The sequence below is a fragment of the Bombus fervidus genome, chromosome 18, assembly GCF_041682495.2.
Source record: "Bombus fervidus isolate BK054 chromosome 18, iyBomFerv1, whole genome shotgun sequence".
NCBI classification, from domain to species: domain Eukaryota; kingdom Metazoa; phylum Arthropoda; class Insecta; order Hymenoptera; family Apidae; genus Bombus; species Bombus fervidus.
The window spans coordinates 5,224,214-5,329,175 of record NC_091534.1 but is presented as its reverse complement, the minus strand read 5'-3'; the positions used below and the strand labels follow the sequence as shown (position 1 = coordinate 5,329,175).

General features: G+C 34.0%; 3 protein-coding genes, 1 long non-coding RNA gene and 2 other non-coding genes across 6 annotated transcripts; 3 read left to right on the top strand and 3 right to left on the bottom strand.

Annotated features, from left to right (window-relative positions):
• Positions 1 to 7,963: 7,963 nt before the first annotated feature.
• Positions 7,964 to 25,710, bottom strand: LOC139996572 (uncharacterized). The gene is made up of 3 exons (XR_011802297.1): positions 25,541 to 25,710; positions 11,510 to 11,671; positions 7,964 to 11,185 (listed from the first exon to the last, which is right to left on the bottom strand). It is a non-coding gene; the product is annotated as an uncharacterized lncRNA (long non-coding RNA).
• Positions 25,711 to 26,990: 1,280 nt separating this feature from the next.
• LOC139996790 (5S ribosomal RNA) lies at positions 26,991 to 27,109 on the top strand. Its single transcript, XR_011802369.1, has one exon. It is a non-coding gene; the product is annotated as a 5S ribosomal RNA (ribosomal RNA).
• Positions 27,110 to 28,651: 1,542 nt separating this feature from the next.
• LOC139996559 (dynein beta chain, ciliary-like) lies at positions 28,652 to 77,346 on the top strand. Its single transcript, XM_072020987.1, has 28 exons — positions 28,652 to 28,755; positions 28,813 to 29,032; positions 30,308 to 30,473; positions 30,601 to 30,743; positions 31,440 to 31,601; positions 35,226 to 35,462; positions 38,780 to 39,001; positions 40,090 to 40,341; positions 41,554 to 41,680; positions 42,610 to 42,743; positions 44,340 to 44,577; positions 47,094 to 47,281; positions 48,716 to 48,885; positions 49,998 to 50,218; positions 51,647 to 51,923; positions 53,737 to 54,012; positions 56,374 to 56,779; positions 58,864 to 59,180; positions 63,734 to 63,866; positions 65,173 to 65,454; positions 65,780 to 65,986; positions 67,395 to 67,596; positions 68,561 to 68,692; positions 69,901 to 70,076; positions 70,583 to 70,693; positions 73,139 to 73,312; positions 74,252 to 74,400; positions 76,990 to 77,346. The coding sequence occupies exons 2-28, from the start codon at positions 28,853 to 28,855 to the stop codon at positions 77,282 to 77,284; spliced, it is 5,577 nt and encodes a 1,858-aa protein (XP_071877088.1). The 5' UTR covers positions 28,652 to 28,755; positions 28,813 to 28,852; the 3' UTR covers positions 77,285 to 77,346.
• Positions 77,347 to 82,444: 5,098 nt separating this feature from the next.
• LOC139996788 (U6atac minor spliceosomal RNA) lies at positions 82,445 to 82,551 on the top strand. The gene has a single exon (XR_011802366.1). It is a non-coding gene; the product is annotated as a U6atac minor spliceosomal RNA (small nuclear RNA).
• Positions 82,552 to 88,819: 6,268 nt separating this feature from the next.
• On the bottom strand, positions 88,820 to 90,944 carry LOC141445933 (dynein axonemal heavy chain 17-like). The gene is made up of 2 exons (XM_074112144.1): positions 90,705 to 90,944; positions 88,820 to 89,026 (listed from the first exon to the last, which is right to left on the bottom strand). Exons 1-2 carry the CDS (start codon positions 90,912 to 90,914, stop codon positions 88,820 to 88,822), a joined length of 417 nt encoding a protein of 138 aa, XP_073968245.1. The 5' UTR covers positions 90,915 to 90,944.
• A 5,113-nt stretch (positions 90,945 to 96,057) lies between these two features.
• LOC141445930 (uncharacterized) lies at positions 96,058 to 98,545 on the bottom strand. The gene is made up of 2 exons (XM_074112139.1): positions 98,195 to 98,545; positions 96,058 to 97,810 (listed from the first exon to the last, which is right to left on the bottom strand). Exon 2 carries the CDS (start codon positions 97,780 to 97,782, stop codon positions 97,000 to 97,002), a length of 783 nt encoding a protein of 260 aa, XP_073968240.1. The 5' UTR covers positions 97,783 to 97,810; positions 98,195 to 98,545; the 3' UTR covers positions 96,058 to 96,999.
• Positions 98,546 to 104,962: the final 6,417 nt, after the last annotated feature.

Sequence of the window (104,962 nt, the reverse complement as noted above, 5' to 3'; positions counted from 1 at the left end):
ACAAACCTGGCTTTAAAGTAACTATTAAAATAATCATTTTTAACGTCTTATCGAAGCAGTTCAAATATGTTGTAATCGAAAATGTTATCGAAGACAAAGTAGATAGAGTGAACTATAAAATCAATATAGAATTGACGTAGATAAAAATTAGAAAATAAATTTAATCATTTTTGCAATACAATAACAGATTTTTGAGAGTCGACCGTGAACCTCCGAAGTAGACGGACCCCTCAGCCCAAAAAGGGACATCAGGCTTAGGTCCGAACAGTGCGCGCGTCAAACTAGACAACCATTCACTGAAAGAGAAAGAAAAAGTGACAAAAAGTGACAAAAAGTGACCAAAAGTGGAAAATATAGCAGTGACACCATCGCTATAAATAAAAGTAAAATAAATAAACTTAAATTAAAACAAAAGAAATAAAAAAATAGGTGACACGGATAATGAAGCCGAAAGCAAAAAAACGGAACCCACCCTAAACTCAACAAAAAAAAGCCATTAAACGAAAAATAATCACGCTAAAAACGACCAAAGAAATCAACAGTAGCGTTAGACTTTTCGCACAAAATACGCAGAAACTCAACCAACAACCAAAAATGGTGACCTGGACCAAAAGACTAGCAGGCAACCTGGACAACTAAGAAGAAGAAAATTTCTCAATATTCAAGAAAGAAATAACACACAAGACGCCACCGTCGACAAGAACGAAAATATGAAAAAAAACAAGAAACCCTCCACCATCAGCAATACCAACAAAAAACAGATTTGAAGAACTACAACCAGAGGAAACCAGCTTATCACAAATGCAGGATCACCTACAATCAATTACAGCAAAAGAATGAAAAATACAAAATACGATCTTGGAAAAAATACGAAGAAAAGAACGAAGAAATGCGAAACAAAGCAAGCAGACCACGTCCGTGGTGGGAACATCACACACCCGAGGCAAAACAGAGGACATACGGATAAACATCCCCCCCCCCCCCAACACCGCCGAGGAAGCCGACAATACCTCAAGTTCAACCCACCCAACCGATCAAATTAAAAGACCTATCCCCATCGACAAAGTCACCGAGGAAACAAGCACATGTTCAGTCCACCAGCCACCCTACGGAGGAGCAAACGGACGCCCGCTCACCAGCAGAAGGAAACAGGTCACCACCAATTAACGTAACCCTTCAGGACCCAAAAGACAGCGTCGCACTCATACAAGATACTCTGAAAATCAGAAATTTCCATATCAAAAGAATACACGCAGGCAAACACGTGCTATACCTACAAAATTTAAACGACTATAACAAAGCGAAAGAAACACTGATCACAACCAACACAGCATTTTACACATACACACCCAAATCACAAAAACAACACACATACTTGCTAAAAGGATTAGACAATAGCTTCAGAGACAGAAATACTAGACGACTACAAGCCTTACAAATAGACGACATACATTTCACGAAAGAGTCGCGTTTCTCGACAAGAAAATCAAGGGAGTATAACATATTGCTCCCAATCTACATATTGCAAGTATCCCCCAATAGCAACATAGGAAAGCTACTAAAAGTCAATAGGGAAAAAATCATCATGGGAAAAAATAAGAAAAAACGATATTACTCAATGCCACAAATGCCAACGAATAGGTCGCACAGCGCAAAACTGCAACCTAATTTACCGCTGTGTAAAACGCACTGACCCCCATGGCCCGGGCGAATGCAAAATAAAAAAAGAAGACGCAGTAACCAAGGACAAAATATTCTGCGTCAACTGCAAAAACTACGAACACCCCGCGAAATACAAGGGGTGCCACATAATCGTAGAGCTGCAGAAAAGGCTAGCTGATAAAATTAAAAAGGACAAAGAAGCAAAGATAAAACGAATTGACCAGATAAGCCGAAAATACACCCCAGAACTAAAGTTCTCGAATGTAGTAAAGCAACAAACGAGGCTAAATCATGCAATCGAAAATACACCGCAAACGATAAACTCGCTGAAGAATCAATTGATAAAAAATGTAATAGGTAATATGAGAACACTATAATTATAATTTTGGAAACCTGCGAGATAGAGAGAAGCACACATGATTTGTAGACGTATTTAACTTTATTTTTACCCCGATATAACTTTGAAAAGTAACAGGTGGCACCCAGCAATCCCTATACCTATACTCCCACTTTACGTTTCTCACTTAGAGACAAAGGATGTAGTGGCTGACTTCCACCTGTATCGAATGTTATTTGTTTTGAACCTTGAGAGTGAAAGATTTGGAGAGAATGACAGTGTTATTGAGCTAATAAAGAAAGTTCGACACATCTGATACATTCTTGTCAATAGTATGAAAATAACATAAAATGGTTAAATTTAGTGTAAAAAGGTAAAAGGTTAGGTAAATAATTAGTGTAAATGATATTACTTATAACCTGAAAAAGATCCTGAAACAAAACTTTTTTACATCAACTTTTTTTATTGTCCTCTTCCTATCAACAATCGTTCTTGTAAGCAGTAGCCTAACCCCACTTTTTTATTTATACCCTGTAGGTACAATGTAAACGAATGAACTGTTTATAAATAAGATAACTATATATATATAATGGATACAAACAGTTCTGGCTAATAAATATTTTTGTAATAATACAATACACAGTGTGAGATAGAAGTATTCGTACAATTGGTTTGCCATGAAAACAAACAGTGAAATATTTTCTATGTCATTAAATATACCGAAATATATGTAATATAATATATGTATATTGTACACAGATATTTTCAGTAATAAATGTACACAAAGGTTAATCCGTAAATATCATATCGTGTCGAGGGGCATCTTAAGAAAATTCAGAAAAAAGATTGCGAAAATATGTATAGAATCAGAATCGAATCACTAAAAATTTAGTTCAATTGAGTTAAAATTGAAAGAAAACAGACCACCAAAGGTTAAGTATACCACAAACATATAAGTGAATAATAATACAACACGAATATTTTTGTTTCGACGAAATGTTCCTATTGTAACCTTGTCTCGTTATAAGTTATCAGGTAATTTGATTAACATTTGTTTGCGTTCATTTAATATTGTAAGTGTCTAGGTATAATATCGTCATAATAATGTTACATAATGTTACGAGAAGTAGCAGATTTCAGTCGCATGATCACGATTGACATTTCAATTTCTCACGAAAGGAAGCACATAGTACCATTTCTATCGATAACTAGCATGATTAACATGAACTGATATTAACGATAACGAGCACGATGTACAATTTTTAAAGTTTGTATTATAAATATTTATTACAAAAAAATAATCAATACCAATACGTAAAGTAATTGGTGAAAATCGGACGAACACTTCCGAGCACGATATAAACAGATCTGCGCACTCGCTGGGGAAAAGCATCACTTGAACTCTAGTTAGTTTAACTTGTAACTACCTATACTTAAGCCTACAAATAAACATGATGACAACTTGAGGAAGAGTTATGCACATGTGTGACGCATACAGATATATACATAGTTACATAAACGCTGTGAATACCCATTGGCATATATGTATATATATCCCAATATATGTATATGTATTGTGTATATATATATATTATATTAACGAAACAAATTCAAATTCTTTCAGTTTATTAAATAATATAGCTGTTTCTCCTCGAACAACTATCTTTTCAGTCTCACATATGGGTAGTTGGATCAATGCTGTTTTATAGTTAATATATTCAGACAGTAGATTTATTTAGTTCATGCAATAGTAACAAATACTTCTATCCGAGCCCCTCTTTTTTTGGGTACGTACCTGTTTTATCTACTGGTAACGGGGCTCCGAGTAAAATACAGTGATCGGCATTAATATATCTATGTATGTTCAGATACTCTTTAAAACAGAATAACCTCTTTTTAGGTTGGATCAAACAACTTCCTTTTTTGTTTTTTTTTTTTAGAAGCTGGGAGGTATAGTTTACTAGATGAGGTGTAAAATTTTTTTCAGAAAATTACAATTGGTTGGAACCGGGAAGAAAAAGGTAAATGTTAATTTGTTTACAATTTTTATCTGTGCCTCTAGTGAAGATTTAAACAACACACTTTAAAGGCATAAAACTCTTATATACTTGCTGAATTGAAAGATGTGCAAGTCTTTAAATTTAATACAGTTATAGGACAAATATCGTGAAAAAGTGCGAAAATGTTTTTCTACTCTTATCTATATAATGTAGTGTAACAATGTAATACATTTTTATTGGTTACTGTATATTTACTGAATAGAGAATAGAAATAGACTGTACACTGTCCGAATCCTTTTGCCATCGACTGTGTATATTATGTAAACTTTTCGTCAAACCTTTCAAATTCTCATAAACGATTTCATTTCATAGTCTACTTTGGTGTCAACTGGAGAAACTGCGCGCATACACTTTTTCCTGGATGTTTTCATACAACAACGTGTGCCAGTAATGCTGATAGGTGCGGCGGGATCAGGGAAAAGTGTAATCATTGCTGAAAAGCTCGCATCCCTTCCGGATACCTATAATATTGCCAACGTGCCTCTTAATTATTATACTACATCCGGTAATCAAAATTCAATTAAATGAATACCAAAGGTAATAAGGGTCTAACTCGCATTTAACACATCCCGAGATAAATCGGTTTGTAGGTTACACTGCTCTTTAATGTTGTGATGACAATCTCCTGTACCTTAGACGCTTATTCCATTGAAAGACTTAACAGAACAGCTAGAGGGCGTAATGATACATTCTATTTCAGTATTTATTACAACGAGGCGGAGTAATACAAAACTACTTAATTAAAACTATTTTAATTAGATGTATTATAGTTCCTTTTCCCGCAAATTTTAAACACCTAACACGTTTCTTGCTTTCAAAATTACATCACCTTTTTACTGCAATATCTGCAATCTGTGTGTACTAAAATGATTTATGGAGACTGTAAAATCATACTGTATTGTTAACTCAATTTTGATCGAAATGTGCTGTAGACCTTTATTTCCCATTCATATTTATATACACTAGTAGTGAGTACATAATATTTTTTATCAACGCAGTTGTATCTCCGCCAGGAGATTATTCTGCAATGGTTATATAATGTTTCTAAGAACTATAATTTTATATTTTAATCAAATTGCACCATTACTATTACACACGATAGAAGTTCGTTTATCCGAATCCCGTTTATACGAACTAGTTTTTGTTTACGGTTCGTTATGCGAACTGGTAACTGAAACTTTATTATTCGAAATACACTTGAACACACTTTCCGTTATACGAACGCGTATCCGGAGTCGTACATATCCGTGTATTTTCTTTAAGCTGATATATAATTTAACATACTTTATGTCGGAATTATTAATCACTCTCAGATACCTGAACGTTAATTTCTATTATCGAAACTTAGCAGTAGTTTGTAGAGGTGGCAAGTGAGTTATTATATTACTCGAATTCGATTATCGGCTATTCGCAATATTTTGTCCTCTAACCAATTTGGATAAACAAACTTCTACCGTATTAGCTCAACTCTATTTGCAGACAAATTTTCAAACGGATGTTTCGCAATTATTATCTTTTCTTAATTCACAAACTGCCATCAGTATTAAAAAGATAGTATTAAAAAGATAAATATATATTTATATTGACCTAAAAGATTTTAATTTCAAATATTCTGTTTATATAAAACATAAAACCGTACTATAAAAAGATAAATGTCAAATAGAGATTATTTATTTACGCAAAACTTTGTTTCCGGGAAAATTGTTTTTAAGGTTAATATAACTATAATATAGGTTATATATGTTGCAATATGCTGCAATGCATGCATGGACATCTAGGTTTCATGTAACCTATATCAGTTTCAGTTTATCAGATTCTTTTCAATTTGTAGCATGATATCAATTACTATTCAATACAGTCCTACTTCCTACAGTACACTACAGTACACTACAGTACACTCAATTTCTATTATCAATAATAGGAAATATGTCGATCATAGAAAATAAATAATTAAAGACTAAGAGGAAACGAGTAAAAAGGTCGTTAATTGACAGAATCTGATTTTCTAATTCTGCGTTATTAAAGAGACTAGATCAAACGAACAGAGCCATTATAGAAATTATTTGCGTATGGGTGATTCTGCTTTTTAACATATATTGGGTAAAAATTGACCAAGGATTGAAAAACAAAATACAATGATGAGAATCTACCGTAAATTATATTTGGTATCGGTGCTGCCTTCTACACATTGAAACTTATATCGCAATTGTGCCTTACTTACCTACTTACCAACTGACAGTATTCTGATTCCTGCATCGGTATAAAATTACATATAATAACGATTCGCCGATACCGATCGATGTACTTTGAACATGTATCATGAAACCTAAGTGTCAATAGAATGCATCCAATGCATGTTTGTCTCGTAGGTGTCAACAAATGCCACAGTAAATTAATATTTCTATTCATGTCTACGTTTCATCTTGTTACAAAAAATCGATTCAAAAATAGAAAAAAAATGTGAGAATCTTTGTCGACCGTTGCATTCCCAAACTGTTGTTACAAAGAAAGAGAATCAAAGCAAAAGAAGCCTGTTAGTAAAGAGACGTTTAAACGTTTACACGTTCTTCAAATTCTTTCAACATTTGCTCGCAGACGTTCTCTTGTTTTCTATTCCAATGGAAAACAAAATACTCGCAAACGTGAAGTTTTTCGGGGCTTTTTCCTGGATAACATTATACAGATTGACCTCGGTCACATGACATCACTGCAGACAATCGTCTGTCAAAGTAGACAATGTTTTCATTACTTTTTTAATTTTTGCATTATATTGCGATGATTAGTTCATTAAACTTGTTCGGAAAATGAAGTTAGAACAGTTGAAAACTATGATTAATTTACGATGAATTTCACTAATACTTGTCAAGAAAATATTTAAAATAAATTTTCTTGGAAGCAAAGTTTTACGTGAAAACCATATTCTATATTTTGTGACTTATCTTTTCTTGTAGAACCGTTGTCTTCCAAATGTATCATTAATTGTAGGACATCCTATACATCTTAACTTAAATGATCCTTTAAGACTTTTTTAACAGATTCGTAGTAACTTTTCCGACAAAAAGAATTGGAAGAAATGAAGTTTTCTTTTTTTATATTTTCAGCATCAATATGCCGTTATATTTCAAAAGATATTCCAAAAGATATTCCAAAAGATATTTAATAATAGAAAATTCTTTTTACTACATTTTTTAACACGGGAGAGGGATTTGTCGTGGGATTTTAGACAAGCCTTTAATATAAACTATGGTTTCTGAAAAAAATATTTCTGTGGGATACATTTAGGTTATAAGATCTATACATATAATATCTCAACTCTTTATTTTCAAAATTGTTATTATTACTATTATTTACAAATATTTATTTACATTGTTCATTTACAGAATTATTGTTATAATTTGTAGTTTTATTTGCAAAATTATTATGATTTGCAAAATTTTATTTACAGTATTATAATTATAATCATAATTATTTACAAAAATCCCATTTAAAAATAGGACCTTAACAAATTTCAAACCCTGTCCTCACTGATATCACTAGTGTAGGCAAATTCTCTGGTGGCTGTATTTATCTATTTACAAGATATATGAACTCCCTCTACAATGTCTCAAAGGTTGGCAATTGATTGAAAGGACTTGAGACTGTATTTCCCAAAGCGAGGTTCGCGAGGTTGGCAACTATAGATTCCATCCGTACCGAATGTGTTAATAAAAGAGAAAAAAAGAAAGCTACATATTGTTTCTCGATTTCAAAATTTTATTCATTAGTGTTTCTTGATTGTTACATTTTCTATTTAGTTCTTTTTTACAACATAATTAAAAGTTTAATTACATATTCAAGAAATGTTACAACGAATAATGGAAAAGCATTTGGAGAAAAAGACTGGTAGAAATTATGGACCACCTGGTATGAAAAAGTTAATTTATTTCATCGATGATATGAATATGCCCGAAGTCGATACATATGGAACCGTTCAACCTCACACACTCATTAGACAGCATATTGACTACAATCACTGGTATATATAAATATTATTATAATATATTATATATATAATTATTTCATGTGGTATATAAAAATATTATGTATAATGTAAATATTACGGTAGAATTCTAAAGCTGAAAGTTCAATTTTCTTACTTTCTACTGGCAAAATATTATTTCGAATGACAAATTTAACTACATTAGGACTACATTTATCTGAATTCTATTTATTAGATGGACGTTTGGATCATTTTCCTTGTAAACTACTATCTCACGATAGAATCCATTCACTTCAGCTAATTCCTAATTTGAACAAGAAATCACAATGTAATGAAGAGAGCTAGTGAAATCCTATTACATAAACTCTAGTTTTGTGCAACTCAGATAAATGTAGTTCTACTGTAATAAATCTTCGGGGCGATTAGTATTCTTCACAAAACGAATGTTTTCATTGTTTCTTATTTTTATCTATAGAAAGTCTCGACATAAATAGAAAGGCAATCTCTGTTCATAAAAAGATGTAATTTAATTAGATTAACGGTCCTCGGTAAGAATCAAAGGCACCTTTCGACAAGAGAAAAACATATACAGGGTGTTTCGTTTATCTTGGATTTTTGCATACCTAGTTATTTCTATCTGTAAAAGAATTATACGAGGACAAAGTTAATCCGAACAACAAACATTATGGTTCTCCTTGATGATTCTCCTACTTGAAGATTATTTTTCTTCGAGTTTTCAATGTTTTGAACATTGTTTAGTAAGCAGGATTTTTTTAAATGGGATTACATATTTTTTTGTATTTCCATCAATGCGTTTTTTTATTATTTATAAAAAAAAGCAGTAATGAACATGGATCAGAAAAGAACTGGCATAAGAATATTTCAATTGTAATTTCGTAAGACTTAATATATATATGTTATTGTTATTGTTATCGTTGTTCATATCGTCGAATGTAATCAGAAAGATTTTCGCCATTGGTAATGATTATTGGTAATCAAAATAAGATTTCCGTCATCTAGAATGATTATCGATAACCAAAAAAGAATTCCTGTCATCAATATTGGTTACTCGTAACCAAAATCATTTTAGCAACGATTAATTCTTACATCACAATTTTTAAAAGCTGGCCTGTAATAGCTATCATCTCTGATTCTCATAGAAAGAACAACATTGGAATAAAAAGATGAATCATCGTGTTGGACCAGTTAATTTTGTCCTTACACAACTCTTTGGTTTGACAAGTTTAACTAACATATTAACATATTCAAAGTAAACGAAGCACTTACTACTTATTCGTTCATTTAAAAATACATGTTAAGGAGATCAATCAATTGAGATCTATCATTACCTTTAGTACTTTTTAAAATTCAATATCATACTATAGACTCTTAATTTCCATCTAAAGTTTTATTAAATTCTTTATTTCCTTGTTATGCGATATCTGTTAATGGCACATGTTTTCAGAGTTTTATAGTAGGTTAGCATAATCTCAGCTATCGTAAATTAATGTCGTAAAATAATAATTTGATGGAATTTTAGGTACGACAGGACGAAATTGACGTTAAAAGAAATTCAGAATACGCAATATGTATCCTGTATGAATCCTACTGCAGGAAGTTTTACAATCAATCCTCGTTTACAAAGGCATTTCGCTGTTTTTGCAGTTAGGTAAGCTGAAGTGAATTTAATTGCTGTAGAGAGTTACCTTAACTTGTGAGACAATATATTTATTCGCAGAAACATGGAAAATGTACCAGCATTATGTTTTCTATAATTAATATAACATACGTAGGTCATACAGGATGAGACACGTAAAGTGTGACAGCTGAATATTGTCGAAAATGAATTATGCCTTTCGCGTAATTGGATTTTTTCTACATGAAGTGATCAAGAACGTTTCAAGGTCATGTATATATATTATCATATTACATATGATACATATTCAGATAATATATATATATTTCCTAATTTCTATAACATTTTTTGCTGCTATTTCGCCAATGTCTGACCCAAAGGATTGCCAGATTGCGTTTAATGTGTCCTGAACCCCGCTGTACCTGCGATTTGTGTTGTTTTTTAATAATTAGCTGTGTGAGATTGCAGCTTCGCGTACCTTAATCATCTCTAACCATTATTATGCCATCTTTGTCAATGAAAGGACTTAACTTACTAGGATAATAATTTATTATTTCGACTTACGCTAGAGTTCTTTATCAATGTATCGAGTGTTCATTAGTAGAAGTGCTATTAGTTGTAGTAATGATTGCAACGAACGATGTACAGTATTTTCTCCGTCATTGATTCAAAATCGGAACTCCACGGCGATCAATTATCGTGTACAGAACTCGATGGTGGGTGAATGAAAAATTTCGAAAGTAACAGTTTTCTCCTGTATGTCCAATTCATGAACACTTGATCATTTTGGTTTCGCTCGTTCATTCGGAATCTGGTTATTTACGCATTCGATTCTACCTTCAATTTTGTTCAGTTTGTATGATACCAGTATTATCTCCTGGTCTCCATGCTCCTTGCTTCTTTCTGATATATAGCTCCATTTTCGATGTCTTCTTCCAAGTTCATGATGTATCTTTTTATTGTATCGGGTTTCTCTTCTTGAATAGAGATTCTTCTACTTACAGGTTTTGAATGTTTAATTGTTGTCGGAAGCGCATATGGTATGATTGTACACTTTCCGCGTTTGTTTGTCTACTCGTTCTAAGTTTCTCGCGGCAAATGGTTACTGTATTTGGGATTGAAACGTTCTGCCATCATGCAGCATATAAATGTTCGTAGTTTTCGATTGCAACGAAGCGGGTACTTCATTCCTTACTTTCAATTATTTTCTTGACAAGAAATAATTTTAGGGGCAGTGGGTTTTGGTAGCATCGGCTTTGGCGTACCTGATATTCTTTATGATGCTTTGTATACCAAGGTGGTCTCTTCCTTACCTGGTTTCGATGTGATCGTTGGCAGCCTCAACCAGTAGTTTGTCTGGGTTTACCGTAACATTCCTTCGAGTTTGACAAGGTAGTCCAACTTGCGGTACCGATACAAGTTTTACTGATATAACTTATTCTTTTTTCACATCGTCGGAGAATGTTTCTGTTCCGGGGGTTCTAGATGAGCGTCTACGAGATCCGTCTTCACTGAGCATAGATAGGTACAGAGCTTTACTGAGTTTTTCAATTTCATCTACGCGTTTCTTCTTCTCTGTAGCTAACATTTCCAATTAGTATTTCTTCCATTTTGTTAAAGTCTCGCATATTATGTAGGTACAACAACATCGTAACACAGCGAATTGAGCCCGGTTGAACTCGTCTGTCTTTTGTCGTCCGCCTAGTACTTGTTGCAACAAATTCGAGTCGGCTGAAGGTGTGGTCGTTGGTTAAGTCATTGTGATGTGAGAAAATTCGGGATCGAAACTAGGTCTTTGATTTCTATGGCGTATGAAAGCCAGTTTGTTATATTACCTGGGCTCGTAGAATACTCGTGTCCTCAACTGGGATGACCGTAGTCCTTCGGTTGCCAAGCGTCAGTAGAGTTGGTAGGAAGTTTCCCTGTTGAGAATGATGATTATCCTGGCAGCGATCGCCAAATTTGTCACGTCGAAGACAGAAGAAGCTTCCTGCAAACTTAAATTCTCAATTCGGTGATAAAAACCGTCCTTAATTCTTGTGCAAAGCATGTCGAAAATGCAACATCTCAATTTTTAAACACAAAACTTCAGGTTCAACAAAATCAATTTACAAAGTTCCGTCCACTTCGGAACAGAAACATTATTCGAGGATTCGGAAGACGAGTCAGTTATGTCAGCAAAACTTGTACCGGTACAGCAACATATAACTAGACTGTCTAGTCAGATTCGAAGGAGTGTTATGGGAAATCCAGGCAAACTATCAGCAAAAACTGCCAATGAACAAATCGAAACCCGGGGAGGAAAAGACGACGTTGCTATAGAAGACTTCGTAAAGAACGTCAGGTACGCTAGAAGTCAGTGCTACCAAAAACCACTACCTTTAAAATTATTTTTTGTCAAGAAAATAACTAAAAGAAAGGAGAGATATACCCGCTTCGTTGAAATTAAACACTACGAACATTTATATGCCGCACAAAGGCAGAACGTTTCAATCCCAAATACAGTAACCAGTTTCCGCGACAAACTTAGAACGAGTAGACAAGCAAACGCGGGAAGAGTACAATCACACCATATGCGCTTCCGACAACAATTAAAGGAACTAATCGATGCCATTCGAAACAAACATTCAGAACCTGTAAACAGAAGAATCGCTATAGAAGAAGAGAAAACCGACGCAATAGAACATATATCATGAACCTGAAAGAAGACATCGGAAATGGAACTATATACCAGAAAGAAACAAGGAACACGGAGACCAGCGATAATACTGGTATCATGCAAACCGAACGAAATTGAAAAAAGAATCGAGCACGTAAATAACCAACCTACGAATGAACGAGCGAAACTAAAATATACCAAGTGTTCATTAATCGGACATACAGGCGAGAACTGTTAGTTTCGAAATTTTTCATTTACCCACCAAGGAAAGGTCTCTAGTGAACCGAACAACAGAGATCCCAGAAGCAACATGTCTAGGGTCAATTGCTTCATCTAGACGAGATTACATTACAATTCCAGAACACCGATCATCAGATAGGACCAGATCAGACTCCGACATTGTAGCGACACTCGACAGCAAACCTTCCAATGCTGTTTCTATGCTGTGGAGAGTGGGGGGAGTGAGGAGTGGGAGAGGGCGAATGGGTAGGGGGAGTGGGGGTGTCCTGTAAAATTATCTATAATATTTACAATGTTTATATATGTCGGAGATGAAAGGACACCAGGCCCCCCGTTGGAATTACTTGGAAAACCCCAATACTGTAGCCTTTACAAAATAACCCAAGCACAATTGTTCGAGACTTGAGATAATGAGCTTAGGCTCGAGGCGATAACTAGTTGTCGAACGTAGCCGCGGTCACGGGATGAACGTTCCACCTATCAGAGATATAGAAGAGATAGAATTGCATAGCTCTCCTTTAAAGAATTAGCCGTACCGACACTTAACAATAAACATTCCAACGGCCCCATGGCTCGCCACACACAGACCCCATTTCTCAGGCAAGATGATCGCCAGATGCATCATTCTCAGTATATGTTCAGTTAGCCTGAGGACCCGCTACAAATTTTAGGATTTAGTTAACCAAGGTCCTTCAAATTGACAAACAGTCTTTATTCTATCAGCCCATAAATCCGTCACTTATTGCGGGAAGATACGGGAGATCTGCTTTCCTCACGTACGACGCTTCCCGCTACGAACTCTCTCTCAAGGGCGGCTAGCATCCTTTTCTAACTACCAACATAGAAATTAACCAATAAACAGCAACGTCCATTTCCCTCACCCTCCGAGCGGAGGCTTTCCTCGACGAATCCGATGATTTCGTGCACTTAGGCACACCCCATCGTAGTTTTCCTATGCAGCGTCATCGTGACGGAAAGTCATTCCCTTTCTTGCAGTCTCATTAGTCAGTTACCTAGTGTTCGTACGATCGGTGAATAATCCCCGTCTCAATAAAGAGTTAGTCAAGCGATCCTTGTATCGCGAGGAGTATGTCGAGTCTGATACTTTGCTCCCGATTTTGGAGCAAAGTATATCTGTTATCCCGTTGACCGTGGATTCGTCATAAGGAAACCTAAGGTCATTGTCATTAGCGTCTAGTTATATATATATAAGCACCGCTCTACTTAAATCCAATTATAAATTGTAACGCCAAAAAATTGTAAAAACTTCGACACATAAAATATTGCATGGCTACGTCGTACCGTCACGTATCGGTACTTTTGCCTAAACCACCTCACAACCGAAATTCTTTGTTTATTGCGAATAACATACACATGTGATACTCATCTTCTTGGGCAATAAACGTTATGAAAAAAAGAAACAGTCGACCGTGAACCTCCGAACCAGACGGACCTCCAAGCCAAAAAAGGTTCATCAGGCCCAGGTCCGAACAGTGCACGCATCAAACCAGACAATCTTTCACCGAAAGAGCATAAAAAAAAAAAAAAGAAAGTGACAAAAGTGAAAAATATAGCAGGGACACCATCGCTATAAATAAATAAAAAAATAGGTGACACCGATAATGAAGCTGAAGGCAAAAAAATGGAACCCACCATAAACAACAAAAGAAGCCATTAAACGAAAAATAATCACGCAAAAAACGACCAAAGAAATGGTACTTGGATGCATGACCGTCTGGGAACTCCGTGTGATGCTGGCTTTGTTTTATTTACCCAATCTCTTTTACTTTCCTTGACAAACAATTTTTAGTAATCTGTAACCTAAGTATCGAGAAGGAGAAATGTTTTGGTATTACACAACTATTACCTCACATTCTATCAATCTCATTTTTGTACACGCTTTTATTTCTTTAAAAATTCTATTTTTTTGAATATCAGAGACAAGTAAGAAAACCGTTCTAAACGCAATCGTTCCGCTCAAATTGTGTTGCTGAAGGCAGTGAATCGAAACCTCCCATAAATAGAACAATCTAAGGGAAAAATATTACTACAAAAATCGACCGAGAAATTTCCTAGCATCACAAAGCTCCTAAGGACTAAACGGTTAGAGGGCAACCAGGAAAGCACAGATGAAGAAGAGCACTCCTCCCAGGACGAAAAGGCTGGTAAAAGCGAAAACATGAAGCCTATAAAAACCGCCTCACTCTTCACTATCCGAACAAAAAACAGATTCGACATATTGCAGTGCCAACAACCCAGCAAATCACGATAACAACCGGGATCAACAAAAGATGCCACAACGCCAAGTTCAACCTTGGGACTAATAAAAAAAGAAAGAATGAGGTACTACGCGGCAAAACGAGAAAATACACACCCACCTCACCACCGAAGCAATCAACGCCACAAGCGCGGCAAGTTCCATCGAACAACCCAAAAGGCCCACCCCCACCAGCAACTCCCCACAGTAACACTATCAAATAAAAATAATAAAAGAATCCACAAGACCAAACTCTACTTTAAAATTGATAAGGAAATATGCGGGCCAGCGGGTATATGGCCTTTCAGGACGACAAGTCACGAGTCCTAGAGAGAATAATAATAAAGCAACGTACGTCCCAGGTGCAGTCCAGCGAAATGGACAACGCAGGGGCCCATATCACCAGCAACATGGATACGGAAAACCAGACATATCCCAGATAGACCACCAGTTTCTCTAAGGAAGAAAATCACTTACACCACAACCCCCTCAACTGGAGACAAACCGCGCCCAATATACATCAGCCACCAAGATTCAAAGAACGCAGTAAAACTCGTTGAGAAAAGTCTATACACAAAATTTTCCACATTAAACGAATATACGCAGATAAACATGTACTATTCCGACAATATATGCCAGACATTAACAAAGCGAAAGAAATCCTAATTGCAGTTAAGACAGCCTTTTGCGCATATACACCCAAATCAGAGAAGTACCACACGGTTTTATTAGAGGGTCTAAACAATAGCTTCTCCGGGACAAAAATAGTTGCAGAGTTACACGCACAACAGGTGTCCGACGTCCAATTCGCCAAAGATTGGCGCTTCTCAACAAAAAGATCGATAGAGAACAATGTATTGCTCCTAATTCACATAATCCAAGTATCCTCACAAATCAATATTAGTAACCTACTAAGAATGAACCGTTTAAATTACTTTAAGGTAAAACGGGAAAAAATCAAAAAAAGGGACATAATGCAATATCAAAAATGTAAACTGTATGGAGCCGGACGGACCAAGCGAGTGCAAAGTCAAAAAATAAGACGCGGTAAAAAAGACAGAGTGCACTGCGTGAACTGTACGAACTACGGATATGCTGCTTTGTATAAAGAATGCATAAAACTCGTTGAACTTTGCAAAAAACTCCGCAAAAATATGAACAAATGCAAAGAATCAACAACAAACGCATTGCTCAAAGAAGCTGCAAATTTATCCCGTTAAAGTTTTCAGACGTCCTAGGAAAATCAATAACCCGAAATCAAGTCTCCGAAAACTAATCACAACAAAATATACTGTTTAGACGCAAAGCACTAGTTAAACCGATCATAACCTACGGCTGTCCAATCTGGTGTAACTTACCAGCTTCGTTAAGCGAAAGAGTTCTATAGCAGCAGTCGATAACAAAGAACTTTCCAACGGTTTCGTCGGTAAGGGTTTACTAATAAAGTAAATAATCGTGACGTAACGGTTTCCGTAGACCGTTTCAACCTGCGTTTATTGTACCGGACGACATAGAGGAAAAAGTCGCTGAAACTCGTAACGTACTGATTCGGCCATGTCAAATACCAATAATCAACGCACAGAAGAAAACGCCAGAGATAGGTACGATACGTGCTCTGGGAGAAGAGTCCGTTTTCCCAATTGGTATCAGGCAGGTTTCCGTTAAGAGTCAGACACAAGACGTATCGGGAAAATTTTTAAATAGCGACGACCGGAAAAATAGTGTACATAATTTTATAAATACGACTTAATTATAACGTTATCACTGGTGGGGGGGGGGGTGATGTGGCGACACATGAGTCATAGGACGAAGCGAAGCGAGAGCGACTCATGTTGTTCTGCCTCGGAACATTGATACCGCCTAGACCTACGTAAGATAAACAAACTCCGGGCAAAACAATGTTGCCGCAACGTGCAACCGTCGTTGTAAGACGAATTTGAATCTTCCGACTCCCTTCCGTACAATATAAGCATTATTATTATCGAGCTATTATCGAGCTATTATTCGAGTTATCGAGTTATCCGTGAGCGATCTACTCTATCTGCGTGAATACGCCGTACGAACGTCTATCGATGGTATTGATTATACTCAGACTTAAATTATTTATTCAAAATAAACTTGACGGTTGCAGCAGCAATCTTTCTCGTATTTGAGATACCGATCCACACCTCATTCGCCGCAATAGTATACCACCGTTGAAAGACTGTTTAGCATAGACCGATGAAACATAGGCAAGGTCGCAACGAAGCGTAAACGCTAGCAGGCCTAACAGCCAGCAAAATTCCTACGGTTCTTCGGCCAAATACTTGGAATGCTTAGGAGACCATGGTCGCGCACGCCTAACGAACGCGTGCGTAGTGGGGATATTGAGAGGCGACAAAAAGAAACGAAATGGATTAGGAGATAAGTTGAGTCGTGACTGAGAAGCGTGATTGATCAGTCGCAAGAGAATCATGAATAAATTTTACGCATAAGTCGAGTTAATGTAACGAAATCGTTAAGCGAGTTAATAAATACATTGTTAAAGAAAATGCCGAGTATTAATTTGGCATCATACACGTCCTGCTAACCACATCAGTTCGTATATTGGAAAGAGAATGTATCAGGGCTTGTCTGAGTACACATAGATCCGAACATAGTGAATTTAAAAAATACGTTAAAAATACAAAAATCTATCATTTAGCCAACATACACCGCATTCACTGTGACATCCTAGAACTGACAAGAAATGACTTGCCTAAAGCTGCAAACGTAAAAGAAAATAGCTTAATTTTCAGTTGTCTATTTCCAAACGAATTACACCAAAAAAATACACTCAGGACAGGCTAAATGTACAGTCCGTAGATGCTAGGTGGAGATACAATATGGCTCTTCCGCAAAAAAACACAAAAGACAAACACAGAAAAAACATAGAAAAGTATTATTGGATACAGAAATCAAAAAGGAAAGGAGAACCACGAAACGTCACCAGCGTTCAATCTCTCCACTTGTAAAATAAATGTAAATATTGTAACATATTTAAACAACATTCTTTCTCCATCCCTTCCCTACCCTGTCCACTTCTGCATCTTTTCGCAAACAGTCAACCTCACAAAAACTAAAAATAAACTACCGACTTGTTCAGTTTTATCACCAAACTCTCGGGGCAAAAGAAGAAAAGAGGCCAGTATTGTATAAAAGTACCGCTTATGAGCAACTAATACAATCAATTACCGTAATGTAAAAAACACGCAAATCCTATTTCAAATATTTTATAAGTACGTCATGCCGTCACGTTTAACGATACTTTTGCCAGAGCCACTTCTCAACAGAAATTCTTTGTTTATCGAGTATGTAACATACGTAATCTGTATTTTCTTGGGTCATAAACGTTATAATTAAAAATTAAAGAAGAACTCGTTCTCGTCCGATAACGAAAGTTAAGATGAAGAAAGTACTTAAATGGGTGACCGCTTGAGAACTACGTGGTGTTGACATTTTTATTTTTCCAATCTTTTTTACTTTCCTAATAATTTATTTATAATGATCTATAATCTAAACATGGAGAAATAGAAATGGTTTAGTATTACGCGACTAATACCATATACCACTCATTTTTGCACACATTTATATTTTTTCAAATATTCGTTTTTTGTACAATAAAAGCAAATAAGAAAATCACTTATTTCAGCTAGCGCTTGTACCGCGCTGAATGGACTCGTTCTCGTTTGAAGGCAGTTTAAGAGATGGCATAGAGTTTGGTTCTTTTGATGTGAAAATTTGATTGTTTTGTGGGACATGCTAGCAGAATCCTCCTCTCTGTTAGGTTGACATTGCTGTGGATATTTAGGTCGCAGTTCTTTTCGAGCTGATTTTGTAATTTTTTCTAGTTTGTTTCTTTGTACCTGTACTTGGGTCCGTCACTCTGTATTTCTAGGGTTAGGAAGTCAAATTTATTTTTGTTTATCTGGAATACGAGAGCGTTATAGTCGCAATCGTAGTCTATGGTTTTGAGCGTGTTATTTGCCCGTAAATTAAGAAATTATAATTGTGTGTCTCTAACGCATATGGCTAGGTATGAGCCTCCTTTTGGGCAAGAGTCAATCCTTTCTTCATGCGTTTTTAATGGTTGTTTTAGTTCGTTTAATTGTGTTTGTTGTTCATTCAGGGCTTTGAATATGCTTTTTCTAAAGTCTTCGATAAGTTTATTACGTTCAGCTGGGGTATGGTTTTCGTATACTTGGTTTCCGCTTATTCATTGTCTTAGGATGTCTGAGAACTATAACTATGGGATGAATTTACGGCTTATTTGAGGAATGCGTTTGTTTTTATTCTTTGCATTTGTTGATATTTTCGCAAAGTATTTTGCCAAGTTCAACGAGCTTTAGACATCCTTTGTACAAAGCAGGATATCCGTAGTTTTTACAGTTCATGCAGTGCACTTTATCTTTGTTTACTGCGTCATCTATTTTCATTTTGCAGACGCTTGGTCCGTCCAGCTCCATACAGTTTTCATTTTTGATACTGCCTCATTTCACTTTTTCTGAATCTTCCCATTTTACCATAATTAAAAGTAATTTAGACGGTACATTCTTAGTAGGTTACTAATATTGCTTTGTGGGGATACTTGGATTATGTAAATTACGAGCAATATATTGTTCTCTATTCATCTTTTTGTTGAGAAACTTTTGTCAATTGGACGTCCGATATCTGTAGTGCTTGCAACTCTGCGACTATCCGTGTCTCGCAGAAGCTATTGCTTAGAACCATTAGAGAGATCGTGTGGTACTTCTCCGATTTGGGTATATATGCGTAAAAGGCTATCTTAACTACATTTACGACTTCTTTAGTTTTGTTAAAGTCTGCTGTACTTTGTAGGAATAGAACGTGTTTATCTGCGTATATTCGTTTAATATGGAATGATTTTGTGTTTAGAATGTCTCGTTGAGTTTTACTGTCTACTTCGAGACCTGGTGGCTGATGTATATCGGGCGTGGTTTGTCTCCATTTGAGGGGGATGTGGTGTCAGTGATTTTCTTTCTAGAGACTAGTGACCTGTCCGGCTTGTGTCCGACTTCTCGGTAGCGTTGTCGCTGGAGATGGTCCCCTTGCGTTGTCCATTTCGCTGGGATACGCCTGGTTCGTTGAGGGTTTCGTTGATGATGGTATACCACCTCTCGGTCCATTCATTATTTTCTTATGGACTTGTGACTTCCCGTCATGAGAGGCCGTATGCCTACTTGCTTTATTTCCTATGTTTTCCTTCTCTTTTCTTATTATTCTGGATTCTTTTATTGTTATTATTTAACGGTGTTGATGTGTCCGAGATAGGCTGGACTCTAGTGATTGCAATACGCTAAACCTATTTTTCGTTCGTATTGCTGATAATGAGGAGCTATCTGTGAATTTATGGTTTCGCTTTTTTTCTTGATTGTTTTTATAGTGAGTCTTATTTATCACTTTTCCTTATTGAATATTACTGTATAAATTGGTAAACTCACTAACAAGTCTTATTTTCTTGACGTATACGACCATAGCTTATTAACACTTAGCGAACCGCGTGCACCAGAGAGAGGTATACGCTTCTTTGTCCACCGTACCCGCGCAAGCCAACCTATAGGCTGTCCACCGTGCATTTTTGCAAGTAACAAGGACTAATAATCACTAATACTTGAAAAACAAAGATGTCTAAAAATGATTTATGTGGTCAATTATATTTTACGGTAATGATTTTTTTTTTACGATTTTACATATTGTTTATAAAAAACACCAAATTAAAAGTATGTATTAAAAGTATAAAAAAGATATAGGTAAAATTAAAAACATTAAACATGACTAAAGATAAATGACACGACTTGAACGTAAAGTTAAAAATTCATTATGCATTTTAATATTTTTTTATAATGTCGTATCGTTCGACTATAATTTTATTTAATCATAACTGATAGTGTAACTTTTAAATTAATTTTATGACCACTAAATTGGTGTATTTTATTACAATATTGTACTTTATAAAAGCAGAAATAGAGTGGCAATTAATTGGGGACAATTCCAAGTGAAGAATACCTGATAATAACAACAACAACAACAAAAGAGAAAGCGTTGCTAAAGTCAAAAACGGAGATCACTCCGTTCGATCACTCAGCGATGTTCTTCACAGAGGGGAGATCTGCCCGTTCGATTGATTAAGTGTTAAGAAAAGTAAAAAAAGCCAACACCACACGGAGTTCCCCAGCGGCACCCATCTAAGTACTATCCGTGCCCAGTGCAGCTTGACTTTCGTAATCGGACGAGAACGAATACTTTTTTTTTCATAACGTTTATAGACCCAGAATCATTATTACATCAAATTTGAGTCAAGTGTCAAGAAGAAATGGAAGGAGGTGTCAAGTAAGTGGAAGGACGGAAACTGTGGGTGTGGGATCCCTGGTTGGGGGTGGAATATGACGACTTCTTGATTAACCTGAAAGGGAATGAATTAGCGAGGCACGATCCTTGCCCTGGGTGTGCGCTGGTGAATGGGGTCATGCAGGAAAACTTACACCTTCTGATATTCATCAGTTCCGAGTATCACGACAGTATTTATATGAGAGGGTGTGCGCTGTACAGATAAGGACGCCGCCCGTGACCTGGTGACTCCGACTCGAGCAACGATGCAGGTGTTACAGAAGAGTGAAGGGGGTAAGATTCGGCGGGTGGCCAAGACGGAAAACTCCGTTAATGGGAAGATGAACTACTTGAGCGAGGTACTGGAACGTGGCTTGCACGGTAGCCGATTAAGCACCCTGTTTGCGGGGGAGGCAGGCAGTGAACAGATAGATTATGACCTCATCATCGAACCCGCTACACTTGGAAAGTACCTCTGGACAAAGGTGGATTCGACCAGCACCAGAGCAAAGCGGTCATCGCCGTTACGCTATACGCTGTAGGTCGTCATTTGCTTAAGTTCGTGCCCCAGATTAGACCAATGTGGGAGGCACTGTGGGACAGCTTGTTAGTTTATGCTGAGGACGTGAGGGCGGAGGAGTGGATTAGTGAGTGGAACGGATCACCTAGCGCGTGGCGTTGGACGGCGGGACTGGATACGATCCTCAACGTTACATCATTCGTGCCATCTGGCAGATATCTATGACTCGGTTGGGACGTGAGGCGAGTGAGCTTTCCAACTTTTATGCGCAGGGGGACGACGACATTTTCAGTCACCCGGACCTGACAGCGTTGGCTGAAGTAATCGGATTTGTTATTCCATGTTATCGAATAGACAAAATATATAAGAAAACGTACAAGTATGTATGAGGATAAATGGTATTCAAATATATAAAATTCTTCCTGGCTTCGTTTCCCAGATAATGGATTGTGAAGTTCCATCATGTCGGTACGCGTATACTTAAAAAGTAGCGAGTCAAGTGGCCGAAACTTCATAACTGATTTTCTGGAAGACCAAGTCTTGTGTCAAAAATTGTCACTTCATCCTCGACTTACTTTTGTATACGGAATCAGCCCCTTTCGACTTGCACCTTCATAATACTCTAACTTCCTAGTTTACTTCAATTTTACAACTGTAACGGCACTCGACAGTAAATTTTCCAACGATTTCTATCCGAATATTCTTGACACAAAGACCCTGTTCTTTGGATAAGATGATTGGCAGATGTCGATACATCTTCACAGTATATTTTCAGCTAGCCTAAAGACCCGCTATAAATCCTAGGATTTGTTTAGCTAATGTTCTTCAAACGAACAAACAGTTTTTGTCTTAATAGTCCCTAAATCTATCACCTGCTACGGGAAGATACGGGAAATCTGCTCTTCTCACATACGATGCTTCTCGCCAGCAACTGCCTCTCAAGGGCGGCTAGCATCCTTCTTCAACCACCAACCTAGAAATCAACCAATCAACACCAATTTCTCTCACCTTCCTAACAAAAATTTTCCTCGACGAATCCGATGATCTAGTATCCCTAGACAGTCGTTAGAAGTCAGTCGCGAGTCGATAGTCAATAGTTGGTAGTTAGCAGCGATAGCTGACCAGAGTTCCGCAACACATCTCGAGCAATCATCATCCGAACTTGTATCGCGCATCGTACGCATTGCCTAGAAGTCGAACTTGTAATCGCGAACCATCAATAATAATCGCGAGTTCTACGCAAAGTCTAATATCTAGAGTATTCGTTAATAAATATATACTGTTAATTATATGCAAATGTTACTTCCGCACCTATCACGACCTACCCACCTCAAAACCATTTAGTTTCACTGGATTGCGTATAACTACCAACAGCAAAATACTAACGTTCACGGACGACACGACTGTACTAGTCAGGTGATACTGTGGAACGGCTTTCTTGGTCTGAATTATAGTAACGCGGAAAAATCACCGACATACAGACAATGTCGGCGATAAAGCGCAAATGCCGACAAGAAGAAAGGGTCGGAAAATTTGAATAGGGCTTAGCGGCACTCGACAACAAAACTTTCCAACGGTATCACCGGAGCTCTAGTGCCGACAGGCCTAATGAGCTATAGATATCCGTATGATCCTTCCGCCGAATATTTGGGAGAAGGCGTACGTGGCAACAGTATCGCGGATGCCTAACGAACGCGTGCGTAGTAGGGATAGTGAGGGACGACAAAAAGAAACGAATCGGATAAAGAAAACAGTTGAGTTGTAACCGAGATGTGAGAATCGTCCGTTGGAATCGAAAGTTGTACGTAAAGAGTCGATATCGAGAATTGTTAAAAAATATACTGTTAAATACCACCGAGTATTTGTTTGGCACCCTACACGTCCTACACCAAAATCACATCAGGGCTGACGGCCATTAATGTATTTCAGCAACGCGGTTGTTGATCCTCAGTTAGCCACCGAAGAATCAAGAGTCGTCAATCGAGAGTCGTTATATCACACTCCGTCCTAACATTCTTAACCGTCGCTCTGTTGAATTCACATAATAAACTCTGCCACGATATCTAAAGTCTGAATTTTTCTTACCTTGCTCGTGAAACCTCTAAACCTAAGCGAAATGATTCGAACGACGCGAGGAAATGATCAGTGATTTCTTAATTTGACTACTTTCCGTGCCTTCGACGTAAAACAAACACTCTAATTGTCTCAGTCATATTACTACCAGAGCGTATCAGAAAAATAGAAAAATGACTACAAGATAAAAGCAAACCCCAGTCAATTTAACCACATTATATTGTCCAGCTAAATGATATGCATCAAACACAAACAAAGCATGTTAAATACTACGACTCCACTTAGATTCTACTATACTAAATCAATTATAGACAAAATACGGATAAAAAGAAGACAGATGTACTGGCTAACTACTCAAAACTTTAAATTCAGCATGAAAAATAAACTAACAATTTACAAAACGATAATAAAACCAATTTGGACGTACGGAATACTACTATGGGGGACAGCAGTAATGAGTCAGGTAAATAAACCAGAGTCGTTTCTCAAAGATACTCAGAACAGTAGTCAACGCCCCATGGTATATCAGAAACGAGGATACACGCAAAGACCTAAAAATAGCAACAGACGAAGACGAAATCGATAGGTACGCAAAAAAGAAAAAGAAACAAGGAAATAACGGCAATATAGCCAAATTAGGTGACTGCTGACACGAGCGAACCTCGTATAAAAAGGAAACTGAAAGGAAAACATTCCACTGACCTCAATAAAAAAATAAAATAAGCAAACTGGAAGATGGTATCCTGCCTGATGGGAGTAACCACCAATATGTTACCAAAAAACGAAGTTAGAAAATTTACCAAATGCCCAGCTGGACAAATTGTAAAAGTACAAATTAAATAAAAAAAGAAATGGATTGCGTGTTTGCCCACAAAGGAGTAACCAAAGTGATGAAAACTTTGAACGATACTTGTTACTCGCGAATACCCATGCTTAACCCTGCTGCGGTTTTCCATTCAACTAAATTATTCGGTAAGAGTTTGAAGAAGAAAGTTACCTTTGCATACAACGATTCGTTTTTGCTTAGTTTATCTTCCAACTAAAGTACCGGGGAATAACTTTGATCGCAAAGAACCGATACATTCTATTATCGCCAACAAAATTTTGGCATTAGTGAATTTTTACGAACTCTTATTTCCTCGTTGATATGTTCCGATGTATTTATGTATTTATAACACTCTCTGCTATTTCTTTTGCAGCTTTCCTACGCGGGTTATATTACCGTCTTATAATATAATTTTGTATCAGTGCTTTTCCTAAATTTTCTATGATCGCACGTCTTTTTGACAAATACGTCGGTTTCAACAGTCGGATAAAATTTTGTCTATACGTTTAAAGGATACAGAAGTTCTTAGAGAAAGAAAGGAGAGCAGTAAGAACAAAGCGACCCGAATACCGCAGCAGGATTAAGAAGAACATGAATTTAAATTGTAAATATTTTGGATTCTTGCATCCTGATATTAACCTTCTGCTTAATCTATTTTCATTGTTAAGAAACATTTTAAACGCTATTTACAATACAAAGATAAAATACTTTATTTAAGTATACCACATTGTGAAAATAAAGATAGTTTATTTTTTACTACATATTTAAAGTATTTTATTCGTATTGTAGACCAACAACTACTTAAAATAGTATTTAAAATATTTTTCCTATAAATTTGACCCAGGGCTGCTCAAGCACAGTTAACATATTCGCAAAGAAAATTCAAAAATAAAATAACCATTAATTATATAAATATCTAACTCACCGGTTTCACGACTCACGAAACGATTTCATTTGCTCGGGCGCTTGAAGAGCGGTTCTTTAATCCACGTTTAGCGATTCAAAAACATGGAAGCTGACTCTCTGTTACATGTTCACGATTGAACTACTCGAACGCGACTGTCGATACCGTTATTATACTCGAGCGAGCCCAACACGCATCGAGTTAAACAAGGCCCTAACCGGGGGATCTCAACGCTGATTGGTTTTCAAGAAAATCGTCAAACGACATATTCGCCCGCAAGATGGCGCTTACTGCGTGAATACGCTCCAAGTGCGTGGAATCCTTCGCGGGAAGAGCGTGAACGATACGTGGATGAATGCGAGGCTTCGATCATATTGGCTAAGGGTGGCGCTCGACCGCTCGGACCGTTAAAATCTGTCAATTATCCTTACAAGAAACTCACAGCATAGGAAATTATAAATACTGCTACGAATGCTGAAGAGAATCGTTTTAGTTATTGAAATACCATTCTAAAATAGCGCCTTAATTGCGAAAGCGAGCTATAACGAGCAACGAGATAAAAGCTACATATTAACAAAAATAAACAATCTAAAATACAACTATTCTTACGATAAAAGACAAGATGGGCAAACAAAATAAAAAAATATGTCTAAAAAGACTCAGCTGGCATGTTCCCACTGACAAATCAAATTTTTAGGTTAAATGAACCTAACTCTATCCCTTCCTTCAAACTGCCAGCAGAGAAAGCTCTCCTCCTCCAAGATGTAGGTAAAGCGATGCAAAACATCAATAAAGACATTGGGTCTAGATATTTCATAACATGTAAAACGACGGAAAAACTATACGTTATCAGCGATCACTTTTCCAAAACACATCCACACACAACGAACATATGGGTCGAGGATAATTAAACAGAATTATTACCTTTGAAACAAATAAACTGAAAATAAAATAGAGCGAGACATATCGCTAAATAAGACAATCTTCAGATTCTCTAATGAAAACACCTTGGACAACCCAGACAATAAACTAAATAAACTACTTTACAAATTATAACCAATTAAAAATCATTTTCTCTAAATTAAACGATAAAAAATCATCCGGTTACGACGACATCAAGCTCCCGAACATTTTGCTCAAAAGCTTACCCAAAAAAATAAAGAGCGCTTCTCACCCTCAAACCTGCGATATATAAATCTCCTACCCAACATAAGAAAAATATTCGAAATAGTCATAAATAACCCCCTAGTCTCCTTTTGCACAAAGATAACGTAAATCTAAAAAATAAATTCGGCTTCCTTAACAATCAATTTTTAATAATCTATACTCTAAGTATCAAGAAATTGCAATGTTTTAGTATTACGAGACCATTACCATACATTATATCATTCTCATTTTTGCACACTCTTATGTTTCTTTAAATATTCTATTTTTTAAACCTGAAAGATTGATAAGAAAACTACTTAGATCAGCCAACGCTCATACCGCGTTGAAAATACTCGTTCTCGTCCGATCACGAAAGTCAAGCAGCGCTGGGCACGGATAGTACTTAGATGGGTGACCGCTTGGGAACTCCGTGTGGTGTTGGCTTTTTTTTATTCTTCCAATATTTTTAACTTTCCTTGAGAATCAATTTTTAGTAATCTATACACTAAGTATCAAGAAATTGCAATGTTTTAATATTACACGACCATTACCATACATTATATCATTCTCATTTTTGCACACACATAGGATGTTCGGATATAAACTTAACATAAAACGGACGCCTTTTGGATGTACGGTGCAATCTAGAAATAGTTCACATCAAAATGTAATTATTTAACAATTATAGTCACGTATGATTAACCCAGGCATCAAAAATTAGGATACGTGAAGGTTGTGCTGCTGTGATACCAGAAATGTTGAATAAAATGCGATTATTTTCTTGTCGTAGCATTACGAAATATTCACATGTAAGAAGCTATCATTTGGAACATGTGCTTAAGACTGAAATAGTTTTGAATATCGTAAATAAAAAAACATTGCAATAATATTGCAGTTTGAAGGACATACAGCAGAATCTCAGTTATCCGAACTAATTAGGAGGCAACAATGTTTACATAATGGAATTTTCGAATAATAAAACAGTTACTTTCTTCCTCTTTATCTTTAAAAAGATTTATCTTTGTAAATTCATCTCTGTTCTATGTATTTTTAAAAAGAACACAAATTATGATAATACCAATACACATAATGAAATGAAATATGAGGACATTAATCTTTGAAAGCTTATCTTTATTCTATGTATTTAAAAAAGAACATAAACATCAATAATAGTAATACAAAGAATGAAATTAGATATGATACGATTAAAGATATATGAATTCCGGATCTATTTAGCTGCTACATCACACAACTGTTTTAGCAAATTTAATTCGGTAAAATTTCATTCCTTCTGTGTCCCTGTCACAGGGTTATAAAACAATAATAGAATAACCACGCCTGACAAACACCCTGCAAGCCACAGCCATCGAGACGATAAGCAGCTAGTATCCCAGGCAAAGAACACAGTAACAGGATAGCCACTTGCAACTGGCGCCCGGCGATAATACCTTCAGAGAGCTCAAACCCAAGTATATAAACGTTCCCAAAATCAGCACTCTTGCATCTACCAACAGCAAAATACTGACATTCGCGGACGACATGGCTGTGCTAGTCAGGCATATTAATATGGAAGTCAGGAATACCATTATGGGGGACAGCAGCAATGAGTCAGAAAAATAAGGCACAGTCGCTTCTCAAAGATACTCAGAACAGTAGTCAACGCCCCATGGTATATCAGAAACGAGGATACACGCAAAGACCTAAAAATACCAATGGTCAAAGAAGAAATCGGCAGGTACGCAAAAAAAAAAAAAAAAACAAGGAAATAAGGGCAACACAGCCAAATAGGTTGGCTACTGACACGAGCGAAACGCATATAAAAAGGAGACTGAAAAGAAAACATCCCACTGACCTTGCTAAAGAAATAAAATAAACAAACTGGTAAATGGTATCCTGCTCGGGGTAGCCATCCACGTGTTATTTAGCAATTAAGCTAAAAAAATTTAGCAAATGTCCAACGACAAATTGTAAAATACAAATTAAATAATAATAATAAAGAAAAAAAAATATTCAGCTGTCACGATTTATGTGCGTCATCCTGTATATAATATAGTATATGTATATAGGATTTCTGGAAATATAACTTATATGTAAGTTATTATTACAAAAATCCTTTTCTATCAACTGAAAATTTCTTTTTATTTCAGTTTTCCAACCGAAGACAATTTAGTATTGATCTACAGCCAAATGCTAGATCAACACCTGATGAATCCTATCAATAAATTTAACTTAGCGCTGACAAAAATTGCAGAATCATTATTAAATGCAGCATTGTACTGTCACCACAAAATTTCAACAACATTCCTACCAACAGCAGTCAAATTTCATTACGTATTTAATCTACGTGATCTCTCAAACATCTTTCAAGTAAGATTTATTTCAACAAAGCAAGTAATTAAAATGACAAAAGCTTAATTAAAGCCATAGAAATTTATCGCTCTTTGCTGCAGTTTACCTTTTAAAAATAATATGCTTTTTGTGTAAAGTGTTTTCGAACTGGTGACGTTAGTACAGTAATATTTTTCCATAGGAAGCTTTATCTCCGACTAAATCAAAATTAAAGACTCTTCGAACATGTGTACACTTGACTATGTCGTAAACTGGGTGGGTAGATGCGAAACGTGGTGGCTATGAGGATTTTCCCACGTATAAAAAAAAAAGAATGGATTTTGTTACGTTTATATTTATACGCACTACTAATATCTCCGCTGAATCGGTCATTATGGTATTTTATCTTATTTATCTTATTCAACATAATTTCGAAATCTAATACAGATAGATCTTTCTGATCTGATGATCCTCAATCCGAACGATACATATCTCGGCAGCTTATCTCGTACAAGTCGTAGGGATCGTCCACAACAAAAGCACCGTGATTGTCTCGGCTGCGAGTGTCCACAAAAAACACAACTTACAATAGATATTCGATACGTCCTCCTTTTTCTTGTAAACAGAACCTGACTGTTTTCTTAAGATTTTACAATATTGTGTCTTGGTGTATCCCAGTACTAAAAGTAGAAAGGATTTAAATCTTAGTACTGAATAGGCCAATGCACAGATTCTCCTCCACCGAATACCTGTTTCCAAAACAGCTGGTCAAGTGTTTTTGTACGGCGTTGGTAGAATGTGATGGCGCACGAACTATCTCTTAATGCGTGTGGATTTTCGTGTGCTCGGAAATATTCGTTACGTATATTTATTATTCCATATTTACTAAATATTGTCTCATCAGTAAATTGTATTTTCACGGGGAAATTGAAATTGTGTTGGATTACAAAATTAACAATTCATTGATCGTTGAAAAAGTTATTGTTATTAATAACTGAAAAATTGCCAAAAGATAATAGAATAAAATACACAAAAGAATTCGGGAAATAGCCGATATACACAGTAAAGTATTATATAAATTTTGAGTTTTTATAACAAATGGTAATTTTTTATACACGTCAACCGCGCCGAAATGAAATTTTGGATTGACTTGTATACATGTCGAACGCAGTTAGTAACTGAAATAGTTACCATGAAATTCAACTTATTGAGATAAAAATCATGTGTAGTTATAATTAATTCTCTTAAAAAAATATTTAATATTATATTTAATAATAAATATTTGATATAAAAAAAGTTTACTCTTTTTTTAAGGGCATACTGTTTGCACACGGTGAGACTGTTCCGACTGCAAATCATTTGATCAGATTGTACGTTCACGAAGCAACAAGAGTGTATTCGGATAAATTAATCAATGCTGAAGATAAAAAAGCCTTTCAGCAATTGCTGAAGGAGTCGCTTCGCAAAAATATTTCTGTAAGTTTGAAAAAGTCAGTAGTATTAATTATTATAAATAAAAAAGAAGTAAATAGGTCTTTGTTACGTATATTCTTAATTTAATTTTTGATAATGATAAATTTAATAATATCATTTATTATCGCAGGAAGTGGACGAAAATACTGTATTTGCTGGACCAATAATATATTGTCATTTTGCGGAAGGAATCGGTGAACCAAAATATATGCCAATAAGAGATTGGCAACAACTGACAAAGTTACTGGATGAAGCTCTGGTTAACTATAACGAACTGGTAATAACAATTTATATTTAAAAATGTAAATTATATAGTATATCATATAAAAAAATATAAATAATATTCAAGTTAATAGTTTTGTCAAATGTTACAATAAAACAAATCATAATCAGTGTAAAAATAAACATTCAAAATTATGACAATCTATAAATATTTTGACTATAGCTCAAAGTCAACGTTTCTCCGGTATAGAATGTGACAAACAAAATAATGTCACATTCAAATGTGAAAGACAGTTTCTTATTTTTTTTTGCTACAACATAAGTTAAATTTAGATCTTTTCTTATTGATAATATAAACCTTCATCTATTCTTACAACATACTTGCTAATTTTGACATATAGATTACACGCTATACATAAACAATATTTACATACAATATTTTGGTACGTGAAACATTGTTTTCCACACAACTTTTTTTTGCTTGCACTCTTCGATTTTAAAAATAGATAATATAAGAACTTATTTTATATTGCATAAAGCAATAATAAGCAATTAATTTCTAATTCGTGAGTAAGAACCTTCGTAAATAAAACACGTTTTTATCTCCAGTTCAAATATATGTTTTTTGAATTAAAATTAATTGATAAAACAAATAAAAGCTATATTTATTGTAATTGGAATATTCGAATTTTTTATATATGTTACTATTTCTTTTTTCTAATCAAATTTATATTTGTTTACCTTCGAATAGGTAGCGGCAATGAATCTGGTTTTATTCGAAGATGCTATGTACCAGGTTTGTCAAATAAATCGCATTCTGGAGTCACCAAGAGGAAACGCATTGCTTGTTGGTGTTGGAGGAAGCGGAAAGCAATCTCTTTCTAGCCTTGCGTCTTTCATCGCAGGCTTAGAGGTACTTCTGCAATAATTTGTAAAATTCCTATCATGCAATTCTAACTAATCCTTATCTTTAAGAAGAGTTGAGTACCTGTGCGAATTTTCCATAAAAATCACCACCTTTTCAGGCACGAAAAGTGAAACATTTAGCTATTATGAAAGAAATGTAAAAAATGAACAATTAACAAAGTAATAGAACAATAACGGTAATTATACGTCTAGAAAATTTCAATGATCTAAAAATATATTATCAAGATCAAAATTCTAAACAACATTTTGCTATATACATAATCGCCGCTCAGTCTTCGTTTCCGAGATATTTATAAAAAATTTCAATTAAATCTAGTTTTCATTACATTTCATTCTGGCACATAGGCGGTCATAGTTTTACATATCCCGATCTAAACTTGACTTATTGATGCTAATTATCTTCGATATAAGTAGAAAAAGATAAATCAATGAGTTTTAGGTTAGGTTAGATCAATATTCGGCTGTCGTGAGGCTGCTGGTAACGCTAGTATGACTTAATTCTTACTTTATGCGATGTTGTAAGTGTAACGTAAATTAGATTACTACTACTTATTATTATTTATATATATTACCAAACATACATTTGTATATGTTAAAGTTATTTGATGTATGTGGAATCAAAGAAACGCGTGGGTAAATTGTAAGGTATTGTAAGTATATATATATATATAAACTCCCTAGAGTTCACGTGGGATAGGGACTCTTTTTGTTTTACGGGTAGCACGACGTTCTTTGTTTCACGGACAGAGCGACCCTCTTATGTTTTACGGACAACCATTTTTTAGAGGCACGCATTTTCCCAAACGGACGGACAGAGAGTAACATTAGAGGCAGACAAGATTACAGAATAGTTATTTAAAATTTTTTGAAGAGTGACGGAGAAAGATCGGTAGCTCAGGATGTTGAAAATCGATTCTCGATTTTCAGACTTCAGAATCGATCCCTGAATTATCCCAAGATTTACAATATTACATATATATTGTGAATATTAAAGCACAAAGTGTGGAATACAATGCAAGCTGGTCCAGATCCGCACACTAGCAATGTTACCCTGAGACTAAAAGAACCCCCGAAGCCAACGGCACATGTACCACTTATGGTCTGTCATTGACGCATTCTTTTGTCTATGCGCTATCGATGAAGTGGCGATCACTTCAACACCCTCCCTAAAACTCTACATCCTTACATATAATTATTTCTTTGTAAATATTTGAAGCTTAATTTCGTCAATGCCTTTCTCTTTACCATTTAAATTAATTTATTACTAAAAAATACTACGAGAAGACAACAGATCATGTAGAGTTTTTCTTTTTTTTTTTACAAGTGATAACCACTTTGATACCCTCCCTAAAAACTCTACATCTTTACAAACAATTACCTCTTAATATCCCTTTTATTTTTCAAACCTAATTTCTGTCGCAAATATTCAAATCTTGGTTTTGGCAACGCCTTTGTACATATATCTGCCAATTGTTCTTCGCTTGTTACATACGTTACATCTCGATCCTCGCACTTGCTGATTCCATTTTAGCAGTATCACTTACTTTACTAAGCACAACACTTTAACACTTTATTCACTTCGCGTTGCTACCTTACAATTTACAGCCCTGGACCCATAACCTGTTAAGGTTATTTGATGTATGCGAAATCAAAGAAACGCGTGGGTAAATTGTAAGGTAAATTGTAAGGTATTGTAAGTATATATATATATATTGTGATTATTAAAGTACAAAGCGTGGAATACAATGCAAGCTGGTCCGCACTTGCAAATGCACGATCCACACGCTAGCAATGTTACCCTGAGACTAAAAAAACCCCCGAAGCCAACGTCGCACATGTACCGATTACGGTCTGTCATTGACGCATTCTTTTGTCTATGCTCTATCGATGGCCTCAGCGCTTGAGAAAACCGAAGACCAGATGTAGAGTTTTCTTAGAAGCGGCGATCACTTCAACAGTATATAACTCAAAAACTAAGACCGTGCATAGTTATTATCATGTTATTCAATATTCCATGTTATATTTAAAATTAAAAAATAATAATTACGCGTGTGTGAGGAAAGCAAATCAAAATTTATCCGCACTCCAGTTATATTCCAGTTATATTTAGAACTTCTGTTGGCCGTACTGTCCTATCTGCACTTTTCGTATAACATCACTATCTTTTAAGTCAATGCTGTTCAGGTTTGAACGTGTTATATCAATTCATTTGTGGATGCCCTACTTGTGATTTGCACGAAAAAAAGAGCAGCATGCAATGATTCGTATTTCGTGGTTGGAGAGCGTGTCTAGTGCCGATATTTATCAAGCACTTTGTGCACAGTATTAAGAAAGCGTTTGTCGCGAGCAAGTGTGTTTGAATGGATACAGAAGTTCAAAGAACGTAGCACAGGTGTCAGTCATGAAGACGGAACCGGAAGGTCGTCCACATCCACGACTGATGACATCAAAAGTGCACGTAAACTGATTCTGTCGAATAGACAGGTGGCATTGAATGATACGGCAAATCATTTGTGAATTAGTCATGGCTCTGTTTATGCAATACTCCGCGATAGACTTAGGTTTCGAAAAGTTTATGCGAAGTGGTACCGAAACAATTGACGATGAGGCGAATACGGCGCTGCATTCGTGATTCGCAGCTCAGTCGAAAACATATTTTAATGAGGAAATACGAAAGCTCTTTAGCAGATGGACAAAGTGTATTGAAAAGCTGGACGATTATGTAGAAAATGAGGTATGTCATTTCTGAAAATTGCTTAAAATAAATTCTACAGCGACAGTGCGGATAATTTTTGACTCACCCTCGAACATATCTGCCGCCTCTAATCATTATTAGTATATGACAAACAGGCAGATAAAAGATAATGCAATATTTTCTGTAGCAATAGATCCATTGAAAATTATTTCACGCTAAAATTGTTGGCTACTTAGTAGTTACTGTAGCCTAAACCATAATCCATTCTTTTTTTTTTTTTTTTTTATATCATCTCTCATCCATAAGTTAAGTTTAGATTGGAATATATAAATTGTATATATATTGAATATTAATTGTTAAATCAGTTGGTTTACGAGCAATAATATCGCCCTTTTTCTCTCTGACTATTGCCTTATTTTCGTAGTTTTCATCAAAGAACTACATGTATACAATATATTCTTTGAATTCTTCATAAAAATAGGATCATATTAGAAAAATTTATTACTATGATAAAAAGTAACTGAAGGAATTATACCTACATAGTTTATGTCATGTTCCTTAAAATCTCAGGTAAAGTGAAAATTAGAATTTTATGGTACTGGAATAACATTAAATAAAAAATTGTTATATAATAGATATAACAAGAGTGCAAAGGTAAGATCAAATTTGATCATTTTTTAATTGAAACGGTGGTATCCTAAACGATGTTTAAGTAGTTTTTTAATGCTCCTGAGGTGAAATTTTCGGTGAATTTCTGCTATTCGAAGAATGTGAGATAGATGGAGAATAAAAATTAACTGTGAACTTTCATAGATCAAATTTTTTTTAATTAGTTTCAAATTAATATCAACACGTATACATAACACGTAAGCAATCTCTTTACATAAAAATTAATCAAAGTCCTTTACATTCTAGGTTTTTCAGATACAATTACGAACAGGTTATTCGATGACTGATTTAAGAGGCGATTTATCAGGTTTATATTTAAAATCTGGATTGAAAGGAATCGGAATAACTTTCGTGATGACCGATTCTCATATCGCCGATGAAAAATTTCTGGTACTTATAAACGATATGCTCGCTTTTGGCGAAATCTCCGAATTATTCGCCGATGATGAGGTGGATAATATCGTGAACGCCTTAAGAACTGAGGTACGTTTTCTTATTTGTAAACAAAACACTTTCAATGCAATATTTGAATCGCGATCTATTTCTGTTATGCAAATTATTTTTTCTTCGCGCTAATGACTTATAACTATAACTATTGTGCATTGGCAATCAACGTTACAAAATTTCGTTACGACGCACTCTTTTGTGCACAAATATAATTTTATATTTATGCTCTTTCCATATAGTTGATTATGAAGTATACATAATATATAAAAAGACAAGCAAATATTTTCGGTATTAACTTTTGTATAACTGAGTATATTGAACCCATAAAAAGTTCAATTATCTTAAGTACAGGATGTTCAAGAATTCTTTGTCCTTGAATTTTAAGGTCAGATTTTTTTATTGCATTGTATAGTACTTGTCACGGGGGACAAATTGGTTGAATTGCGACTCTGTACTTGACCTTTGAGGAATATATATATACAATACCGTTATATATATATATTTATAATATGTATACCGTTGGAATGTTTAATGTCGAGTGCCGCTACAACTATTTCTTTTTAAGGAGAGATATACAATTATTCTATGTCTCTATTAGGTAAAAACATTCATCCCGTGACCGCGGCTACGTTCGGCGACTAGTTGTCACCTCGAGCCCAAGCTCATTATCGCACTTCTCGGACGATTATAATTAGGTTAACTTATAAAGATTAAAGTATTGGGGATTTTCCAAAGAATTCCAAAGGGAAAGCCCGGTGTACTTTCATCTCCGACATATATATATGTACAATGAATGAAAATGTAATATCTTTTTTTGAAGAGAACGGTTGAGTTACGTCCCCTTGAGAGTTTTCTGCCTCGTAATGAATACTACATGATACATTTAAAAAAATGTTACCGTGTAATTCGATATTAAGGTCAATCTTGCGGTAACTTTTTCAATTAGATGTCCGCCGATTTGAAGCTGTAAGAATATCTGCCAAAGCTATGAAAAATAATTTTTGGACACCCTGTAGATTATATATAATTACCCAATAAAAATAAATTATCATAAATTGAATTAAATATCATCCGAAATGCCACTTGTTTATATAATTATATATAATTTTATAGTTATATATAAATTTATATATAATTATATATAATTATAAAATATACAAACGCATTTTCATAACGATATTATGGCAGATAGTCCACCGCTATTTGGCCTTATCCTAATTTATGACTAAAGGTCAGCTTTATTCCTTTTAACGGAACCGAGGTAAATATTAAACGTGTTAGTTTGTTTAATAAAGAGTCACGTGATAAAGTTGTGATAGTCAATTATATTAAAATCACTCTAAGTACAGAGATAGTGTATTACGTCGTAATCGTCGTTAAAACGTCCTTAATGAGCACTCATACTTCTAACAACAAAATGACGTTCAGTCGCGCGTGATTGTTTTAGATCTGGGTACAGCACGTATGTATTTCATATACTTTGCAATTGCGTGCGACCCTTGGTACTACAACTACCATATCAGTCAAAATGTCTGGTTCTACAATTTTATTTTTAAATTTCTACTTCATGTTACATTTTCTTCTGCAAATGATGTAATGATTTTTGTAGCGATAACTAAAGGAATAATATAATGAATTTTATTTTTTATTTTTTTTTTTTTTATGTATTCAAATTCAAAATAATTTTATATTATTGCTACTTATACCAATACCAGTCAAAATAACTGGTACTTCTCAAAAGGTAAAACAGTCGTACAATCTGTTTACCGAACCCGAACTAACCAATCTCTTCGCTTTGTACAATTTCCCACACGTTTTTAGAATTTTTACTGCGTATCATTCGATATGATGGTGTCAATTATCAGGAAAATTTCGGATCGACCATGATACTGATATCAGTTAAAATGACTGATTGTACAATTTTATAAATGTGCTAATCCTCGTTTAGGAATCATGGTCCCAGATGAATTAATAACACCAAAAATGCACTGCATAACACGAACTCCTTTTGTAAGAATGTAATAAATCAATAAGTATAAAAATATTCTATTGTTACGTATTTTCTAAAGACCAGTCATTTTAACTAGTTTTGGTAGAAATAACTTTGTCGTAACTGTCGATAGGTTTAATGTTAGTCAAGACAATGCGAGTGGAAGCTGTACCATATTTGACAATAGATTCTGTAATCGCGAGCGACTAGTCGCAAGTGGAAGCAGGCTAATGTTTGGAAAGTTGGTAACCGGCGTTTGGAAGTTGCCGAGTCTGTTGTACCGACACCTCATAGCCATATCACCGAATATGGCTGTTTACAGTTTAGAGAATGCGTGAATTAGTTTGTGAATGACAAATGGCCCCATGTAGCATTGCCAAAAAATGAAGACTCTGTTTGAAGGATCTCGCCACGGAGTGCGGATAGCAGCGATGCCTTTTGATAAGCGAACTGTTACGGATCGCAAGGCATTTACCCCAGAACCTTGAGGCAATAAAGTCTTCGTAAAAGATAACCTAACATAGTATACATACCTCATATAAGAGTAAGAATGTGACGACATGTATTAGAAATACGAATAAAGTAGTTATAGTATTTGAATACTATACAATTTTTAGTTCGCCGCGCAGTAGTTTCGTTGATAGAACAAAAGAGGACAAATACTATAACTACATGTCATATACAATACTCGATTAATCGATCGGCTTAATCGATGAACAAACAGCCCGGATAAATCGTGATCGAAGTGGATAATCGAGACTTGGAGGGAAATAAATAAAAACGCATTTTCTATTCCAAAATAAGCTTCTTACTTTTAAGAGATGTAATTCCTTTGATAATATAATCATTTTTTTCATTTATAGTACAATTATTTACAATATAATAAATTATTTTTTTAATTTCACATTTACAATTTTGCTTCATCATGCCAACTTTTCACCATCATTAAACTTTCTGTTAGGCTAGGTACATCTTCTTGTTACTTCAAATACCGAAGAACACGATTCAAAATTGCAGCGCCTTCCTTATGACTAATTTCTTCATTGTCTACAACGAAACGTTGGACTTATTCTGCACACCTGACCATATTTGCGTCAGTGATGTGTAAATTATTTTCAGATAGCATTTTCTATGTCGAGTTCATCCAGTTTCTCGCAGTGTGGCGCAATTGTACAATTTCGTTGTTTGTATCGTATTATGTCAGAATGTTCTATATCAATAATTTTATATTTCTAAAGTTTGAGCTATGACTTAATTATAGTCTGAATCTAAACTTTGTCCCGTGCATTGGTACTCATATACATAATATCTTTAATACTGAGGGATTTTAATGTAGCTATTATATATTTGGCTTATATCGTAGGTAAAACAAACCGGTATGATGGACACCAAAGAAAATTGCTGGAAATTTTTCATCAATCGAGTTCGAAATTTGTTAAAATGCATTCTTTGCTTTTCTCCCGTTGGTGCAACATTACGAAACAGGGCTAGACAGTTTCCAGCAATCGTAAACAACACTTCGATCAATTGGTTTCAAAGTTGGCCACAGGATGCCTTGAGATCAGTTTCCTCCAGGTTCTTAGAAGTAAGACAATTTAACACATTCTTTATAAAGCTTAATAAGTCATTTATTTAATTTAATTTATATTAAGACATAAGTGTGAATGAAAACAACTATCTTTTATTAGTGTTGAGATGTGTATAATTTTCTGTGCTGGACTGGGTTAAATGCGTAATAGAGATACTTGTATGTGAATATCAATATGTGTGCGCGCTGCGTCTCGAAAACAAAGGAATGTAAACTGTTCAGTCGGTTAACAGTCGGGTATAGAAGAAAGTGCTGAGACGCGTGCAAGTGTGTATCGATGAATATATGAGAAATCGTCCATGAAATAAATATATTATTATTTTAATATTAATCCTCAGTATGAATTTAGTGTTCCTATAACATTATTTCGGCTTCAAAGATCCACAATTTTCAACAATTAGATTATTTATTACATTGAAATGTTCATAAAATCAATTCATCAAGGGTATCTCTATATCGCATCTCCGCTATTTGTACTGTATTATTTTTTTCAAAAGATGATAGAAGGTGATTTTTGGAAAAGGTATAAACATAAAACTGTTATTAATTTCGTAACACTTTATATGTAATAATAATTTGCAAGTACATTACTGAATTGCATTTAAACAACTTGTTCACATTTGCACACCCAATACTATGTGAAATAAAGAGGATAGAATTCCATTCGCTATCATTTGTTTGTCATTATTGATACCATGGCCGTTTGAACAGCCTATAGATTACAAGAAATAGACCTACACTACTTTCAAAATAGATCATTACTAATTTTAGCAATTTTAAAATCTAAATTTAAAAAAATAAAAAATTTCTTAATCTAAATTTTTCATAGTTTCTTTTAATTTAAAATTTAAAAAATTTTTAAATCTAAATTATAAATTGTTTAGAAATAAGAAAAATCACACTAAAGTATATGTAAATTTCTTGCCTCCCTAATTTTTCCCAAAAATGGACTTACACCACTTAAAAAATAAAAGGTCCATAGTAGCTTCATTCGATTATTACTTATGAATAAACTTAATCTGTCTTCCTGATATTATTCTACTTTCATCTATTAAGTTCATCATTGTGATACTTACTGATTGCAGGAGTTAGAAGACCTTCCAAAAAAATACAAGCCGTCAGCTTCTTTGTTCATGTCATACGTGCATACTAGTGTGAATGATATATCTTCGCTTTATTTACAAAACGAGAGAAGGTACAACTATACGACTCCAAAAACGTTCTTGGAGCAAATTTCTTTGTATTCGAAGTTGCTTGTGGAAAGAACCTACGACGTAAAAGCGATGATAGAGAGATTGAAAAACGGCTTGGAAAAGCTGGAATCTTGTGCTGGCCAAGTAATAACTTCGTTTGTTATAGTATACTACTATAACAATATAGTATAACAATATATACTACTATAACAATATAGTATATAGTTACTATATTATATAGGTAGAATATTAAATAACATTTGATTTTTTAATATAGTCGACAATTCACGAATTTCGATGACACATTGCATATTAACTTGAAAAACATTTTCACAGTATTACTAATTAAATTAAATATATAAAATAACGAATGATAGAAATATATAAAATTCTTAAAAGTTTAAACTATCAAAGATTTTAGTTATAACTGATTGTAGAACTCCTAACTAGTTTGTAGAGTCTTAGCTAGGAAAGATGAATAATAAATAAATAAATAGATTAATCACAAATAGTTTACTTCTTAACGTAAATATATTTTGGCAATAAGTATGTGATTGTGAAAGTCCCAAATTTTTAAAAATCTTTAGATCCCAACAAAATTAAAAATTTCTTTCAAAGTCCAACAAAGAATTCCTTAATTGTTCAATAATTGATAATTGTTCTATTACTGTTTACTTGTGCGCAAATTAATTTTTTAATATGAAGATCAAGATTACGATGCATTAATTGTCATTTAAACAGACAATATTGGAAGCTTTAATATGTTATTTAAGTTTTCGACGTTTAATGTTTAAAATATTCGAGCTTTTAAAAAATAACAAATGTTTCAGCAGAGAAATAATAATACGATAATGATCAGATTCATCAGAATCGCATATAAATTCATAGATGAATTCAAGAAATTTATTGAGACTGACGTGTATCTTAAAGTGATCTATTATTTAAATTTATCTTGCTCTTGTTCCAGATTATTGATCTCAGTTAGATTTATTAAATTATTTAATATCATTAAGCGTCTTATCCCCTCATTTTAAGCAAATTACAATAAAACTTTTTCAAAAAACAATATCTTACACCTGACCAGCCTTAAACAAATTATTTATCTTGCCAAATTATATTTGAGATATTAATAATTTCGTTATGTATATAACTTTTTTATTTGCAAGTATTAACATACGCAAATACATCTATCCAAAATAGAATTCAAGATATTTGGAACGTTTCAAATTTCATTATTTATCATATATTCAATGACAAGAGACATAGCAATCTTCACAAAGTTTGAACCGCTATTTATTTTAAATACTTAATTGATTTAATAAATTAACACAGGGCTATATGAATGTTAATCGATAGGTAAGCGAATTAAGAGTGGTGTTAGCAGCCCAAGAAATCGAATTGAAAAAGAAGAATGAAATTGCAGATAAAATTCTTGCCGAAGTCCGAGCAGAGAATACTAAAGCTGAAGGGGAAAAAGCTATTGGTATTGTTTCGCTTCTTAAATCCGATCAAGCGTCCCAAATTATTTTTATTTGCTTTCTGATAAAAGTATTATTTAAAAAATTATTGGTGTAATTCTTAGAAGACTGTTGACATTTATATTTTTATATACGTACTAATACCCTAATTATCATATATATATATATATATATACACAACAAACTTTGGATAAGTGCCCGTAAATACCCGGTTGTTATCCCCAGCGCTAAGGAGAATTCCTTCCAAGGTGTCTTCTAATACCTCGTGAAACTCATTAGCATAATTTGATCCGAATCCGAATGTTTTTCAGATACTACTAATTCACTGATGAAACACTCTTACATTTGACTTTTTATAAATTGTAAGATTTTTCTGTTTAAAATAAGAGTAAACACGATATATGTACTTCCGATTGCATTTAATAGGCAAAACAAAATAAATTAGTGTCCTTAAATAAGCAAATATGCACCAAATTATATCGTTTTTATCTCATCCTAATCAGAAGGATCTCGTAATTACATTGGTCAATAAAAAATAATTTAACAAAAATGAAATAAAAATAGTTATTACTATAATAATAACAAAATTCGCATTATAATAATAATAAGTAACTCAATAAAAATAAAAAGTAGTTCAATAAAAATGAAAAATAAAGTTTCATCGTTGCATTAATATTATCTCATTGATGTTTCAATATGTTTGTTTCTATCAAAGCTCCTTGATCTTCGCATACGCTATATGTTTGCCAAAATCGCAAGCCGTATCGGCACTTGAAATCGATGCCTTCATTGGATAAATGCCCTGCTTGGGTCTCGATCCTTCTAGTACTTATCCAAAGTTTGCTGAGATTAATATGTATATTACATCATGCAACGGTATAATTAAAAAATACATAGAAAATTGTCACGTGTTGAGTAGAAAATTTTTGTACAGTGTCCGAGGAAGAGGCAAAGGTAGCGGAAATAAAAGAAACAGTAGCAGAGAGACAAAGGAGATGCGACGAGGATTTAGCAAAAGCAGAGCCTGCTGTTCGGCAAGCTGAAGCTGCTCTTGACACATTAAATAAAGTAATACATTTGTTTGAAAGACAGATTCAATTTGGGCACTTATATTTCTATTTATCATATTAAATTTGTATAAATATTCTAATTTCCTCTTCATGACAATGAAACATGGTAAGACAAAATAATTAAATATATATGAACCAATATAGAATTTATCAACATCAGATTCAATTTGATATTACCAAAAATCTAGGTTTATCTTGAAAAATTTAAGGTCTTTATAGCCCATAATTATCAAAATCGAGGCGACAATGTTGAAAGAACACCGAGATATATTGTAGGGATGTTTTATTGAGAGGAATAGCTGAGACTTACAAACAAATCATAAACGATAGAAAATATAAGGAAATATCATAATAACATTTACACTCGCCACTCTGTGAAGACTGAATATGTCCTTACTTGATTATATACACCTCACATCTAAAACAGAACAGTAATCTTAAGCCGAATTTACACGAATGAAACGAGAATGAAAAAATTTCATTTCATTTCAAAGCTGAGTTTTCTTTTGACTGCCGAAGCGTGCTCATTGGCAGACACTCCAACTTAGACATGCAGAGTAAAATAATGCTATACAAAGACATATTAAAATCTGTTTGGACCTATGGGATCCAACTATGGGGAACAGCAAGTAATTCCAACGTAGAAATTCTCCAACGATTTCAATCGAAAACCTTTAAATCCCTAATAAATGCACCTTGGTACGTCACCAACGAAACAATACATCACGACCTCAAGATACCCACAGTCAAAGAAGAAATATCCAAATTCAGCAATAGACATAGCACAAGAGTTAACAACCATTAAAACCCTCTAATTACTCAACTACTCGACACGTCGGAACAGATCCACAGCCTAAAAAGATATTACACTTTAGACCTAAGCACTAGATGCAAGTAGAATCAGAGATACTATAAATTATTAATCATGTCATAGCACCACGCCAAATAAATTTACTTAAAGTTCTCTACGAGAATTGATTGTAAATTAAATACAAATAAAATAAAAGAAAAAGAAATTTCAAAGCTGCTAATGACATTTCCAACGTGAAGCACTGTAAACTCAGCTTTAACGACGCCCTTTGGAACGTTCTAGATTTAGAGTATCCCAAAGTATTATCGACGTACGCCGTATCATTCTCGATCCTACAATATATGTATAGAATTGACCACAAAAAAATTCGGACGTCGTATAATTTCTATAATTTTCTATATTTTTAGTAAATTTACAAGAATAAGCAAAAATATATTAGATTGTGTTACACTACACTGTATAGATGAAGTTAATTATTAGAGTTATTATTTATAGTTGTCGAAATATTAAAAGAAATACCGAGGAAGAGTGAATTTTTACGTCTATATTTTATATAGTGCAGTAATACAGTATAACACATTGTTGTTGATCCTTGGTACATTTGCAGAAAATTAAAATTAGAAATTAAAATTGTGAAATTTAATTGTAAATTAAAATGTAGTTCCAAAAAGACATGATTTACATTTGAAAATCTCGATTTTGATAATTCTAACTATTTTAATAAAAAACCCGATAATGAGATTTTATTCCGAATATTTCACAAAATTATTATCTAAATTTCAGAACAACTTGACAGAACTAAAATCCTTTGGAACGCCACCGGAACAAGTAGCGATGGTGGCACAAGCTGTTTTAGTTTTATTTTCCCCCAGGGGTCAAATTCCAAAAGATAGAAGTTGGAAAGCGTGCAAAGCGATGATGGGACATGTTGACACATTCCTCTCGCAACTTCGAAATTACGACAAAGAGAATATTCATCCTGAAGTAGTCAAGGCTATCCAGCCTTATATCAACAACAAAGGTGGGCAGTAATTTATAAATTTTAATACACTACTATTTTACAATTGAGTAAAATTGTAAAATTGAGTAATTTACAATTAGTAAAATTAATGAAGTCAATAAAATTAATATACAATAGAACTTTGTTTATCCAAACAAATGAATACTGAGCCTGTATTATCCGAGCTAGGATCGAGGGTAACCTCGTAATATGTGCAACCGGATTTCATATAATGAGTATATCTGCTAATATATGTAGTTACTTGTTTTTATTCAAAATAAATACTATATGTCAAAAAGATAGCAGTTGAAATTTTATAGTTTCAATTGAATCGTGATGTTGCAAACAATGAGAAAAGTTGGAGAGATTTGGTATATAGTAAATTTTTATTACCAGAACTGCTCGGTATATTACCGACCTGATCGGATAAACAAGGTTCTACTGTGTATAAATTAATTTCAATATACTAGGATTTGAATATACTAGATTAAATCTTAACGGTGGTTATAAGTATATACGTATACATGTATATTGCTACGACCACTTCCAAAGAATTTTTCGTATTACTGTAAGATAAGATTAAATAATCAATCATCAATTTTTCATATTATTTTATTATGTTTAGCTTGGAAATATGGTACTGTATATATATAATGTACATACAGGAAAAATTCTAATGATGTGAGATCGGTACATATTGCTTTGTATTTTGTATATTTGCTATGAATTTCTACTGAGGATTTAAATACATTTATATAACACTGTTTTTTATTTACCTCTATAGAACATACTGATAGAATATGACTAAAAAATTTAATTTAAAACTAATTGTGTTATTTGGTGTATAAATTAATTCGATGCCTTTAAATTTACAAATACCTTCTCGTTTTACAGTAGTTTTAAATAAATGCTGTTTACGTTTATATAATTTAAATATAAATTCAAATAGTAGAAATGAAACGAAAGAGGGTGATTTAGCTTCGACAACAACCGCCTCGTGTCGCAGAAGTTATAAACAAAGCAATTTTCAATGTAAACAATCTTGCCACATCTGAGCCTTATTGCTAAATTATTATTACTAAATTCTATACTTCACAATCTATAAGTTATTGGTTTATATTAATAAGCTTTCTTCCACAACAATCATTAACTTGATGATAAAACAAATAAAATTTTGGAAGTAAATTTCGCAAATTACAGGTCACTTGATTATCCTATTTCACTCAAAATTGTAAAATTTCCCGGAATCTAGCATTCGATCGAAAAGTAAATTTTTAAATTAAAGCAAATTCTAGAAATTCGTCTGGTGATTGTCCTTACTTTATACGATATATAAATAAAATTTATATTTTGTTTAAGACTACATCGAATTAATTTATACACCTAATGCATACGAGGGTCTGTTAAATATTAACCGGACTGCATGAGGTATATATGACCATGTAGTGCTTTATTTATCGTTTCTTCAGTAGATGGCACAATATGCGAGAAAGCAGTACGATTTTCCGTTGCACGACACATAATTATCAAGTTTTTAATCGTTAAGAGCACAAAACCCACTGAAATTTTGCATATAATGCGATTATAGTTTGGAGACAAAACATTATCAAGAAACCAAGTGAATGGCATAAATCATTATAGTGAACGCCAATGCTAGAAATGGCAAGAGCTGTTATTTGTGAACCATAAATGATCTAATCACGTTCGTTCTCAATCACGATGATTCTTCATCGAAAGATTCTTTTTTATCTTTCGTAATCACTACTGATGAAGCCGATGGAGGAGGACATAACTGTTTTTTACACGCATCACATAACCTGTATATTTTATATTAACGATATCAAACGATTTTGAAATGGAGAGGAAGAATTAATACTGTACTCTTTAAGATACTGATATGAGATAAAGACAAAAAAAAAATTGCATTATTTTACATTTTTATTATTAAATAAAGTAAATTTACGTTACATGAAGAAAACGGTAACGTAACTTTAAGTTAATACTATATGCAGGTATTTTTGTTCAAGCTGTACTGAAGTATTTTATAAGAAATAATTCAATCAGGATCAAGAATTACGATCACAGTGAATAAATTGACTGCATGTAAAAAAAGTTACGATCACGATAGTGTATGAAGTTAGATTACGACTGATGATTTTGCGATCACTGTGATTAATCATTGTTAGTAATTTTGCACGCCATCTCTAATCAATATGTTTAAAACACATCACATCAGCAATGTCCGCTCGAAAGTTATTATAATCGCATAGTCCTGCAATTTTTACAGAACTTGAATGAAAAAATTAACAATCCGATGGAAAAAGTGTATACAGAAAAACGAAACGTATATAGGAAGAATATTCCTTTTGAAATATTTTGCTAAAATATAAAGTTAAAAACAAAGTCTGGTTTATATTCGGCTGATCCTCGTATATTAAGATAGTTAATATTACATCACATATTACGTATATGTAGTAGTATAATGAATCGGCATATAGATATACGTTAACAAAACAATAATTATATCATACTTTTAGATTTTGACCCAGAGATTATTTATTCAAAATCACAAGCTGCTGCAGGTCTTTGCAGCTGGGTGAGAAATATAATGGTTTTCCATTATATTAATGAAACAGTGAAACCATTAAGAGCTGCACTTGCACAAGCTAATGCCGAGTTAAAAGCTGCTATGGATCACTTGAATGCTTTGAGGACACGATTAGCGGTAAATTAATGTTAATTTCATTGCTCGTCATGATGTATATGTATATATAACGAAATTTGTTATATTATAAAAGCATATAATTTCGATAAACATGTATAACATGTTTGCTTTAGAATTATGGATATATACATTTATATCAATTTTAATCATAATTTTCTTTATTATTTCTTTGAATTGTACAATTTTTCTTGCAATTGTTATTCCGTGTTTCAAAAGGTTTAGTACAAGAATGAATATATAATAATATACATAATAATACAATATAATAATATAAAAACTATTGCAAAGAATACAATATAATATAAATATAATATTGTTTTAATTATTTATATACCTTCTTATAACCTCTCTCTCTCTCTCTCTCTCTCTCTCTCTCTCTCTCTCTCTCTCTCTCTCTCTCTATAAGAAGGTTATAAAGAATTATATTTAATTAAATATTCATTTATAATTAATTATCTTTCCCTCTATTTTATATATGTATATATAAAATCGTGATTTACAACTACCAGGTCATGTCATCTCTAGCAACAAGGGGTACATTACATTTATAAATGGAAAAATAACGGGAACAGTATCATTTGTTCAAACCATAGAAGAGTATACTTGCTTACATAATTATGCTCTGTCTGAAAATGCAAAAAAAGGTATAACAGAGAAGTCATAGTGTGAATTAGCAAATAAGATGAAATGGTCTGGTGAATACTATAGTTCCTTATTAATTATTAACAAAATAACTCCATTGTCACGGCAAAGCTCTTTGCATGATACTTATTATATTTCCTTATAGGTTAGGTATATTATTATATATTGATTGTTCACTGATTTCAAGTTTTACTATATTTGCTTATTCAAATTCTTTCATCAGGACTGATACGTTCGCGCATATTAGTATTTTGTTTTTGAATCAATGATCCAACAAATTGCACTAAATTTTGATATATAGTTTTACTGATGCTGTGCAATGTATGATATAAAATACATGTTCATCTTCTGACAATTCCCTTACAATGACGAACAATTGACATTTCTCTCGATATTCAGATGAATCCAAAATCTCTTTTCCTTACGTCGTCGAATGTAATAATATAGAATGAAAGCGACTTCGTCATCGTTCAACATTTCAATAAAGAGAAAAAATGTATCTTATTGTACACTTCCTAGACTGAATATTGATATACACGTATTGTCACGTCTCATAAACTATGCTTATGTTTCTATGAAGTCACGTTTCATGGACAGTTAGCCTAAAGGACACAAGCAGGAAAAATTGTTCAGTCAGTACAACGTTTGGTTAGTGGAACGGATAATAATGTAGGTTTTCATATACGGGGTGTTCCACTAATAACACTTTTATGTAGCAAAATATATGTAAAATAACTTTTTAGGATAATTATTATTCGTTTCAATTAATTACTTGTAATTCCATTATTTTAGGAATTGCAAAAAGTACTCGACGTTTTAGGAGAAAGGATGAATGCAGCTTTAGCTGAGAAACAAAAATGTCAAGACGAAGCTGACGCTACTGCTTTAACAATTGACCTTGCAAATAGATTAGTGAATGGTTTAGCATCCGAAAAAATTCGATGGACTGAGGAGGTAGAAAGGTCAGATATTAGTATTTCTCATTTCGTAATTTTGTATGTGATATATTATTTTTAAAATATGTCACATTAATGTAAAAATGATAATTTTCACAATTAATGATATTTTTTTGACAAATATAGAACAATATTAATTATTTATGTATATATCATATATGCATTTACAAAAATATACATAAATATGCATGTGTTATATATATTTATAAATATAGATACATATACAGGTTGAACTAAAAACAGGGTATACCTAACAGAGGCAACTTGAATATCTGAGCTGTTATTGGTAATAGACAAAATGATAAAGAAATAATAGGAAAAACATAATTTGATGCAAATTGTTCTTTCATATGAGGTGGATAGGTCGTGATAGGTGCGGAAGAAATACTTGAGATATTTAACAATATATATTTATTAACATATACTCTATATGTACACTCTATATGTACAAGTTCGACTTCTGGTCGATGCGTTTTGATGCGTGATGCAAGTTCGGATGATGATTGCTTAAGATGTCGAGAAACTCAGATCAATTATTACTGCAAACTACCAACCATTGACTCGGACTGATGTCTAACGACCGACTTTCTGTCACGATGATGCTGCAGAGGAAAACTATGATGGGCTGTGTCTAAGGATGCGAGATCATCGGATTCGTTGAGGAAAGCCTTGGTTTGGAAAGTGAGGGAAATGGACGTCGCTGTTAATTGGCTAATTTTGTGTTGGTGGTTGGAAAAGGATGCTAACTGCCCTTGGGGGAAGTTGCTAGCGGGAAGCATCATACGTGAGAAAAGCAAATTTCTCGTATCTGGCAATCATCTTATCCGAAGAATAGGGTCTTCGTGTAGCGAGCCACGGGACAGAAACCGTTGAAAAGTTTACTGTCGAGTGCCGCTACACATAGGTGGATTTGTAGAAGTCATATGAAGGTTAACTTCGTGTTTTTAAATGATATGATATGTTTTCTTACAATCTAGTAGAGCGTTTTAACACGCGTACAATGGCCTATGATGTAAGAATATTTACTATACATAATATATATATAATATTTACTTTACATAAAATTTGTTATTTTCTACGTTAGAAATAAGATTATTTTAAAGAATCTAAATTTTTAGTTTGACGAACTCGTGTGTAACGGTACCAGGGGATGTGCTGATTGTAACAGCATTTTTATCATACATGGGATCTTTCACCCGAAAATACAGATCTGACTTAATGTACGAAAATTGGTTACCGTTTCTGGAAAGTTTGGAGGTAAAAATACCGAGGACTACTGAATTGGATGTACTGGCTTTATTGACAGACGATGCACAAATTGCACAATGGAACAACGAAGGTGAATACATTCATACGTTCTACAGCTTAGTTAATGATAATTTATTATCATTTGAACGTGATGCTATGGAATAGATATATAATTCTCCGTCTAACCAAAACACCTTAACTATCTCATGATCAGTCGATTTCTATGATAGGAAAATGCCATTTTTGTTTCAAATAGACAAATAATGTATACAAAAACATATTCTGCTTTCTTTATAAAATCTTCCTCACAATCTTCGAGATATTAGTCATTGATATATTTTTTAAATGAAAATATTGAATATCTCCTTTTCGTGAACAATTTAAGCAACAAAAAATCAACAAATATGCAAAGTAGCATGAGCAACTTAATAGTATTACACATTCTACGTTGAAATGAAAATATGGGAATATTTGGCTCATAACCAAGAGGTTGCTAGAGAGATCCCTTAAGTGAAGGGAGATTATTCCTACTTCCTTTGCCACTTTCAATACAATCACAAAGATAAGTGGGCTTATTGGCTGAAAAGTCACATGTACATGTTAAATCTTTCTATAAAGAAACTTTACTCCTTCGAAGTTCTAAAATAAAGCTGGAGGTGCACTGAAGCTAAGCCAATACAAATTCAGTCAAGTTCAGTCCAAGCTACGCTGCGCTAAATGGCAATTTTCAATACACACCCTTTGTACATATCTGTTTCAAGTGGCACATCGCCGAACAGCTGATCAGGAGCAGTGTTCTTTTATTTGCGATGGCAGGCAAAAGCTGCCTTGACACCGAGAAAAGAACCTTTATAAGGATGCGGGAGAACTCCTCGAGAGTCTGCTAGAAATTTATGATACGAACGACCCACAGGAGTCATTAAATCCACCGCGCATGTCCTATTAGAAATATATCTATGATTACAATTTGCCAACTATTATTAACAGCTACCAATTGGAGCACACTTCTAGCTCCAATACACATAATATGAAGAAATATATAAAACATCCAAAGTACAATGCTTTCTATAATATTACTTGATAGGTAAAATAATTTTCTATCGAGATTCCTTCTTTTTATTTATATTCTAAAAAATATGAATTTGAATAAAAACCCACAGACTATTCATACCTATGGAGAATCATTTAAATATTTGTCGTAGTGTAAACAACAGCAAAATAATTTAATAAATCTCGAATTGTAGTGATTTTTAAACTAATATATGTATTTTTAAGATGCACGGATAATAACATTTTATAATATAATTATATACAATATAATTTTTAATTACAGTTTTTCTGTACAAAGTACAAAATTACATCGATTGATGCAGCACATTAACATTATACCGCGTAAAGCGCAATATACTATTAATAACGATCGAATCGTCATAAAAGTGTAAAATCTAAAAATTAATTGTTCTTTCATATTTAACTTTAATAATAAATCATTATAACAATATATTGATCGTTTGTTAAGGTTTACCAACAGACAAAATGTCCTCGGAAAATGCAACAATTTTAATGAATTCAACAAGATGGCCTCTAATGATAGATCCACAATTACAAGGATTAAAGTGGATAAAAAATCGATATGGCGAAGATTTACAAGTGCTAAGGCTTACTCAACCGAATTATTTATACTTAATTGAAATTTCCATTGCGAATGGAGGAATTGTTTTAATTGAAAATATCATGGAAGCCATCGACCCCATTTTAGATCCGGTTATAAAGAGAGATCTAATAAAAAAAGGAAGGTACTTACTTATATATATTATAATTGTAACATAAATCCATATTAGATAAAATTGCTGTTTAGGAGATCCACCTTTTATGATTCTGACCTTCATACATATATGCTATCAAGGTCATCGTCCTGAGTAACCATTAAAAAGTTCTAGCTCGTTGTCGCTCGTTATTCGTTAAAAAATTTAATATAATCATATTTAAATTTGTTTAAAATAAGTCACATTTAACTATTCATTATTATATATATTTAACTATCATTCCGGTAATTATGCACAAATGGGAATCACAACTCCAATTTTGTTGAATTTCGGATATGTTGTGGAGGGAATGGTCTCGAGTCCTGGAGGAAAACGAAGATTTTTATATACCTAACCTCATACAGTTTCGAAACAAAACGATATGACTGAGGCGAATAAAACAGAAACAACTTAGCGCAAACGCATTTTTCGAAATTATGAGTTCGAAGTTTTCCTTAGAACAATTAAATATTAATGTGTAAGTTAATGTAACTATTTATATTCGTCTAACGACTAACTATGGGTTAGATTTTACTTGCTAACCCTAACCTAACTCTAATACTATTTTTTTTTTTTTATATGTGTGGAAATTTGAGGTCATTCTGAGGGACTCATTCCTCAGGTCTAGTTTGGGCATTGAGAGGGATCTGCCCTCTCAACGCTATGCCCTAGTACATTGTGCAAGTCAGAGGAAGACCCAGAACCTCCTCGGCGTAACGACAACCTAACTCTAATACTATCTTTAACCTTAACTCGTGTGAAACAAAATTATTGACTCAAAATGTTTGCCCCGTTTGCCAAAATTTTAACAGATGAACGGCAAGATCGGTGACTAAAACTTTTTGAAGATCACTCAGAAGAGTGACCTTAATAACATATGTCAAGGTCGTTGGTGGTAGGTCCTCTAAACAGCAGTTTTATCGCACATTACAACAATCGAGCATTTATTTTGAGGTGATAAGACGTGTAGGGTGCGAAAGAAATACTCCACAGATTGATTGAACAACATATTTTTATTATTGTAAGACGGACTTGACAATCTTAGTGGTGCGCGTTCCGAGTTTTCCCTCGTTTTCCTTTATATAGGTTGCCGTGGTCCCCGAAAGAGAAAGTTTTCTTTCGGGGTAGGGAAACGATTTTTTCTTGTCGAAGAGCCTTGCGCTTTTTTTGTAAGTCCTGGGGTTTATTCTTTCACGACGCCCTGGCCAGCGTTTTTTCTTTTAAGATGTTCTGGCTTCGGACTTCGTTTCGCAGGCCAAGTGGCCAGCACATGCCCTTACTTCCTGGACCTTTCTACGGGCTTTTTTACGGCCATGGGTCGCTACAATTTTTAATTTAATTATCTGTTTTATTGTTTGAATTAACAATTAGAAAGCATGATTATTTGTTTATATATATAGGATGTAAAATGTAACTAACAATAAGATACATCTAGGATTTATACCAATGTACAGAAAAATATTCAATATGTGTAATGGTTTTATGATAATAACCAAAGACTATTTAATACCAACTCTGAGATATTATGCAGTATATATTAGTATGAATCAGAATAGTAACAAAATTTAAATTTGTAATAGATGCACATATAACTTTATATTTGGAACACTTATTTACATTTATTTTATTTTTTAATTGTTCTATTTATTTTCTTTATTTTATTTTATAATTACTGTAATATTTAATCGCTATAACTATTATATACTATATACTATATTACTGTAATACTATATATAATATACTATATACTATATTATGTACTATAACTATTATATTTTATAAATACTTTTTTATTACTATAAAGGGCGATAAAAATTTGGGACAAAGAAGTAGATTATGACCCTCGTTTCCGGCTAATTTTACAAACGAAGTTAGCTAATCCTCATTATAAGCCCGAGATACAAGCCCAAACTACTCTTATCAACTTTACTGTAACAAAAGATGGTTTGGAGGAACAACTTCTGGGTGACGTTGTGAAAGCCGAAAGACCTGATTTAGAATCCAAAAAAGCGGAATTAACTACTCAACAAAATACCTTCAAAATTACCTTGAAGAGATTGGAAGATGATCTTTTACACAGGTAGGTATATGATACAATTTTAGGTGATATTCTATGTGTTGCGAATTATCAACTAGGTGGCGACCAAAATCCCAAACATACCGCCCCCCTTGAACGGTCACATTCAAAAGTTTTCATTGTGAAGAAGTGTGTAATTGCGCATAGTACATTCTGATGAGATATGGATTTACAAAAGTGCGATTATGGAATGAATATCTTAAATTCTAACATCTATGAACAATTTCCATCCTTCATACAGAGTTCTGTATTAGTCTGTGGTTTTTGCCAACTTGCTGATAGAAAATCGACAAGATAATAGTTGGGAGTATATGGGACGGATGACATATTAGATGTGTTTAAGCTGACTGCGATGAATTACCCATATTTGAATGCAGGAGTCGTCTATGGTACAGCGTGCAGCTACCCATTGGGTCTTCTTCAACAGAGTGTGTGTTACATAGACAATTGAAGCAAAGGTTTTTCTCTCCTACTAGTTTTGATAGCTCAGGTACTGACATTGTCAAACATTTCTTGCAATATCGTGAGGCATGAGATCTATTACAGAGGTTGCACGTGATTTGAGATTGTGAGATGAATGTTCGGTTTGGAGTCCGGTTGGATTCGTGCAGTTCGCGCATGCCGTCTTGTTCAGGTAACGTAAATTATACTGACGGGTCTCGCGATCTAACTTGGATGTAAACAAATAGAGCAGCACTGCATCCGTGATCGGTTGTTTGAGCACTTGTAAGACTCTATAATGAGTTTCTATCTTCTTGAATAGGATTATAGGTCAAACAATGCCTTTAAATGGTTGGCTATGATTTCTACAGGTTTATTGTATCGCTTTTGTAAAATCTCCCATGCTGACTCTATTGTCTAATGGTGCTATTGCGTTAGCAGCCTCCTGTGTTAGGCAAGGGCGGAGATAAATTAATCGCTTACAGTCGTCAATACGTAAATTCTCGTACTCTACTATAGTACATACATATAGTACATACTATGGAGCGAAATTGCTCCGCGAACCTTGGTCAATCTTTATAGGATCCCTAAAAGGTACGTAGCTGATTTTTTAATAATGCTATTTCATTGTCGGCTGGATCCGAATATGGTGTACCCAGTGAGTTTAGCGTAATATCTGTTGGCTCTCTTATCCGCATTTTTGTCTGTTCAATTATATCTCAAGCGCGTTCTTTACAGGTATAAAATGCTACTTTTAGGTTAAGCCCTTTATTCCTTTAGAGGTTATTCCTCTATTGCCTGCCCATAGTCTGTCTCGTCCAATTCGTTATGGGTTTCTTTAAATACGACATATTCTGTTTCTAAGTCGCCTAACATATATCGAATAGAGGTTGCTAACTTTCCTTCATTATAGTATTAAGTACCGCTTGAAATGATCATGGTGGATCCGCGTAAGTTGCGATTGGATAATTTAAGCAGGGGGTGAGTATAAATGGTTCAGTCTGTGTTATGTGTCTTGCTTGATGATTGCTTGATGACTGATGAAGACTATCGTCTCTTGAAGCGCCTGGTGCTTATATTCTAACACTCCGTCCAGGATGTACCCTTCTGTCTATGTTTCCTGTGAGGTGGGAATCTATTTCTATCCAATCCTGTAACTATCGAACCGCCATGGGCGTATCTCATCCGGCGTTAATGTTTAATACACTTAGGATGCCAATTAACCTCTTGACGGGGTCCACATTGTAAATCCTACAACTAGCGAGGTGAGAATTTCCAACTTCCCAAAAAGAGTGGGTGCGCTGTCCGTGTCGTAAACTGAGGATCACACGAAATCCCGGACACTATTCGATTGATTAATTAGTGGTTATCAGTAATAGTAATAGTATTTGATATATTTCAATATTTTATCGCTATCAATTTACTAATATTTTGTGTAATGTATCAGTATGATGAAGTTTTCAAGTATTTAATGTATTTAATGTCCAACCCTTTTAGGATATTCTCTACATCAGTTTCTATTAAAACTATTCTTTCTATACGTTACACTTAAAATTACATACTTTATAGATTATAATAATTATTTTATAACCAGAGATCCAAAGTAAACTAAAAGTATTTTCAACATTTTGTGGAAAAAAGTCATTAAAATTTAATTTTTATTTAAATGCTAGCCAGTTATTAATAGATCTTGAAGAAATCTCAAAAAATGAAGTGATTAAAAAATATCAATTTTTAATTGTTGTGATTACGAATAACTATTAATTAATATTTAATATTTATAATATTTTATTTGTAATCAAAATCTTTTAATTGAAGATATTAACTGTTATGTCTTAACTTTTAAAATTTGTCTTATGACAGTTATGGTGTCTGTCTACAATATGTAAATATCACTACATAATATTGTGTTTCTTTTCAAAGGTTATCGACTGCTGGGCCAGACATTTTAAGCGACGTCGATCTCGTGATCAACCTCGAAACCACGAAAAAAACTGCTGCGGAAATAGAGATAAAAGTAGCTGAAGCTAGAGTGACTGCTGTAAAGATAGACGAGGCTCGAGAAATTTATCGTCCTGTTGCGGCTCGAGCCAGCCTCTTATATTTCGTTTTAAACGATTTGAACAAGATCAATATGCTCTATCAGTTTTCTTTGAAAGCTTTCAGCGTTGTCTTTCTAAACGCAATTAGATTTGCAGTAGCTTCGGAGGATTTAGCTAAGCGCGTAGCTCTTTTAATGGATAGCATCACTTATCTAGTTTTCATTTATACAAGCAGAGGATTATTTGAAGCCGATAAATTGACATTCCTCTGTCAAATGACCATTCAGGTAAATATTTTATAATTTAGATCAGCGGTTTTCAATCTGTGGGACCTCCCCTCCCCTGTTGCTTGATCCAAGGGATTTCTTTTTCTTGGTTTTGTTTTGTCACTATTCCTATCTTATACCTAGTAATTACTGTATCACTTATACGCTTCCTGTTAGTGATTTGTATAAAACAACCATCTTCCATTAGCTATATTACAACATATCCTTAATACTAACTACCGAACATCCATTAATACCTATTTCTATAGCCTGGATCTAAAGTTATTAACTTAGACTATTAACTGATAACTATATAGCTATAATACATTACTATTCTACTATACATTCTAATTTAAATAAACTTATAAAATATAGCATTAACACAACAGATTAACCACTAATTAATATTGATCAGTCTCTTCTTATCTCCTTGTTCCTCCCCTTTTCCTTTTTACGCTGTAACTATGTTTCTCCCTACCCTTTCTTCTCCTAAAATCCATCCATGTTGATCTGCTATCCTCCTTTTCCTCTGTGCTCCTGCCACACATCTCCCAAAGATGTTCCCATGTTTATTTCTTCTAATCATCTTCTTTTTTTTCATTTCATTGCCTAACCTAAATGTGGCCAATCTTTTTGTTTTTTCTTTAACTTCAGCCAGGTTCCAAATACGTTGGAACACCCTCTGCTTTTAACCATCTATGTCATTTGTTATATCCTGATTCCTTTCTCCTTTGTCATATCTCTTTTTTGGGTTTCTCTATTAGTTCTTTCTATTTTCTTGTAAGTTCTTCCTCTTCTCTTAGTACCAACATATGGCTCTCTATTCTTCTTGTCATCATAAACTCCTCCATTTCCTCCTTCCAACCTCCTCTTATTTTGGCTCCTCCAACGTTTCTCCTACTCTCTTTCCAACATTCTCTTGCAAGCTTACCACCTTTTCTCTGTCTTAACTTCTGTTCATAGTTTCAGCTTGCGTTCCCTACTTGTATCCTCACCAGATCCCTCTGAAGCTCTTACTACCATCTTCCTTTTTTCTTTCTAATTCCAAATTTCTGCTCTATATGCTGACACTGCTCACACCAACTTGTTGAATAACCATAACCTCCTCTTTCATTCTTTTTCAAATACTCCCTCTCCTATCCAGTATACTGATCTTTTAACTATTACCTGCTTTTTCACTCTTTCCCCTATGTGTACTCCTTGACTTCCATTGCTCATCATCCTGTTTATCACCATAAGTAAATAAATTTTCTTACTTCCCCTATCTTGTTTCTTCTCCTGCTCCACTCCATCGTCGTCATCCTTCCTTCTTCTATCTTAGATCTAATTATTTTGCTTTTATCCATATTCAAACTTAAACTTTTTTCACTTAGGTAGCTCTCAAGCCTTTTTTATCAATTCCTCCATTTTCTTAACATGTTTCACCAAAATCAGCATATTATTATTGTATTATTTGAATAAAAAATATTTAAATTGTATTAGTTAAATTATAACTGTTTGTTATATATTTATTTTGAAATTATAAATAAATTTATAATTTAATTATATTATTAATAATAACATGAAAATTATAGATATACATAATGAAATATATATACGTCAAAAATATATATTTGATGGAACCTAAATTAAATAAATTTTAGTGAATATTAAAAATTACATATTGTTTTTATCATTTTATCAATTTATTTATTAATCTATTGATTTCATCAAAATATCTTTTCAACGAATTACATATTTTTCTACCTAACGCTTCCATTAAATTTTTATCTTCGCATGAATCATGACAACAGGTTAGTGCCATAGGATAGGTGCTAATATGATTTTTTTATTTATTGCATTATCAGTTGTATGCATACTATTTTACTCTACTTTATTAGATGTGATAATTATAATTGGTATAATTGCATAATTAAAAGAAAAAGAAACGTTAAAATAGCGATAAACAACGTAGTATATTAATTACAAAAATTTTGCACGGAAGTGCAAAGTTTATCAAAAAAATCTTCCTTGGATAACCTAAATCATATGAGGGTAGCTTGCAACACTATATATCGCATTTTTATTGCAACTAACGTTACATCGAATAATTCTATTCGTTTCAGATTTTTATGGAAGCAAAAGAAATATCACAATCAGAACTTGACTTCCTATTAAGATTTCCGTATATTCCTGAGTTAACCAGCCCTGTAGACTTCTTAACAGACGTCGGTTGGGGAGGGATTAAATATTTGAGCCAAATGGAGGATTTCCAAAATTTAGAAAAAGACATAGAAGGCGCTGCGAAACGGTGGAAGAAGTTTGTAGAATCAGATACGCCGGAACGAGAAAGTTTCCCACAAGATTGGAAAAATAAAACTGCTCTGCAAAGATTATGCATTATGAGGTGTCTTAGACTAGATCGTATGACTTACGCGATTAGGTATGTTCCTGTCATATTAATTCATTTAATACTTCATGTTACATTACAAATCCTAGGAATTTATTTTCTCAATTATATCTTACTTAAATCATGTTATTCCTACAGAATTTCTGCGATGTCGTTTTTTATTCTACTATCCATTTTATTGAGCCATTACAAGCTACCATTATCAAACACATTCTTTAAACCCAGGCAAATGAGTGCATCATCTGCTATCTATGTACACCATACAATCATCATAACCTATATACGGCCATACGGCCATCGGCCGTAATGACGGTTTCAGCATTTGTTTAAGAGTTTCATTAGCATCCAATCATTGTCCAGATCGTGTACGATTATAGTCTTCTAAAATAGTCTCTTGACTGCGAAGATGAGCGTCGCAGATTGCCAACCAGCCGTATTTCCCCAGAAAATGAAAAAAAGCTAAATTAACAGCCATCACAAAAAAAAAAAAAAAATAAAGATCGCTACTCACCCTCAAACCTGCAACCTCTAAGTATCCTATCCAACATAAGCAACGTATTCGAAATAGTCATAAATAATCCCCTATAGTCTCCTTTTGCATAAAAAATAACGTAATCCTAAAAAATCAATTCAGCTTCTAAAAAAGAAAAGCTTCGGCTTCCTTAACAATCGATTTTTAATAATCTATAATCTAAGCATCAAGAAATTGCAATGTTTTAGTATTACACGACCATTACCATACATTATATCATTCTCATTTCTGCACACACTTATGTTTTTTTAAATATTCTATTTTTTTGAACATCAAAGACTGATAAGAAAACTTGTCACCAAAATAATATCTCAATAACCAAAATAATATCTCAATAATCTATCACATAAAAAGAAAAATAAGGATTAAAACAATACTCTACGAGGAAAACTTAAAAGGACAGACTGTAGACTCTAGGTGGAGATACAATATGGCGCTTGCCCAAAAAGATACAGAAGACAATCACAGAAAAAACATAAAAAAATATTGGTGGATACCGAAACCATAATAAAAATAACAAGAGAAAGAACCACAAAGCGGCAACGCTCATATCTCCCATCGTGTAAATATATAAACATTGTAAATATTGTAAATAATTCTACAGGACACCCCCTCTCTCCCTCTTCGACCGCCCTCTCTCGCCCCTTCCCAAAATCCCACAGACCCACCGAAACCAAAAGCTGACTACCGAACTGTCCTGTTTTTGCGACCAGATTTTCAGGACAGAGATGGGAAGAAAAAACAATATCATATATAAGCACCGCTCTACAGCGACTTAAATCCAATTATAAATTGTAACGCTAAAAAAATGTAATATGTAATATGTAAATGTAAAATGTAATATGGCTCGTATTACCGCATAGGGTACCTAAGTGCTAGCCCATTCAATCGATTGTCGTTTCAAGTGTATGCGTACTCGACGAAACTTCAGCGTTAAATTTTTCGAAAACGTAAAACACATGAAGACAAAAAACATCTAAACAAACTCGCAGAGGAAATAAGAAGTAAAATAAAAGATCACAATGATAATGAATTCTCAAAATTCATAAAAACACTCTCTGCGCACGAGAGTGCCAACTACTCTCTATGGAAAGCGACGAACAAAATAAAGAAGCAAGAAGAAGAATAAAACTAATGCCAACAATCAGAAAAGCAGGCAACACATGGGCTAGAAGCAACGAAGAGCAAGCTGCAGAATTCAGCAACCACATATGTAACACATTTACTCCATATAATACTAACGACAGCAAAACCAAATGTCATTCAGACGAAAATGCGCAAAATACTAGTACTCCAACTGACGAGCCTAACCTAACCTAACATACCTAACCTAACAGCACAAGAAATTAGAATCATAATCGAGAAAACAAAAGACAATAAGGCACCATGTATCGACCTAATCAATGATAAAATCTTGAAAACCCTTTCTCCTAAAGCAATACGTTTAATCACAATAATATTCGATGCAATTTTAAGAATCCAATACTTTTCTAATCTATGGAAGCTAGCACAGATCATAATGTTACCTAAGCCAGGCAAAGACCCACACTAAGCTGCATCTTACAGACCAATATCACTATTTCCTGTGTTTTCCAAAGTATTAGAGAAAATAATATACGATAGCCAAAACAAACAATAGAGAAAGAAAAACGATAGAGCACAAACACAGGCTCGTCAACGAAATTTTACCAGCAATAGAAAAGAAACAATACTACACAGCCCCCTTCATGGGCATTGAAAAAACATTTCCCGGAACAAATCTACCACTTACTCAAATCATACCTAAGCAACAGAACTTTAGTACTAAAAGTAGAGGATGTATATTCTGAAGTAAAAGACATCAAGGCAAGGGTACCGCAAGGAACCCCTTGATCTTAGGACCAATATTATACACACTATACGCGGCCGACATACCAACAATTACTAACAGGAAAATACTGACATTCGCGGACGACACGGCTGTACTTGTCAGGCACACTTACTAATACTATATAACGTACTACCTTATAAGTTAATACTATATAAAGTAATACGTTATAATGTAATACTATATAACGTAATAAGTTATACGGCGATACTATGTATACTGTTCCCTGTCAAATCCAAGACAATTGCAGTTAAATATTCAATTGCAAGGTTAAATATTCAATGGAACGTATCTCCGCTGCTATTGGGGATATGTAGACAACTCGATGCGCGTTACACTCCACATTTCCTGCCAAATACAGCGCACATTAGACGGCTTGCGCTGTGTCAACTCTGTTCCCTGTCAAATTCAATGCAATTACAGTTTTCAATTCAGGAACAGCAATCATATTACTACCAGAGCGTATCAGAAAAATAGAGAAATGACTGCAAGATGAACAAATAAAAGCAAACCCCAGTCAATTTAACTATATTACATGTACAATACGAAAACGGAAATCACCTAATATCTGTGGCGACATTCGACAACAAATACCGCTACTCGACATCAACTACTACCGGACGACGGTAACGTAGTGGTTAACGTCTTTGGTTACGAACGTTCAGGATACGGGTTCGAATACCGGCGCCCCTAGTTCCGATATTTTGCTTCCTCGATAGATAAATTAAAAGAAAATATAGCAGTATTAAATAAAGTGAATACAGCGACATCTACAGCCAGCAACTACAACTATCACGGCCTATTCGCCGGATATGAATGCAATTGAATAGCACGCACATAACACAAACAAAGCAAGTTAAATACTAAGATTCCATTTAGACTCACTATTTACATGGAAGCAACATACTAAATCAATTATAGACAAAATACAGGTAAAAAGGAGACAAATGTACTGGTTAACTAGTCGAAATTCTAAACTTAGCATAGAAAATAAATTAAAAATATGCAAAACGATAATAAAACCAATTTGGACGTACGGAATACCAATATTGGGGACAGCAGCAATGAACCACATAAATAAATTAGAGCCGCTACGATCGACGATACTCAGAACAATAGTCAGCGCCCCCATAGTATGTTGTCAGAAACGAAGATATACGCAAAGACCTATAGATACCAATGGTCAAGTGAAGAAATTGGCAGATACGCAAAAAAATACAAGAAAAAGATGGCAACACATCTAAAGCAGCTGGCTACTGAAACGAGCAAAACCCATATAAAAAAAAGACTAGAAAGAAAACACCTTACTGACTTCATTAAAAAAATAAAATAGACATACTCGAAGATGGTATACCGCTGATGGTAGCCATCCACATGTTATTTAGCAATAAAGTTAGAAAAATTTACCAAATGTCCAGCTGGATAAATTGTAAAGTGCAAATTAAATAAAAATAAAATATCAAGTGTCATAGCACGGTCAAATTACGACCCTTGAACTTCGTAAAACGGAAGAGAACAGCTCTTCACCTGGTTCTTCGCATCTGCCCTGCTGCTGATCGCAAGATAGAAGATGGGGGTGAAGGATAACAGTTTGCTTCTTTTACCGAGTAGTTTATGACACTGTTGACCCTTGAAGAGTTTTCGGGCCTAGACTCTTAGGTCTCGCTCAGCAGTGTCATAAATCCTTGCCTATTCAGTGGTCTTGAACAGTATATTTGCATTTTTTTAAATATTATAGAAGTTTCATTGTAGTATGTACGTATAAAACCTGTGTAAAAAGATGATACTAAATTTTTTAGTATTTTAACGTGTAAGAAGCAAAAAATGTCTTATTCGAAGAGTATTCAAACTAAGAGTATTTATTTAATGCATCTAGTACAAATTATTTTACTTCTATGGGAGAAAGAAAAAGTTTTAGTATTACGTTATTGATGAATTTAAAAAACATATATAATCTTAACATTCTCGTAGAAACAATAACATTTCAAAAATCTATTCACCCTATCGTAGCGTGTATAAGAAATAATTAATTATTTTCCGTTTCTATCTATCTCACAAATCTGAGCATCAAAAAAGAGCACTAAGTATAGCGGGAACACCCTGTATACTACCTGGCATTACTTTAAGTTAAAATATTTCCTTTATCCTTAAATTGTTTAAAATATTGTATTTCATGAATTTATTTAGGGGCTTCGTAGAAGAAAAGCTTGGTTCAAAATTTGTTGAATCCAGATCTCCACCTTTTCATAAATCATTTGAAGAAACCAGTTCAATCACGCCTGTATTTTTCATTCTTTCTCCAGGTGTTGATCCGTTGAAGGTAAGAAATTTATTCAATAGCTACAAACATTTTTTATGCATAACAGATCTGATAATTTTTTTTTTATTTACATAATATCACATCGGCTTATTAGTTATTAACAACCATATAGTGTTGTGTTATCAATCGAGACAAAAATCCAGTGGTTTGTTTATAGTCTATTAGGATAGTTTCCAAAAGCTTATCAAGATTCGTCTGAATAAACTGTGTAAAAGTTTCCCAGCTTTAATGAAAGACATATTTACCTCAGGAAAGAAAAAGAAAATTTCACTGAAGATTCATAAAAATCTTTTGTGTTCTGTTTTGTTAAGTACTTCCCGTCTCCAAGCTTCTGGGCTAAGTATCGTGCGGTCCCTCACAATCTGCTTATTAAAAGGCATCACTGCTTTCCCCACTCCGTAGCAAGATCCTTTAAACGAAAGTCTACTCTTTGTTCTTCTTCCCATTCGCGACCAGACGCACACAACCGCGAAGTTATGACATGATTCTGCGAGTACAAAGTATATGGAAGGCATACATATATCTATACGTGCTATGCACACGTACGAAATAGTCGTGCGCGACTGAACGTCATTTTGCTGATAGAACATCAGGAGTCCTTATTGAAGATTTTTTATTTATTTATTTATTTATCTAATGTATAGCACTATTGACTTATAATAATAATAATATATATGTATAATATTGTATGCAATATATAACGCTATATAGGGTGAAACTGTAGAAACGTTATCTATCCTCGGATTTCTATGACTTTTGGATATGTTGTAGAAATACTTTGAACAACTTTTACCTATTTACTATATTGTGTATAAGGAGTGAACTCGTTTAATTTTCAATATATTGGTAAGAAACTACCGGCTCGATTATACTGTATTTCTGCTTATGGTTGTTCATCTGTGACAGCGTATGCGTCGGTCTGGTTGCCAGTCGTCGGTCACTTATCTTCTGTGTATTAACAATTATTTAATTATTTAATATTTGAACCAATACATTGATGATATTCACTTTTAATTGAGCTATAAGTTACCAGTTATAACAGACCAATAACCCTATAACCAAACTGCACAACATTTAATAATTTTTCTTTAATGCAATATAATTGTAATACCTTCTTACTCTTCTCATTTCCTATACTCTGTTGCTTTTGACGACATATCTTTTGTTTAGCAGTTTATAACCTTAATCGACGATAATTAAAATTAAGAATTATCGATACCTAATGAATTATACAAAAACATGTTTCGAAAATCAACGTAATCACATGGAATATGTATTTACAATAACGACAACGATAAAAATTCAGGACGTCGAAAAACTGGGAATGCAATTGGGTTTCACTTTTGGAGGAAGAAATTTTCATAATGTGTCACTGGGTCAAGGTCAAGAACCCATAGCGGAAGAAGCCATAGAACTTTCGGCGAACGAAGGCCACTGGGTAATTTTGCAAAATGTCCATTTGGTGAGGAAATGGTTGCCTACATTAGAAAAAAAGATGGAACAATGCTCGGAGAATCCACATGATGATTATCGATTGTTCATTAGTGCGGAACCCAGTCCTGATCCTCATGAATCAATAATACCTCAGGTAATAGACAATTGTGTAATTTGAAAAAGCAAAAGAAAATATGCAGGTTTAACGAAGCTAACATGTACTAATTATATTCCTTAACCCTCCGTCGGTAATATGGTATTTCACTAATGTCGGAAATTCACTAACGCGGTCGGCATTACATATTTTTCAGTAACTGGTCTAATTTCTTATTGTTTTTTGCTTTAAGAAAATCTAAGAAATTTCTGAGGTATCTATTATTGTCCCTAATTTATTATATAAGTGATACTTTAGCCAATAAGTAGATAATATCGATAAAAAACACTAATTACTAAATGAAAGGTTCGTTACATTGACACAGGGTATACTAGAATCAGCCATAAAGATCACTAACGAACCACCATCTGGAATACAAGCAAACATCCACAAAGCGTTGGATAACTTTACGCAGGAAACTTTGGAGTCCTGCAGCAAGGAAACCGAATTCAAAGCAATATTATTTGCACTTTGTTATTACCACGCTGTACTTGCAGAACGTAGAAAATTTGGGGCGCAAGGATGGAATAGGGTAAGTGACTTTAAATCTTAATGGATCATAACGTTAAATTAGAAATTATGGATCGAAGATTTGTAAAGGTTGAAACAATGAGAGAAACAAAAAACAATGTTTACGATATCTTGTGTAATGTAATAACTTATAATTAATAAAAAATCTTAAAGAGTATTAATTTTAAGACATATTTGGAATATATCTCGCAACTGTGGCATAATTTAAAACGTACTATAACTGTCTTCCTTGTAACCTGCAATTAAATTAGGAAAAGCTACTAATAAGGTTATGCATTACTTTTTACTAGCGATAATATTAGCAAAGTTCGTAAATTATATTCTTCAATAATTGTATGTTAAGTCAATATATGTTTTAACAATAAATTATTAAATAATTTAAAACGTAACTAAGCACAAATATCAATTAAACAAATTTCTTTGTTAATATGTTAATCGTTGTTAAAAAGGCAAATTTACATATATATGTCGGGTTATCATTAAGATTAGGGTTAGGGGCGTGTAATGAGTCTTCACCGCAATTATTCATCGTTGTCACACAATCGAGGTAACGTTTATTAACACAAATATGGATGTTACACGATTGGCAAGTGGCCGCGATAAGTAAACACTAATGGAAATGGCCGTAGGTTCGATAACGAATCCGCGATCAACGGGATAACAAATATACTTTCTTCCAAAGTCTAAGTCGGACTCTTTGTTAAAAACGTGAAATATTCACTGATCGTAAAGACGTTGTTTTTTTCGCTGATGAGATTGCACGAGAATGTGTCTCTCCGTGACGGTGATTGAAGGATCTTAGTTAACTAAATCCTAAGATTTATAGCGGGTCCTCAGGCTGGCTGAACATTTACTGTGAATGATACATCGACATCTGGCAATCATCTTGCCCGAAGAATAGTTGCAATGTTTACTGTTAGATGTCGATAAAGCTATTTCTTTAAAGGAGAGCTATGCAATTCTATACCTCTATTAGGTAAAACGTTTATTCCGCGACCGTGGCTACGTCCGGCGGCTAGTTGTCGCCTCGATCCCAAGCTCATACTCGCAAATCTCGGATAATTATAATCGGGTTAACTTATAAAGATTAAAGTATTGGGGATTTTCCAAAGAATTCTAGAGGGAAGGCCCGGTGTCTTTTCATCTTCGACATATATATGTATAATTTATGTATGCATAACGTTCAGAGATAAGTAATTATTAATGTAATTAGATATAGTATTTGCAATGATTTTCGGCAATTTTTTCAAACAACACTTTCTGTAGAATAATTTTCTGTTTAGTAAAATGTGATTTATTCTCATTCAAAATATGTTTAAACAAATTTATATAGTTATAACAAGCTTATAAGTTATATACTAAATTTACACATATATATATGTTCAAAAAACTATTTTCTTTGGTGTCAGTCCTACCCATTCAACTTCGGTGATCTAACAATCAGCGTATCTGTATTATTTAATTACCTGGAAAATAGTATCAAAGTACCTTGGGAGGATCTTCGTTACTTGTTTGGAGAAATAATGTATGGAGGCCACATAACAGATGATTGGGATAGAAGACTATGCAAGACATATTTAGTAGAATATTTGAAAGCGGAATTAGTTGAAGGTATATATGATAATTCACAATTATATTTCCAATATATTCGATTTATTAAATCTATTTTTAATTACAACTTTTTCTGTAAAACTTTAAATTTGTAAATCCTTTGTTAGTCTCTTCTTACAATAATCAAAACTTTCCAATATTGAAACGAAATATGCTTTATATCTATCTACTTGCTTTAGAGATGCATATAATTCTTTACTATTTAATCATTCCTATTCGTTTCCTTTTTTTATTTTGTATATATCTGAGGTGTTGGTAGTACGTGAAGAGTGCCAAAGAACTCTACTCGGCGTTTTGTTTTTCACAATATATATTTATTCTTACTTAACGGCTTTGTTACAAGTCTCGACTCGCGACTTATGCGGACCACAATTTATTCACGTTTCTCGATTTCGACTGCTCAATCACGCTTCTCGGTCACCACTCATGTCTCAATCCATTTCGTTCCTCATTGTCACCTCTCCATATCCCCACTACGCACGCGTTCGTTAGACGTCCGTTCGTTACGCTTCGTCGCGATCTTGCTTATGTTCTGTCGGTAGTACACTATGTACCGACGGAACCGTTGGAAAGTTCTTTACTGTCGAGTGTCGCTATATATCACTTTGGATGATGATCATAACAAAATCAAAATATCTCTAAAATAGCCATTTCAGAGTGTGAATTTTATTCTATTATTTCTTTTGTCTTCCCAAGATTGTACCGATTAATGCCAAATAATAAAATAAAAAATATATAATTCCATATAAAAACGTAATATTAACATTCAGAAATCCTTCAGTTATCCATTCGTGAAAAAATTACATCAAATTATATACCCCTCAAAATTGTTGAACTTTTGTTTAAAATATTTTTCGACGCCATCAATAGCTTCAACAATTTACGACGAGATGCAATTAGAAGGCATTAAAACAATTTTTACGGAAACAGTTACCAAAGAAATGAATATACACTTTTTGTGTAGGTGAATTATACCTTGCACCAGATTTTTTGGTACCACCAAATAGTGATTATGATGCATATCATCAGTACGTCGATAACTACCTACCTGCTGAAAGTCCTGTTCTGTATGGACTTCATCCCAATGCAGAGATTGGTAAATATATATAACATTTCAAAACAATCTAATGAAACTGACATAATATCGTATCACACTACTAGAGAATAACTAATGAATACAAGTCAATGTTGTGAGATTGCTAATTCGAATCAAAGTTTATGTATTTGGAGTTACAGTAGCATAATAACTAGCCTTAGTAAGTGATTGATCTTAATATTGCAACGAATAAGTCAAAACGAAAAGAAAATGAGTAACAATTGTTTGGAGAAATAATTATTTGTATATTGTAAGACGTGAGCCTTATGCTCCCCACTGTTGCATACGGCGCTCGAACTTATTCCGAATACAGCCGAAGAATGACGATCGATCTGTTCGGGCCATCTCTCACTGTCATATCAACTTCACTACTGCCAGTGAAGGAGCAGTTTATTAGTTCTGAATCTTTTGATGTTCTCTTTTATTGCTCGATAACTTAAGATAGTAAATAGGTACTATTTTGACTAAACCATCTTTGGAATATTTTCTATCGAATGATTCGAGTCCAATTTAAATCGGTGCAGTAGATTTTAAGTTATAACCGAACGAACATAAAAGTATTTTGCACTTTATATATATATATATATGTACAGGTATATGTATACCAGAGATAGAGATGTTGTGAAATTTGAAACCTATACTGTGGCCCGTGACTGCTAGGCTCTGTTGGTTATAGACAATATAAGTTAGAAGATGTAATAATTCTGGTTGTAATAATTGCGTAATGTAATTAATTTTTATCTGAGGAAGACACGTCTATATTTTGGACTGAAATTATAAAAACTAACTGTTAACAATCATTAAGCTGTTTAACAATTAAATTATTAAACAAAAGAAAATAATATCGGCATCTTTTATATGTATTTATATATAAATAAATGGGTGCTGTGTCTTTTTCCCATTTATATTGCAGTCTATGTATAAAGAAATTTATTTTCAATACGTTGAATGACTTTTGCTGTCATATACTACGCACAAGCATTTATTTCTCATAATAATCCAACAGGCACAATTAGAAATTTTGTACGTACATTTTTTGACGAAATTTCGAAATAGTCCAATAAAAAAAATTCTAATTTGTGCTTAGAACTCATAAATTGATGAATTCGTAATATAATGTCAAATAGACAATTTAGTCGATTCTCGATTTAACATAAAGACTTTTCCTGAAATTGATACACTGAAGAATTTATTTTATACATTTTTAGGGTTTTTAACACAAACTGTGGAAAATTTGTTTAAAACGTTATTGGGTATACTAACAAGAACTACCAGCGATACAACAAGCGGAGATATTTCAAAAGAAGACAAAATAAAAGGACAAATAGAAGACTTATTGGACAAACTACCAGAAGAATTTAATATGCTAGAACTTTATAGCAAGGTACTCACTGTTTCAGTCTACTACTAATTTTAATGAATTACTTAATAAATCTAAATTTAAAATAAATAGAAATTAATAATTAGGAAACCGGAAATTTCTAAAGGACCATTCAGACGATCAATATTTATTATCAATATTATTCTCAATATATAAGGTTCTCAATATTGTATTGACAATGTACAGAGTATTTAATTTTGGAAAACTAAGGCCAAACAGCGGTTGTAGGGGACATATGTATACACTCATACAGAAAAGTTATTCAGTACTGATATTTAAAACATTTCAAGCTCACCAAAGTCGTTGCAGCATTTATCCAATTAACTGCGTTCGACGCGTATACACGACGTTGCTTGATTTTAATTACGCACCCCGTAAGGGATTTTGAAAACTAAATTCCGCAGTTAACTGGTTAAGATCGAAGATAGACCGAGGAACGAAATTGGGTATAGAAAGTCGGATCTCGCAACAATTTTCGTCTTTAATGAAATCTTTGTTAAATTTCTTAGGTGGAAGATCGTACACCATTTGTCACAGTTGCTTTACAAGAGTGCGAACGAATGAATCTACTGTGTGAAGAACTTAGAAGATCCCTGCAAGAATTAGAGTTAGGCTTAAAAGTAATGACAAATTTTTATGCATTTTTACATTTTTGCCGTATACTTTTTTTATGCAAATGCTACATGGTCTCTCGCATGTACGACATATACAGAATGCTACATGTAACTAGGGTAAACTACAGCTCAGAAACAGTATGAGATAGCAAAAAATCTCATTAGACGAAAATAATAATAATTTCAAATAATACCTGATCTGGTGTATATGTACAATAGTATCCATATATATAACCAAAACTTTGCCCGTATTTATGAGCAAGAGTTATCCCCCACCAATTTCTAGAATTACTTGTTCGTAATAAGAAATATACTAAGAAATAACTTTCTAACCTCAATCTGTTTCTAACCTCTAGCAGAGGGGAAATCTCTCTCTGCCCCTACCTTCGGTGCACGCATTGTATAGACCTGTAGAGTATGCGTGAATTTTACTAATTTAATATTTGTAATATTTGTATATATTATTATAATTTGATAATTTAATATAACAATTAAGATAATTTGGTCCAATTCGATATTTGACTCTTTTTCTATAATTAAGAAGATTGCTGACAACAAAAGTTTGGGTTATTGGAAAGTTATTGGGTCTTTAGTTCACATTTTCGTTCCATATATACTTACCTATTAATAAAAATAATTAAATTAAAACTTTACTGATATTTGAGTACCGTTACAGACTTATCAAGTCACGCGTACTTTGGGTACATTCGGTACGTGGTCGGAAATGTTCGACATTACTAATTTTTAATTGCTTGTAACTATTTTATTATTAATCATTGTAGGAAAAAAATACGTGTTACATATCTTTCTTTCCTAAATTAATTTACATAATTACTGAATAGAGTGCAAGTACCGAATTCTTGGGAAGTCACCTCTCCCGTTATCTACCATTCCTACTTTTGGTCCAGATCGTTATACATACTGTATACACAATACTGCTTGTTTATTACCATTAGTTATACTGTTTATCGTGATGTATGTAAGAATGCTGCATTTTTATATTATTATATTTTATATCTTTTTTATATATGTAAATAATTTTTATCGTATAAGAGTAATAAAAGATAGATCTCTGTATTTAAAAATTTGAATGTCACGTTTAAGATCAGGTTTCAAGGTCACCGCAATGTCAAGCACACTAGCATATAATATGTTCCTCTTCATGTTATGCAATTTTTTCTGAAACATCTCGTGACATTCGTGTTTTTCGAGATATTTCAGCGGTTCACGATAAACCGGACACACTGTATATATGTTTACCAGTAAAAAATTGTAATTATTGAGTGTTTTAAAAAACACAAAGATTTAAAAAAGAACCAGAATTCTGTTATCTTAGAAAACTCTCTCGTTAAAAATTTATCAAAATAAATTACTATTAATAACTGTAACGTTAATTTTAAATTAATAACGACATTAATGAAATATTCAATAGAGATACAACTGACAGAGTGGTTTCAAACTTTTAGCTGGTAATGTATGTGCATTTCATTTAAAAATGACAAACGGAAACATTCGATAATTACACAAAAGGATCCCATGCACAATTGCATAGGCGTCGTTCCCCCTACGGGACCCCTGACGTACCGGAAATCGAATATCGCTGAGACAATGTATCTAGATACTAAATCAAAACTAAAACTGTTTCATTTTTTACCCTTTCTAAATCATCATTTTACTAACATATTTGTGAGATCTTTCTGATTAAGATGAATCCAAACAAATAATTTGGATTATATTTACTTATTAATACGTCTTTAATTATTATTTATAAAGTAAGCAAATATGCATATTGGTTAGTTTCATTGATCACAAATCAAAAATAGAAAATTTAGGTCTTTGAATTAAAGGTCTCAGCTTAGGATTAGGTTGAGGTTAGGTTTAATGTTTGCCGAATGCTTCGACTCTCAGTCGCTCTTTTTCTTTCACTCGCATTATCCTCTTCTACTTTGGGCATATCTAAGATCTCAGTTTTTAGAACAGTCTCTATATCCCCATAATTGCAACATTTGAGTTCCGATTTTTGTGCAATTACCGAATGTTTCTTCTATGTGTTTCTGGAACCCAATTTCCAAATTGTATGTTATATAAAATACTTTGAAATATATCATAAAGAAAGAAATCATTGTAGAATTATATCATACGACGAGTGCAATGACAAAGCGACATTCTCCTATGATACCCAAATTACTGTTACAACTCTTGGAACATATTGCCGTGCTTCTTCCATCATCATTAAATCAATTAGAAAATGATCAATTTAAAACTATCGAAATATGACATTAAATTCGAAATTGTTTATATTGAATGGAACTACTTGTAGAAAAAATTATAACTTTTCAAATTTATTGATGGTAGATGAAGAAAGTTTCATAATCTTTTGAATTTTCAAACTTTAAATGCTGCTCTGTAATATAAGGCCAGACAATTAATTGATGATCTTTCTTTTGATAGGGAGAATTAACTATTAATGCTGAGATGGAAGATCTACAAAATTATATAATGATGGATGCTGTTCCGCCGTCTTGGACAAAAAGAGCTTACCCTTCAGAATTAGGATTAAACAGTTGGTTCACGGATATGTTGTATCGAATAAATGAATTATCTAATTGGACTGCAGATTTTAACGTAAACATTTACTTATTTTTTACTATTATTGTAACTTTTATTACTGTATAAAACAATGCCCTGTTAATATCGAAATGTTTCAGTTTGTGAAATTGATAATTGAATTCGTGGCAAATTTTGATGCCTGGAATTCAACTCAAACTGGTAAAATAAACATAGGAAAATTGAATGAGCGACAGAATAAAACTTCGTTCAACGCACACGATTGTTTCTACCCATAAAAAGTGAAATTTTAATAACTCGTATCCCTTCCTGGTAGAAAAAAAAAAAAAACTGTAAAAGAGTGTTTAAATCTATTCAACTAAAATAAGGATAGGTGAGAACTGACATGAATCAAAGTGTTTTCATCTTCAGATAATTAATCTGTAGACAATCTGTAGTATATAGAATATGAATCTGCCTGAACTGAATGCAACATAGTTGGATTGAGTTTGTGTAAATTCATATTAATTGAGAACATCGTTCCAATCTATTACAATACCTTTCATTAAGAAAAAATAGAAATTATAAAATTTAACATTTTCAAGCAGTTTTATTTCTTCGCATGCTCGGCTTTAGTATCCTGTATTTTATGCCCTTCAGCTAAACTTGAGAAACAATCCTCTGCTTGAACTATATTCAAACCCTCGAGAAGGTGACAAACCAGATAGTAATGAATCTTTTTTTTTTATTTTTTTTTTATTGACTATTTGTTTAAATTTTTTACAATTTGTCCAGAAGGACATTTGGTAAAATATTATAGCTTAAAGAGTAAAAACGAATCTTCTTTCACACGATATTAACGGGTCATTAATATTGTATACCAAACGCAAAATTTCCCGTTTCTGCCAATTAACATTATAATCTAAAAAATCTTACAACATTATTATTCAACTTTATTGCAATCTTATTCTGCTCATCAATTAATCTGTTCTAATAACATAACGAATCATTATGTAGTTACCACCGTCGGTATGGCTAGGTGGTTTTTTCAATCCTCAATCATTTCTAACTGCAATTATGCAACAAACCGCACGCAGAAATGAATGGCCATTGGACAAAATGTGTTTATATTGCGAAGTACTGAGAAAAACCAAAGAAGAAGTCACGTAATTATTGAAAACGTTACTCCGTCATTCCTTCAAACATATCCTTTATTTTTATTTCTCCCTGTTGTATGATCTTAATATCGAGTATACTATACTTATCGCACATGTATAATGGCGAAAAGAAGTATTTGTACATACACATCCTTATTTTTCAATGAACCCTTTTTTTTAGCAGAATCTACATTTTATTTTCGCAGCATCAATTTTTTGTAGTCGTACGAGAGTACTATTATATATGTCGGGTTGACGTCGGGGCTTGGGTTATGGGCGTGTAAAGAATCTTCGCCTGGGTTGTTCATCGTTGTTGCACAATCAAGATAGCGTTTATTATCACGGATACAGATGAAATAAGATCGACCAGTGACAGTGGTAACTAAACGCTAATGGCAATGACCTTAGGTTCGATATAGCGAATCCACGGTCTACGGGCTAACTCTTTGTTAAACTCAGAATAGAATTCAATGCACAAAAGTAACGTTCGCTGTGACGCTCGGTATATTGCTCTCTAGACGATGTGTAACTCTCCAAAAAGATCACAAGAATAATTGACTGATGGAAACTTTCCTCTCCTTACGATCGCGTTCGCTTTGTTGAATGTTGGCCCGGGATACCAACAAAACTGCAGCCACCGTTGATAGGCAGACCCGCGTAGCTGCGACATTGCTCTTGCCCGTGGTTTGATTGTTAACACAACGTGTGTCTCATAATATTGGCACTTTTCTGTTAGGTGGAACGTTCATCCCGTGATCGTGGCTACGCTCGGCGACCGGTTGTCGCCTCGAGCCTAAGCTCATTGTCCCAAGTTTCGAATGACTGTGTCTGGGTTATTTCGTGAATGCTATTGAGGTTTCTCCAAGTAATTCCAACGGGTGACCCCGTTGTTCTTTCATCTCCGACATATATATTATTATATTATATATCACATAATACTATTAAATGACTAAAAGATCACTGCGGATGAGCTGGAGAGAATGAAGAGGCACACGCGCGTATAAACACGCACGCAGGCTTAGAGCGTTGGTTCATTTATAGTTTTGTATATAATGTAAATAGTATATGTACGCTCACTTTTTCTTATTTATTAATCATTTTATTATTAAATTGGTATGATTTTTTGAGAACGCGATGTAAACTTGTGAGGACTTATAAGGTTAAACGAATGAGAGAGTGGAGTTCATAACCGCGAAAACGAGCAACGAAGTATTGTCTGAACTAGAAGTCATGTCACCCCATAAGGGAAGCAATAAATAATGGCATTAGATTTAATGTATATGAATCTAATTAACTGGTAGCTATGTAAATGCTCTAATAAGTACAATGATGTACAAATACTTTTTATAGCTACTGAATGTGTGAGTATCTTATTATATATATATATATATATATATATATATATATATATATATATATGTCGGGTTAACTTTATGATTAGGGGCGTGCAAGGAATCCTCATTTGGATTAGACATTGTTATTACGCAATAGAGAAGATATCTACTAGTACAAATACGATTATTACAGAATTTGACAAGTAACCGTGGTAATTAGATACTCGAGATACTAATGACAATGACCTTAGGTTCAATAACGAATCCGCGGTCAACGGGATAACGAATATACTTTCTTCCAAAGCCTAATTCGGACTCTTTGTTAAAAACGTGAAATATCCACTGATCGTAAAGACATTGTTTTACTCGCTGATGAGATCGCACGAGAATGTTTCTCTCCGTCACAGTGATACTCCAGAGGAAAACTATGATGGGGTGTGTCTCAGAGTACGAGATGATCGGATTCGTCGAGGACAATCCTCGTTCAGAAAGTGAAGGAAATGGACGTTGCTGTTAATTGGTCGATTTCTATATCGGTGTTAAGAGAAAGATGCTAGCCGCCCTTGAGAGAAAGTTGCTAGCGGGAAGCGTCATTCGTGAGAAAAGCAGATTTCCCGTATCTTCTCGTAGTGGGTGGTGGATTTAAGGACTGTTAGAGTAAAGATTGTTTGTCCGCTTGAAGGACCTTAGTTAACTAAATCCTAAGATTTATAACGGGCCCTCAGACTAGCTGAACATGTCCTGTGGAGATGCATCGAAATCAGGTAATCATCGTGCCCGAAGAATAGGGTCTGTGTGTGGCGAGCTCCGGGGCAAAGACCATTGGAATGTTTACTGTCAAGTGTCCCTACAACTATTTCTTTTTAAGGAGAGCTATACGATTATTCTATACCTCTATTAGGTAAAACGTTCATCCGGTGACCGCGGTTACGTTCGGCGACTATTTGTCGCCTCGAACCCAAGTTCATTATCGCAAATCTCGGACAATTATAATCGGGTTAACTTGTAAAGATTAAAGTATTGGGGATTTTCCAAAGAATTCTAGAGGGAAGGCCCGGTGTCTTTTCATCTTCGACATATATATGTATAAATGTGTATATACAAATAGATATCTTGACTGTGTTTTTAAATATTTTTAATATTTTATTTCAAGTACGTTTATTTAAATAAACTCTCTAGTTTTCATCATTAACAAAATTCAGTTACAATTTATATAAATCTTATTCCAGAGAGTAATAATAGATTTTTCACTAAAACTTTACAGATCAGCACCAAGAGAAGGCGCATATATAAACGGATTGTACATGGAAGGTGCACGGTGGGACGTTCAAGCAGGATCTATAATGGACTCTCGATTTAAAGAATTGTTTCCATTATTACCAATAATGTATATTAGGGCGATTACACAGGACAAACAAGATTTAAAGAATATGTATGAATGTCCTGTATATAAAACACGTTCGCGAGGTCCTACTTACGTGTGGACGTTCAATTTAAGAACTAAGGAGAGAGCTAGTAAGTGGATTCTTGGTGGAGTGGCAATTCTATTACAAATCTAATATTATTAATTAAATTATGGACTAAATATGCAATTAAAATAAAGATTTTCGAAACTGACAAAGAGTGTTGGTATCATTTTTCGAAACACAGTATTATTTTATGCAAGATAATATTTATGTAAAAGAAGAAGTACAGCGCTTCTCTACGCAAGATTACAGTTCTTTTTCTCTTTTCTTTTTATTTATTTATTTGAATTTTTACAATTTGTCCAGAAGGACATTTGGTAAAATATATCTTAGCGAATAAAAAAAAAAAAAAAATAAAAATAAAAATATAGCATGTAGGTGGCTACCCCCAGCGGGGTACCATCTTCTTGTTTGCTAGATTATATCCTTTATCGAGTTCTGCACGAGCAGTTGAGCTAAGAGGACGTGTGAATCACTGCTTCCGTAAGTGCGACAAGTGGGGAAAACAATGCAATAAATACCACCTATTAGGCTATTAAACAACGGCGAAACATATGTTATAAACGGAGCTGTAAATACAACAAACACAAACCAATCAACATACGAAAAGCATGATTGCTCAGATATAAATGAAACAGAAATGGAAACTACACAAATGAACGACGAAAGGAATAACACCAACATCGATCTATCACACTAGAACGAAAGTTGGAAGGTCGTAACTCCCAACAAAAAACGAAAAATAACATCAAACACAAATGCTAGGAGGGCTGCAGAAACAGAAAGGCAACAATGGCTCCAAGGAATTCCACTCTAAAACTCCTTCAGCGCACTGCCACAGGAGTAGGAATCAGACCAAACAGAAATACCAAAAATACACAACGCCAAACCACCACCAATATACATAGGTGCACAGATAATAGACCCCCTCAGCGAACTGCTAAACATCACGGCAGGCAATGAGAACTACAGCATTAAACAACTAAAGCTGGACCAAGTAAAAGTGCAAACCAACACCCCCGAAACCTACAGAAGGGTGGTAAAAGTGCTAAAGGAAAAAAAAACGCCGGGTACCACACCTACCAGCTTAAAACCGAGAAAAGCTATAAGGCAGTAATCAGAGGACTACACCCAATGACAAACACAAGAAATATATGCGAGGAACTAGCCTAAATCGGACACCAGATAAGAGCAATAAATAATATAACTAGACACGACACTAAACAACCACTACCGCTATTTCTGATAGAGCTCGAACCTAAAAGCAATAACAAGGAAATGTTTGAAATCAAAAAAGTACTAAGCACAATAATCACAGTCGAACCACCCAGACATAAAAAAGACATGCCGTAATGCATGCGGTGCCAACAATACGGACATACAAAAAACTACTGCAACAGAAACTCGGCGTGCGTTAAATGCGCAGAAAAGCATTTAACAATGAACTGCCCGTACACAGGAAAAATAAACGACGTAAAGTGCTACAACTACAATGGAAACCACCCAGCAAGCTATAAAAGCTGTACAATCAGAAAACAACTTCAACGCAAACTCTTCCCGCCACTTTGAAGCAGGACATACAATAACTATCACACACAACAGGATAGCGCAGAAACCGAGACACCAACAAACGTACAGCACGTAATGAATATCAACCACAATAATACCAATACCTCTAGTACCCGAAGCTACGCGCAAGTAACCAAACAAACAACATCCCTAGACAAACAAAACCAAAACAATAACACCAACGACGCTACAGAAATCAAAGAACTACTAAAGAAAATTATCAAAAACACTGAAATGCTAACAAAAATGATAAACGAACAAAATGGAGGCCTCAGACAGCAAACGCAACAAATCACAACCATGTTACAACTACTTACAAACATGTTAAGCAAAAAATAAAAAACGGACATGCTCAAAATAGCAGCCTGGAACTCTAACCGCCTACAACAAAAGGCCCTAGAAACCAAAACATTCTTATATCACAAAAACATCGACATATCACTCGTATCAGAAACGCGCTTCACCACAAAAAGTTACATAAAAATACCGCACTACACCATATAGGATACCAAGCATCCCTCAGGAAAAGCACACGGAGGGACCGCAATAATAATAAGAAACGATATCAAGCACCACCTACACAGCCAAGTTAGTAAGGAATATTTACAAGCAACCACCGTTACTGTACAATCGAGCAGCAACTATTTACAGCTGTCAGCGATATATATATACCACCGAGACACAAACTAACAGCACAAATGTGGAATGAGTACTTTCAACAATTAGGCGACAAGTATATAGCAGTAGGAGACTAAAACTCAAAGCACACACTATGGGGATCAAGAATCACTACACCTAGAGGTAGAGTCCTGGAAAAATACATAAAAAAAAAAAATAACCTCAATCTATTATCCACAGGCAGACCGACATACTGGCCGACAGACCTGAGCAAAATCCCTGACCTACTTGAATTTTGCAGTTACAAAGGGACTAAATGGAAATAAAATAAATATAGCACCCAGCCTCGAGCTTAGCTCCGATCATACAGCCATAATAATTACATACAGAAAAAAGCCAATACTTTACAACAACTCAGAGACACTAAGCAACAAATCCACCAAATGGCAAATATTCAAAGAAATAATTGAGAGCAAAATCAACTGCATCATCCCACTGAAAACACCTGAACACATCGAAAGAGCAGTAACAACACTCACAGAAACTATACAAGAAGCAGCAAGGGCAACCACTATACCTGAATCAACCATTAGACAAACAAAAATAATTCCGCCAGACATCCTCGAAAAAGTTAGAGAAAAAAGAGAAGCGAAAGCAAAATGGCAAAAACATAGAACAAAAGAAAACAAAAAAACATCTAAACAAACTTGCAAAGGAAATAAAAGACAAAATAAAAGAACACAACAACAACGAGTTCACAAAGTTCATAGAGTCACTATCTGCACACGAGAACTAGAACTACTCACTACGGAAAGCCACAAAAAAAATAAAGAAGACAATAAAACTAGTCCCAGCAATCGGAAAAGCAGACAACACATGGGCAAGAAGCAACGAAGAGCAAGCTGAAGAATTTTCCAACCACCTATGCAACACATTTACACCACATAACATCAATAACAGCAATCTCAATTGTCATACGGACGAGGATGCGCCAACCACTAGTTCCGCAACTGACAAGCATTACACCATACCTAAAACAACAGCACAAGAAATTAGAAACATAATCGAAAAAACAAAAAACAATAAAACAACAGGAATGGATCTAATCAATGGTAAAATCTTGAAAAACCTTCCTCCAAAAGCGATACGACTAATAACCATAATTTACAATGCAATACTAAGAATCCGATACTATCCTAAACCATGGAAACTAGCACAGATCATAATGTTACCTAAACCAAGCAAAGATCCACACCAAACAGCATCCTATAGACCAATTTCACTACTTCCCGTGATCTCCAAAATACTAGAAAAAATAATATAAGCCCGATTAAAAACAATAATAGACAAGGAAAAACTAATACCAGACCAACAATTAGGATTCAGAAACAAACATTCCATTATAGAGCAAATGCACAGGCTCGTCCATGAAATAATAACAACACTCGAAAACAAACAATATTGCACAGTCCTCTTCATGGACATAGAGAAAGCTTTCGATAAAGTAAACCACGAAAGACTGCTACAAACAATCAAGAAACAATTCCCGGAGCAAATATACCAATTAATAAAATCATATCTAAGCAGCAGAACCTTCGTAAAAAAAATCAAAGACGCATACTCCGAAGTCAAAGACATTAAGGCAGGGGTTCTGCAAGGAAGCGTCTTAGGACCAATACTATACACCCTATACACGGCCAACATACCAACAACTACCAATAGCAAAATACTGACATTCGCGGACGACACAGCTATACCAGTCAGGCACATTACCCCTGTATCAGCAGTCACAATATTACAAAAACACATTCACACTGCGAAAGCAGATACCACCAACCATCTTCCTGAACGGCACGCAAATAATACGAACAAGGCAAGTCAAATGCCTAGGGCTACACATAGATACACAATTCACATGGAAACAGAATATCAAATCAATTATAGACAAAATACAGACAGCAAGGAGACAAATGCACTGGCTAACAAGTCAAAAATCCAAATTAAGCACAAAAAACAAGTTAAAAATATACAAAACAATCATAAAACCAATCTGGACGTACGGAATTCCACTATGGGGAACAGCAGCAATGAGCCATATAAGCAAAATTGAGACAATACAAGCTAAAATTCTTAGAACGATAGTAAACGCCTCATGGTACGTTAGAAACGAGGACATTCGGAAAGACCTGCGAATACCATCGGTCAAGGAGGAGATTGGCAGACTTGCAAGAAGGTACAGAGAAAGAATAGCAACCCACTCGAACCGGCTGGCAGCGGAAACGATCGACACAACAAGCATTGAAAGAAGATTATAAAGAAAACACCCAACAGATCTCATAAAGGATATAACCTAGCAAACACGAAGATGGTACACATGCCATATTTTTATTTTTATTTTTATTTTTTTATTCACTAAGATATAATATTTTACCAAATGTCCTTCTGGACAAATTGTAAAAAAAAATTTAAATAAATAAGAAAAAATCTTTCATACAGAAACTTTTTCATTTTGATGTTCAATATCTTGACTTATTAGAATTGTTCATACAATTCTAATTATTTTTAATCACCTTTATATTTCGTATTTTAACTGCTGTTACACGGTAATAAATATTTAATACGAAGCTGAATAAGAATGAGTACTAAAGCGGTAGAGTATACTTGAAGGTGATGTAGGTCGAATTTTGTTGTGGGGCCCCTAGCTACGATCGTTCAGTATTATGTTTGAAAACGATGCGTTGCGAGTTCGAATCTCGGCTTGGTGGATATATTTGATATATTTGCACCAAAGGGTGGAAGACTCTACATTTCTCATAAAACGGAACCGAAATATTTGTCATCAATAATATGCAAAGGCAAAGGGTAGTCTTTGCGTATTTAAACCAAGGTCCGACGATCACTCGCAGAAATATGTTAAAACATCACCACCCGATGTTCGTGGAGGTTTTAGCCGGTAAGAATCCGGCACTACCTTCTGCTACATGTGTTTCTCGCCCCACCACATGTTAGTGAAGAAGGTGTCTATGAAGATTTCCTCCACGTTAAAAAAAAAAAAAAAAAATTTTTTTGTAGTTTGAAAGGAGGTACGTTTTGCACTCCCCTAGCTAAGGATGAAACACATATATAAATAATAAAGCACTGTCGCCTTTCGGCGGCACTTGCCAGATTTTTTTTTTACGAAGCTGTCCGCACCTTCTGCGAGCAAGTTACGCTCCTAAAGAAGCGGGCAGAGAGTGAGAAAGAGAAAAACTCACACCCTTGTTGCGGCAACGCGGCGGAGGGTGATGGCGGTCAGGCAGCCTAGGGTCGCTCCACCCCGCCCCGCACGGACCATTATAACCCGTGCGGTTGGAGATTGGGACAACGGCCCCCCCCCCTAGCGTCAGATTAATCAACTAGGAAACTTATAGGATCGTCTCAGTAAATCATCTTACGAAAGAACAATGGACAGACTTCAATCGCGCCACCTGGGGCCACGAGCGTGAAAAACTGTTGTAAACAAAGGATGTAAATGATCGCGATTATTATGATTTTACGTTTTACGTTTTACGTTTACATTTAACATGATGTCATACACGTCATTCGTGTAATCGCTCGTGTAATATTTAGTAGTAATTCGTGCAATAAATCGTATAATCCAACAGCTGAAATATTAACACTAAGCTTAGCAGGCCTGGTGAAATAACCGGTTTCAAAGTTTATTTAAAAATTGCATATTCGTTGTTATTTCTTTTGATCGTCTAACTTTATGAAAATTCTTGTATTCTTAATAATTCTTATATGATAATTCTTGTATTATTTTCTAGGTTTACAGACATTTCGATTGCGTGGAATCTATGATAAAATATAATCTAATATAATACAATACACCACATATGTAGGAAGCTTCGAGACTAGAAAGTTTCAAAGGAGATGAATTTCGATATATATCAGTCTTAGAACTACTAAAGCAATCCATCAAAAACACTGAAATGCTAACAAAAATGATAAGCGAACAAAATGCAGTCCTCAGACACCAAACGCAACAAATCACAGCCATGTTGCAACTATTTACAAACATGTTAAGCAAAAAATAAAAATGGACATGCTTAAAATAGTAGCCTGGAACTCTAACGGCCTACAACAAAAGGCCCTAGAAACCAAAACATTCTTATATCACAAAAACATCGACATATCACTCGTATCAGAAACGCGCTTCACCACAAAAAGTTACATAAAAATACCGCACTACACCATATATGATACCAAGCATCCCTCAAGAAAAGCACACGGAAGGACCGCAAAAATAATTAGAAACGATATCAGGCACCACCTACACAGCCAAGTTAGTAAGGAATATTTACAAGCAACCACCGTTACTGTACAATCTAACAGCAACCATTTACAGCTGTCAGCGGTATATGTACCACCGAGACACAAAATTACACACAAATGTGGGAAGAGTACTTTCAACAATTAGGCGACAAGTATATCGCAGCGGGAGACTACAACTCCAAGCACACACTATGAGGATCAAGAATCACTACACCTGGAGGTAGAGTCCTGGTAAAATACATTTAAAAAAAAATAACCTCAATCTATTATCTACAGGAAGACCGACATACTGGCCGACAGACCTGAGCAAAATCCCTGACCTACTTAAATTTTGCAGTTACAAAGGGACTAAATGGAAATAAAATAAATATAGCACCCAGCCTCGAGCTTAGCTCCGATCATACACCCATAATAATTACATACAGAAAAAAGCCAATACTTTACAACAACTCAGAGACACTATGCAATAAATCCGCCAAATGGCAAACATTCAAAAAAATAATCGAGAGCAAAATCAACTGCAACATCCCATTGAAAACACCTGAACACATCGAAGAAGCAGTAACAACACTTACAGAAACAATACAAGAAGCAGCAAGGGCAACCACTTTATCACAATCAACCATTAGACAAACAAAAATAATTTTGCCAGACATCCCCGAAAAAATTAGAGAAAAAAGAAAAGCGAAAGCAAAATGGCAAAAACATAGAACAAAAGAAAACAAAAAACATCTAAACAAACTTGCAAAGGAAATAAAAAACAAAATAAAAGAACACAACAACAACGAGTTCACAAAGTTCATAGAGTCACTATCTGCACACGAGAACTAGAACTACTCACTACGGAAAGCCACAAAAAAAATAAAGAAGACAATAAAACTAGTCCCAGCAATCGGAAAAGCAGACAACACATGGGCAAGAAGCAACGAAGAGCAAGCTGAAGAATTTTCCAACCACCTATGCAACACATTTACACCACATAACATCAATAACAGCAATCTCAATTGTCATACGGACGAGGATGCGCCAACCACTAGTTCCGCAACTGACAAGCATTACACCATACCTGAAACAACAGCTCAAGTAATTAGAAACAGAATCGAAAAAAAAAAAGAAACAACAAAACATCAGGAACTGATCTAATCAATGGTAAAATCGTGAATAACCTTCTTCCAAAAGCGATAAGACCTACAACAATAATTTACAACGCAATAATAAGAATCGGCTACTTTCCTAATCCATGGAAAATAGCCCAGATCATAATGTTACCTAAACCAAACATGAGATCTGTTAGGTGTTTCCTTTTTAGTCTTCTTGCAATGTTTGTTGTTTTGATCGTTGCCGCTGCCAGCCGGTTCGTGTGTGTCTCTATTCATTCTCTGTATCTACCTGCGAGTCTGTTGATCTCCTCCTTGACCGTTGGTATTTACAGGTCTCTCCGAATGTCCTCGTTTCTAACGTACCATGGGGCGTTTACTATGGTTCTGAGTATTTTTGCTTGCATATTCACATCTTCATTTTCTGGCTTCATTGAAATTTAGTCGCAAAGAAACTTGAATAATTTTCAATTGCATGTTCTTGTTTGTTAAATCCATCCATCGTAGATTTCTCAACGTGCGATACAATCTTGCGATTTTTGCAGTTTTTAAATCATCGCTAATGTTACAATTTGGTTGTACGATGTCATGACACATGAATTATATTGACACGTATAATGTCAACTTTATAGCATGACAATGTACGAACGAAATGACATTAAGGAAGGACATAACTACAGATACACTTCAAGTCAATTTGTTTGTTTGCGTGATCGTAGAGGACATAGGCAGAAAAATATAATGTCCGGATAATAGAAGGTTTGCATAGTGGAACGTTCGGATACTAAAGGCTCCACTATACGACCAAATCAATCGTCGTCGAGTTTACCTGTGCCTGAGTTGCGATTGTCAATGAAAAAAAGAATAGTGATCTGCCTTCATCGCGATCATTTTCGCTACAACATCCCTTGCATGCACGTCGATTGTACAGATTGTCATGATCTTCCTTCTATCGCTTTCACTCAAATCTCCACAGAGAAGTACTATCAACCCATTTAGCTGATTAATTTGCTTTCGCTGATAATCTTTAAACGCATTCTCGAAACCTCTCTCTAATCTCATAAAGGCCATGTTTACTTCAGTAGTCTACCAGATTCGAGTTCCGCACAGCGCGAATCGAGCTCGATGATCGAAAATCCATTGTTCACTTGGTTTCTCGTCGTACGTAGCTACTGCCTGAGATATATGATGCCTTACCGATCTCTTCATCGCATCTGTTACGTTGTTCAACCAAACTTCCACCTAAAAAAATAATAGGGAAAATGAAATATGTTTTATGATAAATGATAAAAGTATTTGCATCAATGTTATTGACACTTCAAACTACTAGAAATTTTAGTTTTCTACTACGGATACATAAATCCAACTTGGTCCATCCATCTCTGCATACTCTGCCAATTTCGACCGGTAATTTTAAGTAACACTTAATTTCTTCCATATTCTTTTTTAAATTTTACTTTGCTTGGTAAAACGGCTGTTGTTTAGAAGACCCACTTCCAATAACTCTAACCTGCATACATGTTATCGAGGTCACCCTTCCGAGTGACCTTCTAAAGGTTTTAGTCACCACTCGTTGTTCGATAAAAAGTTATTAACAGAATAACCTAATTTCTTCAAAACGAAAATGGCAGACCCAGTGATTCTCGCATCTGGAAAATCTTACAACTGTTACAAGCGTATTACCTTTGATTAGCTAAATACTATTTATTTCGTATAATTCAATTTTGAATACCACGAGAGTAAAATGAGTATTGCCATCCATAAGTCAGTGAATTTTTGTATATACATATCTTTTATTTATATCCATTTTGTATCTTTTGTAATTTTTTTACGTTTTTTTTATTGCAAAAAGATTTAAGCACTTGGCTATCGCTTGTATCGTAAATTAGGGATTGTAAGAAGTATCTCAAAATCTTTCCAGATTTCTTTCAAATCCAAAACAATAAGAAGTTAAGCCACGGAGTGGAAGACTCACATTGCTAACCGCGTTAGTGAAAAAGCATATTGCCAGTAGAAAGTTCGAGTCAGTACGTGATACTGCTATACATGTATATACATGTATATATACACATATATTTGATTGCTTCGAACGTTCTATCTTTTGATTGTGCTGGTCGTTTGAAACCAAGTTTGTGTCTTGTTGAGATCTGTTTACTAAGGAACTCAATCAAAAAGAAGCGCGACGGATAATGAGAAACATATAAGACAATGCATAAAACATATAGACTCGACCTGTGGATTGCTTCTTTGTTCCACGTTTTAAACAGAGCAATCGTTACGGAACACGTGGAATTGTAACGATCTGCACTTGTCACTTTGTCCATCCGATTTCTCAACCCTTGCGTCAGGCTTGATCCTTACCGGTAACAAGATCGAAGTAGCGAAAAGCGTATTTGCATTTGGCTATCACGCACGATTAGACGACGAAGGCAGTGCCGGTAGTTACAAACGATCGTTCTATTCCAGCTCTAGTGATATCCGTGATGTATGTTAGGTTTGTATGTTACGACGAGTGTTAGGTTTTCTGGGTAAACCCTAATTTTTTCCCGTATGCCGACGTTGTCGGTAATATATACATATTCTGCTCTGTTTTACCGTCTGTTGTTTCTGCATTTGCGGGTTACATGGACATTTTGCGGCCGATGATATTGAGATAAGGAACGTAAGAGATTTGAAGAGATTTCAAGAGATAGTAATAAATTCCTCAATTGGATCTTTTATATTAATGTAAACATTTATATTCATTTAACGTCTGATTTTAGGTTAAAGTTTGGTTCAGTTTGCTAATCCTAGTCTAACCACGATTCGTATGAAATAAAACAATTACAGATCCAACATTTACTTTGTGTAACTTCTTAACATATTAAGTTTCTTTGGTTATTTAATATTATTATTATTATTTAAGTACTTCGTGATTTCTTAACATCACCGATCGACCCGGAATTTTCTTGATAATTGAAATCATCATATGGAATGATACCAAATGATTTCGTACCAAATGACAGCTTACGATCTTATACTCATCAACGCGTCAGTTTTCACACTCCGAGGTGGGAACTTTCACGATAATCGACTATTTCAAACAGGTATTCTTGGAAATATTGCTAACTGTTGACAATTTGAGTTTGTATCTTCAAAATTCAAAATGTCTGATTCAATCCACTGTACGATATATTTAAAGTAGCATTTATGTCTTGTATTTTTTTGTCCTATTTACTGCAAATGATGATGATGGATAAGTCACATATATTGTATGGGTGCATGTATTCCATGATTTTGACCATATCCAAGGAACCATGCAAGTGTCATAACGTAGATGCAACAGCCATCAATTCGTCAATTTTTTTCAGTCGACGCATCCGTCCTAGTTGCTCTTGCCCAGGTGATCTTGTTATCATCTTCCTTTACTTCTTTTCTCAAATTCTAAAAATATTTTGCAGTTTCCACCATCCTGGGATAAAAAAAAAAAAAACAAAATTCAAATAGTAATTCAGCAGTTATTACACATGTAGAAATAATGTATCCATCTAAGTTTGAGAATTGATTCTAAAATTGATAAACATTTATTTCAGATTGTTAATTTTGAAAATCTAAGTTCAAATGGCGCGTGAACAGTTATTTTACATAATAAGAAAAATGTATCAATTTAAACTTAAACGAATTGATACATACTATTTAGATTGTCACTGTCACTTTTGAGAATCTAAGTTCAAATTCACTAACAGCAGTCAGCAAAGCGCCTGAGACTGATTTTCTGAATTATCTGGTCCGAATAAAGAAATAAAGGACCACATACCGAAGCACGCATTGATGAGTACGAGCATGATGGACGCCTAATGCCTCGGAAATTAATTAATGCCTCAACTTGAAAATTTGACGTGACTGATATCTCATCATGCGCTATTATTTTGGTAGCAAATTCAGTTTCAAGATCGAGAAAGCGAATATGAGCGAAAAACGCATCTTTCCCATCGTTCCTTTTTTTTCGCAGGAAAAGGCAATAAGAATTATTTATAGCTATCGATGTTTTCTAACCATTGCTTAAAATATCAAGTAAATCTGCTGCGGAGATGAAATAAAACCTTGGGTAAATTAATCTCTTTGTTTCCAAGTAATCGGCTAACGCTTTCTCGCAGAAATTTAGTTGCACTTGCAGTTCTTCTAGTTTATCTAAAAGTTTAGGCCGGTTAGTTGCTTTGACGATATTCAAATTGCTCAACATTTCCTTCAGCAGTTTCTTAAAAATTGTTACACGTATCGTTATATTATGTTATAATGTCCTCAAATATGTTTGAAAAGATATTATTTAATGTGTTAATTTCTTTAAACAAATGCTTAATTTAATAAAATTGTGGCATACATAGATAATCTATACATGTATTATAATTTAATTGTAATGTAATTAGGTAATTTATATTTATAGAAAAGATGACTGTGTATTGCAGTACAATTGAAATGAAGGAAATTCGAAAATTGGAAATAAAGAAAACATTGAAAATTGGATTAGAAAACTTTCATCTTCAGGAAGAGTGCATTAGAAAATTAATCAAAAACGTGAGCACTGAATTGATAACTGTTGTTTTTTCTTTTGTCATATGGTTATACATGTATATTTATCTAATGACTCTGATTATTAATTAAAATTATTTCAAACCAGCATTGCCAGCCGGATAATACTCTGGTCCAACCTGTAATAATTACAGATGTAACCAATCTGAGTGGTTACATGAATGGTTACATGAGTTAAGTTTAGCTTGGACTATATAAAAATACATCCGCCTTCGTCAGAATGAAACGTAATCGTGACATAAATTGTATTCAAGTATTTTGCGAATATCTCGGAAACTGAAGCCGAGCGGCGGTTACATGTACAAAAAGAAAGATGTTCAGAATGTTGGTCTTGAGAACATATTTCACGATCATCAAAATCGGTGAACTCTTTTTGTTACGACGATCTTTGTTCGATCTGAATGACTTTAGCTAGAATTTTCTAAGATTTATGGTCGGTACTTGAGATTCTTAAGGGTACGCAATAAGAATGTGCGGACATCTGACTGCCATCCCGTCCGCGATGTGAGGCCCGGTTCAGGTAGAGAGTCGGCCGACGTAACACTTTTCTATATAATTACTATATTTAATTAGCTTGGTATTATTGCGTTTGATTGAAAGCTTATTACCTATGTATAGTATAATGTTAATTATATTAATATTATTAATAATATTAGAGGATAATATTATACCGTATATACATAATAATATTATACATACAGAAAAGCTTTGTCGAATCTTTAGATAAAAATAAACTTTAACGCGAAGAATTATTAAAGTTTATCGTTTCGTTGCTCTATAACATAATGTTCGTGGTTGTTTCTGATTCAACATCGCTTTCGTGAATGTATGGTTTCTCTAAAATTGTTTGTTCTTCTGTTGCATTAAATTCATTTATTAATCCATTTGCCAGGTTCATCTTTGGGACCTAAATTTCCTTTCTGTTATTTTTCAATTTCGTACAGATCGTCATCAAACATTCGACGTAAATTTTAGCCCCAACTCGTAACCCATTCATTCTTCCTTTTTATTTCTATAACATTATAGCTATCTCTCTCCTTAATGAGTTAGGTTCAGGTATGAGTTAGGTTAGGTTGTACCATATAAAAATGTTATAAAATTAAATTTATAGAAGCTTTCTGCCAATACCTTGGCAATATATTTCAAGGTCATTGAGATCCGTGCGCTTTTGTGTATAATTGAGGAACATGCTTAAAAAAATGCAAAGAAATGTATTTATTGTGTGAAAACATTTATAAAAGACACCTAAGTATATTTTTTTGAAAAGAAAGATTTTTCGTATTACGAATGAAATTATCAAAGAAAAGTACGGAAGATGTTAATAAACAGTTAATAGAAGTACATACTTTGAACTCCTTGTCAATTTTTTCAAACCGCTTGGTTTCTTCTGGAAGTTGGCTCCTAATATCTTCAGAGCCAATGAAAATGCTTTCGAGATAACCCCAAGCTCGTTGAACTTCGAACCATGCATTAATCACTGCATCTGCAGTGCTTAGTTTTCTCTGCCAGTCAAGAATTTCACCAAGAAAATATCCAACGAATTTCGAACCCAACATGTTTTGCAGTTGCACCTATTAAAAAGCAATAAGAAAGCGATATAGCACATTGTCATAAGTTAAATAAGTCAACACAAGCAAATATCAAATTATTGGAAAATAAGCGAATTAAATAGGGAACTAAAAATAATAAAATTAAAAAAATAGATGAAGAGGAATTTCTGAGGATACTAAAGTAAAACAAAACGAAATGTCATTAATATACAAGTAGATAAATCACGCTGTGGTGAAGATCAATGTAATAAAAAGTAAATCGGTACATATAATTTATAAATTAGATACTTACTAACATTGGATGAATTTTAATTTTTATAAAAAATTTTTATAAAATTAAAATTTATATGTATAATGAAATTTAATCTCTCTACACGATGCTGAGAAAAGTTACAGCATACTGTAGACGCTTACTATTAACGCAGAAAGTCTTAATAAATTGAATATAACAATAACGACAGTGACAAAAAAACTGTAACTAAAGAAATTTTACAAGATAACAAATAAAAAAATAGAAAGAAAGTTCATAAATTTTTGTATTGTTTTGTATTGTTTAGTTTATTGCGTATGTATTTTGTATTGTGTATTTTATTATTTTATTTCTTTGACGAAGAAATATCTTGAAACGGTACCTGATTGTCGTCCTCAAGGGTTTCAATAGTTTCCTCATCGATTTTAAGAATATTTAATTTCGTACGTTCGTGTATCTCTTTCCCAAATTCGAGCGTACTCCAAGTGTCGTTAAGTTGTTTTAGCACCTTTTCCATTGCCATTTCCTTCACTGACTTAGCAACAATATTTTTAACTTCTTCCTCATATTTGTGCAATTGTAACTTTAGCAAGTCTTCCAATGTTGTATTATCGGTCATGATAAATACCACCTACAGAATAATTAAATTCTATGATAAAACAATTACCTCTAATAATAAATAATATCATATTTATTATATTATATTATATTTATTATTTATAAATATATTATATTATGTAATTCGTATTATAGACAGTAATGTAAGTAGTGAAACTATTCCATAATCGTACAGGTTCTTAAATTTTGTGTTTACAAAATTTCTCCATTTAAGGTATAATGTTCAAGAAAACAAAATTTGCACATGTTTAGTTAAGAACTGGTTTGATAAACGAGCGTGATACATTTCCAAATTCATTTTTCTCGAAAATAAGTCATCTCGCGATAAAATTTTATTCTGCGCGCTTGACTTATTTTTACATGTAGTTCAAATTCCTAGGAAAATGTAACTTTCTATTGATTTCGAATTTCATAACGGAACGATTTGTGGAGAACTTGAGTCGATCTTAGGATCGATACAGAGCGGGATGCAGTTATTACTTTCCATAAATTTTCGCTTCATTCTGATATTCAAAGTCAACTGAACATTATATTACATTATAGATCGTTGAATTCGTTTTTCTAGCAACTACAACATAGTAAAAAAAGATATGCGGCGTCGTTTGAAAAATTCGACATATTTTAGAAAATAATTCATTCAAAAATCAAAATATATTCATTTGACAAGTTCCCTTAAATACAATAAATTGGTAGTAGCATACAATTTAGTGACTATCATAGATAGTTATCATTCATTTCTTTTTTTTTTCTTTTTTAGCCGCAACATATTGATAAAGGCTATTTAAAATGATAACATATCATTAAAAAAGTGTCACAAAGAATTCTAAGTGCATAAACGCAAATTAAGTAACAGAAAGTAAACAGGAAACAGTTAAGAAAGAAATTTAATTTAATATTTGTCGGCAATAAATTCAAATAACTAAAAATAACAAATAAAAAATAAATGAAAAGAATGAAACTCAATAGTCATATGGATCGTTATCAGGATCTAACTTATGGCTCGCTAACCTCTCAATTTTTGTATCACAATTATAAATTTCACATGTAGCTTTAAATATGTTGTCAATTATTACTTTGTAGGGTTTTTCCTAGATTGAGGTTAAGTTTAATTTTAGTTCTAGAGAAAAATTAAAAATACATACCGATAATTGTCGCGACACTTTCGCTAACGTATTTGTGAAATATTTCTGATTGAAATAAGACCAAACACGATGAAATTTAAATTTAGGATTGTGCGAGTAACCGAAATTATGGTCCCGGGTCTGGATCCGGAAAGTTTGTCAACATACAAAGATATTTGGGTCATATCGGAATCCGATTTTCGATTCGGAATCGGCAGTTTAATTTAGAACGAACTTTTTTTCTTACCTTGTACTGAAACTAAGTTTAAGGTTAACTTGTACTTGAACTAATTGTAAATATTTATTGTAACAATTTAAATGAAATTTCAGTGTTTTACTGTTTTAGTACACTTAAGCAGTGTTTAGGTGCATGATAACAGAACACTTATGTTCAGAATGGACCCTCCGATCCCAAATTGAAAATCGGGTCCCGAAATAGTAGGTGTACGAATATGTTTATACGTCATTAAAATAGTAATCGGCTCAGGTTAGGACCCAAAACTTTATAACCATACAAGTATCATGCTGTTTCTGAATTTTACAATCAGATTTTGTACTTTAACTTCAAGATTCAGAATGATTTTCACATCTTTCTACAATAAAAAAGACAAAATCTCATGGTGACGTTATAAGTTTTCGGGATTCCGACCTAACCTGATCACATTACTATTTCAAGTACCCGAACATTACAAACTACTGGGATCGCAACTCGATCCCGAGTAAAATTCACACACCCCTAAATTATATCATATTTACGTACATATTTAATAGAAATTAAAAATCTAATAGACAGAAAATAAGTTAGTGACACTAAATAGGGAAACATGTTGCAACTTATATCGTGTCTGATCTTGCTTTAATCAGAAAAGCCTCACGATTACATCGGCGTAAGTTTTAGTCAACAAAAATTAAAAATAAAAACGTTTCATCCTTGCATTATTATTATCTCGCCGATATGTTTTTTTTTTTTTCTCTTTATAACAAGCCGATTCTCGGCTTCTCGGACTGCTCTCGAATTTATCGTATTTCTAATCGTTTTTAAATACTTTTCTTTGTCCTCAATGCCATTCTACAAATAGGTACGAATTATACTTTGCATTTGCCTGTATTTGGGCGTTCGGATCAGCGACCTTTCAAGATCAATTGATCGATTGGCGAAACGAGTTCAATGAGTGGTGGCAAAATGAATTTAAGACTGTTAAGTTTCCTACTGGCAGCAACGTATTTAATTTTTTCATCGAAAACGCAAGAAAGAAGTTGGTTCCATGCAGCGAGAAGATACAGGCCTTTGAATTGGATCCTGATATACCTCTCCAAGTTCGTTTAAACAATTTTTCATTTTAAAAGATTCTTTAGATATTAAACAAATTTTAGAATAAGATAATTTAAGTCTTTATTCCTCGACTCGTTTCTAGAACTTCACCCTTTCTTTTTACTGAAGGATCTGCTGTAAATGCTTTACGTAGATCTTTATTATACGAGGAATTTCATTTTAATCGACCACAATCTAATGTAAACTATATGTTATTCGAAGAAGTGTTTCAAGTAAAACTTGTTCTGTCTCAAGGAGGACGTCTAATGACAACCATAAGATTTGTCCGTGTGGAGGACTTTTCAACATCTCAAGGTGACCCTTTTTTTGGATGGAACTGTATATTTTGTATACAGTAGTGCTTGAAAGATATTTCAGTACTAATTTCATGAAATGGAGTGTATAGAAGACTAACGAAACATAAATATAAAAGCGTTACCTTTCCTTGTATTTAATATCATTTTTTAGAGAGAATTAAAAAATGCATCGAATGATGAATAAAGAAAATGTATGTTTCCACTTTAAAAAGTAAAGGTAACATTGAAACCTCCAAGCTACGTCCATCTAGATAAAATCGTCATAAGATTTATTAATAAACGTTTCCTGCCAAATGCTTGCATCAAGGTAACATTGTCGATATTCTTCTAATATTCGTAAAATATATTGTTTAACGCAAGTTTTATTTGAAACACATTTTCGAATAATATATAAGTTAGCAGATATTTACGTGGACCTATTGAGATGAGACACCCTAATTATACATTATATTTCTTAATATAATCTTAATTTCTTAATCTTTAATTATATTTCTTATAATTTTGATATATACAGAGTGCACAAAAAGATTGAACAACAGGAAAAACTTTAGGAGCACGTAGTAATGATTAAAACAAACAAAAAGGGTTTTAATAAACCCATAAACCCATTTGTACCTGTGTTCATTGAGATTTCTTTACTTGTTTTAATGGGTGTTATATGCTCCTAAAAATTTTCCCTACTTTCCTGTGCAGAGAAACACACAAACACATAAAATAGAATTTAAATAGCATAAAAATATAGCTTGATCAATGAATGCGAAGATTTATTAAATATAAAATACACAATCTTGTACATATTTGTCAATATCATAAGCAATTCATTCGCATTTTGAATGAAAGTTTAGTTCTTATCAAACTTACAGTGGACAATAGAGAGAGGCATAAAAGAGACGAAATCTTATCGACAAATATTGTTTTAAGTACAAAAAATCAGTCATTTACAGAAACATGCTTTAATCTGGAATATTTTCAATATTATTAACGCCTTAAAATGTATTCACATGAATTGACTAAAATGTGACATTAAGTATACAAAGACTTCACATTTTTCTTGCTTGATGATATTTACGAATAAGAAACTAAATTAAGGAACGAATTAAGGAACTAAACACTTTGCAAATAAACATTAGTAATGTCATAACAACGAACTAGTTTTTCGTTCAGTATTGATTATTGATTTTCGATGAGTATGTTACGAATTATCTATCCTTCTTTAATTCTGTAAACAGCGTGATACAATACAAATGCAAAATACAATATAAATGGGATAAGAATTTCGTGTACATCGGTAATATGAAAATATAAGATATAAATTGTTCGAATTGTACTTGTACATTAGATGAAACATTTTTCTTTTTTCAATCTAAATGGATAATTGGTATAGGGGGTTCTGTTAATTGATTATTTGTAAACTACGAATATTTATGTAAATTTAGATGTTTGTAAATGCAATTAAAAGATACCTAAAGTCTAAGGAGAGATTTTATTTACATTCCAAATTAAAATAACTACTTGACTTTACATATTTCTACCTTGATCTACATTTTTACACATTTAAATTTTTCATAAATAAATAAACTTTCGCAGTTTACTTATCGATATCATGCTTTTCCTTGAATGAATGATATTGCTATTCTTCTAAAAATAAATTAAATAAGTAAGACGACTATTTAATAACATTATGCAGGGGCGGTACTATCTCTTTCAATAATGTATGTTTTTAATTCTGTTAAGCTTTTGCTAATTGAACATGCATCTTCTGATTTTTTAAAATTATTTTACATTTATATAGGTATTTTCCGGAAAATCTGCTAACGTTAAATTATATTTAGATGTGTACTAATCTATTATATTGTGAATTTCGCTATTAATATGATACATTTTCTTTCAGTCGTAATTATAACTCTTGTGCTTTGTGTCGCGCAGTGTTTACAAATAATAGATAATTGCGTTGATTTGAATATTACATAAATCGAAATATGTATCAGATTGACGTACTTCTATCAATATTATACCGTTAAATATCAATAGTCTAAGGTTTTCGCGTATAACTTATGATATATATAATTGAAAGGATAATTGAATTACATTTTTAAATATTATTTCATTAAATTCAATTCTGGTGTAATAATATGACATCTGAAGTGCTTCCACATCCGTTGTGATCTATTTATTGGTTTTGAAAAGTCAAAATACCGCAAAAGAAATGATAAACTTAATTTTTCCTTGAATATATCCGTATGTCATAAGATAAAAGTTAATATTTTAATTAATTCTTCATAAAACGGTACAAATTTAGCAAAATGAAATAAAATAGAATAAAAAATTATAAATAGAAATCTGGTAGATTGTCATTTACTATATAAAATTAAAAAATTCAGCTATTAGAAACTATAACCTACCTCATTTGACTAATATTATTATTTGATAAATTATAACGCGAGAGAAATACCTGATTTAAGCATTTAATTAGTTAACTTGAATCTGTTGTCTCTGAATCTGATTCCTTGATCGAGACTTCTATCGAATTACCAACTTTTAGTATTTTACGTACATGATAGTTATAGAAGAATGGTATTTGTACTCCAGCTAATTTTACGTGTTTCCCAAACTTGACTTGTGATTTGCTGATAAAATCGCGCCCTAATACGCCATCTGTCTCTATGTAAAAGTCATCAGAAACTACTCGACAAGGATGTAATATAGTTTTTTTATCTACGCGTATGCATAAGCATATTAAACATATGGTTTTAACCTGAGTGCTGAATGGATACTCTAAAATAAGGACTTCTTTAGCAGCAGTTACATCATCCTTTAACTTCCCTATTTTTATTAATGAAACTGGTATGTTTTTAGAAACCATCATTTTTACTCTTCGATTCTTCGATTCTTCGCATGTGATCTCGATAATATCTCTCAAATGAGACATGAAACATTCACGGTAATCTCCTACTGTTGATCGGTTAGATATATTTGTACTGTAATACGAGCTTGTTCTGTCGCTGGTAGTAGGTTGGTTCTCGGGATTTGCACCATGTGGTATATCTTTTGAACAATCGACTCTGTGAAGCTGTCTAGCATTATCCATTGTCCAGTTTTTATCTTTTTGTAGTCTTCTACAATTCAGGGACTGATGTCCTATGTTTTTACAGTAGTCGCATATAAGCGCGTAACAATCATCTCTGACATGTCCTACCCGGTTGCATCTTTCGCAAAAAATTTTCATTTTAGTTTGCGATTTCTTTTTGTTATTCATCTCGATTCACTTCTTGATCCTTTATGTCCTGAATTATTATGTTATTATATTATTTTTTATCATATTATATCATATTATTATACTATTATTGTATTATATAACTATCGTACATTTTCCATTCCTATTTGTTAGTCTTATTTTGAGTGTAAATAGTTCAAAACTGTTCTATTAACAGATGGATTAATATATGTATATGTATATATATTCAAATTTTACATATAAGAAATCTATTAGGATATATATCTTCCTACAATACATTTCTGTATTGTATTGTATTAAAGTACTGCTTATAAATAACATCTAATTTTAAATATACACACACTTACTTTATAGCAACGTATTAATAAAAACAGTATCTTTGAATTCCTTTAAAACGTGAAAGATAAAATGAAGGATTAAGGTTAAAATTTACCTCACTATCCGGTTAGTCTGATCCGAGTTGAAATAAAGATTTCCTCAAAACTCGTTCCACGCTTCACTCTGCAGATTTGATGTTGACTGTCGATCAGTAATTCGTTGTATTCTTCTTTGTTGTTGTCGATTCTCCAATTAAAATTTTCAAACTCAGAAAATTAAGGAAAGAAGAAATAAAGAACGCGCCGAGCCGCCCGATATTCGCAATTTATAAAATAATTACAATAAGGAAGAGAAAGAGGACTGTACGATTCATATAGTAAGTATAAAATAGATGAGATCGCGCAACAACAGAATGCGAATAACTTTAAAGGCGGTTAGACGTTTACTCTAGTACGTTTGAATAAGTAATACTAAATACAGCGTCTAACATACCATAGGCGAGAATCCTATTCGTAATAGAATGATAGACTGTTAACCAATGAAGAATTACTTGCCTTCCTGAACATTGGCAACGCCCATAAAAACACCGCCTTTAGGATAATGGAGCGAAATATATGTTATCTGAGTGAAAGAACCCAAGGTATCGGTACAAGTTACGTGCATAGGGGCTGAAATCCTAATTAGCGGTTTATGGTGTGTCAATGTAATTGAGGCGCAGAGAAGAACTCTGACTTTTTCGTTAACTCTACAAATTAGAAGTTCTTCTGATTATGAATGAAACTGAACCGAAATATGATAAAAATGATAAAAATATGATAAAAATATAATCAAACACTCCACAACAGAACAGATACTACAGCACCACAAACCTGGCTTTAAAGTAACTATTAAAATAATCATTTTTAACGTCTTATCGAAGCAGTTCAAATATGTTGTAATCGAAAATGTTATCGAAGACAAAGTAGATAGAGTGAACTATAAAATCAATATAGAATTGACGTAGATAAAAATTAGAAAATAAATTTAATCATTTTTGCAATACAATAACAGATTTTTGACAGTCGACCGTGAACCTCCGAAGTAGACGGACCCCTCAGCCCAAAAAGGGACATCAGGCTTAGGTCCGAACAGTGCGCGCGTCAAACTAGACAACCATTCACTGAAAGAGAAAGAAAAAGTGACAAAAAGTGACAAAAAGTGACCAAAAGTGGAAAATATAGCAGTGACACCAACGCTATAAATAAAAGTAAAATAAATAAAATGAAATAAAACAAAATAAATAAAAAAATAGGTGACATCGATAATGAAGCCGAAAGCAAAAAACGGACCCACCCTAAATTCAACAAAAAAAGCCATTAAACGAAAAATAATCACGCTAAAAACGACCAAAGAAATCAACAATAGCGTAAGACTTTTCGCACAAAATACGCAGAAACTCAACCAACAACGAAAAATGAAAGTAAGTGTTCAATTCTGTATTCAAGAAAGAAATAACACACAAGACGCCACCGTTGAAAAGAACGAAAATATGAAAAAAGACAAGAAGCCCTCCCCTACCAGCAATACCAACAAAAAACAGATTTGAAGTACTACAACCAGAGGAAACCGGCTTATCACAACTGCAGGATCACCCACAATCAATTACAGCAAAAGAACCAGGAATACAAAATACGATCTTGGAAAAAATACGAAGAAAAGAAGGAAGAAATGCGAAACAAAGCAAGCAAGCAGACCACGTCTCTGGTGGGAACATCACACACCCGAGAGAAAACAAAGGACATACGGTTAAACACCCCCCCCCCCAACACCACCGAGGAAGCCGACAATACCTCAAGAACAACCTACCCAACCGGTCAATTTAAAAGACCTACTCCCATCGACAAAGTCACTGAGGGATCAAGCACAAAATGGACAGCCCACCAGCCACTCTCCAGCAAAAGGTAACAGGCCTCCACCAATCAACATAGCCCTCCAGGACCCAAAAGATACTGTAGCACTCATGCAAGATATTCTGAAAATCAGAAATTTCCATATCAAAAGAATACACGCAGGCAAACACGTGCTATACCTACAAAATTTAAGCAAATATAAGAAAGCAATAGAAATACTGATCACAACCAACACAGCATTTTACACATACACACCCAAATCACAAAAACAACACACATATCTGCTAAAAGAACTAGACAATAGCTTCACAGAGACAGAGAGCTCTACCTAAGCAGCTGAGGTGAGCGGACCTGTGAATCAGTGCCTCCCTAAGTGCGACAAGTGAGAAAACAAAGTGACACAAGTCACAACCAATCGCTAAATAAGCAAAACAATGCAACAAATACCGCCAATAATGATACTAAACAACGGCAAAACATACATTATAAACAGAGCTGTAGATACAACAAATCCAATCATACCAACAAGGGGAGTGCAAAACGTACCTCCTTTCAAACTACAAAAAAAATTTTTTTTTTTTTTTTTAACGTGGAGGAAATCTTCATAGACACCTTCTTCACTAACATGTGGTGGGGCGAGAAACACATGTAGCAGAAGGTAGTGCCGGATTCTTACCGGCTAAAACCTCCACGAACATCGGGTGGTGATGTTTTAACATATTTCTGCGAGTGATCGTCGGACCTTGGTTTAAATACGCAAAGACTACCCTTTGCCTTTGCATATTATTGATGACAAATATTTCGGTTCCGTTTTATGAGAAATGTAGAGTCTTCCACCCTTTGGCGCAAATATATCAAATATATCCACCAAGCCGAGATTCGAACTCGCAACGCATCGTTTTCAAACATAATACTGAACGATCGTAGCTAGGGGCCCCACAACAAAAATCGACCTACATCACCTTCAAGTATACTCTACCGCTTTAGTACTCATTCTTATTCAGCTTCGTCTTAAATATTTATTACCGTGTAAAAGCAGTTAAAATACGAAATATAAAGGTGCTTAAAAATAATTAGAATTGTATGAACAATTCTAATAAGTCAAGATATTGAATATCAAAATGAAAAAGTTTCTGTATGAAAGATTTTTTCTTATTTATTTAAATTGTTTTTTACAATTTGTCCAGAAGAACATTTGGTAAAATATTATATCTTAGTGAATAAAAAAATAAAAATAAAAATAAAAATATGGCATGTGTACCATCTTCGTGTTTGCTAGGTTATATCCTTTATGAGATCTGTTGGGTGTTTTCTTTATAATCTTCTTTCAATGCTTGTTGTGTCGATCGTTTCCGCTGCCAGCCGGTTCGAGTGGGTTGCTATTCTTTCTCTGTACCTTCTTGCAAGTCTGCTAATCTCCTCCTTGACCGATGGTATTCGCAGGTCTTTCCGAATGTCCTCGTTTCTAACGTACCATGAGGCGTTTACTATCGTTCTAAGAATTTTAGCTTGTATTGTCTCAATTTTGCTTATATGGCTCATTGCTGCTGTTCCCCATAGTGGAATTCCGTACGTCCAGATTGGTTTTATGATTGTTTTGTATATTTTTAACTTGTTTTCTGTGCTTAATTTGGATTTTTGACTTGTTAGCCAGTGCATTTGTCTCCTTGCTGTCTGTATTTTGTCTATAATTGATTTGATATTCTGTTTCCATGTGAATTGTGTATCTATGTGTAGCCCTAGGCATTTGACTTGCCTTGTTCGTATTATTTGCGTGCCGTTCAGGAAGATGGTTGGTGGTATCTGCTTTCGCAGTGTGAATGTGTTTTTGTAATATTGTGACTGCTGATACAGGGGTAATGTTCCTGACTGGTATAGCTGTGTCGTCCGCGAATGTCAGTATTTTGCTATTGGTAGTTGTTGGTATGTTGGCCGTGTATAGTGTGTATAGTATTGGTCCTAAGACGCTTCCTTGCAGAACCCCTGCCTTAATGTCTTTGACTTCGGAGTATGCGTCTTTGATTTTTTTTACGAAGGTTCTGCTGCTTAGATATGATTTTATTAATTGGTATATTTGCTCCGGGAATTGTTTCTTGATTGTTTGTAGCAGTCTTTCGTGGTTTACTTTATCGAAAGCTTTCTCTATGTCCATGAAGAGGACTGTGCAATATTGTTTGTTTCCGAGTGTTGTTATTATTTCATGGACGAGCCTGTGCATTTGCTCTATAGTGGAATGTTTGTTTCTGAATCCGAACTGCTGGTCTGGTATTAGTTTTTCCTTGTCTATTATTGTTTTTAATCGGGCTTATATTATTTTTTCTAGTATTTTGGAGATCACGGGAAGTAGTGAAATTGGTCTATAGGATGCTGTTTGGTGTGGATCTTTGCTTGGTTTAGGTAACATTATGATCTGTGCTAGTTTCCATGGTTTAGGATAGTATCGGATTCTTAGTATTGCATTGTAAATTATGGTTATTAGTCGTATCGCTTTTGGAGGAAGGTTTTTCAAGATTTTACCATTGATTAGATCCATTCCTGTTGTTTTATTGTTTTTTGTTTTTTCGATTATGTTTCTAATTTCTTGTGCTGTTGTTTTAGGTATGGTGTAATGCTTGTCAGTTGCGGAACTAGTGGTTGGCGCATCCTCGTCCGTATGACAATTGAGATTGCTGTTATTGATGTTATGTGGTGTAAATGTGTTGCATAGGTGGTTGGAAAATTCTTCAGCTTGCTCTTCGTTGCTTCTTGCCCATGTGTTGTCTGCTTCTCCGATTGCTGGGACTAGTTTTATTGTCTTCTTTATTTTTTTTGTGGCTTTCCGTAGTGAGTAGTTCTAGTTCTCGTGTGCAGATAGTGACTCTATGAACTTTGTGAACTCGTTGTTGTTGTGTTCTTTTATTTTGTTTTTTATTTCCTTTGCAAGTTTGTTTAGATGTTTTTTTGTTTTCTTTTGTTCTATGTTTTTGCCATTTTGCTTTCGCTTTTCTTTTTTCTCTAACTTTTTCGAGGATGTCTGGCGGAATTATTTTTGTTTGTCTAATCGTTGATTCAGATATAGTGGTTGCCCTTGCTGCTTCTTGTATAGTTTCTGTGAGTGTTGTTACTGCTCTTTCGATGTGTTCAGGTGTTTTCAGTGGGATGATGCAGTTGATTTTGCTCTCAATTATTTCTTTGAATATTTGCCATTTGGTGGATTTGTTGCTTAGTGTCTCTGAGTTGTTGTAAAGTATTGGCTTTTTTCTGTATGTAATTATTATGGCTGTATGATCGGAGCTAAGCTCGAGGCTGGGTGCTATATTTATTTTATTTCCATTTAGTCCCTTTGTAACTGCAAAATTCAAGTAGGCCAGGGATTTTGCTCAGGTTTGTCGGCCAGTATGTCGGTCTGCCTGTGGATAATAGATTGAGGTTATTTTTTTTTTTATGTATTTTTCCAGGACTCTACCTCTAGGTGTAGTGATTCTTGATCCCCATAGTGTGTGCTTTGAGTTTTAGTCTCCTACTGCTATATACTTGTCGCCTAATTGTTGAAAGTACTCATTCCACATTTGTGCTGTTAGTTTGTGTCTCGGTGGTATATATATATCGCTGACAGCTGTAAATAGTTGCTGCTCGATTGTACAGTAACGGTGGTTGCTTGTAAATATTCCTTACTAACTTGGCTGTGTAGGTGGTGCTTGATATCGTTTCTTATTATTATTGCGGTCCCTCCGTGTGCTTTTCCTGAGGGATGCTTGGTATCCTATATGGTGTAGTGCGGTATTTTTATGTAACTTTTTGTGGTGAAGCGCGTTTCTGATACGAGTGATATGTCGATGTTTTTGTGATATAAGAATGTTTTGGTTTCTAGGGCCTTTTGTTGTAGGCGGTTAGAGTTCCAGGCTGCTATTTTGAGCATGTCCGTTTTTTATTTTTTGCTTAACATGTTTGTAAGTAGTTGTAACATGGTTGTGATTTGTTGCGTTTGCTGTCTGAGGCCTCCATTTTGTTCGTTTATCATTTTTGTTAGCATTTCAGTGTTTTTGATAATTTTCTTTAGTAGTTCTTTGATTTCTGTAGCGTCGTTGGTGTTATTGTTTTGGTTTTGTTTGTCTAGGGATGTTGTTTGTTTGGTTACTTGCGCGTAGCTTCGGGTACTAGAGGTATTGGTATTATTGTGGTTGATATTCATTACGTGCTGTACGTTTGTTGGTGTCTCGGTTTCTGCGCTATCCTGTTGTGTGTGATAGTTATTGTATGTCCTGCTTCAAAGTGGCGGGAAGAGTTTGCGTTGAAGTTGTTTTCTGACTGTACAGCTTTTATAGCTTGCTGGGTGGTTTCCATTGTAGTTGTAGCACTTTACGTCGTTTATTTTTCCTGTGTACAGGCAGTTCATTGTTAAATGCTTTTCTGCGCATTTAACGCACGCCGAGTTTCTGTTGCAGTAGTTTTTTGTATGTCCGTATTGTTGGCACCGCATGCATTGCGGCATGTCTTTTTTATGTCTGAGTGGTTCGACTGTGATTATTGTGCTTAGTACTTTTTTGATTTCAAACATTTCCTTGTTATTGCTTTTAGGTTCGAGCTCTATCAGAAATAGCGGTAGTGGTTGTTTAGGGTCGTGTCTAGTTATATTATTTATTGCTCTTATCTGGTGTCCGATTTAGGCTAGTTCCTCGCATATATTTCTTGTGTTTGTCATTGGGTGTAGTCCTCTGATTACTGCCTTATAGCTTTTCTCGGTTTTAAGCTGGTAGGTGTGGTACCCGGCGTTTTTTTTCCTTTAGCACTTTTACCACCCTTCTGTAGGTTTCGGGGGTGTTGGTTTGCACTTTTACTTGGTCCAGCTTTAGTTGTTTAATGCTGTAGTTCTCATTGCCTGCCGTGATGTTTAGCAGTTCGCTGAGGGGGTCTATTATCTGTGCACCTATGTATATTGGTGGTGGTTTGGCGTTGTGTATTTTTGGTATTTCTGTTTGGTCTGATTCCTTCTCCTGTGGCAGTGCGCTGAAGGA

Excerpts from the sequence above, each read along its gene's own strand:
- LOC139996559 (XM_072020987.1), top strand. The coding sequence starts at position 28,853 with ATGCTAGATCAACACCTGATGAATCCTATCAATAAATTTAACTTAGCG. Across the intron at positions 35,463-38,779 it reads TGAACGCCTTAAGAACTGAG|GTAAAACAAACCGGTATGAT; the intron begins GTACGTTTTCTT and ends CTTATATCGTAG. Across the intron at positions 70,077-70,582 it reads TGCTAGAACTTTATAGCAAG|GTGGAAGATCGTACACCATT; the intron begins GTACTCACTGTT and ends TAAATTTCTTAG.
- LOC141445933 (XM_074112144.1), bottom strand. The coding sequence starts at position 90,914 with ATGTTGGGTTCGAAATTCGTTGGATATTTTCTTGGTGAAATTCTTGAC. Across the intron at positions 89,027-90,704 it reads AAATTGACAAGGAGTTCAAA|AAACTGCTGAAGGAAATGTT; the intron begins GTATGTACTTCT and ends ACAATTTTTAAG.
- LOC141445930 (XM_074112139.1), bottom strand. The coding sequence starts at position 97,782 with ATGAATAACAAAAAGAAATCGCAAACTAAAATGAAAATTTTTTGCGAA.